A 144,179-nucleotide genomic window follows, 5' to 3' on the forward strand; every position below is an offset into this window, starting at 1 on the left:
GTGACCGACTTAACCAGACCGGATCTGCTCTCTTTGGTAGAGTTGGGGGGGAGGGTAGTTCCGAAAAATGAGGTATTTGTAACTGACGAAAGGGTGACCAGATCGTAATGAAATTTGATATTTAGAAGGATCTTGTGCTTTAAAGCTCTAATTTTAAATTCCGACCAGATCCTGTGACATTGGGGGGAGTTGGAGGGGGAAACCGGAATTTTTGGAAAACGTGAAAATTGGGGTATTTTTATCTTACGAATAGGTGATCGGATCATAATGAAATTTGATATTTAGAAGGAATCCATGTCTCAGAGCTCTTACTTCAAATCCCGACCAGAGCTTTTGACATTGGGGGGAGTTGGAGGGGGAAATCTTGGAAAACACTTGGAGTGGAGGAATCGGGATGAAACTTGGTGGATAGAATAAGCAAATGTCCTTGATACGTGATTGTCGTAACCGTACTGGATTCACTCTCTTTGGGGGAGTTGGGGGAGGGGTTCAGTGATTTGGCGAGTTTGGTGCTTCTGGACGTGCTAGGACGATGAAAATTGGTAGGCGTGCCAGGGAGCTGCACAAATTGACTTGATAAAGTCGTTTTCCCAGAATCGACCATCTCGGGGGCTAAAGGGAGAGGAAAAACTAGAAAAAATGAGGTATTTTGTTCTATCCGTCATTCATCTGCGAGTTTAGCCACCTATCAACTATGCCCTCGGAATAAATTTCACATAAAGAGGTCAATCCTTCTCCTTTTAGAGCTGTGTTTGGGAAAAAGGAACAAGTGTTTGACATCATAAAGGCAAATATGATAGGTTTTGAAAAGGACGTAAAGTAAGTGTCGGAAGCAGGAAGGAGTCTATACTGGATTCAGGGTCAAAATAAAAGGCATCTCTACAGCGTTGCTCTAGTGTTTCATTTATTTTCTAGTGGTTTTATGTTTTTCCCCTGACCTACTACACATGGAAGGGGTGGTTCTACAAACTTTAGCGGGGGTATAATAAATTAAAAGTTCTAGGGCTTTTCTTAAGTTTCAAAAGTGATCAGAGGACAACAAGTCCCCCTCTCATGCTTGTTCATCCCCAAAGACATTCGATAAAGATTTTTATATAGCTATAATGTTCAAAATAGTCCGAAGATCAAATAACTATATTTCTGGGGTTGACGTTGCCCCCCCCCCCAATACTCACTGGCAAGGACTGCAAGTTTGCAAGTTCCCCTTTGTTTATATAGAAAGTTTTATGTTGGCAAAATGAGCCAAGTTTGACCCTGGGTCTTCAAAATGGGTTAGGATATTAAGGTGAAACTTTAAGGAAATGTAGAAAATGGTGTCAAACATAATTAAAACACACGATGTGCATGCTGGTTGTCAAAAGGACGTATTATTAATATTTGAGGAACGACTGAGGGTATTAAGTTGAATTTTTCTAGTTATGTTAATGGATATGTTGAAAAGTGAGCAAAGATCAATCAGCCCTTTTAGGTATTTTTTTATGTGTTTCCTCTTCTTAACACTCATCGAAAATGGAATTAAACAACTGCTAACATCTAGGATCGGCCTTTGCTAAAAGGGGGATTGTTTAATTCTGGGTGTGCCTGAAATAACCAAGGATATTAAGGTGAAACTTCGGGGAACGTTGAGGGTATGTTGAAATAAATTAAAAGACACCATTTGAATCCAGTTATCAAAAAGCTCCATCTGCAATATCTTAAGAACGGCTTGGGTATTAAGTTAAAACTTTTCAGGGCATGTTGACGGAAATGTTTAATAGTGGTCAGAGGGCAACAATCCCCTCCCATGCCCAATGGTTTAGCCGCTCTGTTCCCCAAAAATCCAATCAAAATTTTGAAACAGCCATCTTGTTTAAAAGAGTCTAAAGGTCGAATAAATATGCCTTCGGGGATGACATACCTCTCCCATAGTCCCTGCAACATTGGCCATAAGCTCTGAAAGAGTTTGACCCTGGGTCCCCAAAAAGGGCTAGGGTAATAAGGTGAAACTTTCAGGAAAAGTTAAGAAACATGTCTAAGAAGATCCAAAAACACTATTTGCAGGATTGGTTTCAAAAGTACGTATCAGTAATGTCTATGGAATGGCTGCGGTTCCATCTTGTTCAAAATATTCGAAAGGTGCAACAATTATTCCTCCAGGGTTGCAATGCCCCGGCAGCCCCTGAAGCAGTGAATGCAAATTATGAACTTTGAGGATTTCTTACAAGCAGGATTTATCATTGGGAAAGATGGTAAATATTTGATCTGAGATGAGTCCGAGAATTCTAAGGGCATTGTGGTAAAATTTCGGTGAATGATGAAGATGTGTTGTGCCAACTCAAATGACATAAAGTGCATCGAGGTTATCAAAAACACACATCTGTAATATCTTAGGAACATTTGGGGGTACTGATTTGAAACTTATAGGGTCACTACTACTGCTACTTCTTCCGTTACTGGAACTGCTACTGCGACTACTTATGACTGCTAATAAGATTATTTACAAAGACGACTGCTTGCGACTTCAAAGATTTACGATTGCAAGTACTCACGACTTTGGAAACAGGAAACCACTTGCGGAAACTACTTGCGAAAACAGGGAGGAGTCCATTTCGTATCCAAGATCCAGATCACAGACATTGCTACAGGGCTGCTGTAGTGTTATATTTATTGCTTTTCTTTTTATCTTAGGGTTTTTTCCCAGTCCCGCTTCCAATAGAAGCGGTGGTCATGTAGACTTCGGAGAGGGATCATTTGATTGTTAATTGAAAACACTAGTGCCTTTTTGGATAATCCAAAGTAATCGAAGGGCAACTAACCTTTGGGCAAGGCTTTTTTTCTCGATGACATCCGATCAACACTTTTAGATAGCGATTTTGTTCAACATTACCAACAGCCCCCCCCCCCAAATCCTTGATACAAGGGCTGTAAGTTACTCATGTTACCCGTTCTTAACATATGAGATTTAATTTGGAAAAGGGGACTTGTTTGATCCTGAGTGTTGATAAATGGCTAAAATATGAAGGCGACACTGTAAGGAAATTTTGAAAGGGATGTCGAACAGTATCAAAACAATCGCACATGCTGGTTGTCAAAAGTGCGTGTCAACAATATCTAAGGTACTCCTTAGGGTTTTAAGTGTAAATTTTCAGTTTACACTAAGAGGGATGTGAAAAGTGTGCAGAGGGCACCTAGCAGCCTGCCCTTTTTAAATGCCTCCTGCCCTCAACACTCATCAAAATTTTGAAGAATTTTTTTTAAGCAGTCAAAAGTTCTAACTATTATGCCTGAAGCTTAAAGACTAACATTTTTCTAAAGGCAATGGAAGAAGTATGTCAATTAAAGTAAAAGTATATAAAAATGAAAAAGTAAGTAATTACAAGAAATACGAAAAACAATAGTAAACTTACAAAAACTAAGATATAAACTCCCAGCATCCAGTTCTGTTGAGCAATGCCGAAAGTTGGACAGATATTTTTAACAATATCGACAGTTTAGAATTTGGTTATCGAACAGTAAAATATTTAATGCCTTTAGACTCAGTGCTTATAAAAATTAACACATTATCAAAGTTGTTGGTTTAAAGTAAAACATTGACACTAAAATTAAGAAAATCAGAAAAAAGTTTTACGTCAATAATTTAAATTTAATTTTGAATATCAAAAATTAATATGTTTGACATTTTTATGCTTCGTAACTGTAAAAAATCAAATATTTTTCAAAATGACAACAAGACTATTACAATCAATCCTGGAAAAAAATTATAATAAAACACAAAAAATCGTTCAGGGCGAGAATACACAAGTCCAAGCATTCCGTTAAGGTGAAACACTTTTTATTATAGTGGCTTCATATATCAGCTCATAGGTATTCCTGCAATGCAAGCAAAGGTTGACATCATATTTTTACCGAAATTGCCCCTTATTAAGTTGTTTTCCTTGCGTTTTTTATGCTTATACAGACTTTTTTGTGTACTAATAACTATACTAATTACTAATAAGCAAATACATATTCAGTATCACCATAAAAAGTTGATTCTTTGATTGAATGTTATCAATAGTTAGGTTCTTATACTTTCGCTATTGACAAGGATCGTTATTAGATCGTAAATTTCAAGAATTTGAAATTTTTTGTTGCTCCTACCAAATCACATAAAAAACGTTTGTGAAATACTTGAAAGGAGTCACTCAATCATAAATTAGAACTTTTGTTTTCCTTATTAATTGTCAGAATCTATTGACAGGCAGCCAACAATGGGGCAACACACATTTTTTCCGTGGTTTTTCCATATTCTGCTCTCTTTTCTTTGGTTTTCTTATAATTACTTTATAGTCCCAAATTTTCTGCGGGGTCATGGCCCTCATGACATTGGTTATACATTCTCTCTTATTTGGTAACTCAAGACACAATTTGGAAAGCCTTTTTATCTTAAAAGCGGCCTTACAATTAGTTTCTAAAATGAATCTAAAACTTGACAGCTAGGTAGCTATATATACATAAATACCCCTGAATTATTCGTAGTGTGTTATACTTTAGACTCAAAATATAAATGTTATTTTAGATCAACTTATTTGCATGGGGAAAATAATTTAAATGTTTATTTATTAAATCATTACAGCATATTATCATATAATGTAGAATTAATTTTGAATTTGCCGCATCCATAGTCATCTTCCTTGCTGTACCTGAGAAAATAATTGACTATGAAGCTAGTAAGGTATAAAACTTTCTCCTAATCTAAGTAAGCTGGATGCCTTTTCAGCTAAGTTTATAGAGAGCTATGTTGGGTTAGGTCTCAATGGGGAACTATTGGAGCTACATTCTTACAGGAGGACCCTAGTTTTTAGGTTAAATGTCAATAGAATTTTGGTTAGTCTATAAGATAGGCTAATTAATATCTTTTAGGAAATTATTTTAAATATTAAATAAACTGTAGGCTTACAGTAGAGTTTATTTGCTTTTCTGTAAACACTGAAGACCTGACATAATTCTTAGCTGTATTAGGTAGGCTAATACTTGCTAGTATGCTACTAAGACTTCGCCAAGTCTTGTTTTGGTCTCAATTTGGATTATTACAGCTAGTTCTTTCTAGGAAACAATTTTTTCTGGTTCTAAGGTTAACTGATTGCCTACAAATTTTTTTTACTAGGCTACTCTGTATGGGAGCCTAATCAGTCCCTTTTAGGTTGGAGATTAAAGTTCTAGGTTAAAGGTAAGCTAAAAGTAGATTTTATCAACTTTTCTAAAGTGAACACTAGAAACCTAACAAAATTCTTAGCTAAGCCTAAGATTAATAACCCCTGGTAGACAGCATAATTTTGTCAAAATTGTGGGAGGGGGGTAAAGTTAGAGCCATTTTTTCAGAATCAACTGGCAACAACATTAAAACTAAAATATAAGCCGTTTGGTACCCTAAAGATACTGTTTTGTAGGCCTACTAGGCTAGCCCATAAAAGTATTTTTATAAAGGTAAACATGTTCTAAAAAAACTGATTTGTTTCTGTTGATGCTTGAATTATACAGGCTCATTTTGGTTTTTGACAAGATTTTGGAAGAAACTAAATTTCAGCTGGGGAGTAGGGAGTAGTTACCCCCTGCCCTATAGCAAATATCAAAATGTAAATATCTTTTAAAATGTAAACATCTTTAGAAATGTAATATGTAAATATCTTTAAAAGTGTACTATTAAAATGCAAATATCTCTAAAAATATAAATTTAAAATGTAAATATCTTTAAAGATATAATTTCAAAATGTAAATATCTTTAAAAATGTAATATTAAAAATGTAAATATCAATTATCTTTCATTTAATTATAATTTCACAACTCCTTTAATCTGTGAATCTTTTTCTATTTGTTGGTTTTTTCTTTTTGTTGGCTTGGAATTAATGTATATAATTCACTAAAATCCTTCCAGATTCTTGTTATTGCTGATTACTAAAAGAAAATCCAATTACGTTATTCTAAAATTGTTGCAAATCAAGGCAGATACATTATTTTCTTGTTTTGTATTATTTTGTTGATTTTTCTTCTTTATTTTATGCTTCACTGTTTTTTTTAAATAGGTAATTAGATCAATATAATATGAAACCTTGAGAAACAGATCTACTTTTTAAATCAAGCTCAATAGAAGTCTTAAGTGTCAAACTGTTGCTTAATTTTGACTTATAAGGTCTTAGAGACATAAATCTGTTTCTTAAATTTAGGAATTTTTTCCTAATCCTTGATGTCAGCCCAATGTCAATATCTTCAAACACCTTTTCCATCTACTTTTGGTACCCATCCTGAGCTGATGTCAGCCCAATAGGATATATCTTAAATATGTATCTTCCATATATGGCATTGGAAGTGGTTAAATGGGCAAACTCCTTATCCAAAACCATTGACCAATAGCCATTTCTAGCATCAATCTTGGAATATTGCTTTGTTCCTGCACATTTTATTGAAATATCATCAAAAATTAGGATAGGGTGATTTAAAGAGTTTATGCATTTATTCAAATCAACTGGATTAATGGAAGTCCAGATTGCAGTGCCTGGTTTCTGAACCAGAACAATAGACCCAGTTCTTGGTTTCTTCACCTTCTCTTAAGCAGCTGGACTGTTGGTACTGATCATTCCCTCAAGTAAGTGTGGCATTTTCCAGGCAATTTGCCAATACAATGGAATCCATTATACTCTTCAAGGATCTGTTGGACTTAAGGTCTGATTGAACCTCATAGGGCACCTTGTCACATGATAGGCTGCACACAAATTTTATAAAGTTCATCTATTCACCTGTTTGTCTACCAAGTATTGGACCTTTGTTGGTTTCCACAACATGAAATGCATAAACTTATAGTTCTTGGTCCTTATACTGAATCACCATTTGTGCAGTTCCAAGTACCTTTAGGCTGCATCTGCTATAGCTTGTTAGGATATCCTTGCTAGAAAGGAAAGTAGACCTTGTTTTTTTATGATCTAAATTCATTTTAGGGGACTTACACAACCATCATTGCAAAGAAATTTTGGATGTGTCAATTTTGTTAAAATCTGGTGGAGAAATTTCCTAGTCAGGTGGTTTGGTAAATCTATTTCTGGCTTCAAGCTGGCTGATTGATTGCAGTATATGGCTGTTCAGATTTCTCTTCAAAATCTTTTTGAAGTATTTTGGTGGCATGTAAATTTGTTTCTTGATCTAAATTTGTTTTAGGAGACTTACACAACCATCATCACAAAGAAATGTGGGATATCTTAATGTAGGATAGCCTGTTAGGATATCCTTACTAGGAATGAAAGTAGACCTTGGTTTCTATGATCTAAATTTATTTACTGGGATTGTTTGCATCAACTCCTGTATCAATCTTGTATGTTATGTCTTGGTGGTATTCAGGCTGGTTAATTATAATCATTGGCTTTTGTACTGAATCAATTCTAGAGTCAACAGATTCAATGAAGTACTGGTTATTTTCTTCATTCTCAGTGGAAAAACCTTTGCTTTCATTGAATAACCTGCTTTTGCAAACACTTCCAAAATGGTTTGGCTTTTCACATTTGGCACAGATTTTTGCTTTTGCAGGGCATTTTTGCTCACAGAAATATGCATTACCTCAGAAATAACAGCTTGATGTCATTGTCTTTTGTAACACCTTTTGTTTGCACATGGCTTCCACTTCATGTTGAAGCCTTCTTGTTGCAATGGTACTTAGTTCATATTTCATTTTTGTTTCGGTCTCCACAGCTGTTTCAATTGCTTGACTTGTTTCAATAGCTTTTATTAGTGTTTGTATTCCACCTTCACTTAAAAGTCTTATCCTGTTACTCTGCACACCAAATACCAATCTATCTCTCACTCTTTCACCTGAACTGTTAACCAAAATCACAAATCCAGTGCCAGTAGCTTTAGTGATGTTGCATATGATCCAAATGTCTCTCTGTCTTTTTGATTTTGTTTGTGAAAATTGAATCAAGAGAAGACGTGGTTTGAGATGGGTTAAATATGCCCTCTGAATTTTTTCACATATACATCCACTTTATTCTTTTCCATTTCTGCCATTTGAAATGTGTTAAATATATATCACCCCTTTTCTCCAACCCATATGAACAAGTATGTGCACTTAACACTTTCATTTTTTCCAGGGTTTGGGTTTGATCTCATTTATTGGGTTTGATCTCAGCTTTTGAACAGTGATGCATTGGGTTTGATCCTCTCAGGTTGTTATAAGTTGCCCAGGGTTCGAAATCAGCTGCTCCAACACACTGCAGGGCCCAAAGTTTGATTCTAGCTATGATATTATGCAAGAGCATCTTCTCAGTACTTACTCAATGTGAGGTTTTGAGATTGTTTGATGACCAGTTGATTGTGGGGCAGGGTATACTGCCCACTCTGACACCATGCAAGGTATTCCCTTGTCATACTTGAGGTTTAATCATTTAATGGAGACCCTCCACCTCTTAACAAAGCAAAAAGTAAACAAATAAAAAGTAAACATACACAAAAGTAAAACAAGCAAATAAACAAAATCAATAAAAAGCAAGCAAGCAAAAACAATATATTTCAAGATACAGCCCTAAATAGTTTAGGATATTTTTCCATTGTTTCTATTACTTAAATCATTGCATATCTTTTTATTAGCAGTATTTAGTTCTGAACTTGGTCTAAAGCATCATGTCATTATGAAATGATATGTGCAGTTGGATAGATATATTATCAAAAATAATGTATAAATACAAATAGAAGTGGAAACAAATATGAAAATCAGATTAATTACCTTAATTTGCAATTCAGAGCAATGTTAAGATCCATGCTGGATATATTTTGCTCCATGTCAATATTAATGGAATGTTTCTGCACAACACAAAATAAAAATGCCTTGATTGTACCATATGTTTTTTTTTGTTGCTTTGAGTCTAGTCTGGAGCTAAATCTGGCCTCGTAAGTGGGGGAGGGATTTTATCATGATAGTAACCATAATACTTGGAAAGAATATTGACTAGGGATTCAAATGACACTATTTTTTTGTTGTTATAACATTTCCTTCAGATGAACCCACAGACTGCAGTGTTTACCTTCTTTTTTGTTGGCATTATTTGACATTATGAACCGACTGTTGATAAAGATTAAGTACATTAGAAGCTCAATTATCTGGACCTTGGACATCCAGATTTGACATGTAAAATTCTCAAGTCAAAACTACACATTTATGGACATGTCTCAACCAGTATCACTTGCTCATAGCTTGCTGCTATTGACTCTACACTTTCTATTTTTATGTTTTGTTCTGTTACCAATCATTATTGAAATCTGCTGGGATATGTTACTGTGCAATTTCAACTCCCATGTTTTACATCAATGTTTATAATTGTGCATTATAAGTTTGCTGTGTTCTATCATGTTTGTGCTTAAAATGTTGAAACATAAGAAATTGGTGTTATAGCTTCCTGATAAAATAAAATAAAAAAAGGTAAAGAATAAAGCATCAGACTTTACAGTCCATACCAGCAGTGCTGATCTCTGTTTCTTGGCCCTTCAGCCAGGAAGTGCAATGGGGGGCTGGGGGCCAACCATCCTGTGCTTTCACACACCCTTCCTGTTTACCTTCCCCCGATTTCCCCAGGAACTCATTTAGAGCTGGGTTGACTCTGACTAAGCTTTCAGAGTAACACCATTGACCCTCATCCTATACTAAATATAATATGATAGCAACCTGGTATAATCCTGGTATATTTAATATGGTTAGTTTTCAGGATTCAGAGTTGGAGTTGATGGTAAAGTGGGCCAACTCTACACCTCTGCTTGGTTGCACAAGTTATAGCCAAGCATCCAGTTTAGAATCTAGAACGCAGTGTTCAAGATTTATAACTCTGCCAAACAGGAAGTTTCTTCTGTTACTGTATTCTTTATCTATGTTTAATCCTATTTCTGCTTCCAGTCAACATTGGCCCAATATATGTTGACTTCAGGCTTTAAATGAGTCTAGACTGGTAGTCTGGATTGTCTTGTCTGTCAACACATTCTACAGCATCACAATTATAACAGCTAAAATGATTCACTGATCTTTGCAGCTTTTAGTTGTTTTTTTTTTTTTTAAAGCTAGTATAGCTTAAAAGAGAAGGGATTTATCTGACTAGCCTTCCATGCCTAAGCAAGTGCTAGGGGACACTTCCATTTTTTCTGCATGAAATAATATTCCAGGTGGACATGCATTAGTCATAATTATTTCACAGTTTGTGTATCTCAGATTTATCAATGCATACTTCCAGAATGTGCCATGCTCCTTTTTGTACTCTGTGAATGTGACTACAACTATATTTTTTTATTTATTTTTTTTTAGCTTTTTGATGAAGTTAAGTCATGAGACTGTAACAGTGGAGTTAAAAAATGGGGCTCAAGTAAGAGGGACTATCACAGGTAAGCTATTGCTACAACTTAAAAAAAAAAACAAACAGTGTTTAAAACATAACCATTTGAATATTTGTGCATTTTTGGGACAATAATAGTTACATTTTAATAGTTAATAGTTATCTGAATCAGATAATTATGTAAAAGTCAAAGTAATTCAAAGTAAATCAAAGTAACTAATTAAGGACTTTCTCAGTCTTATATCACCAGTAATATTCTACATGTTTAGTCTTCCTCCCTAAGTTACTAGGGCTAGTATCGATTAGGCTGAGAGGCATTTTGCATTTGACTTTGGATAACTGACTGAGCAGCACCAGCCATTTAGAAATCTGATGGAAATCTTAAAAGTTGCATTTTTTTTACTTAGAAATAGGCAATTGTGTATCTTTTTTTTGTTTTATTGATAGCAACACATGTGATGAATTAAGTTAAAAATAATGGAAGTCAAGATTGAGGGGCTACTACACATAGCCTTATATTCTAACTTAAAAACCAATAAAACTATGTGTAAACTAAAAGCTTTCAAATAGTTAACTAACCTAACTAGCCTAGCTTAAATATACATAATTGCATATGTTTTTTTTAATTAGCATAAGACACAAGCAGAGCTGAACAGAAATGAGGTCAAATTTGAGAAACTATTGCAGTTAGCCTATTATATAACTTACAGAACCTGAGTGTGTAAAAACCTTGGACAGTTCTAAAGCTTATGTAGCCTAATTTAAAGTAGGCCCTAAGTAATCATGCATTTTTTTAAAAAGTGATTTAAGTTACAAATAAAGAACTAGTAAAAGGACCTCAAGTTTTATGGACTATTGTAGGTAGCCTAATATTCCAAAAAAGTAAGAAAAAAAAAACTTTATGAAACACAAATCCTTTGAATAGTTATAGACCTTTGCAATGTTTAAAGCTGGTAATGATGCATTTTGTTCTTTTTTATAAACACAAGCCAAAAAAACATTTTTGAATGATAATTCCTAGATAGCTGAGAAAACATAACTCACTATCACAGTATAAACTTGAAAAAAAAAACAGTCACTCCAAAAAAAAAAAATGTTTATTAACTGTATTATGTTGTCATGTTTTATTTCCTAGTGCTAATTTAGTTGATATAGGCAACATTGAATATGTACATATAATCAATCTGCTTGATGTATAATATCACTTCAGCTTTTGCTACTGGCAGATTAGCCATCTTGAAGTCCTCTGATTATATTTAATATGATTTGGAGGACAACAGTTGCACTTGGAGAACTACATTTGGGCTGCACTTACTTAGCCATCTTTCACTACCCCATCTTGGTAGATTCACTTAGAGCCCTGGAACTTACCTAACCTTGTACCATTTTATCTTTGAAATTCTGGAAGATGGCCGTTTATGGCTCTGAACTGTAGGTTTGTTGATGCTTGATGTGTAAGACACCTTGGTTTATACATTTTGTGTAAACATTGACAGCAACACAAATGATAATATATTCTATGGTTTATACAATGTGAATTTTAGGGGGAAGGGTATCAGAAGTGTTTTTTGATGAGAGGTGTAAAATTTACGTTTTTTGGTGTAAATTAACATACAATTCATAGGAATCTTTTGAACTAATGTGGAAGGGGGAGGAAAATATGTGCATGTGTGTTGCTTGAGGAAGGGATTATTAAGGGTACACTCATCAAATGAAGTCAAGGCTAGCTTACAAACTCCCAATGCCATAAAATATTATATTCGTGCTACTCAAGGCTATTGCCAGGATTTTTCATTGGGGGAAGGGGTTTGCAAAAAAAACTTAGAAAGTGCATCACAATTTGTTTATATGCATTTTCGTTACGTTTTTACGAGTCACATAAAAATTTCAGAAGGGGGAGGCAAACCTTTCCCCCTCCTATATACAGCCTTGATGCTACTGAAAATATTTTATCCATCATTGTTTAGGCCTTTTCAAGTGACATATAGCCATCGCAAATTCTGTTGGTCTGTTGGTCCTGGTTTTGCTACTTTAGGCACTTCCAGGTAAGCTAGGATGATGAAATTTGGCAGGCGTATCAGGGACCAGACCATATTAAATTAGAAAGAGTCATTTTCTCGATTTGACCATCTGGGGGGGGGGGAGTGGGGGGCCGGTTAATTCGGAAAAAATAGAAAAAATGAAGTATTTTTAACCTATGAATGGTTGATCAGATCTTAATGAAATTCGATGTTTGGAAGAATATCGTGTCTCAGAGCTATTATTTTAAATCCCCCCGACCGGATCTGGTGACATCGGGGGGAGTTGGGAGGGAGAAACCTAAAATCTTGGAAAACACTTGGAGTGAAGGGATCAGGATTGAACTTGGTGGGAAAAATAAGCACAAATCCTAGATACATGATTGACCTAACCGGAACGGATCCGCTCTCTTTGGGGTAGTTGGGGGGGGGGGTTAATTCTGAAAAATTAGAAAAAAATGAGGTATTTTTAACTTACAAACGGATGATCGGATTTCAATGAAATTTGATATTTAGAAGGATATTATGTCTCAAAGCTCTTATTTTAAATTCCGACCGGATAAGGTGACATTGGGGGGAGTTTGGGGTGGGAACCTAAAATCATGGAAAACGCTTAGATTGGAGTGATTGGGATGAAACTTGGTGGGAAAAATAAGCAGAAGTCTTAGATACGTGATTGACATAATTGGAACGGATCTGCTCTATTGGGGGGGGGGGGTTAATTTTGAAAAATTAGAAAAAATTACATATTTTTAACTTACGAGGGAGTGATCGGATCTTCATGAAACTTCATATTTAGAAGGACCTCGTAACTCAGATCTCTTATTTTAAATCTCAACTGGATCCAGTGTCATTGGGAGGGGGCAGTCAGGGGGGGGCGGAAATCTTAGAAAATACTTAAAGAGGAGAGATCCGGGTGAAACTGGATGGGAAGAATTAAAACCTGTCTAAGATACGTGACTGACATAACCGGATCGGAACTGCTCTCTTTGGCGGATTTGCGAGGGGGGTAATTCGGAAAAATGAGGTACTCAGTGTTCGGACTCGCCTATAAATTCCAATAAATTTCTATATTTTAATGCACTCCTATAAAATGCCTATATTTTGGCTATCCTAGTTATTCAAATAATGCACTCCTATAAAATGCCTATATTTTGGCTATCCAGTTATTCAAATGGGCTATCCTAAGATAGTTGCTAATCGAGGGAAGTATAATAGACGTGCACTGGGTAGGCTAAATGCTAAATTCTGTGATCAATCTGTTCTTTATCTATCTGGCCTTTATTCCCTTCTAAAGAAAAGGATGTTAATCAGATTCGGACTTTTTATTTCAGATATTGTAAATTTTTACTGTATCTCCCCCCTTGGTATAGCAATGGTAAGATAATTATTAAGTTTGATGTTCCTGATATAAGTGCAAAATTGGCTCTCCTGCATTGAAGATTGTCGGAACCAGCCTTTCATCGTTTATCGCCTCATCATCCTTTGGTCCGTCTGTTCGATTAATCTCATTGTAGCATAGTGTTTTTATGGCACCATTAATTCAGAAAAAATAGAAAAATGAAGTATTTTTAAATTATGAACGGTTGATCAGATCTTAATGAAATTTGATGTTTGGAAGGATATCGTGTCTCAGAGCTGTTATTTTAAATCCCGATTGGATCTGGTGACATTGGGGGAGTTTGGAGGGGGAAACCTAAAATCTTGGAAAACACTTAGAGTGGAGGGATTGGTCTGAAACTTGGTGGGAAAAATAAGCACAAGTCCTAGATACATGATTGACATAACCAGAACGGATCCGATCTCTTTGGGGCAGTTTGGGGGGGGGCTGATTCTGAAAAATTAGAAAAAATGAGGTATTTTTAACTTACGAAGGGGTGATCGGATCTCAATGAAATTTGATATATAGAAGGATATCGTGTTTCAATGCTCTTATTTTAAATCCCGACCGGATCTGGTGACATTTGGGGAAGTTTGGGATGACCTAAAATCATGGAAAACACTTAGATTGGAGGGATTGGGCTGAAACTTGGTGGGCAAAATAAGCACATGTCCTAGATACATGATTGACATAACCAGAACGGATCCGCTCTCTTTGGGGTAGTTTGAGGGGGGTAGTTGATTCTGAAAAAAAAGAAAAAAATAAGGTATTTTTAACTTACGAACGGGTGATCGAATCTCAATGAAATTTGATATTTAGAAGGATATCGTGTCTCAAAGCTCTTATTTTAAATCCCGACCGGATCTGGTGACATTGGGGGGAATTTGGGGGGGGACCTAAAATCATGGAAAACGCTTAGATTGGAGGGATCGGGATGAAACTTGGTAATTTATGTGACCAGACATCCCACGTCTTCTACCACAGATCTGATCCCGAGGACTTCCGAATCCTATATTTGGGCCGGGGAAATCCTATAAAGATAAGACAGAGCCTATAATTTGAAACGAACCCACCTGTTCGAACCCTGGGCACTTGTAACTTACGAACGGGTCACCCGATCTTAATGAAATGTTATATTTAGAAGGATCTTGTGCTTTAAAGCTGTAATTTTAAATTCCGACCAGATCCTGTGACATTGGGTGAAGTAGGAGGGGGAAACCCGAATTCTTGGAAAACGTGAAAATTAGGATATTTTTATCTTATGAATAGGTGATCGGATCTTAATGAAACTTTATATATATATATATATATATATATATATATATATATATATATATATATATATATATATATATATATACATATATATAGAAGGATCTTATGTCTCAGATGCTCCATTTTCGACTAGAATTGGATCCAAGGACATAGGGGTTTGGAGGAGGGAAACAGAAATCTTAGAAAACGCTTAGAGTGGAGAGATCGGGATGAAACTTGATGGGAAGAACAAGCACAGGTTCTATATACGTGACTGACATAATTAGAATGGCTCCGTTCTCTTTGGAGGAGCTGGTGAGGGGGGTGTTAATTTGGAAAAATTAGAAAAATTGAGGCATTTTTAACTTAAGAATGGGTGACCGGATCTTAATGAAATTTGATATTTAGAAAGAATTCATATCTCAGAGCTCTTATTTCAAACCCCGGCCAGATCTGACATTGGGAGGAGTTGGGAGGGGGAAATCTTGGAAAACGCTTGGAGTGGAGGAATCGGGATGAAGCTTGGTGGATAGAATAAGCAAATGTCCTTAATACTTGATTGAAATAATCGTACTGGATTCGCTCTCTTTGGGGGAGCTGGGAGGAGGGTTTCAGTCATTTGGTGAGCTTGGTGCTTCTGGACGTGCTAGGACGATGAAAATTGGTAAGCGTGTCAGGGAGCTGCACAAATTGACTTGATAAAGTCGGTTTCCCAAATTCAACCACCTGGGGGGCTAAAGGGAGAGGAAAAATTATAAAAAATGAGGTATTTATAACTTACGAGTGGGTTATCGGATCTTGGTGAATTTTGATATTTAGAAGGACATCATGACTGGCACCTGACCGGCATTAAGCCTCTCATTTTCCTTTTAAATCAATCTATTGATTCTTAGAATTTTTTAGAGCTCATACCATATGAGCTCTTGGCTCTTAGCTCTTCTTGCCTCGTCACAAGTGCCATATGAGCTCTTAGCTGTTCTTTAGAAATAGAGTTAAGTTTGTACACATTTGGATTACTTTTTTTGTTTGGTATAAATTAGTAAATTTTACTTTTGATATTCATTTAGGTTTTATAGCTTACTTGCAAAAGAGACAGCTATGCTTGTTTTTCTTTTTAATTTCCTCCAGGGTTCCTAGGGTTCATGGTGACTGGGGGAAAACTAATTACAGCACCCCTTCCTGGCTCAAATATAAGCAAAAAAGCCAAGTCAAAGTAAAAAAATTGATCAAAGTGGCAATCCCTTAGCTGCGGCGCCTGGGGCTGCTGAGCCGGTTGCCCCCTCCCCCCAATGGTTCTGTCTTTCTCCACTTTTTTGGGCCTTTAATTCTCACCAAAGATGCTCTTGGGCCTTCAGCCTGCATGGATAATATACCTCTATGCTTGTTATCATGACATTACATTTTTTTCCTTTAACTATATATATATTTTAACTTCTATAGCCTGTATCCAACCACATGAATTTTGCCGAAATTTTAATGTTTTTATGCTGCCATTTCTTCGTTTTTTTCTTTTTCTACTCTTACTGTGTATGAATTCAATAAAGATTATTTGTGTAGGAGCTGATTCTGTGCTGTCCACATAAAATTTACTCATATGATACTGGAGGTACAGGAGTAACAAGTAGACCCAAGCTTAATCCACTGAGTGTTACCATTGTGATTGAACTCATCCAACAGAGTTGAGGCTGAGGGGACAAAGTCCCCTTTCTTCCACTGAAAAAATATAAATAGTGTTGGGGGAGTTATACTTAGTTTTCCATTATGTATTTTGCTAGCTTTTGGACATTCGTTACTATTCCTAGCTATGTCCTCAACTTAACATCTATTATGTCCAACTGGAATATAAACCCAGCTGGACAATCCCTCTATTAGATGCCATCTTGTTTCCATAACTATCTGGACATTCGTTACTATTCCTAGCTATGTCCTCAACTTAACATCTATTATGTCCAACTGGAATATAAACCCAGCTCATTCAAACTAGGTGTATTCCGATATATCATTATTACAGTTTCGAATTTTCATTATTGATTATAGCTAGTTAAAACCACCTTATAGGGTTTAGCAATGGGGCAATATCCCTGGACATTTGCGGCTCCCCTGCATCTAAGCAGTAATGAAATGCAAGTATCCATACGGCTTTTGATCTTTCAATTTTGTATCTGCTATCTCCGAGTTCGTTGGTCAGCAATCTTGAGCCTGATAGCATTTTTATTGACTTTCCCCCCAGGATATATTTGAATAGTCTGATTGGGTACACATAGCTTTACGGACATCATGGTAGTAACAAAATAAATGTACACAGATATATATATATATATATATACATATATATATATTTAGTTAGTTAGTTTATTTTAGCCCACCATAAGAACAACAACATGGCGGAGTATAAAGAAAAAAATAAAAAGGAAAAAGAAAACGGCGAAAAACAATACTTCAAGATTAAACGATTAGATTACATTCACTATATACATTCATAGCTCATATATGACGTGGAACGGCAGGAAATCATAAAGGTGCTTAAGGGCACCTTTTCTAGCATTAGTTTCCTGTTCTGCCACAGCCCCCTAGGGGATCTTGAATTTGATACTTATTCAAAAGAAATGAGTTTCTCTCGAATAGCGGTATGCGTATCAAAAACTTCAAATATCTACAAAACGCGGACCTAACTTTTAGTCTCTCTGTTTCTGTGAACCATTCCCAAAGTGGGGAAAGGTAAAGGACATGTGGCAATGCCACTGCTCTGCACATCCTCGCCAAAATTTGCCGATTGTAAGAATACTTCAGCGGGGCTAGTTTAGCATAGATTACTCGCAGGTTAGACACAAGGGTATCAATGCAAAGAGTTCTTGTAGTTTTCTTATCTCGGCCGTACCGAAGACCTAAATATATGAGCGATGAAGACGGTGCAATAATAGCACCATCTACGGATACAGTTGGTGCTGGTGCCTCTTGTTTTGCAGAGCTGAAAACCAGAAATTTAGTTTTCTCGCCATTAACTTGTAGACCAATAGCGCTATAACCAGATACAAGCTCATCTAAATTATCCTGTAGTACACTCAATGAGAAACTCAACATAAGTAAATCATCAGCATAGCTTATTAAACTCAAATCACAAGTATCAAACCTTAGCCCGTCAGAAATTTGTTTTGTAACCTTAGAAGTCAACGTGCTAAATAATATCGGACTTAAGACAGAGCCTTGTCGAAGTCCTCTCTTTAGTTTAACTGGCTCGCTGAGTTTTTCAAGCCCAAGTTTCATTCTTATATAGCTATTAGAGTACCAAAATGATAACATAGCTACTATATGGGCGTTCACACCGGCATCTAGCAAGGTGTGGAACACAGCAGACTGGATTAATGAATCAAATGCAGCGGAAATGTCAACACTACATATATGTATGGATAACTCAAGTGAATCAGCCTTGGCAAGAATACGCTTTAAGAAGTCTATGGGCGAAAGCGCAGCTAAGATGCTTTCGATATATATGTATATTATATAAGTGTTTATACGTTTATTTCTATTTATTCTAGTTAGGGAGTAACTCTCAGTTTATGCCCACCATACTTTGGCACTGGATTTGAGAAGCTGTTGCTTTCCACGCTTTCTCTACATAATGAGCTTTCCAGATTAAATCTGATGATGTAAAATGCTCCACATGTATTTCAGTTGCTTTTTTCTTGTGATACTGGGTGAAAATAGCATTTTCAGAATAAGAGGAACTTCCTATTTCTTGTTATTTGCAGATACTATTATTTTTTTCCAGGAGCATATTGCAGTTTGTATTGTTGTGATTATACCTGCATTTTAATTACCCTCTACTGTCCCAATAAAACAGGGCCCTAAAACATTTACCTTACCTCTTAGATGAGATTTCAGATCATCAGCAGAAGTCCGAATGTACTTGGAAAAAGACTCCCATAAAAAGAATGAATCAGAAAAAAGCAATCTAGTAATTTGAGATAAACCAAATTCTGGATCATGCAGGTACATGCACATTAGGAAATCACATGAAAATTTTTATAGGATGAACCTAACAGTTTTTTTAAACATTTTTATCCTGATTGTGACTCTTATTTGATCATCAAAGCAGTTGCTGCTGGACTTGGAATTCCATTGATGAGGATGTAAGCTTATCCGCTATTTCCTTCTCTCAATTATTTCTATATAGTGTATGATACGCTGAAACATGATTTCTGTGGCTTATAGTTGTATCTCAAGTATTAGGTGTCTTGGTGTTGCTATGTGAGTATTGGCAGTCTTCTTGTGAATATATTTTGTAATCCACAGAATTACCCTGGTTTAACTGAATACAGTTCCATTTGTGTTGGATGGCTTTTAATCTCACTGCACTGGCCTGCTCACTCTGAAAGTGATAATGTGATGTATGATATGCTGAAACTTGACTTCTGTGGCTTTCAGTTGTATATCTAGTATCAGATGTCATAGTTTTGCTGTGTGAGTATTGGCAGTCTTCTTGTTAATATATATATGTATGTAATCCACAGATTACCCTGGTATAACTGAAGACAGTTCTATTCGTGTTGAGTGGCCTTTAATCTTACTGCACTGGCCTGCTGACCCTGAAAGTGATAATATGATGTATGATATGCTGAAACTTGACTTCTGTGGCTTTCAGTTGTATATCTAGTATCAGATGTCATAGTTTTGCTGTGTGAGTATTGGCAGTCTTCTTGTTAATATATATATGTATGTAATCCACAGATTACCCTGGTATAACTGAAGACAGTTCTATTCGTGTTGAGTGGCCTTAATTTCACTGCACTGGCCTGCTCACTCTGAAAGTGATAATGTGATGAAACTTAACTTCTGTGGCTTTCAGTTGTATATCTAGTATCAGATGTCATAGTTTTGCTGTGTGAGTATTGGCAGTCTTCTTGTTAATATATATATATGTATGTAATCCACAGATTACCCTGGTATAACTGAAGACAGTTCTATTCGTGTTGAGTGGCCTTTAATTTCACTGCACTGGCCTGCTCGCTCTGAAAGTGATAATGTGATGTATGATATGCTGAAACTTGACTTCTGTGGCTTTCAGTTGTATATCTAGTATCAGATGTCATAGTTTTGCTGTGTGAGTATTGGCAGTCTTCTTGTTAATATATATATGTATGTAATCCACAGATTACCCTGGTATAACTGAGGACAGTTCTATTCGTGTTGAGTGGCCTTTAATTTCACTGCACTGGCCTGCTCGCTCTGAAAGGGATAATGTGATGTATGATATGCTGAAACTTGACTTCTGTGGCTTTCAGTTGTATATCTAGTATCAGATGTCATACTTTTGCTGTGTGAGTATTGGCAGTCTTCTTGTTAATATGTATATATATGTAATCCACAGATTACCCTGTTATAACTGAAGACAGTTCTATTCGTGTTGAGTGGCCTTTAATCTTACTGCACTGGCCTGCTGACCCTGAAAGTGATAATGTGATGTATGATATGCTGAAACTTGACTTCTGTGGCTTTCAGTTGTATATCTAGTATCAGATGTCATACTTTTGCTGTGTGAGTATTGGCAGTCTTCTTGTTAATATTCTTAATTCCTAGCTATGTCCTCAACTTAACATCTATTATGTCCAACTGGAATATAAACCCAGCTCATTCAAGCTAGGTGTATTCCGATATATCATTATTACAGTTTCGAATTTTCATTATTGATTATAGCTAGTTAAAACCACCTTATAGGGTTTAGAAATGGGGCAATATCCCAGGACATTTGCGGCTCCCCTGCATCTAAGCAGTAATGAAATGCAAGTATCCATACGGCTTTTGATCTTTCAATTTTGTATCTGCTATCTCCGAGCTCGTTGGTCAGCAATCTTGAGCCTGATAGCATTTTTATTGACTTTCACCCCAGGATGTATTTGAATAGTCTGATTGGGTACACGTAGCTTTACGGACATCATGGTAGTAACAAAATAAATGTACACAGATATATATATATATATATATATATATATATATATATATACATATATATATATTTAGTTAGTTAGTTTATTTTAGCCCACCATAAGAACAACAACATGGCGGAGTATAAAGAAAAAAATAAAAAGGAAAAAGAAAACGGCGAAAAACAATACTTCAAGATTAAACGATTAGATTACATTCACTATATACATTCATAGCTCATATATGACGTGGAACGGCAGGAAATCATGAAGGTGCTTAAGGGCACCTTTTCTAGCATTAGTTTCCTGTTCTGCCACAGCCCCCTAGGGGATCTTGAATTTGATACTTATTCAAAAGAAATGAGTTTCTCTCGAATAGCGGTATGCGTATCAAAAACTTCAAATATCTACAAAACGCGGACCTAACTTTTAGTCTCTCTGTTTCTGTGAACCATTCCCAAAGTGGGGAAAGGTAAAGGACATGTGGCAATGCCACTGCTCTGCACATCCTCGCCAAAATTTGCCGATTGTAAGAATACTTCAGCGGGGCTAGTTTAGCATAGATCACTCGCAGGTTAGACACAAGGGTATCAATGCAAAGAGTTCTTGTAGTTTTCTTATCTCGGCCGTACCGAAGACCTAAATATATGAGCGATGAAGACGGTGCAATAATAGCACCATCTACGGATACAGTTGGTGCTGGTGCCTCTTGTTTTGCAGAGCTGAAAACCAGAAATTTAGTTTTCTCGCCATTAACTTGTAGACCAATAGCGCTATAACCAGATACAAGCTCATCTAAATTATCCTGCAGTACACTCAATGAGAAACTCAACATAAGTAAATCATCAGCATAGCTTATTAAACTCAAATCACAAGTATCAAATCTTAGCCCGTCAGAAATTTGTTTTGTAACCTTAGAAGTCAACGTGCTAAATAATATCGGACTTAAGACAGAGCCTTGTCGAAGTCCTCTCTTTAGTTTAACTGGCTCGCTGAGTTTTTCAAGCCCAAGTTTCATTCTTATATAGCTATTAGAGTACCAAAATGATAACATAGCTACTATATGGGCGTTCACACCGGCATCTAGCAAGGTGTGGAACACAGCAGACTGGGTTATTGAATCAAATGCAGCGGAAATGTCAACACTACATATATGTATGGATAACTCAAGTGAATCAGCCTTGGCAAGAATACGCTTTAGAAGTCTATGGGCGAAAGCGCAGCTAAGATGCTTTCGATATATATATATGTATATTATATAAGTGTTTATACGTTTATTTCTATTTATTCTAGTTAGGGAGTAACTCTCAGTTTATGCCCACCATACTTTGGCACTGGATTTGAGAAGCTGTTGCTTTCCACGCTTTCTCTACATAATGAGCTTTCCAGATTAAATCTGATGATGTAAAATGCTCCACATGTATTTCAGTTGCTTTTTTCTTGTGATACTGGGTGAAAATAGCATTTTCAGAATAAGAGGAACTTCCTATTTCTTGTTATTTGCAGATACTATTATTTTTTTCCAGGAGCATATTGCAGTTTGTATTGTTGTGATTATACCTGCATTTTAATTACCCTCTACTGTCCCAATAAAACAGGGCCCTAAAACATTTACCTTACCTCTTAGATGAGATTTTAGATCATCAGCAGAAGTCCGAATGTACTTGGAAAAAGACTCCCACAAAAAGAACGAATAAGAAAAAAGCAATCTAGTAATTTGAGATAAACCAAATTCTGGATCATGCAGGTACATGCACATTAGGAAATCACATGAAAATTTTTATAGGATGAACCTAACAGTTTTTTAAACATTTTTATCCTGATTGTGACTCTTATTTGATCTTCAAAGCAGTTGCTGCTGGACTTGGAATTCCATTGATGAGGATGTAAGCTTATCCGCTATTTCCTTCTCTCAATTATTTCTATATAGTGTATGATACGCTGAAACATGATTTCTGTGGCTTATAGTTGTATCTCAAGTATTAGGTGTCTTGGTTTTGCTATGTGAGTATTGGCAGTCTTCTTGTGAATATATTTTGTAATCCACAGAATTACCCTGGTATAACTGAAGACAGTTCTATTCGTGTTGGATGGCCTTTAATCTCACTGCACTGGCCTGCTCACTCTGAAAGTGATAATGTGATGTATGATATGCTGAAACTTGACTTCTGTGGCTTTCAGTTGTATATCTAGTATCAGATGTCATAGTTTTGCTGTGTGAGTATTGGCTGTCTTCTTGTTAATATATATATGTATGTAATCCACAGATTACCCTGGTATAACTGAAGACAGTTCTATTCGTGTTGAGTGGCCTTTAATCTTACTGCACTGGCCTGCTGACCCTGAAAGTGATAATATGATGTATGATATGCTGAAACTTGACTTCTGTGGCTTTCAGTTGTATATCTAGTATCATATGTCATAGTTTTGCTGTGTGAGTATTGGCAGTCTTCTTGTTAATATATATATGTATGTAATCCACAGATTACCCTGGTATAACTGAAGACAGTTCTATTCGTGTTGAGTGGCCTTAATTTCACTGCACTGGCCTGCTCACTCTGAAAGTGATAATGTGATGAAACTTAACTTCTGTGGCTTTCAGTTGTATATCTAGTATCAGATGTCATAGTTTTGCTGTGTGAGTATTGGCAGTCTTCTTGTTAATATATATATATGTATGTAATCCACAGATTACCCTGGTATAACTGAAGACAGTTCTATTCGTGTTGAGTGGCCTTTAATTTCACTGCACTGGCCTGCTCGCTCTGAAAGTGATAATGTGATGTATGATATGCTGAAACTTGACTTCTGTGGCTTTCAGTTGTATATCTAGTATCAGATGTCATACTTGTGCTGTGTGAGTATTGGCAGTCTTCTTGTTAATATATTAAATATGTATGTAATCCACAGATTACCCTGGTATAACTGAAGACAGTTCTATTCGTGTTGAGTGGCCTTAATTTCACTGCACTGGCCTGCTCACTCTGAAAGTGATAATGTGATGTATGATATGCTGAAACTTGACTTCTGTGGCTTTTAGTTGTATATCTAGTATCAGATGTCATAGTTTTGCTGTGTGAGTATTGGCAGTCTTCTTGTTAATATATATATGTATGTAATCCACAGATTACCCTGGTATAACTGAGGACAGTTCTATTCGTGTTGAGTGGCCTTTAATTTCACTGCACTGGCCTGCTCGCTCTGAAAGGGATAATGTGATGTATGATATGCTGAAACTTGACTTCTGTGGCTTTCAGTTGTATATCTAGTATCAGATGTCATACTTTTGCTGTGTGAGTATTGGCAGTCTTCTTGTTAATATGTATATATATGTAATCCACAGATTACCCTGTTATAACTGAAGACAGTTCTATTCGTGTTGAGTGGCCTTTAATCTTACTGCACTGGCCTGCTGACCCTGAAAGTGATAATGTGATGTATGATATGCTGAAACTTGACTTCTGTGGCTTTCAGTTGTATATCTAGTATCAGATGTCATACTTTTGCTGTGTGAGTATTGGCAGTCTTCTTGTTAATATATATATATATGTAATCCACAGATTACCCTGTTGTGATGACCTGCTGACCCTGAAAGTGATAATGTGATGTATGATATGCTGAAACTTGACTTTCGTGGCTTTCAGTTGTATATCTAGTATCAGATGTCATAGTTTTGCTGTGTGAGTATTGGCAGTCTTCTTGTTAATATATATATATATGTATGTAATCCACAGATTACCCTGGTATAACTGAAGACAGTTCTATTCGTGTTGAGTGGCCTTTAATCTTACTGCACTGGCCTGCTGACCCTGAAAGTGATAATATGATGTATGATATGCTGAAACTTGATTTCTGTGGCTTTCAGTTGTATATCTAGTATCAGATATCATAGTGTTGCTATGTGAGTATTGGCAGTCTTCTTGTGAATATATATATGTAATCCACAGATTACCCTGGTATAACTGAAGACAGTTCTATTCGTGTTGAGTGGCCTTTAATCTTACTGCACTGGCCTGCTGACCCTGAAAGTGATAATGTGATGTATGATATGCTGAAACTTGACTTCTGTGGCTTTCAGTTGTATATCTAGTATCAGATGTCATAGTTTTGCTGTGTGAGTATTGGCAGTCTTCTTGTTAATATATATATATGTATGTAATCCACAGATTACCCTGGTATAACTGAAGACAGTTCTATTCGTGTTGAGTGGCCTTTAATCTTACTGCACTGGCCTGCTGACCCTGAAAGTGATAATATGATGTATGATATGCTGAAACTTGATTTCTGTGGCTTTCAGTTGTATATCTAGTATCAGGTGTCATAGTTTTGCTATGTGAGTATTGGCAGTCTTCTTGTGAATATGTTTCGTTGTCCAAAGAGTTATCCTAGTATAACTGAAGACAGTTCTATTCATGTTGAATGGCCTTTAATCTTACTGCGCTGGTCTGCTGACCCTCAAAGTGACAATATAATGTCAGGAAACGTTTTAAAATGAATGCAATTTGTGTTAGTTGTTTAACTATATCTTTCCTTCCATGGTATTCATTCGAAGTAGCACTTTTGACTGATACCAAGCTAGACAAGAGCATCCTAGCCGAGTAGTTAGCAGTCTAGAATTCGAATCCTTTGTCTGAAGGGTGGGGTTCGATTTCTGATATCGCCAGTGGTATCACGATGGTCAGTAGCATGTCTCTGAAAGCTCAGGCAGACTCGACCCAGCTCTGTGGGTGCCTGGAAAACTTTAGAGAATGTAAGCTGGAAGAGTGTGCTATAGCACATGATGGCTTGGTCCCCCCCCCCATTGCACCTCCTGGCTGAAAGGCCATGAAACGGAGATCAGCACCGCCGGTAAAGACTGTAATAGTTCAATGCTTTATTACAGAGAAGAACCTGAAGGAGCATGGATGATTCGTCGATTGCAGCTTTTTTACCAGCTTGACGAAGATCCTTGTCAAAATATCTGCTTTGTGTTTTTGCTTTCGCTTTTTTTCTTCAACTGGTTGAAAACCAACCTCGTTTCATGACTTCTTAATTATTTTTATGTTTTTGTTGTTGTTATCAAAAATCTTGTATTCTTCAATTTTGGACATGATTGAGATGTAGCCGTTCTCTCTTTTGAGATTCTGGATAAATCATCACTGCTGTGTCTTGGTGTTCAAGCTATTAGGCTGTCTTTAAAAATGAGTCCAACCCTTACAGTTTCAGAGTTGCTCTGGAGTAACTGAAGACAGTTCTGTTACTGTTTGCTGGCCTTCCAAGACCAATAAAACTGTTCTTTTTGGGCTAGGAGAGTGGAAGACCGGTTATATGTTACTTCTGTATTTGTATAATTGCTTCTGATCCTTTTTTCTTGTCTGCATATGATCTATCCGTGTACATTTAAAATAGTTTTCTTACGTATTACTTCTTCTCTCTCTAAACATTTCGACTGTTTGGCATGATGGATAGTCCCTTTTCTATCTATCATACGTACATTCTATTTAATAAAGTTAAAAAATAACTTTGTTGATCCGTCCCTTTCATGCTAATTAAACAGCTAAAAATGAGCATTACATTTCCTCACTTTGCAGCTTAAAAAAATCTTAGCTCATGGGAAATTTTTCACATAATTTTTTATAGTTTATTTATTCTACCTCCTATCTAAGGAAATAATCAGTGTTTTTGATATTTGTCTCGTTGTTCATGAAATCAAACTAAAAATGTCAAAAGTTATCTAAACTATCCTTACTGCCCATCAGGATTTAATTGAATTGGTCTTACAGAGAAAAGCATGACTGCTGTTAAGTGGCTTTATTAGTCTGAACTACTGACTTCTTCTTCCTTAGTCTTCTTCTATTTGATTGTTACACATTTTTTTTCATCATTTTTGTCAAAAGTCTCAAAAAGAGTATAGAAATTGACAAAAAATAGACCAGTTTATCGTTATGACGTAAAAAAATATCTTTTTTGCTCTCTTTTTATGGCACTTGGTATTAACCAAGTGACATATAGCAATTGCAAATTCTGTCGGTCTGTTTGTCTGTCGGTTCTGGTTTTGCTACTTTAGGCACTTCCAGGTAAGCTAGGACGATGAAATTTGGCAGTCGTATCAGTGACCGGACCAGATTAAATTAGAAATAGTCATTTTCCCGATTTCACCATATGGGGGGGGGGAGTGGGGGCCGGTTAATTCGGAAAAATAGAAAAAATGAAGTATTTTTAACTTACGAACGGTTGATCAGATCTTAATGAAATGTTTGGAAGGATATAGTGTCTCAGAGCTCTTATTTTAAATCCCGACCAGATCTGGTGACATTGGGGGGACCAAAATCATGGAAAACGCTTAGAGTGGAATGGAAACGTGATGGAAAACATAAGCAGAAGTCTTAGATGCGTGATTGAAATAATTGGAACGGATCCGCTCTATTTGGGGGAATTGGGGGGGGGGGGGGGTACTTCTGAAAAATTAGAAAAAATGAGGTATTTTTAACTTACGAAGGAGTGATCGGATCTTCATGAAACTTCATATTTAGAAAGACCTCGTAACTCAGATCCCTAATTTTAAATCTCAATCGGATCCAGTGTCATTGGGGGGGGCGGAAATGTTAGAAAATACCTTAAGCGGAGAGATCAGGATGAAACTGGATGGGAAGAATAAAAACAAGTCTTCAATACGTGACTGACATAAGCGGACCGGATCCGCTCTCTTTGGTGGGGTTGGGGGGGGTATCTCGGAAAAATGAGGTATTTGTAACTTACGAATGGGCGATCAGATCTTAATGAAATTTGATATTTAGAAAGATCTTGTGCTTTAAAGCTTTTATTTTAAATTCCGACCAGATCCTGTGACATTGGGGAGAGTTGGAGGGGGAAACCGGAATTCTCGGAAAACGTGAAAATTGGGGTATTTTTATCTTACGAAAAGGCGATCTTATGTCTCAGATGCTCCATTTTCGACTCAAATTGGATCTGGGGACATAGGGGATTGGAGGAGGGAAACAAAAATCTTGGAAAACGCTTAGAGTGGAGAGATCGGGATGAAACTTGATGAGAAGAATAAGCACAAGTTCTAGATACGTGATTGACATAATTGGAAGGGACCCGTTCTCTTTGGATGAGCTGGGGGGGGGGTGTTAATTTGGAAAAATTAGAAAAATTGAGGTATTTTTAACTTAAGAACGGATGACCGGATTTTAATAGAATTTGATATTTAGAAGGAATTTATGTCTCAGAGCTTTTATTTCAAATCCCGACCAGATCTGTTGACATTGGGGGGAGTTGGAGGGGGAAATCAGAAATCTTGGAAAACGCTTAGAGTGGAGGAATCGGGATGAAGCTTGGTGGATAGAATAAGCAAATGTCCTTGATGCGTGATTAACGTAACCGTACTGAATCCGATCTCTCTGGGGGAGCTGGGGGGAGGGTTCAGTGCTTTGGCGAGTTTGGTGCTTCTGGACATGCTAGGACGATGAAAATTGGTAGGCGTGTCAGGGAGCTGCACAAATTGACTTGATAAAGTCGTTTTCTCATATTCGACCATCTGGGGGGCTAAAAAGAGAGGAAAAATTAGGAAAAATGAGGTATTTATAACTAACGAGTGGCTGATCGGATCTTAATGAATTTTGATATTTAGAAGGACATCGTGATTCGGAGCTCTTATTTTAAATCTCGACTGTCATTAAGCCTCTGATTTTCCTTTTAAATCAATCTATTGATTTTTAGAATTTTGTTAGAGATCATACCATATGAGCTCTTGGCTCTTGGCTCTTAGCTCTTCTTGCCTCGTCACAAGTGCCATATGCGGTCTTAGCTCTTGTTACTTTTGGTTTACATTGGGTCGAAGACAGAAAAGAGCTTTAGACAAATGGGCGCAGTAACTGTATTTGCGTGCATTGCATGGTTAGTCTAATTTCTACATGTTGCCGGTTTTATAATTAAATAAAAACACTTTAAAAATTAGCGAATCAGCTTTCAGAAAATTCTACTCCCAGACTCAATTCAAATTCTGTTTTCATTTTGAATTTCGCTTTCAGAAAATTATAGATTGACTCCAAATACGCTTAAGATATTTGATCGACTTCTCAATTACAATAAATGCAGATTACCTTTATTCCAATTTTTCTAGTTGTGTTAGACGATGCTGCATTGCCAATATGGGGTCTGAAATTCGTAGACAATGGCGGACATGCGTAGCGTCTTTTAATTTTTCTGAGCATGCGTGTTGTTTCTAGAGAATACCTGTAGTAAAATTTTGATATCTTGGGCTAGAGAACGATCCCCCGAAGCTCCTAGCTAGGAAGACGACCAAGACCAAACATCAGTGTTTTTTCTGCTATTAAATAAACAGTAGCAAGTACTATCTCATGAAGCTGAAGGGCATATTAAACCCTAAACCAAGCAGAATGTATTCCGTATAGGAGGGGTCGCCCCCTCCTATCTCATGGTCGTACAAACTTTGGAAAATGCCCATGGGGTCTGAAATTAAGAGTTTTAGTATCTTTTTAAAAGTCAAAAGCAACTAGCCCCGTCTCAAAACATTATTTGATAACTAATTCATTTGTAACTTTTAGGATATATGTAAAAAAAAAACCGGAAAAACGGAAAAAAACATTGCTTCCCCTCAAAATGCAGCCCAAAAAAGTGTAAAAAAAATTCCCATTGATATCAAATGGAAAGGGCTATCCTAGAAACTTGGGAGGGGGCTCATTCGACCGAAAATCAAAAGTTTTAGTCTTATTGTTCAAGGCCTAAAGCTGCTATAGGGCAATCAGCCTCCCTCTCGGTTGTTTTTCTGCTATCTAGCACTCTTCTAACCCCTATGATATAAAATCAAAGTTTCAAGATATCATTTTTGTTCAAAAACCTCTTAATGTCTAATAAGTTTGCCTTAGGGGTAGATATCACCCCACAGCCCCTATGTTAAACTTTACTTTGCGCTTCTACGAAAAAATAACTAAATATAAAAACAAATACTATAGGTCCTACACCACATAGCTTGTTCAGCCTTACATTGGGGGGGGGGGGGTAGAATTTTCAACGAAGGGAATACGCCTTGCACCTAGCAATAAAGTTAGTAGTTTTCAATTCCTATTCAACTCTATTGAACCTCCAAAGACTTCTTTTATTTTTCATACTCTTTTGCCTGTGTTCAGTTTAAGTATTATTGATTTTTGTGAGACATGGGGAGCGGTCAGAATTGTATTTTCCACCAACCGTTTTCGATTTTTCTAAGAGGGGTCTTTTGGACCAATATGTGGGTAGCAGGAACTTCCCTCTGCTTTCGTGCATGTGTGTCTATAAGCAGGTTTTTTTCATTTTAATGCCCTTTTTTTCTTAAAAAGGGGAAAGGTCTTCTCTTTAATCTTTTTTGGGGTCCTTACTAAGCCCATTGTAAGAGGGCGATGTAAGGCATTGTAGTCACATTGAGTCCATTGTTAGGTGGATTGTAAAAATCCATCGAATTTTCTGCTAGAGTAATCCTGAAAATTGATTATTATATTTTACAGGTGTCGATGTTGCTATGAACACTCACTTGAAGGCTGTCAAAATTACAGCCAAGGGGAAGGAGCCTGTGTCTTATGACACACTGTCTATTCGTGGTAACAACATTAGGTTTTATATACTCCCCGATGCGCTGCCATTAGAGCATTTATTGATTGATGAGGGACCAAAGAGCAGACGTCCTAGAGCTGATAGAGGTAGAGGTGGTGCTTTTGGTGCGAGAGGAGGCCGTGGACGAGGACGTGGCCGTGGACGAGCTAGGGGCGGCCCACGTGGTAGGGGAAGGAGATAATGCTCGATTCTGTGTGTATGTGACTGTCAGTGATTTTTTACTCTTTGATGAATAAATTTTCTGTATTTGGATTAATTTAAACAATTCCAATTGTTATTGCAAATACTACAGCGCCACTTCTTGTTATCAGGGACGGGCAAATCATGCAATACAAGTCTACAAGAGAAAACGTGGACTTAACTTCTTAAACCACATTGGCCTGCCGTAACATAAAGAAAGAAAACGATCAAAAATGGGATATCTTCTGAAGAAGAGAGGCGGTTGTTCTCTCGAAATACTTTCTGTGCTTTCTTCAATATTTTGATTTGGTCTTTAAAAACCCCATTTTTTATCGTTTTCTTTCTTTTATGACGTGGACTTTGTTTTGATAAAACGCGACGTGCAGAATAAAGATAAATCATCCTCCAGAACTTTGCACTTTTTAGGAAGCAGTGATTTGCCCAAACTTTGATTGAAAAGCCTATTTTCTTATGGAATAGTGTTTGCTTTAAAGATAAGAAAGGACGAATTCTAGGCACATTTTGTCCGATAGCACTGGGTAGAGCTGAAAATATTTGAAGATGCACTAAGCAAATCTGTTCATATTTCTACTTAATATACAAATCTCCGTTTTTTGAATTTTGTTTCCATTGAGTGGGAGTTCCGTTCCTCAAAAGGGGTAACAATGGTAACATTTTCATTGGTTTTGCAACGAAATACGAACAAAAAAGGAAAGTGAAACTAGCAAATCCTAGGCTTTTAAGCAAAGCCTAGGCTTTGCTAAAAATGGACATTTTGATAAAAACGAAACTCACAAAAAGGCCAAAAATATTATTTTTTACTTATTTAACGAAAGTTTAAACAAAAACAAAGAAAATAAGTAAAAACTAGAGATAAGTTGTATAATACAGAAAGTGTCAGAAACTCAAAACATTATAACTATTATTGCAAATAAGATATGGCCGTCTGCATAACGTCAAGGACAGAAAAATAATAGAATCTAAGTGATTATAAAAATTGGACCTATTTGTGAAATAAAAGTAAGATATAATGAAATAAATAACTCTACAAGCGTTCACTGTTTTGGAAGGAGATAATCTACCTTAGGTAGGAATCTAGTGTAGTGTACTTATTTTAGTACAATAGTACACTTTAGTACATTTTAGTGCAATAATTTACTCATGTTTGTTATAAAAATAGCGACGAAGACCACACTGCTTTTCCACAGCAAACAAATACAAAGTAGAAACAACAGGGAAAATCTTCTCAAGACAGTGGAAATCAATTCCGTGAATATTCACGGAATTGAATTCCACTGTCTTGAAAAATTTTTCCCTATTGTTTATACTTTGTATTTGTTTGTCATGTTTGTTATATTGTATAATGTGAAAACACAATATTTAAATTCTCTAAGCAATTTGCGTGTTAACAGCTACTAGTTGAGATAAATAGGCATATCAGCTAGTATAGCCAGCAAAGTACGGGATCATTTAGTAGCCCCTCTTCTACCGGTCTAAAACTTGAGATTTTGGTGTTCATTTTTATAGTAATAATAATTTATATATAATTTTATAAGCTGTTCATTTAGTAACCTAAGTAGAAGCTTCCTCTTTAAGCTCGGTATGCTTGATCAGCTGGTCCAAGCCGCTTTCATGTACCCGTATATCATTTATGCTTAAACGTTTAGAATTTTTTTCTTTCAGAAATGTATAATATCTTGTGTTGTCACTACCAGACATAGTTTTTAAATACCTATAAATAGTAATTTTTTTTTGTCATGGGGGAATTGAATGGTGATGACGGATTGGTATTTGGTGGTTTATGTTGTATTGTAGGTAATTGGGTGACTTTGGACTGAACCATACTGTAGATAAGGGTATGTTTCGTCAGTCGGGTATCAAAATGACGTATATCCATAAGTGTAAATTTTCAGAAGAGCAAAAAAAAAAACAGCTCACAACTTTTTTATTTTCCCTCCGATAACCGTGAAACAAAAAGGGATCGATACGTAAAACCAATGTATATCAATCCGTTTTTTTTTTACGGTTATCAGAGGGGAAACAAAAAAGTTGTGAGGTTTTTATTTTGCTCTTCCGAAAGTTACAATTATGAAGATACGTCCTTTTGATACCCTACTGATTTTTTTCCAATGTTTCTTAACCTGCCTGTTTGGACAGCGTTTTGTCAGGCTCTTGGGCAGCTCAAAAGATTCATGTTGCCTGTTTTTATTAAATAAAAATGCTTTAAAAATGAACGAATCAGCTTTCAGAAAATTCTGCTTTCAGACTGTCAATTCAAATTCTATTTTCACTTTGAATTTCGGCTTCAGAAAATTATAGATTGACTCCAAATTGACTAAATCAAAAGATTATGTATCATTATGTTGTTAGAAATGCTGTGAACATTTTCTTCAGTAAATAAAAATATGCTTAAAACACTTGAGTTTTTTTTTTCTTTCAAAAAATCCATAATATCTCTTCTTGCCACTTCCAGACCATGTTTTAAATAGAACCTTGTTAATTATTATTTCTTTTCTATGCCTTGCATCTTAAAAAAACATCCTTGTACAAATAACTGGTGTTTAAAGCAAAAATCACAGCGAAATTGAAATCGGATTGTTTTAGTTTATGAAATGGATGCTTACTCAACCATATATATCTTTGTAAATTTGGAAAAAATGAGAATTCAGTGTATATAATTTTATGCTTAAGATGCTTGAAAGCTTTTTTTTTCTTTCATAAATGCATAATATCTCTTCTTACCATTTCCAGACAATGTTTTAAACAGAAGCTTGTTAATTATATTTATTTGCTCTATATTTTAAAAAAATCGTCCTTGGATAAACGACTTGCACATGCAGCGACAACGAAATCAGATTTTTTGAATTGGTGAAGTGGATACTTACTCAACCATGTATAATCTCTCAACATTTTGAAAAATCTGGAATTCAATGCGATGAAAAATCGTCCTGCAATTGCGTAGTTTTTGGCATTAGCTGGTGCTAAATTGAAAAAAAAATTGGGTTAAAAATCTACAAAAATAAGCCAAAAATATATGGCATCAAACAGCTTAAGGTGTAGTCGTCTTTGGGAATCAATAGATGGGTAATGTCTGAATCTTTTTACGGACGAACAGAATCTGTAAAAGTCTTTGAGCGGATCAGTGTATTATGTTTCTTGATAATTTTTTGCTGTTATTGACAAATATAGTTCATCTTGTCCCTAATTACTGAGGAATTTTTAATCAATCATAAGAAATATTGCTGTTTTCAAGGCGAAAAGACTCAAGATGGGTCCAGGGGCGAAAAACATTTTTATTCTGTGGTATTGGGTACTTTGCCGAGAGCCAAAACTCAAAATGCGTTTTTCGGTATTTCTGCTCTCATTTACCATTTTTGTCATTTAGCATAAAGTTGTATTTCTTTAATCAAAATCTGAGGAGTATTACAACCCTTCTCCGCCAGATTTATATAAAATCTTGAATTTTTATTAATTTAAATGGGGCATTGCCTCTTCAGGGTAAATCTTCCGAGTCAGAATCAGGAAAAAGAAAAGAAAGAAGGAACAAAATCAGGATTCGAAGGTGACAAAATAAATGAAACCAAGAATCCACAACCATTTATGGCGAATTGAATACTGGAGTGGCCTGCAAAAGTAAATAAAGAAGGCCATAAATTTGGGGAGGAGCAGAGGTTCTGGGAGTTCTTTTTTTGCCCTCGATTAAAATGAAACCCTAAATTGAATCGTGAATTGTAAGATTATATTTTTTTCTGAAACATGGCTATCACAAGTGGGCCGAATTCACACTTTTGAGTTGAAAAGCAACCCTTTCCCCTAAAACAACTGTATGTCAATTTTCTAATTTCAAAAGGATTGTAATAAAAGGTTTCAGGAAAAATTACAACTCATAGAATTAAAAGGGAATAAATTAAAAAAAACAACAACATAAAGACTATTTGGTCTTGTTACTAAAATCTAACAAAACACAATTTAGTAAAAAACAAAAAAAAAACAAAAATAATAAATAAAGCTTAACGAGGGGGCTATAGACCCAAGACTTTTCAGGTAATGGTCGATTAAAAGTACCATGGGCGGGTCCAATTGAGTCTGTGCGCTACATGATGTTTAAGGTTTGCGTTCAATTGAAACGTAATTTTGCGACATGCCTAGTGCTGTAAGTTGCATGATAATGTCAATATATTTATATAATTTCACTTATTAATTTCGTACTAATCCATTCACCAAGATATAATTAGAATATAACTCACAATTGCTTAAATTTGAAGTTTTTTAAAAGATAGTAAAAGTTTCCCATGTCTCATGTGATTTCAGTCTAAAAATGACAAATGCAAATTTAAGAAATATAATTCAATAGATGAATCTCACCAATGGAATGATAGCGGAATTACCTCATAAGGAATCAAGGGCGCACCCAGGGTTTTTTCCGGGGGGGGTGGCAAAAAACTTAAGAACACATCAAAATATGCTTATATGTAATTTTTTTTAGGAGTCAGGAAATAATTAGGGGGATTGGCTTAACCCCCCCTGTACCCCAACCCCAGATTCATTTTACACCATGAACTTGCGCATGGATAAACCTTAATTATCAACTGATCTTACTCGGCATATATGATTTTTAAGAAAAATAAATCCATTATAAAAATAAATTTATTTTAATGATAAAGACCTCAAAAACTAACATGAAAATGAGCAATCCATATGAAAAATCCTTTGAGATCACATTTTGAGCTGAACTCGGAATGTGTAACCTGGGGAAGTTGCAATGTTCACTCGCTATTATTTTCGGATGTTACTTTCAAACCACATGTATCAATCTTCAAGTCGTATAATGAGCACTGACGAATTTCAGGATCCTAAAAATAAGGAATATAAAAACAAAATATGTACACAAGTAGAATCCCAGAAGGGCTTTTTTAAATGCATTTTAAAGCTAGCCAACATATAGTAATTTAGAACTAAGAAAAACTGGAAAAAAATTAGATATGAAGAGAGATTTATCTAGTATACCAAATAAAGTGACAAGCACTTGTTTAATGATCATTTTGGAAAGCAACAAAAAAAAAAAATTAAGCGTTTGAAAAAAACGAAAACGGCAATCCATGTTTCATCTCGTAATCGGTACCACAAACTCTGAGTCGAAATGATTATTTTATTTATTTATTTGAAAACCCGTCAATCATACGAAATGAAAAAGACGGAGCACGAACATATAAATATAAGAAAATATATAAGAACATATCAGAGGAGACATAACTAGAAAGAGACTCAACTAATAAAAGGGCAAACAAAATAGCACTAAAATGAATAAAACGAAAAAAGATCTATTGTAAGATCAATTATGCTATTATTGTCTTATAGTCGCCTTCACAGGACCCATCCCGTTTAATAACCTTAAACGAAGAAATGCTACCGTCATTTTTTTTGTAATTTAATCAATATGGTTCCAACCTGACCCCCTATGAAGCACAGGAAACGCTGACCCGACTTGGACTAATCTAAACAGAGGACCAAAAATCGTAACCATGGGCTAAAGACCTAATGCTCTGAGATCTTCCGCTTTTACAATTACACCGAGTTGCACGGATATATTTTGATTTCAAAAAGCTTACCTTGAAGATTTTCTATCGGTCTTTGATATTCTTTTTCTTGCATTTTGTGCGTCTCAAACCATTTTTTTTAAACCCAAAACGATAATATATATAGTAAAAGTGAGAATTTTTTGAAATATCAATTTTTACGGAGCTTTTACTTAGGGTAGAAGAAATTATTCTTGAAAATGATCAGATGCAAACATTTCCCGTCCACTGAAGCTGTTCATTCTTCTTCTCGTCATATGAGCGACCATGGGGGTCCTTTCACCTCTTGCTTCTGTAAAACAGCTATTGTGGTTAGTGTAAGCCAAGAGTGTCAGAGATGATTTAAAAGGTTGCGATGAGACTTAAAATGTAACAATTAGAAAATTAAGAGATTTGAAAAGAAAAGTAAAGAGATTTTGCGATGTTAAGATAATCCTAAAAAGGTTGCGATCTTTTATAATTTGGGCGAGACGACGTCATTTTTAGTTGATTTTTGAATTTCTTAAATTTTGCAAAACTTCGGCTGAAACTGAAAGCCACCTACCGGTTTTTTTTTAATAAATCCATAACGTTTGCTAGGTACCCTAAATTGTATTTGTATCAAATTTGGTCATTTAACACATAATGGAAGATTTGAACATCAATATTCTTAGGCTTGTGCTTTTTCCCCTGAATTTAGCCTTACTACCTCTCTAAAACTCGCTAATGTATGCATTAACGCCATCTATTTTGCCTTGAGCACTAATGCTTGTCGAACTCAGCTACTTAAACCTAGACACACATATTTTTGTTTGTAACGAAATGTGACTTGAGCGTTTATAGCTCAAAATCTCACTGAAGGCATATTGGGTGTATAAATAGGGGTAAATTTTAAGCAATGAGAGTTGCTTTTTGTCACATAATTGGGGCTTACACTCAAGAATTTCTTAGTAATTCCCTCTAGATCGTGTTTTTTTAGGGTCGCTAGCGGCTCATTACTAATTAAATCCCTCTTGTGGTGTCCTGAACTATGCAGTAACATGTGTGGTAAGTCAAGACTTCAATCTTAGTCACCACTATCCAGGGCTTCACTCTTCAAAATTTTTTAAGGCGGGATCCACTCAGTTCCTCTCTCTCGATGGTTAAGGTATGAACACCACGTTCATTGCTATCTCAAAGAAGAAGCGTCTATAAGGACCGATATGAGCTAATTACTAGGAACAACTAATGTCAAGTTCAAGCTACTTGGATAAAATTCTTTAAAATATCAGGGGTAAAAAAAGGCGGTGGACCCATCTTAGGTGTACTCATAGATGAAAATAGGATTCCTTCTGGTTGTTACAAAATCATGAAGTGTTTAAGGAAATACCTAATTTTTGTTAGTGTTTCAACGTTGAACTATGGGAATAAACAAGCAGAAAACAAACAGCCTACTTCTGTGTTGCCTGAGGCCAACACAGATATACAAGCACATCTTCAACCCCATTCTATCCAAAGCTTCACTACTTTCCCCCTCCATAGAAGTTCCAATCTCCGTTACATTTTTCATGGATTGGATTGGTTACAGAGGCAGACGAGGTGGCATGCTGCCACTGGGTTGGGCAAAGAAACTTGTAACAAAGCCAGAATCATAACAGGTCTGCTTTATCTTTTGATCTGAGTTTTGTATCATGTGCACTTATTAGATCTATTATATCGTGTCTATAGGGTTTGGCTAAAGAGAAATGTTACTAGAAACTCTCTGGGTTCAATTTCAAGTCGGCTGCAATTGCCTCTTTATGCTTCCTCATGTCTTCTGAATCAATTTTTCAGGTCATTTCTGAATTTTTAAGCCTGTCATGGTGGTAATCATATTGAATTTAATACATTTATTCTATGCCCTTTTTTCCTTTTCATGGCTTTATTTACTTGTTTTGAACTAAATTTTCGCATTTAACCTTAAAAAGTTTCATCTTAATACACTTATCTGTTCCTGATATTCTGCAAATATCCCCTTTTAACAACATGGATGCACCTAGTGTCATATGCCCATCTCTCTTTAACACTTTAGTGATCAATAACTGAGGTTTTGTTCCTTTCTTTAACTGGAACAAATCCAGACTGACCACTGCCTCTTAGTTTTTACTGCCTTTCGTTTCTTAAAATGCCAATAAACATTTTACTATTATGCCGTTTGGCTGCATCTTCCATATTACCGGCAATTTTATCTTTGGCCTCCATTTAAAAACTTCTTAATTCATACTTAAATGCCTGCTCTATTCCCTTACATTGTCAGATGATCTATCACTCACACATTTCGTATACAAACCGCTCCTTGAGATGATATTTTCTACCAACCTTGATGCCTCTTCGCTAATATTTCTAGTTGTGTTTCGAACTTTCCCCCCAAAACACTTTCTACTGTTTTAACAACTATTATCCTAAAATTATTTCATCTATCTTCTGCCTCCACTGTTCCTGGAATATTTCACTCTCCACTTTTTTCATAGAAAATGGAAAGGAATGGAAAATGGAAGTTAGACCTGAATCCAGTCTTCTTTCCCACTGATCCTTTTCCACTCTTAGAAATTCACAATATCCAAAACTGGTGGCCAACGTGATGTTAGATTTTTCAAAGCAAGGCACTCTATTAGTTGACATTACAAGACAGCGGGAAGTCTCAAAGAAATATTGGTACTTGTATGATATAGCCCCGACGTAATATTTCTTCATCGAAGTAGAGTCTGTTTCTCTGACGCTCACTCCTAATAAAATAGACCCAAGTATGACAAAAATGCAGTAGTTTAGAAGCAAATTTGGGGTATATATTTGCACATTAGGGGGGGGGGGGGTAAGTATAGTAGGTCTCCATCCCTAATGTATTAGGTACAATTATTCTGCACATTCTGAAATAAGAATTGTTTTCTAACTTCACACTGTCCAAATACTTCCCCCCCCCCACTCCAGCCCAAATTATATATTTCCCATCAATTCTGTCGATTCTCTTTGTCTTGTCTCACACCGGATGAAAGAAACTATCTAAATAAATGATTCTATAATGCACCAATGGATGAGCAACTTCAATGGTTGGGGCTATATTATACAAGTACCAAAATATTTTATCAATATTAGTATATCTTTTCTACTTATAATATTCTTTAGTCTATCTTTTTTGATCCGACCAACATGTCAATTTTAGTTAGCTGAATTTTCTATTTTTGTCCCGCAGGAATTTCAAACTTTTCTTCAATACAACATTTACGATAATAGAAGCTCTTTATAAAGCAAAATGAGATAACCTTTGTCATCTTTCTTACAAGGGAAGGACATATTTGTCCCTATATTAAATCTAGATATTGAGTAAGTCCGATCTTCAATGAGCATGGTTAATAAACTTAACAAGAATTCTTCTGCTTCCTTTGACAAAAGGACAGATTGTACAAGCTGGATTCCTTGTATTTTCTTCCCCAATTACTTTTTTCAACTCGGCTAGCTTTGCTGAGACTAAAAAATGATAAATCAAAGAGAAAATACGCAATTGACGAAATGAAAATGATTTAAATAATTTAATAATTAAATTAAAGAAATAATGATTTTATTTAAATTTAATTCATTTAAATAATATATAATAATTTGGTAAGGAAATTAAATAATTTTAATAATGACTGCTCTTAGCTATTTATGTAAGTGTTTTATTTTTTAATTTAAAAATAAAATTGAACCACAATGACCCTTTATACAATTGGCAACACAAGGATGCAATGTCATTTGATACTAATAACTTTTAGGAGAGGGAACATCGATTATGCAGATTAAATATTTTAGCATGCTTCTAAATATTTCAAATTCTCATCCTCGAGGCTACCAACGTCATAGGTTTCCGAAAGGTAGTTATTCATCCTAAATTACAGCTTTAGATCTAGACACTACTAGATGGGGATATTTTTTTTTAACATCATTAACAACACTCCTATATACCCAAATATGTTGTATTGATCCTGCCAATCTTCGATTTAAATAGTATAATTAATAAGGATGGCTGTGTTCCTATGACGTACGTGCCATATTAACTTTACTTCTTTCTTTATCCTACACCAAATTTAGGTAGGCCAGGATACCTACCATCTCAATTTCAACCAACCTTGCCATTAAATTCCCTTAATAAAAATGTTGTATTTTTACCTGGAACCCTGTCTATTTGTTCCAATAGCTGCAACGTTGCTGGAGGTTCAGCATCAATCTATGTGACCTCAGCCTGCTTTTGTATGCTGAGGACCTGCTGATGTTAAGCAGCAACCTAACTTCTCTACAAGAAAATATTGGCCACCTGATAACTGGTTACAAAAGTATCGGTCTAAGGGTCAACGCACTAAAGACGGAGTTTGTGGAATTTTGTCCCTCAGCAAGCAAGCAGCAAAGCAGTGGCCCTACATATGCGACGCTTGAACAAATGAAATTTTTCCCGGGAAATACCATCAAGTTCATGGGATAGATAACTTCGAAGACCACACTGCCTTTCCATGACGAAAGTATAACAGTTCGAAATAGGGATGAAACCTTTTAATCGACAGTGAACAGATATAAAATTTTCTAACTGGATATTCCGAACACATATACAGTGTTCATCATCGGCAGTATGATGCTGATTATGAACACTGTATATGTGTTCGAAATATCCAGTTAAAATTTTTTATATCTGTTCACTGTCGATTAAAAGGTTTCATCCCTGTTTTGAACTGTTATACTTTCGTCAAGTTCTTGGGAATAACGCACGGTCAATGTCGGAAGTTCTTTGTTTACTAATAATCGAGAAAATTACCAGGAGTATTCGTTCAAGTTACGGGAAGCTTCACTCTCTGAAATTTAGCTTAAACAGGAAGATTCTTGCAAAGCTTTACCCAGCAGCTGCTCTCCCTCACCTGCTTTTTGTATCTCCCTCTGGGACTATTTCACGCGAACTGACAGAATAAAACTCGATCTGCTTACTGCAAATACCTCAAGTTGTTGCTTCGATACCCGCTCTACGGGAGAAACACTTTTTTTCTAAGATCTCAAAATATGGGGGACCCAATTGTCGTTGTGCCGTCTACTGAAACAAGTGCAGAAAAAAAGGCGTTGGAAACATTGTTCGAGTTTTTCCTCTACACCTGATCTACGAGTGCGAAGGAAGAAGTTATTACTTAAATTTGTTCTTTGATGCTGGGTGTTCTTGTTTTTTTTTTTTTTTTTTTTGCTTTTCTTCTTTTGCATTTCTCCGCTTTTCTATCTTTTTTGTATGAGCGGGCAAAAATAAAATTATTATTATTATTGTATGCTACTATGAGGGACGACCCTAATAATGATTTATAGGCGCAAAATTAAAATAGTTACAACAAGGCTTTTCAAACAAGCTAAAAATGTTACGTTTTTTAATATTTTTTAAAACAAAAACTTCATGAGATGAGTAATACTTTTGAAGACCTCGCTGGGTCATAGCTGAGATAAATGATAAATGATACTGTTTAAAGTCTTTCACGATATTAAGGCATACGGCAGGGCCGTATCGAAGGGGGGGGGGGGGGGGGTAGAAAATAATTTTTTCAGAAGAGGGGGGAAGTATATTTTTTGTTACGCATCAAAAATTATGTTTATATTCATTTTTGTTCCTTTTTTTACGAATCGGACAAACATTTCGGGGGAGGGGTCAAACCCTCTAACCTTGCACTGATACCTTGTGTGATACTTTGCAATTTTGGTCTTAAAAAGAGCAGCTTGAGTTCTATTGATATAGTATATTCAACAGTATATTCTCCGAACAAGGAGGCTTCCAAAAAATGGGCAAAATTTTGAATATATTCTTTTTCACCAGACTATGCAAAATCTGGTCGCTAAAGAAAAATTCAACTGCACTCATAACCTACCTTAATGCTTATATGCTCTAAGCCCCGTAAACTTCCTGTACCTAAATGATCAGAGTGCCAGCAGTTCTTCTATTTTTATGAAGGGAACTTGATTTATCTTTTCCACTTATCAATTTAGGCAAGCTATAGTGATTACAGTGGTCAAATATGGTTCTAAAGCAAGGATGGTCCAAAAAGTGAAGGAAGATTTGCTAGATGTTTTCCACATCAATTTTCTACGAACTGTTCTGGGTACCCAGCTGACTGACCCTATTTCAAGCAGGTGGCTGTACGAAAATTGTGGTTCCATCCCGCTTTCTATGGCTATGATAAAGCGGCTTGGGCAAATTCTGCAGATGGAGGATGACAGATTGCCAAAGATTGTCCTTTTTCAACCAATCGTCTCGGAATAAAGGGAAAGCATATCACCCACGGTTCGAGCGGGAGGATGTTGTAAAGAAACATTTAAGGGAAGTGGGAACTTCCTGGGAAATATAAAGAGTGAGCCTTTGAATAAATTGGGATGGAGGCGCAGGGTGCATAGCTATGCTGGCCTCAGGCGGCTTGATGCTCCGGTGAGTTTTTAGTAGTAATTGTACAATAAAAAGAGTAGAGAATAAACAAAATCAATTATATACCTGTGAATTGTTTATTATTGAACGAATCTTTTCGAAGTCCTTTGCCCTTTTCACCAAGATGATTAAAAAACCACCTCCGCCTGCTCCAGCTAAACAGGCACCATAAGTATGAGGCTGAATGAGGTTCAATAACCTTGAAACGTGAGGAGGCTCAGCATCTTTGGCCAAAATCTTCTTTAAGTACCAATAACGTGACAAACATTGACCCAGTAACGTCATATCTTCTGTTGAAACAGCATTTTAGAAAAAAAGAATGAATTAGCAAACTCCTTCGGGCAGTCTTAGGCAAGCGCAGTCAAAATATGAGGCGGGGGAGGGTCAAAATTCTTTGGATGTGCAGCTCACAATGGAATTCTGAAATTTGCCGGTATGTCAGTTTTGCTGGTTTGGGACTCACTGTCTCCTGATATGACCTTTCCTTTGTTCGTCACATAAACTGTTTCTTTTTTTTTAAATATGTGTCTTTGGCAATTTTAGCAATGCCCCTACCCAATATTTTTTTTCCCGAAGTGTCAACATGGAAGATTAGTTAATTAATGCTTAATATGTGTATATGGACAATTTGTACCTTTCCTGGCTCTTTATTCAGGGACTATTTAGATAATAGTCCTGAAAGACTAAACGTTAATCATTAAAAAAAATCAAGTCAGTATGACCCTCCTAGATTAAATATTTCATAAATCCTGTTTTGTTTTTTGTGTTATTTAAGTTTGTTGATTACTTATATGAGGCTAATATTTTAATAAAACCTTCAAAAATATTAATATATCTAATTGAATACTAAAAAAAGGTCAACATTTTAATTATTGTCTAAAATAATCCGAAGACCGTCCCACATAAAACCAATGTCCGATACATTAGCATACATAGTGTCTGATTTTCAACGAAGTTACCAAATAAGGGTCTAGAGTCACCCATTTCAATAATGGTACAAGAACTGAAATTCTGCCCCTTATCCAGTGAATCTGCCAACAGGGACAAGGGCCCCAAATTGTACAAAAAGCCCATCTTAGAACAAACGGACTTGTAGATAAATTGTAGCATAAACATAAGCATACCATACCATGTTAAAGTCAAAACAATGCACAAAACCCTAGCCCCATGATCCCCTTCTCAACTTTTTAAATATGGAATTTTACTTTCTAAATATGGACAACTCTCTAAATATGGACTTAGGCTAGCCTTAGCCTAAGTGCTAGCCCCATGATCGCATTTTCTAACTTTCTAAATATGGACGCGTTGCACTTTTCATAGATCATTTAGGGAAGGGTTTTGAGTGATTAAATGACTGTACCAAGTTAAAACATGGTAAGTATGAGCATTACATATGATGTCTGATTTCCAACAAATTTGTTGTTTCTGCGTTTGGGGTTTTTAATTAAAAGATTAGGGATAAAATTGCAATTTTAGCCCTTTAGGGCTAAAAATAAAAACATACACAAAAATGTACGCATGTCTTAGGATTTTCAAAAAAATTGCTGTATCTGCGTTTGAGGTATTTAATTACAAGAATAGAGCTAAAATTGTAATTTAGCCGTATATATTTAAAATTATAATTTAGCCGTATAGAAGCCGTATGAGCCAACACCACTTTTACGTTCTCCCTTGGTCATAACAATAAAAGTCAAATGAATTTTGAATTCGAATTTGAATTCAAATGAATTTTCCCATGGTCATAACAATAAAGGTCGAATGAATTTTCAACTTTAATCAACACTGTGTTCAGTGTTATAAAATGACATCAATTTTTTTTTATTAAACTTAGATTTTCCCCCTTTCCACATGGATGGGTTACAAGATGGGATTTATTGCAAAAAGCCTGCGGGCCATAGCAACACAGAATACAATCTACAGACAAAGCTCAGGAACAAAATACAGCTTTAGATAGTATAAATTAAAAAAAGAAAGAAAAAAACAACAAAAAAAAGAAAAAAGAAGAAACACACCAAGGTTCAACATTTTAAACCGACAAAAACCAATCATAATAAAATTCAATTCCTAAAAACCATAACAAGCCATCCCCTCAAACACAATTCCCTATGTTTAATCCCTAAATAAAGAAACTTACACAACTGTTTAATAGCACCTGTGTTCCTCTCAGTCATCTGCTGAATTAACTAACATTCACTCTCAAACACTCGTCCAAAACATTCATTCCAAAACTTAGACAGCTCTTCATACTCGGATACAAAATGAAATAAATTCTCATTCACACATCGACACATAGGGCATAAATAGGGGTCAGCCGCCAGCCTAAACTTTCCCAAAAATTTCATCTTCTCACCTAAATCCAAACTATCCCCTCTTACTAAAAGCAAATTCTTCAAGTCCTCTTTATTCAACCCAAATTTAAAGCAAACCTCCTCCAACCAACACTCTTTAGCCAGAGAGTGAAACCTCAGACATAAATTGGTCCTTATGGGCTTGCCACTCTTGGATTTCTTGGTCATTTAGGGTTCGTAGGTCTTCCTTCAATACTGGCACGCTTTCACTCACTTGGCCTATTCCTTCATTACATATTTCCGAAAGGCCACAAAGATCCAGTATTTTCTTGACCTGATTTGGCCACGAATCACGTCTACCGTCCTTTAAGCTCTCCAAATAAGCTGAGTTAAGGAGCCGAACTCTATGTAGCCTAATTATTTTCTCCCAAAATTTCACCATTCTAACCAATCTAACACTCCTTAAAGTGAAAAGTCCCAATTCTACTTTCAGTTCCACTGAGCTAAATGAATCCTCTAAGCCTAAATTTCTCTTAAAATTTCTTAGCTGAACTACTTCTAACTTTAACAAAACCAAAAACCTCAGAACCTCAATGTAGACTAGAAGCTAGTTTTCTTAGGAAGACTCTTTTCTGGATCCTCATGTACGCTAGCTGACTTAAATTATTTCTCAAAAGCATATTTATTAGCCCATTACCCCTTAAATTACAATCTCCTACATGCAGAGACATCCCCCTTAGTGAACTAAACTTAACACCCAAATAAAAAAAAATTCTTCTTTAACCTCTAACATCATTCCTCCAAAATTAAAATCAACCTCGGAATCAACATCCCCTTTGCTCCTAAATACTAATACTACTGACTTCTTAGCGTTCAACTCTAAATACTTCTTTTCTTTTATTACATCTAATTGCTTCTGAAGATTATCTCAACTATCTGCCACTAGAGCTATGTCATCAGCGAATAACATGTATGATAGCCTAAAGTAATCCAAAGATACATAAGGGGCTACAATACTTTTCATAGAACAATCTAAACAATTTATAAACAAGCTTAGAAGATAAAGTACATCCTTGTTTCACACCCACATGAGACGTAACCAGCCTAGAAAATTTTCCCATAACCTTCACAGCAAACTTCACCCTCCGACCAATATCTGCTATTATCGGTACAAAACAAGACGGCAAGGCTACCCTAACAGACCTTCAACTAACAACCTCCTATTTACCAAGTCAAAAACATTTTTCAGGTCTTAAAATGCTAAGAATAACCGACCATTTTTCCCTCTAGCATATTTCCTTCTCAGTATATCCAAAGTAAAAATATGGTAAACAGTGCTGAATGTCGATCTGAATCCCGCTTTCACCGGGCTAAGTATTTCCTCCTTATCTAACCAATCTCTTACCCTAAATTCCAGAACCTTACAAAACAATTTATTTACTACATTTCTCATAAAGATGGACCTAAAGTTTTTATGTAATTTCCTTTTACCTTTCTTAAAAAGAAGCACTTCTACCGAAGTGTCCCATGAACGAGGCCAACAAGCTTTCTTAGCTGCAAACGAGAAAATTACGGCCAACATGGGTATTAAAGTTGTCCTTCTTAACCTCAGGGCCTTTGTAGATATACTATCTGTTCCTGGACACGAATTATCATTCGTTTTTTTTCAACTGATTCCAAATTTCTTGTTGAGATGCAGGGCTAATTAAATCGTAATCATTCTGTATTAAGGATATGTTACCGTCCCTAGACCTAACTCTCTATTCTCTGAACCATTCGACTAATTCGCCCTGACATATTCTGACTCCCTATCTTCAAAATAATCTCGTCACGTTTCAACTGGCAGGACATTTTTTCTTATTCCCGGGCCCTGGATTGAACATTTAACTACCGACCAAGATTCTCATGTTGTTCACGCCATAAGCTCTCTTAACGAAATATATGTTACGTTAAAGAAAAACAGTTTCAAATGCTGTCATATAAAAATATTTCACTAAAACAACAAATTTCATATAATAATAATTAATTTCTGACACAGGGACTCTCTCTCTCCCTCTCAAATTTCCCCAGATGTCTCGGCTCTTCTTTGTAGAAAAAATTCATACACAGGTGTCTGATGTGAAGCCCTATATAACAAAATCAGCGAATCATACTGTTTGTAGCAACGAGCTGTAGTAAGGAGTGATCCGGCTCAATAGCAAACGAAACTCCAAAAAACAAAATTTTGATACCAATATATACATCAAAAGAATCGAATTTTTATGTTAATTTTAAATATATAAGTTTTATCAAGTTTAATCTTACCCATCAAAAGTTACGAGCCTGATAAAATTTGCAATATTTTCGAAAAAGGGGAAAACACCCGCTAAAAGTCATAGAATGTAAATAAAAATAACATCATCAGATTTACCGTATCAGAGGACCCCCTACTGTCGAGGTTTCAAGCTTCTATCTTAAAAAATGTGGAATTTTGTATTTTTTTTTGCCTGAAGAAAGATCACGGATGCGTGTTTATTTGTTTTTTTCCCAGGGGTAATCCTATCGATCTAGTGGTCCAAGACTGTTGTGAGAGGGCTCATTCTAACGTAGATTAAAAGTTCCAGTGCAATTTTAAGTGACAAAAATAGAGGGCAACGAGGCCCCCTCCCACGCTCATTGTTTTACCGGATCAAAATTTTGAGATAACCATTTTGTTCAGCATAGTCAAAAAATCTAATAATTATGTCCTTCAGGACGACTTAATCCCTTACAGTCCCTGGGGGAAGGGCTGCAAGTTATGAACTTTGCCTATTGTTTACATATAGTATTGGTTATTGGGCGTTTTCATGGAGGACTTTTTCTGGTGGTGGGGGGGGGGGAGCCGAAGGGGGGAGGTTACGTGAAAGGATCTTTTCATGGAGGTAGAGAATTTCCATGAATTTTCCAGCATTATTTAAAAAAATGCAAAATTAAATAAAAAACAAGTTTTTTTCAACTGAAAGTAAGGAGCAACATTTAGACTTAAAACGAATAGAAACTATCACGTATATGAGGGGGTTCGACCCCTCCTCAATACCTCGCTCTTTACTCTAAAGTAGTTTTAGTAATTCCATAAAAGCTATTTATTCTAATTAAACGACCTTTGTGATTCAGGGGTCATTCTTAAAGAGCTGGAACAAAATTTGAACTTTAGAGGAAAGAGCAAGGTATTGACGAGGGGGCGAACTCCCTCATATAGGTAATAAAAAATGCGAATTTAGGTGTTCATTACGTAAGTTAATTTGTAAGTTACGAGTATATATATATATATATATATATATATATATATATATATATATATATATATATATATATATATATATATATATATATATATATATATATATCTACTAATAAAAAGTTTCGTAAATAAAAATAAAAGTTCTAGTGACCTTTTTAAGTTAAGTAACCAAAAAAATTGGAAGGCAACTAGGTCCCCTCCACCGCCCTCTTTTCTTAAAATCGTCCGATCAAAACTTTCAGATAGCCATTTAGCCACAAAAAGCAAAAGTAATATACCGATTTCGTTTTAATTATTCATGTACAGTGAACCAAAATCAAACGCTGCAGTAATTCGAAAACGTTGCGAAATTAAAAAAAAAACAAGTGAAAAAAACAAAAAACCAAGTGAAAGTAAGAAGCAACATTAAAACTTTAAACAAACAGAAATTATTCCGTATATGAAAGGGGCTATCCCCTCCTCAACGCCCCGCTCTTTACGCTGACTCTTTCTCACAACACTACTTTTTAAAACAATAACAACTTTAGCGTAAAGAGCGGGGCGTTGAGAAGGGACCGCCCCTTTCATATACGGAATAATTTCTGTTCGTTTAAGTTTTAATGTCACTCCTTACTTTCAGTTAAAAAATACTTGGTTTTTTTAATGTAATTAACACAAAAGACGAAACAGAAAAAAGTACATAAAAGGAAACCTTCTCAGTGACAAAAAAAAGTTTTTTGCATGCTGACAAGTGGTCTGCGCAGATCAGGTACCGATCTACTGATTCTCTGCCTTCGGCCGGGAGTGCAATAAGCGGTTGGGGGCAAATCCTCAGACACTTCAAGTGTTTTCTCCCTTAGATTTCTCCAGGCACCCATTTAGACCTGATTCAACTCTGGCTGAGCTTACAGATTCACAACTTTGATCCCCAATGAGAAACCAAATAACCAGCAACACTACAACTTGAACCCCAGATCGCAAGATTTCAAGTCTAGCACGCTAACCACTCGACTAAGACTGCTCAGCAAAACTAAAGATAATAAAACCAAATAAACATTAAAACAAACGCGCAAGTGTATGAAAAGAACCTAATCAAGGAAGTTTTGTTCTGAATGGGACAACCTACCAGTTTGCAGGGCTCGTACGCACTCGACAGAACCTAAACGAAGCTCTTCCAAAGCGCTGGTAACTTCCGGTTCTCCATTCTGCCAATTTTGTAGAACTGTTTCAAGAAGGTTTTTTGCCAGTCGCGTTTTCCCTGTGTAAATAAGCTTCAAATTTTCATTCAAAAGGCTGATATTTGAATCAATTTTTTCGTAAGTGATTCTAAAAGATGAGCCTAGAAGTGAAAATTGCTTAATCAGATAACCTCAATAGCTCGAAATTCATTAAGTTTCATTAAAAGGGTGTTCTTTCTGGTGGTGCCTATGTGCATTAGCACCCCCCCCCCAGCCACACCAAAAATTCTGTCTATAGAAATATACAGAGTTGCGTAACTTACAGTCTTTCCTTAGTGACTAAGGAGAGTAATATCATCTCCAGAGGCCTAGTTACTTGACCCTTTAACTATGTTGAATCACACGGCCGTCTTTCTATTTTGATTGGATGCATTTGGGGAAAAAGTTGGAGGGCTAGTTGCCCTCCAAACGTTATGGTCACTTATAGAAAAGGTAGAGAAAGGGTTTAGAAAGGTATAGAAAGGGTAGTAGATTTTTTTCCGTTCAACTCTTCCAATCTTTTAGGATCATGGTTCAATACAATCACCCCGGAAAAAAAAAATAAAATAAACTTCTGAAACTAATAAACTTTCTTCTGCCAAAACTTACAAAATTCCGTATTTTTCAAGATAGGAGCTTGAAACCTCAAGGTAGAGTTTTTTGATACGCTTAATCTGACGGCATGATTATGACTCTTTGGGATCGCTTGACTCTTGGGGGTGTTTCAACCCTATTTCGAAAATTGGTCAAATCTTTTCAAGAGTCAGAGCTTTTGATAGTTAATGTTAAACTTACTGAATTTCACATATTTGAAATCACCATAAAAACTCAACACTTTTGATGTATCTATTGTTATTAAAATCCTGGTTTTCAGAGTTTTTATTACAATTGGGCCAAGTCACCGATTACTGACAGTTCACTACAACAGACATTAAGATACAGACAAGGTTAATCTCAAGAAATTATATCAGTTTCTGAGAAGCTGAGATAATTATTTATCTGAAAATACCAGCGCGGAAAAATACTTTTCCATACATAGGTGTTAATCGGCCTTATTCCTAAATAGAAAAGTCCCAAATAGAAGGGGCACGAGCCAATGCAATTGCTAGTCACTACAGCCCAAAGCCACCTGAGGCCAATACAGCTACGTGCAACCCTCTTCCATTCCAACCTATTAAAAGCCTCCCTCTCTACGCCTTCCCATGAATCTATCAAAAGGTCAAATTGTACTATTAGGGTAAAAGCTGTACCTCAGGAACTTCCATTTAGCACGATGCATTTTTATTGTGTTCTATTAGATTTCCATCTCAATTTGAGCTCTTTTGAATTATTGTTTTAAAGGAGAACTATGAAGAAAATGTGGGCGTACAACTTTCTTCGATTAACTGAAGGAGGAAACATCTATGATAGAACATTTGAATAACTGCTTCATTCAACGCTGCTCTTTCCGGAGCGTACCTCGATGGGAATCTTCCGTCAAATCCAGCAGTTTATTCCTGGATTGCCAGATACAAGAGCCTAAACCTAGGTCAACATATATAAATTTAGACAATACAATCATTCACTATCTCAACCATCAGATAAAGCCGGACAGAGACGCAAGTGCTCCGGAGGATATTTAAACAAGTAGAAACATAAGCGACATTAGATTTTTTTATGGGTATACAAATCAGATGTCTCTTGAACACGATATTAAATAATCTACTTTTAAATTAATTTTTTCAATACATATATAAAAATCGGTAATCAATAGTTTAATGTTATTAATAGATGTTTTTAGAAATTATAAAGTTGGTTTCAAAGATATTTTAAGAAATTTTCTGCCAAAATACATGTTTCAGGGTCATATAAACTGGACAGCTGATTAAATGGGAGGAGTTGTTTGTACATGCCATTTGTACGCGCATCCTCTTTGTACGCGCCGATAATGTAGTAGCTAAAAATTACTGAGTTTGACTTTACTGTATAAATTCACATATAGTGAACTGGGTAAAGGACTAGCAGGAAAATCGGGCAATTCTAATTCACCTGACACTCCAAGCTATGATACAAAAAATATACTTTAAATGAGAAATTTTTCTTAGAATAATTATGCGGAAAGCACACAATTTGAATATGCATTCATAAGGGGGTGTTAGTATAGATCAATAGATTCACTTAAAAGCTTATTATTTAAGTTTAAAAAATTAATTTTTTTGGTGTTCAGCATAACATCACAAGTGTACAAGAATTCAAACACCTTTTTATTTCTCGAACTGATGGATTCATTTCTGCTTATTGTCTTTTTAAGTACTGCTTAAGAGTTTAATTATTTTCCCGAATCTCTTATTTACTGAATTGTTTTATCAAAATGCATTCAGTACTAAATAAATGTTATTTAGGTACTAAATAATAGGTACAATAAGATGGATTTGTTAAAAGAATCACTCATTAAAAAAGCTGGATTCGACATTAGATTCGAGAATCGTTCTTATATTTATATTTATTTTCTTTTTTTTAATGGATTGTCTATGTAATCATATGGATGTAAATTATTTTCAAATCATCCTGTTCAAAGAAAAATTGTACACCCAGGAAAATAATAGGTGGTGTTATTAAGTATTGATTATCTCCATAAAGCCACTTGATACTTGTAAAAATTGTGTCTTAACATCAGTATTTCTGACATGATTTAATAAAGAATCGGCAACATGTTGACTCTAGTTCGGCTTTGTGAAGTGACATGCATGAGAGGAAAATTTTCAAGTATAGTTGAAAATTTTCAAGTCAACTACTGTCAACCAGCGTGTGTCAACCCCGGGGATACCCTCCAACAAGGTTGACTCTAGTTCGGCATTGTGTAGTGACATCCATCATGAGAGGTGTAGCCTAAGTGGGAGACAGTAACAACGGCAATCAAAGGGGTAAAATTAACCTTGACTTGATGCCCACTTAATTGCACTATCTGTTTTGGCTTTTTTCTACAATTAGCCATGACTTGACTTTCCCCACAACTATTCCATGTTCCATTCAAAAGGGGTAAAATCAACCCCTTGAAAAAATAATTGAAAATTGATTATTCATAGCAATTAATTATTTTCGAATAGCTAATATTCTAGGAAAATTACGTTAATGTTTCCATATTTAAGAAATAGAAGTATTCTAAATTTCACCCTAAGATAAACCAGTATGCGTGAACCCTCCTTATCCGCCAGCTGCACTAATGCTGAAATGACATTCTGTCGGATTGGGTTATAGTTACTCAGAATAATCTAAGTTTACATGTTTATGATTCAACTAACCATTACTACACCTTCCAATTTTGACACCACCAACAACTCCTCCTACTTGGTCTTGCCAGCCACCTCCAGTTGTAAGCAACTCTTCTGTTTTAAGCACAGTATGGAACAGTTTTTCATTTTCAATTGTAATCTTGCTATTTTTTAACTTCCACAAAACAGCGATTATGCATGATGCCAAAATACTGCTTGTCCCTAGCCCAGAGCCATGGGGTAACTCTGAACATGTCCGGATCTCGATTCCAGTGCTCTATAACAATAGAGGTTGGAAATACTTTATGCTTTAATCAGGTATTCTGTATAAATTTTACAAGTTTTTAGCTGGCTGAATTTAACTTATTTTTCAATGCAAATAGTACCTACACAAAAAACATACATTTCTCAAAAAATACATAACACATTTTCTGGATAATATGGCTTCATGGAAATGTTTGGCTTTTTTCTTAAAAAGAATTTTGCCATTAAAAATGTTGTAAAATGGGGATATTAGTGTTGTTTTTTTTTATGATTTTTTTTCACTTTTCCGGCATGTTCTTGTACAAACTTAATCTCCATAGAGGAAAAAGCCTTTGGCGGTTTCTTGGATGGATATAATGAAGAATTACGTTAAGAAGCGATCCATCAAATTGCGTACAAAGATGCAGTTTTTTCTATCGAAAAATTGATTTTATTTTGAATATTATCTTTAATAAATTAGAAAAGCAAGTAGATGTAGCAATTCACTTAAATGAGACGTTAAAAAGTTCTCAATAAAATTCCAGTGCCCAACTAGCAGTACAAAAAAAACGAAAAATAAAAAAAAACAGAACAAATCAGTGCTACCCATGCAAAAGAAGAGATGTTTCTTGCTGTTCAAGCCAGGGACTGTAAATTTCATGTAATTTTCGACGGTGTATTTTTCGTTTCAATCCGATTTTTCTCCAACATAATTAATTTTGGGTTACTACGGGCCAAAGTTCGCCCTCTACTAGGCTGGAGCTACTACTACAACCACGATATATATATATACATATATATATATATATATATATATATATATATATATATATATATATATATATATATATATATATATATATATATATATATCATGAAAAGAGAAATCCCCAATGCAACAGCACAAACACATAAAAAAAAAGAAAAAAAAAGAAGAAGAGACAGAAGGAGAAAAGGAAGACAGTTTTCCTAAATTAGTGATTAATATAGACCAGCACTTGAATGAGGCCTTAACCCTACTCATCCATACAATCACATAGGTCAAACAGCATAGCCAAACACAATCAACCATAAAGAATAATCCATGGACAGGCAGTCATGTCGTCAATAAGTTTAAGTCGTCATTTACCAAACAATAGAAAAATAATAAAGACAAATAATTCAGAGGCAACAACCCAACACAAGGGCTCATCAGGAGAATACACTGGCCTATAGGGTTTCGCCACTTTAAATTCTCTACCCAGCCAAGTGTTGTGGCTACCACAGAATATCCATGGCATCCCCGTGTCAGGTATCACCCCCAAAATACATGCCTATGAAAAAAAAGCAAATGTAAAACAACCAAGTAACACCAAAACAAGCTTATCCTGTTAATATATCCCTCTTTTTAGCAACAATAGGTAAACTAAATATGATAAAATTTACCAAATCACAAATATTAACTCATTGCAAAAAAAAAAAAAAAATAATGAACTAAACAATTATAGAATTCATCTTTACCATGTGGCTATTTTTTTTTTAAATCCGCTCTATTAGAAACACAATTCAAAATAAATGGCGCTGCATCATCATTTGTCGAACCTCCGAAATTAGTTGAAAATTTCTTTAAGTATTTCCAGATAATTCTTTTGATATTTATTTAAAAGTTCGTTATAATGGAAACTAAATTTTTTAAATTGCCAAGTTAATTTATTTGCAGAAAAACCTCTTGATATTAATTTTTGGCTTAAGATTTTACATCTATTTTTAAAATCAATATAATTAATACAAATCCTTGCATAACGAAGTAACTGTGAGAAAAACGCAGAATATGTGATATTTGAGTGTATATTACTTTCAGGGAATGGGAAACTAATCACTTCAAAATCAAAATCATCCGTTTTATTATATATTTTAAAACTTAATTTATTATTATCACAAATATTAACATTTAAATCTAAGAAATGATCTTCATGACCAGCGCCATGACTAGGTTCAAGAGTAAGCTCTGATGGATATATATTTTTAGAAATATCAATGAAATCCTTACAATTTAAGACCAAAATATCATCCAAATATCTTTTATTATTTGACAAAACATGTTTTAAATTATTTGGATTATTCTTATCCATCATATATTTATATTCTAGTTGACTTAAAAACAAGTCAGCTATAAATGGGCTGGCATTCCCCCCCCCATGGGAATTCCCACGATTTGCTTGTACAAATCACCACCAAATCTTATATAAGTATTGTATAAAACAAATTCTAATAACTCAAAAATCATATCCAAGCTGTAACATCTCAAGTTAACTGTGGTATTAAAGCAATTTGTCCATATAGCTTTTTTATTATAAGTGTCTATTTTTAAGAACCTTTTACTAAATAAGAGGAAAGATTTCTTGATAACAGTTTTTAAATTATCTAACACTACATTAAGTGATAAATTAGTATACATTGTCACAAAATCGAAAGACTCAATTCTTTTAGCTGAAACCATTGTTAAAGACTCTATCACCTGCAGTGAATTATTAACACTCCAATATGGATTAAAATTCGAAAACTTTTTAATACCAGAACAATAGGTTTTAAGTTTATTTACAATTTGGCTTTAAAATTAAAGAGAGGTCAGTAGCAGCAATGCGGGTTGGACATTTAGCTGCTCCAGCAATAAACCGTGGTTTAGGGGGATTCTTATGAAATTTTACAGTCCAATATAGGAAAGGGAACTTTTTATCATTGTTATTTATTTTAATATTAAAATTTTTAAAAAGTATTTCTTCTAATTTTTCAATGCAACTGTCAGATCTAATGAATTGGGTTGATCGCCTGAGACTCTAGGCGAGCGGTCCCCATTATGCTTTCGACGCTTGTATGCTTGCGAGCTCTGGCGACTTGTTGGTCAACTAATTTTTAATTACTTTTGTAATTACTTTTTAATTACTTTTTAATATTATAATTTTTATAATATTACAATTTTTATAATTTTTAATTACTTTTGTCCCTCGCATGAAACACTAGAGTAAAATGACATTATTTTTATGCAATTCTGAAAAAAGCTTATGATAGCTTTGCCTCAATTCAGACTATCTGTCTTGGCTTTTTCTCAAATTAGCCATGGCTCTTAACTCGTTCATCACAGTCCCCTAAGTTGATTTTAATACAAAAATCAATGGACTCGGTCTCGGCCTTGCATGATTTTTGAAAAAGGGGAAGTACCCAATGATTTTAGGAAAACCTTAATTAAACCACTGTATAAGAAAGGTGACAAGAGTGAATGTCGGAATTATCGAGGCATTAGTCTGGTCTCTGTAGGTAGCAAATTACTGAGTAATATGATACCTTTTAGACTGAGACATGCTGTAGACAAAGTTTTAAGGGAAGAACAATGCGGTTTTAGAAAAGGTAGAGGATGTGTCGACCATGTTTTCACTCTTAGGTTAAAAATTGAGAAGTCCCTTCGTTGTCAAACACCTTTGGTCCTTAGTTTTATCGATTATGAGCAAGCTTTCGATTCTGTTGATAGAACAGCGTTAACAAAGGTCTTATCGTTATATGGTATACCAGAAAAATACATTAAAGTGATTTGCACTATGTACGAGAATAATACTGCTGCGGTTAAGGTAGGAAATGAGGTTAGCAACTGGTTTTGTATTAAATCAGGAGTTAAGCAGGGTTGTGTTCTATCCCCCTTTATATGGATCATTTTGATGGACTTCGTCTTAAGGAGCACAGGAAAGGCAATTGGAGACCATGGAATCAAATGGGGAGGAAGAACGCTCCTGGACTTAGATTATGCTGATGATTTAAGCATATTAGATGAAAGTGTGAGCAAAATGAATGAATTTTTAGAGGTTTTACGAGTTCAGGGTGCTAAAATAGGCTTGAAAATTAATGTTAAGAAGACTAAGTCACTAAGGTTAGGAATAAGTGAAGATGAACAGGTGACCTTAGGTAACGAAAAGATTGATCAGGTTGGGAGCTTCAGTTACCTTGGTAGTATTATTAGTAAAGATGGTGGGAGCAGTGAAGATGTTAAAAGTAGAATAGCTAAAGCTCAGGGTGTTTTTTCACAGTTAAAAAAAGTTTGGAAGAATAGAAAGATAAGCCTACAAACCAAGATTAGAATATTGGAAGCTACAGTGATGACAGTGGTCAAATATGGCTCTGAAGCATGGACACTCCGAAAAGCAGATGAAAATTTACTAGATGTTTTCCAGAGAAATTGCCTACGGATTGTTCTGGGTACCCGGCTGACTGACCGTATTTCAAACAGTAGGTTGTACGAAAAGTGTGGTTCAATCCCGCTTTCTGGGGCTATAATGAAAGAAAGGTTGAGATGGCTAGGCCACGTTCTACGGATGAAGGATGACAGATTACCGAAGATTGTCCTTTTTGGCCAACCGTCTGGGGCTACACGGAAAGCAGGTCGTCCTTGTCTGGGTTGGGAGGATGTCATAAATAAGGATTTAAAGGAAATGGGAACTTCCTGGGAGGGTGTAAAGAGGGAGGCTTTAAATAGATTAGGCTGGAGGAGGAGCGTGCGTAGCTGTGTTGGCCTCAGGCGGCTTGGTGCTGCAGTGAGTTATTAGTAGTAGTAGTAGTAGTAGTAGTAGTAGTATATATATATATATATATATATATATATATATATATATATATATATATATATATATATATATATATATATATATATATATATATATGTAATACATTCGCTAGCGTTTTAGGCCAGGACTTTCGCATATTTTTATCGTCACATCAAGTTTCATTCTTTTTTGCTAAAAATATTAATAGTAATTTACATTTTTCATAGTTCCAAAATTATTCGGCAAAAACTTTACGTTTAAATAGTTTATCTGCAAATCAAACAGTTCGTGGTAACGAACTGTAGTAAGGAGCGATCCGGCTCAATAGGAACCAAAACTCTAAAAAATTGAATTTTGATATCAAGGGCTACATCAAAAGAATCGCATTTTAATGCTGATTTTAAATATATAAGTTTCATTGAGTTTAGTCTTAGCCATCAAAAGTTACGAGCCTGAGAAAATTTGCCTTATCTAGGAAAATAGGAGGAAACACCCCCTAAAAGTCGTAGGATCTTAACGAAAATGACACCATCAGATTCAGCGTATCAGAGAACCCTACTGTAGAAGTTTCAAGCTCCTATCTACAAAAATGTGGAATTTTGCATTTTTTGCCAGAAGACAAATCACGGGTGCGTGTTTATTTGTTTGTTTGTTTTTTTTTTTTTTTTTTTTTTCCCAGGGGTCATCGTATCGACCAAGTGGTCCTAGAATATCGCAAGAGGGCTCATTCTAACGGAAATGAAAAGTTCTAGTGCCCTTTTTAAGTGACCAAAAAAATTGGAGGGCATCTAGGCCCCCTCCCACGCTCATTTTTTTCCCAAAGTCAACGGATCAAAATTTTGAGATAGCCATTTTCTTTAGCATAGTCGAAAATCATAATAACTATGTTTTTGGGGATGACTTACTCCCCCACAGTCCCTGGGGGAGGGGTTGCAAGTTACAAACTTCAACCAGTGTTTACATATAATAATGGTTATTGGGAAGTGTACAGACGTTTTCAGGGGGATTTTTTTTGGTTTTGGGGGTAGGGTTGAGGGAGGGGGCTATGTGGGAGGATCTTTCCTTGGAGAAATATGCCATGGGGGAAAAAATTCAATGAAAAGGGCGCAGGACGAATGTGGTCACGTTAGAAAAAAACGTCAAATCAAGAGCTTAACATACAATGCTGGGTGTTCGGAGCCTCTCTATTATGGAGTATAATTTGAAAATAACACAACTATACGAGCGATAAAACATATATACCACAACCATAACTCAACTAACGAAAGAACTGCTAAGAGATAACACAACTATAAAGCGAAAACAGGTGAAAACTAACGGGAAAATAAACGAACTAAGAGGTGGAAGGGGCCCAGAGAAAAAATATAATCCTTTTTCAATTTTGAGCCTAACTTCCGCAAAGGAGTAATAATGTCAGAAGCCCCAAAATACCGAATTATTTTCTTTTCAAACAGTTCGTGGTAAGGAACTGTAGAAAGGGGTGACCCGGCTCAATAGTAAACGAAATTATAAAAAACGGAATTTTGTTGCTAAAAGATACATCAAAAGAATCGAATTTTTACGCTGATTCTAAATATATAAGTTTCAATTAATTTAGTCTTTGTCATCAAAAGTTACGAGCCTGAGAAAATTTGTCCTATTTTGGAAAAAAGGGGGAAACATCCCCTAAAAGTCATAGAATCTTAACGAAAATCACACTATCGCATTCGGTATATCAGAGAACTCTATAGCAAAAATTTCAAGCTCCTATCTAAAAAATGTGGAATTTTGTATTTCTTGCCAGAAGACAAATCACGGGTGCGTGTTTATTTGTTTTTTTTTTTTTCCCAGGGGTCATCTTATCGACCAAGTGGTCCTAGAATGTCACGAGAGGGCTCATTCTAACGGAAATGAAAAGTTCTAGTGTCCTTTTTAAGTGACCAAAAAAATTGGAGGGCAAATAGGCCCCCTCCCATGCTCATTTTTTTCCAAAAGTCAACAGATTAAAATTTTAAGATAGCCATTTTGTTCAGCATAGTCGAAAACCATAATAACTATGTCTTTGGGAATGACTTACTCCCCCACAATCCCTGAGGGAGGGGCTGCAAGTTACAAACTTTGACCAATGTTTACATATAGTAATGGTTATTGGGAAGTGTACAGACGTTTTCATGGGGATTTTGTGGTTTGGGGGGTGGGGTTGATGGGAGAGGGCTTTGTGGGAGGATCTTTTCTTTGAGGAATATGTCATGGGGGAAGAAAAATTCAATGAAAAGGGCGCAGGATTTTCTAGCATTACTATAAAAAAACAATGAAAAAATAAACATGAAAAAGTTTTTTCAAATGAAAGTAAGGAATAGCATTGAAATTTAAAACGAACAGAGATTATTACGCATATGAGGGGTTCTAAAAATACTTTAGCATAAAGAGCGAGGTATTTAGGAGGAGATAAATACCTCGCTCTTTATGCTAAAATATTTTTAGTGATTTCAACTATTTATTCTACGGCCTTTTTGAATCAGGGGTCATTCTTAAAAAAATTGGGACAAAACTTACGATTTAGTGTAAAGAGCGAGGTATTAACGAGGGTACAAACCCCCTCGTACACATAATAAAAATACAAGAATATAAAAGTTTGTTACGTAAGTTAATTCTTAAGTTACGTATATTTTTTACTAATAAAAACGTTCGTTGAATATTAAAAGTTCTAGTAGCCTTTTTAAGTAACCGAAAAATTGGAGGGCAGCTAGGCCTCCTTCCCCACCCCTTATTTCTCAAAATCGTCTGATCAAAACTAAGAGAAAGCCATTTAGCCAAAAAAAAATTAAAATACTAATTTCATTTCAATAATTTATTTGCGGAGAGCCAAAATCAAACATGCATTAACTCAAAAACGTCCAGAAATTAAATTAAAAAAAAATAGTTTTTTTAACTGAAAGTAAGGAGCGACATTAAAACTTAAAACGAACAGAAATTACTCCGTATATGAAATGGGTTGTCCCCTCCGCAGTCCCACGCTCTTTACGCTAAAGTTTTTAATTGTTTCAAAAAGTAGAATTGTGGCAAAGAGTCAAACTTTAGCGTAAAGAGCGTGGGACTGCGGAGGGGACAACCCATTTCATATACGGAGTAATTTCTGTTCGTTTTAAGTTTTAATGTCGCTCCTTACTTTCAGTTAAAAAAACTATTTTTTTTTTATTTAATTCAACAAGAAGACGTTCAGGCATTCAAATTTATACATCGAAAAAATTAACAAAATGAGAAAATTGTAACAAAGAGAACGACAAGGATAATTCTAGCCAGAGAAAAAAGGAAGAATAATGAACGAATGTTTCGGTTTAGGGCTCTACTCAACCGTCCCCGGTAAAAAGGGGAGGTAACAAGCGTAGGAAATGGAATTAGCAACAAACACTAAATGTATGATATTTGTGTGGGACTAAGATTTACCATGTGGATTTTACTTTTTTTTTTTAAACAACAAACCACAACCACATCTCTTCTGTTATGTAAATGACCTTAGCACGAGCTTACTGAAACAAATGGTTTATTATTATTTTTTTTTACCTTCTGTTCGTTTTGGTATCTGTCTATACATCCATAGAAGTATATTTCATCTTTTTTTGTTATGCGATTAATCAATTTAATTTTCATTTGTTTTGGGTTTCAATGTTTATTCATCCATGTTTATTAAATATTTATCAAATGTTTTTCCATGCATATCCAATGTTGATCCATTGATAATTTGAAGAATAACATCACATTTTTTTTTTTAACACATAACACCGATGAGGTTTCTTTTTTCCCCCAAAGGTGACCGTATTAACCCTAGTCATAGAATATCGTAAGAGAGCTCACTGAAATGGAAACAAAACATTTAGAGGACCGTTCAGGTAGGAAATGAATCAAGTGATTGCAAAACGCCGTTTCTGCCATTTAGTACAACAAAACATCAATTTTAGTTCAAACGAAGCGAAAATATCGAGAATGTAGTAACCATGATATCAATCGATTTGTCATGGTATAAAAGCCTTGACTAAAAGTTTGTAGGTCCCAATGTTGAAAACTAAGGAAAAGGAAAAATCAAGAAAGAGAAGAGAAAACGGAAAAATGAAGAAAAGAGGACAAAAATAGAAAGGAGAGGGAAGAGAACACACTTTAATTGCCTATTAAACTCATCTTAAATGGTAGGGTTTCCTCCCTTACTCGGTTTCTTAAATTTTCTGTATTATATTCAGAATCAAATATACCCTTGAAATTGGATAAAACAAAAGTGATTAGTTCAATTTCAAAATATTCTTCCCTCGTTGGAAGATTTGCCCCCAACCATGCACTGGATTCCCGGCTAAAGACAGTGAATCAGGATATCAGTATCTGCGCAAGGTCCGACCATGGGTTAGCATGCGAATTATTTTTTTTTTTCTTTCAATAAATCTCATTATAAGTAAACTTCCGCTTTAACATAATGTTTGATGATTTTATAATATATACTCGCACAAAATGATGTGGCACAAAACTCTCAAGTTCAAACCAGCGGTTCCGATTTCCGTTTTACGGCCCTTCAGCAGGAAGTGCAATGGGGGTTAGGGGTCAGTCATCCTTTACTTTTACACACCCTTCCTGTTTGGCTTCCCCACCTTTCTCCAGGTGCTCCTGCAGAGCTGGTTCGATTCTGGCTAAGCTCCGATTTCCGTTTCAAGGCCCTTCCACAAGGAAGTGCGATGGGGGTTAGAATTTTTTTCAAAAAAAAAAAAAAAAAAAAAATTTCTAGACCGAAAAAGCAGTCTAGAAAATCACTTTTCCAAATATGACTGGAAAACCAGTGTAAATTTGGATGTCAAATCCAAATACTACTAGGTTCTGTTTGTTCGCATTTTGTCTGATATTGCGTTGGTCACATATTGTCTTTAAAAGAAAGAAGTAAAAATATATTCTTTTTGTATACTATTTTTAGCATTTTTCAGCATCTGAAGATTTTGTTTTGACAAAAGACGTGTTCAAGCAAGTGAATAGTGCTTTCGAATCATCGTATTGAAAAGTGAAAAAGCAGCCTTCTACTGAAGGAACATCTTCCGGAAGACAAGAAGAGGCGGCTACACATAATAATTTCTTAAGCCTCCCCCTTTGGCCGTTGCACCCAAAACGTTCCCGTAGAAAAAAAAAACTAAAACCATATGGCAAGAATTAGAAAAAAAAACACTGAGTTGCAGCTGCACCCAAAACGTTCTCGTAGAAAAAAAAATTGTATGACAGGAGTAAGAAAAAAGACAAATAAACCATGAGTTGCAATTACACCCAAAACGTTCCCGTAAAAAAAAAACTGTATGGTAGGAATCAGAAAAAAGAGAAATAAACCTGGAGTTGAAGTTGCACCCATCACGTTCCCGTAAAAAAAAGAAGAAAAAAGCTCAAATTGTATGGCAAGAATCAGAAAAGGGACAAATAAACCTGGAGATGCAGTTGCACCCAAAATGTCCCCGTAGAAAAAAAAAATTGTATTATATATTTATATGCCCATCAAATTATATATTTGATTTTAAGAAATGTTGTTGAGTTACAAAGTTAGATCTACTAAATACTTCAAAGGCATATTTGGTTTTCAGTAAAGCAAAAATAACGCATTAGCTTTCTACCGGTTTCTGTATTTTCAGAAACCGGTATATTTCTACCGGTTTCTACCGGCTTCTCTCAGGCGAAAATATTGACATACTGCTGATTTTGAGTAGCCGAAACTATCCAGCAGCTTATTTTTCTTTATCTTAAGCCCGAGTAATTCCAAATCAGGGCTTTTGTAATATTCATTCAAGTAATAGAACTTTTTGTATTTTATTCAAAATTTGGAAAAAATTGCGCAAAATACTCTTGAATTAAATGTTCAAGAGCCCTTACAGCAGGATTCTCTGACACGTTGAATCTGATTGTGAGATTTTCAATGAGACTCCTTATTTCCAAAGGGTGGTTCCCCCATTTTTCTAAAATCAGATAAATTTTTTGAGGCTCGTAACCTTTGATGGGCAACATAAAAATAGTTGATGGCTATACAGAAAGCCGTCAATAACGGCTTTGATACTCTTGATTGCAATAACTTTCCATTTCTTTTGTAAGCAGCTTTGTGTCTCATTCAAAAGTCGAAACGGCATGTTTGAGTTCAGTCACTTAACCAAGATTTTCCTTTGGAATGGGGGGGGGGCATAAATGTACTAAACGGGTGAAATATACCATCAAGGTATATATACGCCTCCTTTGGCTAACTAAAGCAAAGCATGCATTATAATGAAGATGATTATTCATAAATTTTATTGGAGAGGTGGGAGGGAGGGGGGTAAAAATTGAAAGAACATGCGATTGTATGAGCAATGCAAAAATAACAGAAACGTTTAATAACATCTCCTAGGGTTAAAACATTGAAGATCATAGGAACGGAACAAAGGCACCAACGTACGAAAATGTAAGAAGAGACAAGGATTTATTTTAGACTGGTATAAAGAAGATGCGAAAAAGGACTTTTTTTAATGTTTTCTACTGAAGGAACATCTTCCGGAAGACAAGAAGAGGCGGCTACACATAATAATTTCTTAAGCCTCCCCCTTTGGCCGTTGCACCCAAAACGTTCCCGTAGAAAAAAAAACTAAAACCATATGGCAAGAATTAGAAAAAAAACACTGAGTTGCAGCTGCACCCAAAACGTTCTCGTAGAAAAAAAATTGTATGACAGGAGTAAGAAAAAAGACAAATAAACCATGAGTTGCAATTACACCCAAAACGTTCCCGTAAAAAAAAAAACTGTATGGTAGGAATCAGAAAAAAGATAAATAAACCTGGAGTTGAAGTTGCACCCATCACGTTCCCGTAAAAAAAAAAGAAGAAAAAAGCTCAAATTGTATGGCAAGAATCAGAAAAGGGACAAATAAACCTGGAGATGCAGTTGCACCCAAAATGTCCCCATAGAAAAAAAAATTGTATGGCAGGAATCAGAAAAAAGATTAATAAACCTGGAGATGCAGTTGCACCCGAAATTTTCCCGTAGAAAAAAAAATTGTATGGCAGGAATCAGAAAAAAGACAAATAAACCTGGAGCTGCAGCTGCACCCAAAACGTTACCGTAGAAAAAACATGGATGGCAGGAGTAAGAAAAAAAATCAAATAAACCTGGAATTGTAGCTGCACCCAAAACGTCCCAGTAGAAAAAAAATTGTACGGCAGGAATCAGAAAAGGGACAAATAAACCTGGAGCTGCAGCTGCACCCAAAACGTGCCCGTAGAAAAAAAAATAATATTGTACGGCAGGAATCAGAAAAAAAGACAAATAAACCTGAAGCTGCAGCTGCACCCAAAACGTTCCCGTAGAAAAAAAAATTGTATGGCAGGAGTAAGAAAAAAAGACAAATAAACCTGGAGCTGCAGCTGCACCCAAAACGTTCCCGTAGAAAAAAACATTGCATGGCAGGAGTAAGAAAAAAGACAAATAAACCTGGAGTTGCAATTGCATCCAAAACGTTCCCGTAGGAAAAAAAAACTGTATGGCAGGAATCAGAAAAAAGAAAATAAACTTGGAGTTGCAGTTGCATCCAAAACGTTTCCCTAGAAAAAAAAACTAAAATTGTTTGGCAGGAATCACAAAAAAGGCTAATAAACCTGGAGTTGAAGTTCAAGCAGAGGACCAGATGGATTAACAAAACCGCTTCCAATCAGACACGCTTTAAAAAGGGCACCAGGTAAAGAAGGATCTCTGTAATTCTCCAAATCTTTCAAAGAACGAATGAACTGAGCTGGATTTTGGCTATCTTCTTCAATAAGTTTGATAACTTTTTGGGGGATTCTTCGACCCTTAGCAGTGATGGGATGCTATAAAAAAAAAGTATGTTAATCAAACTTATCAGCAGTGTGGAATAGATCTTGTGGCACAGCGAAAACTTCACAAAAATGATAGACCTTTTGAATTACCCTTACTATATTAATATAATTCGGTCCAAGGATGATTGACTATCTTCGACAAACACATTGTCGAAAATATAACTATTAGTTATATTTTCTTTTCAGTAAAGCACAAATGACGCAATATACCTCAAAGGGTTTATACTTAGGGGGAGGGGGCAGTAGCCAATTCCTGTTTGTAGTAATTTTGTTCGTTTTAAGTTTGACTTTAATATTCAATTTAATTTTTACTTGTTTTAAGATCTTTTTATTCATCTATATCAGTATCTGTTACCTTTTTGCTTGATATGGTTATTTATTTAAATCTCTCTTCGTTTTGGGGTTTAATTTATTTTTTGATAGTAATTTCTGGTCGTTTAGAGTTTGAATAATTACAGGACTTTATTTCTATAAATTTTAATGTAAACCTAACCCTTACCACATTTTGCATTGCACTACTACAAGGATCTTTGATGATTCTCGATCCAAGAATCTTGCGAACAATCGATTATGGAATGATAAAAAAAAAAGAAAGAAAAAGGCCTGAACATCTGATCCTTTCAGGAGCTAATCCAACAAAATTTATTTCTAAGGTTATTTTTTCTTCACGTTTTAGCATCAACTTACTCGATTAACTACTAACTTCACAAAGTCACAAGAATTTTCTCCTATGATACCAATCGGTGCCAGAATATAACAATTTTTTTTGCCATCCAACATAATATTATTTTTTCATAAGCTAACTTTTATTCAAATTCTATTCTTAAATACTCCTAAGACCACACTCGAACTCAATGATATTTCTTCAAAAGATGATTGGGGTATTAAAACTCAAAGTAACCATGAATCTCTTTTTTTTCAATTGTTAGATGTTTTTAGAACTTGTACGAAGGTTTGGAGCCAAAAGACTTACTAAAATGACTCGGCAAAACCCCTGCCTTAAGACACCATCCTTCAGATATTACAAACACACCCTTTTGACAACCTGGATATACCTAATGTCTTTTGATTTTGTACAGCATCCCCCTTAACATTCTCTTGCAGAGTCGCAATCACAAACACAAGTAGACACAAACGCAAACACAATCGAAAGTAGTCATAGAGGCCAGTAAATGAAGTCATGAGTAGTCGCAGTTGCAAGCAGTCGTATTCGCAGTCGCGCAAGTAGTTGCTGTTGCAATGGCAAGCAGACACGGTCGAAAGTGGTAACAATCGCAACTGGTCGTACATGCAGTCGCAGTCACAAGAAGTCATAGTCGTAGGTATTAACTATCGCAGTTGCAAGTAGTCCTTCTCAAATTTGGAGTCACAAGTGTACGCAGTGACAAGTAGTTACAGTAGCACTAATAGTCCTAAGAGTTTCAAGTCCTTTAGACAACAAGCGGCCAAGCCTATTTGGCTTAGGTTACTTCTTCGCCTGGGAGTCCAACCAAATTCAGTCCCCCATTTTGCATACAAGTCCAGTGAGCTTTCTCCATCAGGCTTCAACCCAAAATCAGTACGATCTTTTATCCCTTAGTTCTAGGACCATCTACCTTAGTTCTGCCCTAAGAATGATGCATGGACGGATGGATGATAGACTTATCTATCAACAAGTGAAATGAAATCATTTTTATACAATCCTAAAAAGGGCTTTTGCCAAATTTGCCTCTCACCCTGACTCGGTATTAAGATGATGCAGCTACATTCTTTTGACAATCTAGATGCAGATAGTGTCTTATGATTTAGATCAAAGCCCCCTTCAACATTCCCCAAATTTTCTGCTCAACATCCTTGAACTTTTTGGACACGCCCAGGATCAAATATTTCCCCCAGTCCTTGTAATAAGTCTTAGACGTAAACAAGGAGCAAATGACACAATTTACAACCCTTAACCAGAGGACTGTGAAGGGGGGGGGGAGTTGTACCATCCCCGTAGGCTCTATTATTGGACCTTTTTCCTACTTTGAACTAATTTGCAATCTCAAAGTGTTAATCAATAGTAAGCAGGTTGCTCTCCAATCACTTTTCAACACTTTCCCGATAATATCTTGAAATTTCTTGAGATAATGGTGGTATACCCTTTTGATCAACAGTATGTACACGGAGGGTTTTGATTTTGTTCAACAACCCCCGCAGATTTTTCTGAAAGTTTCGTCTGAACACCCTCAGTCTTTTTAGACACACAAGATCAAACATTTCATCTTTTCTTAACATAAAATCCTATATGTAATCAACAGCCAAACTGTATAGTTTACAACCCTTGTCCTAAGGGCTGTAGGGGGTCATGTCGTTACCGAAGACATATTTACAGGAAATTTTCAGTGTGACGATAAACAAGAGGGCATCTAAAAAGGAAGAAAGGAGGGCGTCTAAAAAGGAAGAAAGGGGGCTGACATTTGGAGGGGCAGAAGGGGGGGAATTGGAAAACTGAAAAGACGTGGTTAAAATTAACTGGATAAATTTCAGGTTTTCTGGCATAACAAACAACCCTTTCAGCAGCCTGGAGTGCTGGTTCTGCCTGCATACCAGTCGGTAAGGTGCCTCAAAAACCATATGGTTGTTAAAAGTGGCACAGTAATTTTTACGGCGGGTCATCACTCCCTGGTGGACTTTCTTTCTGTATTGAAATAGTATTTTGATAAAATCCTTATTCCACAAACACAGGTAATTAAAATTTTGGGCGTGTTTTTGGATTTTAACCTTTCTTACAAGCCTCATCTTTCCTATCTCCAGGGTATTCCTTCTCGCCAGGTTGGTGTCCTCCACAGAATTTAATCCTTTCTTCCAAAAGAGGTAAAAGAAGCGTTTTTGAATCCACGACTTTCTTATTGTTGTTCTGTTTGGGGTGTGGCATGCTCTTCTCTAGTAACTCCTATAAGACGCCTCCAGAATAAAGCTATGAAAGATGTGTTTGGACTTCCCCCAAGGTAACCCTCTGTTCATTTGTATAATGATGCTGGTATTAAAAACAATTGACACCCTGGTAAAAGGAATGTCTCCTCCTTGCTCATAAATTTTTACATTGTTCTCTTCCTAAAAGCTTGTGTAGTTTTTTTTTTTTTTAAAGATGCATCTTCGAATATTTCCGTTTCCCTTTGTAAGCCCTATCTATCTATTCAACTTCCAATGTTTCGAATTTCTTTTTACCGGCATTCCCCAGTTTATCTAGCTACTAAGCTATGGAATTCCCTTCCCTCCGATATTTCGGGTGAGAGGTCTTTTGTGATATTGTTTAATTCTGCTCGTAGTTTTCTTAGACTATAGTGAGATTTCTGTATTTTGTTTTTTTCTCTTTTTCCGTAAGCTGTTGCCACTTTCTGTTACGTATTGATGTATAGCTTTATTTTATATTAATTTTTTTTCGCATTTGAAATTGTTGCAGTATTTACTGGACCCCCTTCGAGCTCAGCTTTTGTGGCTCAAATATCTAATGTATTTGTTTTCTTTTTCTTTTACTCTTTTTGTCCTTTATTATTGTGTTTGACTTTTATATTGCTAGTAAAATGAAATGAATGGATAAAATTGCCCTGAAAATTTCAACTGAATAGGCAACAGTCAAGGGTATTACTTGACACTTTGAGGACAACTGCGATTGTGACTACTTGAAACCATAACTACTTGTGACTGTAACTGAAACTACTTAGGACAGCTACTATGGTACTTGCGATTGTGACTACTTTTCACTACGATTGTAACTACTTTTTCCTCAACTTAATATCAGTAAACTATTCCTGGGATAATACAGACGTGCTATTTTGACCACCTGGATGCATATGGTATCTTTTGATTTAGCTTAACATCTTAATCAACATTTCCTTAAAGGTTCAACTTAATAATCTTAGTTGTCCCTGGGATATTACATAACACTTCTCTCACTTCTTCGAATGTTTCAACTTGAACTCTTTCATAACTTTTCTTGGTATATTGAAGATGTTAGTTTCTTCACAACCTGGATGCATACATAATCTTTTGATTGAATTTCACATTCCCCTTGACATTCCAACTTAATTCCCGTGGTAGTTTCTGATATCAATACAAATACGGCTAGATACGTTTCCATCCTTGGTGGCCCTAGTGTCTTCTAATTTAGTGCAATACCCCCCACCCCCAATATTCCCTGTAAATTTAAACTTAATACCCTTAACTGCTTCTGAGATATTGCAGACAAGTCCTTTTGACAACATGGATGCAGTATGGTATCGTTTGATTTAGCTTGAAATCTTAATCAACATTTCCTTAAAGGTTCGACTTAATAATCTTAGTTGTCCCTGGGATATTGCATAACAACCCCTCTAACTTCTCCGGATGTTTCAACTTGAACCCTTCCGTAACTTTTCTTGGTATATTGAAGATGTTGATTTTTTCACAACATGGATGCATACATTCTCTTTTGATTAAGTTTGAAATTCCTCTTGACATTCCAAATTAATGCCCGTGGTAGTTCTGAAATCAATACAGATACGACTAGCGCTTTTTTTGCCATCCTTGGTGGCTCTAGTGTCTTTTAATTTAGTGCAACAAACCCCTCCCCCCCACAATATTCCCTGTAAATTTAAACTTAATACACCTAACTGCTCCTGAGATATTGCAGATAAGCCATTTCGACAACATGGATGACAAACCTTTTACTTCAGTTCAATAGCAGCTGCAGGAGTAGAGCTACGCTATGGTAGCATTTGCAATCCAAAAGTAGTAGCAGTAGTCATAATCGTAGTTGAACGTATTAGCAGCTGCAGTCACAATCCCCAGTAGTTGTAAACGCACACGCAAACAGTCACAGTCGTAAGCAGACACAGCTAGTTGCAGTCACAGTCGCAATAGCAGCGTTAAGTTACCGCAGTCACGGATGGTTGCAGTCTCTAATAGTCAGAGTCGCATAAAGTCGCAATTAGTCATAGCCGTGGCCACAAGCTATCACATTTGTAATGAGTGATGTTACAAGTAAACACAGTCGCACATTAGAAGAATTCGTAGTTGCAAGTAGTTGCAGTCAAAAGTAGCCGTAGTAGCAAGCACTTCCTGTTGAGGGAGATGTTGAGATTAACCAATAGACGCAATGTACATCTCAGTTGTCAAAAGAGCGTATCTGCAGTATCCTAGTTATTATTACTTAGTTGAAGCTTTCAGGGAACGTTGAGGGGGATGACGAACTGAATAAAAAGTTGTTATATGCATCCAGGTTGTTAAAATGGGAAATGCCAATATCTCAGGAAATGTTAGAGCATTAAGCAAAATTTTAATGCCGAGGAGGATGATGAAATAAATCAAAAGACACTATTTACATTAAGGTTGTCAAAAGAACCGATGTGGAGAACGACTAAGATATTAAGTTGGAACTTTCAGGGAATATTGAAAGAGATGTTAGACTCAATTAATGACACTATGTGCATTCAGGTTGTCAGAATGGTGCTTTTTCGATACCACATCTAGCAAATGCTTGCCTCAAAGTCACAAATAAAAGAGTTTAAAGACACATTCTCTCATTTAATTTTCATTCGCATGAAATATTTTTAATCAAAACAATAGTATAAGAACAGTTCTAGATCTTAAATTCAAATTCAATAAAATTGATGAAATAATTATTGAATACAATCAAAGACAACGATCATAAGACCTTAAACTGATCCAGAATTTAGAGTCAAGTATGTTAGTTCTTAAGCCAATAACCTGAAAAAGTGGGGAAATATTAATTATAGCAATTAATATTAAAATGTTGGCGATAAAAAAAATCACAAAAATTAATTTGAAAAAGAACTTTTCGAAAAAGAAGTTTTTTAAAGAAAAGAAAGGACCCATTTTAAAATTTAAGGTGAGCAGAAATAAATCCTATAATAATTGAAACTTAAAACGACCGAATATTGCTACAAAAAATAATTGAAACCCAAAACGAACGTATATTACAATGAATAATTATATAAAAAATAAAGATAACAGATACTTATATAGATTGAATAACCAAATCCTAAAATGAGTTAAATTAAAAGCAGTACTATCTCAAAATTAAAATGAACAAAATTTACCACAAATAAGGAGCCTAGCTACCTCCCCCTCCCGATAAAGGTAAATAAAATAATCATAAAAAGAGTAAAAGTTAAAAGTAACACTACATAAAACTTAAAAGGAACACAAATTACTACAGACAAAGAGTTTGGCTAAGCAAACTGAAAAAGAGGAATTTACACACCATAAGTATCACACGTAAATCCTCCCACCTACCAAATTGTAAACATTAAAAAATTATATTAAGTGATTTGCGCTTTGTTGAAAACACAGTACATTTTAAATATTGTTTTTTTTATGTTTATACCATTGAAAAAAAAAATATATTGTTAAACAAAATATTGAATTTTGAACTGTTGAGATTAATTAGTTACAGTAGTATTTTCTTCAGTTCTTTCCTGTCATCTTCAGTTTATTATTCAGTTATTAGTTATTAGTCAGTTATTATTAGTTTATTATTCAGTTTATCTTCAAGTTTATTGTGAATTTTTTTTTCGTTGACGTTTTAAAAAATTAAAGTATACGTTCAAAATACAAATGGGGACAAAATACAGAAGGGGAAGTCTACCTTGCGTGGGAATTGTTTTGTTCAGTTTAGTTTGTACTTTTCTTAAAATTAAAAAAAAAATGCATTATCTTTAGTAGAACAGGTAGGTTACTTAATGATAATAATAGCATTTTTTTTTTGGACATTTACCCATTAAACAAGTTTTTGAAATTAGGTATTTGGGGTTTTATTTAGATTGTGATTTGGTAAAATTTATAATATTTAGTTTACCTATTGTTGCTAAAAAGAGGGATATATTAACAGGATAAGCTTGTTTTGGTTTTACTTGGTTGTTTTACATTTGCTGTTTTTTTTTTTTTTTCTTTCATAGGCATGTATTTTGGGGGTGATACCTGACACGGGGATGCCATGGATATTCTGTGGTAGCCACAACACTGTGCTGGGTAGAGAATTTAGAGTGGCGAAACCCTATATAGGCCAGTGTATTCTCCTGATGAGCCCTTGTGTTGGGTGTTGCCTCTGAATTATTTGTCTATATTATTTTTTCTATTGTTTGGTACATGACGACTTATACTTATTGACGATATGACTGCCTGTCCATGGATTATTCTTTATGGTTGATTGTGTATGGCTATGCTGTTTGACCTATCTGATTGTATGGATGAGTAGGGTTAAGGCCTCATTCAAGTGCTGGTCTATATTAATCACTAATTTAGGAAAACAGTCTTCCTTTTCTCCTTCTGTCTCTTTTTTTTTTTTTTTTTTTTTTTTTTTTTTTTTTTTTTTTTTTTTTTTTTTTTTTTTTTTTTTTTTGTGCTGTTGCATTGGTGATTTCTCTTTTCATGATAATAATATTAGTTGGAAAAAGCATTGTAGTGTTATTGGTGCAAAAATGGCAAGGGGTCTAGGAATTCTGGGACGTGTAAAAAAAACATTTTCATTCAAGATTTTAAAAATCATTTATTTTTCCCTTGTTCATCCTTATATAGATTACGGTTGTGTTCATTGGGCCAGCGATCTTTCTAATTATAAAAGGATCCAGATTTTGCAAAATAAAAGCATTCGATCGACTGCGGACATAAACATTGATAGCTTTTCCCGGTGTAATGTTTTAAATGTTGGTCAGATTCATAACTACCAGGCATCAGGAGCACCATAATTATGATACAAGAAATTCACTACTTTTAAGCCATGAAAAAAGAAAAACAGTCAGATCATCATATGTGGTTCATAATCTGGGGCCTTCTGTTTGGAATAGTCTGCCGGCTAGCATCAGGGAGTCTGTCATTTTATGCGGGTTAAAAAATAAATTGAAAACATTTTATTTAACAAATAGATTTTGAAGGGTGGGAGGTTTTTGATTTCTTTTTTCGCAGTTTCTTGGGGTGGGGTGGGGGCTGAAACCAGTAAATAATATTCAATAGGATTATTCTATTGCATTGTGTTCATGTATATGTGTTGTTGTTTTTTATGTATAAGATAGGCTAGGTGGATAATCATGAGATGTTATGTTTAGATATTTATTTATAAGATATAAAACATAATATGAATATGCAGCACAAGTCCTTAGGACTTTCTTTTTGCTGCAATACTTTATTAGTGTTGTCATTTTTATTTATGTTTATATTGTGGATAAAAATAAAACTTACCTACCTACTTACCTAAAAATGACTTTGTTGTAGATCAAATTCCAACCTACATGCTATCCCTCTAATCCGAGATTTTTCATTGGCTCACAACCCTAAAGCAAATTATTGAAAGACGTTGTAAAGTTACATTCTGACAGAAAATGGTCTGTACCAACCCCCTCCCCCCTTCCTATGTAAAATAATCAGTTAGACACAGTTGAATGGGGGCTAAGGTTTTCTTGAGAGAGAAAAATTACAATAATATATGGAATTATTCTGGTCCCAAAAGTTTTCACTGGTTCATACTGAAACTTGAGAACTCTGTAGAAAATACCATCAATTCTAAATCTTTGGTAGAAATAAAATGGAAACAAAGAATTGAAACTTTCAATGACCAGAAGGAAAAGTATGAAGGAAGACTTGAAAGACTAGGAAGGAAGAGTCCGTCTTAAAAGACGAAGAAGGGATACTTGAAAAAACTGGCTTCAAAGAAGGAAGACTTGAAAGACTAAAAGGAAGATTTCGTCTTGAAAGACGGAAGGAAGGCTAGAAAGAAGGCAAGAAGGAAGGCTAGAAAGAAACCAGCTACAAAGAAGGAAGTCTTGACAGACTGGAAGGAAGACGAAGAAGAAGAAAAAAGGTAAAGGATTCAGCACTAGACCCTTGACGTCCGAACTGGTGGTGGTGATCTCCATCTTGAAGTCCTTCAGCCAGGAAGTGCAATGGGGGGGCCAGCCATCCTGTCGTTTCGCACACCCTTCCTACTTAACTTCCTCAGATTTCTCCAGGTGCCCATTTCGAGCTGGGTCGACTCTGGCAAAACTTAGAGAGTCACGCCACTGACCCCAGTTTCAAACCAAATAATTTGATATACTAGGATTCGAATCCTCGCACTTCGAAAAAAGGATTCTAAATCCAGCGCACCAACCAAAGAAGAAAGACTAGCAAGGAAGACTTCGTTTTCAAAGACAAAAAGGAAGACTAAAAAGAAAATGGTTACACAAAAAAAAGACTTGAAAAAGAATGAAGAACAAGTTGGAAGACTTGAAAAAACTAGACAGAAGACAAAGAAGGAACAGCAAGAAAGAAGACTTCGCCTAGAGACAAAGAAGGAAGACTAGAAAGAAATTTGTTACAAAGAAGTAATGCTTTAAAGGCTAGAAGGAAGACTAAGAAGAAAGACTTTGTCTTTAAAGTCAAAGAGGGAAGATTTGAAAGACGGGAAGGAAGACATGTTCTTTAAAGACGATGAAGGAATGCTTGAAAAAAAGCTGGCTACAAAGAAGGAAGACTTGAAAGACCATAAGGAAGACTAGAAAGAAAGATTCCGTCTTGGAAGACGAAGAAACAAGATTTGAATTACATTGAACTGTTCTAAGAAGATAGTACAATTGAAAACATATTTTAAAGAGAGCCAAATATTAACAAAAACAACTCACTTTTTCATTAATGGTTATAGCGGCATTGACAACAGCTCCTTCAATACTATAACAAATTGGTGGAGTGTCTGTCCAGCCCCCAAATAAGTCTATTCTTGCAGGGCATGATGCTACCGTCCAATTTAAATTCATCCAAACTAAAAAAAAAGAATCAATCAAGCTTGACATAGGCTATTTATTTTAACAAAGATAAAAGGAGATCTCAGTCCCTTGACAGACCAGACTGACTTGCCCTAAGGTTCGGTCAATACCCATGGAGAAACTTTTTCCAAAGTGAGAAAAACATCAACTAAATAAAAAATATATATATTAAAAGGATAATTACATTTATTTCAAATATTTGAATGAATGGCTAGGCGATATCTTACAGATGAAGAGATTACTGAAGATTTCGCTTTTTAGACACCACCTAGGGCAAAATAAAAAGGAGATCATCACTATACAGGATGAGAAAGTCCACAAGAGGAATTTTACAAGAAATTGAAAATTCATATGAGGAGGTTAAGAGTGAATCTTTGAACACATGATGGCACAGAAGGTTTGTCGGCCTCTTGCAATTTGGTATTGAAACGAGTTCTTAGTAATTAACAGTGATTAAGTAATTAGTAATTAGTAATAGTATTTAACATCTTGTTGTACATACCAGTTGCAATGATTGACTTACATTTCCAAAGTATCTATCAGAGGCAACACTATAGCGTCGCCTATACTAAAGACCATAAAGCTCCAATGTTTTATTATTTATTCTTTCTAAACTTCAGGTTAAACTTCAAAGGCCATAAACTTCAGAGATAGTTCATTTGATTGGAAATTGAAAGTTCTAGTTAGCTTTTTAAGAGTCAAAAGTGATTGCAGGGAATCTACCCCCCACCCCCCTTAAACACATCCTTTTTTCACAAAATGTATTCAATCTAAATTTTGAGATAGATAATTGTTTGAAATAATTTAAAAATCAGATAAAAAAAACTCCGGTATCAACATACCCCACCCCCTGAGCCCAGGGGAAGAGATGTAACTTATGCCCCAGGGGCATATGAGGTTTCTATGGAAGAGATAAACTTTGGAAGGGACTCAAATGAATAGAAATCGAAAGTTTTAGTTCCCTTTTTAACAGCCCCCCCCTACCAACCCACTTTTCCCCAAATGTGTGTGATCAAATTTTTGATATACTCATTTTATCTAAAAAGACTAAGGATCATATAATAAAGATCCAGGGTTTAGAAAACCCTTCAGAACAGGGGCAAGAGTTGCAAATTATTCTCTGGGGACATATATTTTGTTTTTATGGAAGGAATGGTCTTATAAACTTCAGATGCGGCTCATTCTATTAAAAATTGCTCTAGTTCCCTCTTTAAGAATCAAAAGACACCAAAGGACAACTAGCCCCTGCCCTCTTTATCTCAGATCCATCCAATTTTGAGATAGGCATTTCTTTAAAATAAGTCAAAAGATCAGATAAAAAAAACTTAAGGGTTAACAGAGTCCTTCAAAGTCCGGGGGCAAGTGTTGCATGTTACGCCCTGGGGGCATATAAGGTTTTTATGCGATTTTTTAAAATACTTCAAAAATCAGATAAGCCGACCCCGTCCCCACTCAAAAGACTAATTGATGATATTTTATCCCAAAACCTAAAGAAGCTGACTCTTAGCCCTCCTTGCATGGCCCACCCCTTATCAAAATATCTTATTAAAGACATTTTATTCAAAAAATTATGGGAACTCACCCCTGTCCCTCCATAGTCTAACCCTAAAAATAAATCAAACTATTAATGATATTTTATTCAAAATCTTGTCCATGGTCCTCTCCCCCTCAGACAAATAACTTATTAATGATACTTTATTCCAAAAAGTATGGGAATTCAGTTTAATTTTATCAAACTGATTAAACTTGATTTTATTAGCTCTGGCCAAAACTGTTCAAGACACTTAAATGTTTCACTAAAAACCAGGGTTTGGCTGCTGCCCGTTTCCCCAACAGTAAACGCATAAAGCCTACTGTGTATTTGGTGCTTTACTAAAACAAATTACATTACCAATATTTTCTTTTGCGCTTATTACAACATTGAAAATTAAATGAAAGTTGTAGTGAAACCAGGCCAGGATTTACCAATAGGCCCACTCGGTCCTGCGAGTTTCACTAAGTTTTGGGATTTCTCCAAAAATCTTGCATAACAAAGCGGCAAGAAAAGTGGTGAGTTTTCAGCAATTATATACCAAATATTCTATTTTAATTTATTAGTTCTTGCCTAGACTGTTAATTTATATTGGTATAAAAAAATTATTTTAAAATAGGGAAATTTGAAAAACTTGAAACTTTGGCAATTAAAAACAAACCAAAATGAATTAAAAAAGACTTTCCAAAAAAGAAGTCTTGGCCTCTAAGATTATAGTGTTTTAATCAGCCATAACTTTAAAAAAAAAAAATTAAAGCTTGGCTTACAACCTAGCTCTGCTCCTAGTAACTGCTTTGCCTGGGACTCCAGCGAAAAAACAAAATCTGTATCATGAATAGGCATAATAATCTGTATTATTAATAAGTATAATATTCTGTATTATAATAGGTAACCATACATATGGCAGAATTGCATATATATACATACATACATACATACATATATATATATATATATATATATATATATATATATATATATATATATATATATATATATATATATATATATATATATATATATATATATATATATATATATATATATATGGCATTTCTGCTGAAATGAAGCAAGTGAAACAGTAGAATCCATTGAACTCAACCCTACTTTGTCATGCAAGTTGAGTTCTTGCTTTACAGGGAGAGATAGTTGGCTTTGTGGGGAGACAGGGTGTGGGTTCAGGAAAAGGAGTAGGTCTGCTTAGGATACTAAGAATTCATTTTCTCTCAATATCAGAGTTGCGTTCGAATCACATTCCAAGTTGACTGAAACCAGCATTCTGACGTTTTATTTGTGATTCCGAGTTAACTTTTAGCGTTCGATTTGTAAAAGTTGACTGAAAGTTAATGAAAAGTTGACTTTTAACAACTTTTACATTTTGTACGTTCGTCTCAAGTTAACTCGGAAAGAGGGCAAAAGTTTCAATTATAGGTAATCATGGAGTATGTGTTCAGATGGATCCAGGATGAAGGCACCACTTTTGTGTACCAGTGTGGTGAGTTATTGAGCCAGATTTTTTGTTGTTGGGTAGGTTGCACTAAAATAGACTTAGAAACTATGTTATTATCCTTGTTAAAACTGGCTTTTTTCTTGTGTGGGTGGGTGGGTTTTATCTTTTACTGGGTGGGGGGATAGGTAGATAATAAAATGGTTGAGAAAAAACTTATAAAGTTATTGCAATATTAGTTAGTTACTGCAAAGCTACTTGAGCAATTATTTCAGAGCTGGGTATCCTAATACAATTTGTGTGGCCAGAAGTTTAATTGTTAGATTGCAAATTGTGATTTTCATTTGTCTTCTTTTAGTCATTCCATCCAAGATGCCTTGGATATTTTTTTTTTTTTATTGTGATGGATTGTCTTAATGCTCTGGAAAGGTAAAATATTTCAATTGCATAGGATAGGTAAATTCCAGTAGGCTAATCAATTTAAAGTCCTAAATTAGCAAGGGAAGTGTTTAGTTCACTAAAAAATCACTTATATACAGTGATTTTTTTTAAAATCACTGTGTAATTAGAGTTCTTTGGACTCCAATTATACAGCCCTGTTTTTGGCCCCCTTTAGCCTGTATCCAGTTCCTGATTGCCATTTAGTCCAAATTGAATTTTTTCTGTTACTCATTTCTTGTCAATATTGCTAAGGGGTCATATTTAAGCACTAGAGAAGTATGCAGCTCTGCTTTACTTTAGCACCAACCCTCCTAATATGGAAATCTAAGGCTGAAATTGCATATTTCCTATTGATTCTGCCAATGTATACCTCAACCATAGTACCTGATAATTGAAGCAACTGTGGCAAAACAAGAACTGGAAAAATAAGTAGGCTAAAAGGTGGCAAAATACATTTAAAATATATAATTTGGGCTATATATCAGCAAATTAGGCAGGTTGGGAGTAATTTTTTTGTTTTTTTCATATTTTGACTTAAAAATAAAGTGAATATACTACTTGATGCCTTTTAGTATGTTCTTTACAGATATAATTGATATAATTGCTTATGTATATATATATAATATAATAATATAAGATATATAATTGATATAATATACAGATATAATTGCTTATGGGTGTGTTCCAGCTGATGGTTTTTCAGTAACTGAAAATGAAAAGCAAACTGAAAAGCAAATAATTGCTTATGTGTATATATATAATATAATAATATAATATAAGATATATAATTGATATAATATACAGATATAATTGCTTATGGGTGTGTTCCAGCTGATGGTTTTTCAGTAACTGCAGTTACTGCGTGGTAACTGCCCATTTTTAACTGCAGTAGAGCCAGTGGGAACAGCACAGTAACCTGACTAGCAGTAGCATCATTTTCAAATTAAATACACATGTTCAAATTTAAGGGACAGTTTAATACTGATTAGTATAATTTTTTTTTTAATTCCTGCTGTTTCAGAGCATTTAGAGAGGTTCTAAGCCAACCATGGGCATTTGGCTGTCACAAATGAGTTGGTGAAAAATAAATAGAAAATATAAATTTTCTCTTTTTTTATTATTTCAAGACTAGAATATCACAAAGCTGAGCATTCACATAGCTTGATTGTATTTTAAGCAAATACAATACCTGATGGAGTTTTGTTGATACCTGTCTTAAATTGATTTGTCTAAATAAAATGGGCCTATAGCATTTATAGGACAGTAGTGGGACAACTATAGCAATTTTTTTTTCAAATAATTATTGTTCTCTGGTCAAATTTGTGTTCCTTGCTAAGTGGTAGGCGCTTTGGGTCGGAATGCTTTGTCCAAGGTGTATAGGTTTAATTCCTGGCATTGCCAGTTTATTTGGTTTTGGATAGGGGTTGGTGATATGACTAACTTCAGCTAGAATTGGCCCAACTTTAAATGAGTACAGATGGAAATCTAGGGACAGTAAGGAGGAAGGGCATGCAAGAGAATAGGCTGGCTGGTCCTTAGCTTCCTATTGCACTACCTGGCTAAAGGACCACCAGGTCCTTTACTGGCCTACTGACTTAGCCATAGAAACTTTCTTTCAAACCCATTAAATATAAGTAGAAATGAAGAATACCAGTGTGATGGTCCTTCCATTTCCCTGAAATGTGGATGTATGGACAAATTTGTGGGTCATGAGAGATAGCTTGTGAATGTAATGGGGGTGAATGTTCTGTAAGATTTAAAAATTTATGACAGTTGCTCAGGTTGGCAACTGAACACAGAAGTATAATTTTGTTATTTGTTTTTCTTTGTGGCTATTATGCTTATTTAATGTCAAGTATTTTAAAGTTAATCTCCTTTATTTTGTTTTTAATTGCCATGGCCCTAGGGCTTAAATACAATAAAACCTACTTATATCCATTGATTTTCTTTAAATAGATAGGAGTTCTGTGTGTCCTAGCTTCAGTAAATTTAAATGTAATTGTGAGACCAGGGATTACAAAGTAGGTGAAAACTTGCAAATGGACCTCTGGTATCAATAAAAATTTGTAAGAAATGGATATCAATTTAAAGATTAAAAAAAAAACTGTTAGAAAACAAAGAAGACTAATGAATAAACAAAAGTATCCCTTTACAACCATTTAATGAATTGTCACAAATATTGGTCACCCTTAAAATTGAAATGAACAAAGCTTCAATTATGAATCCATTTTCCTTTAAACAGACTGAAGGGGCAAACCTCCAAGCTTTGACAAATTCAATCTCACTTTTGGGCAATCTCACCTTTCCTTTTCAAAGGAAACTTTCTTTGGATGTTTCCAATCCAACTAAAAACAACAGGGACAGCATCAGGTACAAGTGATCTTCTACTTAGCCTACATACCAAAGGGAAAAACATGCATCTTTATACTATAATTTACCTCCAACCTGCCTAAGGTGTAAATATATAGCCAAAATTATGTAGTTCCAATGTATTCTGTCACCTGTTACCTTTTCCGCCATTCTTGCTTTGTTGCAATTGCTTCAATTAACAGGGAGTTAAAGGTTGAGGGATAGATTAGCAGAATCAACAGGTAACATGTAACTTCAGCTATATATTTCTATATTAGGAGGGTTGGGGGTAAAGTAGAGCAGGACTGCATGTAAAATTATGTAAGCTATAATTATTGTGCAATTATAAAAATCGGTTTTCTTAACATATTTTTCTCTAGGCCTACAGGTCCTTTTTTTGGTTTATGCCACATCAAACATTGTATTCCCAGAGAAAAATAAGTAGCAACAAGCTATATATATACAAGCACATATTATTTATCAATGAGGACTCTAGTGCTTATCTGTGACCCCTCAGTAATATTGACAAGAAATGAGCAACAGACAAAATGAAATTTAAATGGCTATCAGAAACTGGATACAGGCTTAAGGGGGGTAAAAAAAAACAGGGCTGTATAATTGAAGTTCAAAAATAGGTGGTGAGTTTTTAGTGGAATAAATATTTCCCTAGCAAATTTCAACTATAGGTCATGAAAGGAGATTAATGTCAAGCTTGATCATTTTTAAACAATAATATGCACATAAAGAAAGAGAGTATAGCCTAGAGGGTTGTATACTCAACCATGCAGCTTGCCAAGACAATTTTAAGCTCCCATTATAAACTATGCACTCATAGCAGCAAATAGCAGCTACATCAGGCTAAAGGACCAATTACTACAACTTATCTTGAGGTTTTTGTGCAAGTCAACATGGGATTTGTGTTTTATTTTGGTGAGAATAGAAAAAGCATAAAAGGCGTTTCTGACTTAAATTCCATACTTTACTCATTGTCAGACCTTTTGCCACTGTTGAAGAAGCAGCAAGCAAATTCAAGTGTTTTGACTCCCTAGGTAGGCTAGTTTGCTTTATACAGGCATTTTAGCTAATATCTTACCTCATAATGGCAATTTTAAAAAGCAATTTTTTTGCCCCTGTATAATTAGAGCATATCTAAAATTTGAAGGATGTTTTTTACCAGACAGATAAAAGGTAAAATTCTAGTTGAGTTACTTCTTGCTATCTCAGAAAGAAGTTAGGTTAGGAAAATGGAACTTTCAGGGATGGGTCTATAGGCTAAAGTATATCCTGGGAAGGTATTTTAAAGTACCCACCTCCACTTCTTCTCCCTCTAGAGAGCCCTAAAATTTGACTCCATGACAGGTCTATACCTATTGAAATTTTGACAAAACAACATTTTACCTTAATTTTCAGGTACCATTTGCTTTTTCTCTGCCTTTAGTTCTGAAAATTCAATTCCTTTTATTTGAGTAGAATTCTGAGCCATATCAACATTTTTTTTTTTTTTTCAAAATTTAGGAAATGTTTTTTCATATCTTTAAAACCTTATAAATTGGGATTGAGCAAAGTTGTTAAGCTGAGAACAACTTTGTTGTACTTCATTTCAGCAGAAGATCTATTTTGTAAGGTTTCACTTTTATAACACAGATAGCCTATTTTTGAAGGTCATCAAGGGTCAGGGCCCTCTAGAGCAAGAATGAGTAGAGATATGTACTTTGAAATACCTTCCCAGGACATACTTTAGCCTGTAGACCCATCCCTTAAAGTTTCATTTTCCTAACCTATCCCCTTTCAGTGATATTTCAGAGAAAATTTCAGTGATATTTATATCACTCATATATTTCTCATATTTTATATCACTTTATATTTCAGTGATATTTTTCAAAGAAAAATCATTCAAATTTTTTCTCAAAAGAAGCTTGATTTTTAAAAATAAATGTACGTTTAACAGAAAGCAACTGACATCATATGAAATCCAATAAAAAAAAAATTCATGGAGAATAAATAATATCTGCCAAATATTTAACCTATAGTGAGGTGGCATAAAAGATTATTTCTAAATTTAGAAAACCCAGTGTTATGGCAACAACAGTATGGCAAATCAACAGGAATTGTCTTTTCAGAACTAAAGCCAGAGAAAAAGAAACTGATAACCCAAAATTTCAGGACCATTTAGAGGGAAAAGAAATGGAGGTAGGTACTTCAAAATACTTTCCTGGGACATACTTCAGCCTGCAGACACATCCCTGAAAGTTTCATTTTCCTAACCTAACCTCTTTCAAAGATAGTCAAAAGTAGCCAAAGTAAAATTTTGCCCCTACTTTATGTTAAAAATCTAGTTTAAACAGCAATCTCAATGAATACAGACTATATAACTAGGGAAAAGGGTAAAATTGGTGCAAACAGTATTACTGGCTTTCATATAAAGTGAATATACCACTTGATGCCTGTTTTAATGCTGTTTACATATATAATAATCGCTTTTACTGCAAATTCAGATTTAAACATTTTTTGGCCTCTTAAAAATGACCTAAATATGGGGTATAAAAAATCTGTAATAGATTAGAAACAAATTTGGGCTATATATTTGCACATCAGGGGGGGGTGGGGGTAAAGCATAGCATATATTAAATAAGTAAACTAATCTTTGCCATATTTTTTTTTATGTGTTTGTGCACATTGAATTTTAATGAGAAGAGAAATCACCAGTGCAACAGCACAAACATAAAAAAAAATACACCAATGGTTAGTTTACGTATTTAATATATGCTATGCTTTACCCCCCACCCCCTGATGTACAAATATATAGCCCAAATTTGTTTCTAAGCTATTACAGATTTGTAATGACCCCACATATAGGTCATTTTTAAGAGGTCAAAAAGTGCTTAAATCTGAATTTGTGGTAGAAGCAATTATTATATTTATAAAGAGGATAAAAAAGGGCATGGAGTGGTATATCCACTTTATTTGAAAGCCATTAATACTGTTTGCACCAATTTTACTGGGAAAAGAAGCCAATAATTTTTAGTTTTTAACTAACCTATAATATAAAGTTACAAACCAACCTATAATTTTTAATTTTTTCAACTAAAAATTATAGGTTGGTTTAGAAACTAAGCTTGTTAGATTTGGTAATATTAGAATAACTCACCAATGTGATAGCTGCCTTCCTGAGAATCAACGTTTTTAACAACATAAAATTTTTCTTTGCATTTCTTATTAAGCTTGGCCTATGCAAGATAGGCCTAGAACACCAAAAACCCTTTAAATCCTAAGGAATATGCATAAGATTACTTACAGGTCACTGAAAAGCTAAGATTATTTCCACTAGGCCTATTAACAATTTCCTTGTCTTTAGACAAAAACAATTTCATATTTCTAAATTTTTTGCCATTGAAGCGTTCGATTCGCAATTCTGTGTTGACTTTCTAGGTCAACTTTTTACTAAATAAAACGGCAGCAGAGAAAAAAGTCAACTTTTAAGTTGACTTTTTCGAGTCGATTCGAACGCAACTCAGCACATGCTGTCCAAGGAGAACCAGATAAGGGGACAGATAGACATGAAGAAGAAGCGAAATATACCTTGGATATAATATAACAGTCTAGGCTCATCAAAGAGTTACTTCAATAGACTATCCCTATCCTATGACACTATTTGGTCCCTATGTGGAATTAAGAACAGCAATTAGTACATTTAACTGCATTAGATGTTACTTATAATCTACACTCTAGACAATGGAAAATCAATTTGGTCTTGCAAATGTAAATTTTAAGTCTCTGGTAAATTGCACTAGACTTAGATAGTTGTTGAGAGGACATACAATGAGAGACAACCAAGGACAAGGTCATTCTAAGAAGCTTCATAGGCCGAGAGCTAACTGTAGAATTAGACAAGAATTCTTTAGCCATGGGTTTTCTCAATGTTTGGAACTGTTTAAGCAAGAAGACTGTGTCTTCAACACCAGCTTTATAAAGAAGTTTAGACTTGACAAAGAATGGGAAGCCTAACTTTCAAGATACAACAGGAGTTGCCCATCATCTGTACCTCATAAATAATTATTAATATGTATGTATGTATGGAGGAGTTGGGCTCGGATGCTGATGCTGCTTGTCATACCTAACCAACTTGTATACTTTATTAGAAACTGGCATTGTGAAGCAGTGTCTACTCTAAAATACAGAAGAATGTTCCCCATGATCATACTTATCTGTGGTCACTATTACAAAATGGGTTTAAATTGCATCCATCCCAGCACTCTCCCAGTCGGAAGGGATGTCACTGGCCTGTAAACACAGTCATAACCTTATTTTTTATATTTTGTGGAAAGTGTTTTAACTGCCATTTCAACAACAGAGCAAAAAAAATTGAACACTGGACCTTATTTTGCTCAACTGTGCAAATTAAGGTAATTGAGGTATACCTTTCAGATGGAACAACCAGCACATCTTACTAAACCACTGAATGTAGCATTGATCAATCTGTATAAATGGACACTCTTACTGCAGCCCTATTAAGCAAAGATTATTAGTTGAGTCTCTTTCTAGTTGTGTCTCCTCTGATATGTTCTTATATATTTTCTTATATTTATATGTTCGTGCTCCGTCTTTTTCATTTCGTATGATTGACGGGTTTTCAAATAAATAAATAAACAAATAAATAAATAAATATATATATATATATATATATATATATATCCAAATGAGGAAAATAATCCTTCATTCTCTCATCATCAAAAAGACAAATAGTCCAAAAGACCAATGAATATTAATTAAGGAAATATAGGATTATTCATTATTTTTTTTGTCACAAGACTAAATTGCCCTTGTTTTTTTTTTTTTTTCTTTTTAGTTTAGTCCCTTTTAATTTTGTCAGTTTTAATTGTTTTGATATTTTGTACAACTTTTTTCAGACTCATATTTACTCGTTTTTGTCTATGTGCTTTTTGATTCTGAAGTGCAAATTTGGCCCACTTGGGTTTCTGATAGCCATAGTAACAGAATCTTATCAATCATCAACTGTAGAGCTTCATAGAGAAAAATCCTTAGATTATCTGAAGTTGCAATTTTAGGTACAAACAGACATACATAATTGTTTTGCATTTCTTTCATTTAATTGAATAGATTATTGGTTTGTTAAGAGTTTTCTTGTTACTGTTCTATTATTTTTTCTCCTTCAAAAATAAATAATATCATTTAAGAAAGTACTGTGTTCATTTCCCACAATAGCCTAACACAAAATTAAGTCATCTACCTTGGGCAAATTTCACAATAGGGATAACTTGGAACAATGTTCATTATCATTCTTAAAAATTTGGTGTCCAATCTTGCCTTTCTTATGAACAATTTTAGAAAACACTATCCTTAAACAAAACAAATTGTAACATCCTTAACCATAACAATAGTAAACATAGTTAAATACCCTCTTCCTTTGCTCCAAAGTAACATAGTCTGAAAGCTTTCAATATAGTTTACTTTTCCCTTAATGTTCAAATACAGCCTGAATTATATACCTTGTGTGAATCACTCTTGTTTCAAGCTGGCACCTATAAAATGAATCAATGCTAACAAAATCAAGAAACAAAAAACACAGGAAATATAGGATGTGCTAATGTACAAATATAGGCCTATGATGTTGGATAAATATTTGCACAAAAGGGGGAGGGGGCACTAAAGTACAGGGGAATCACATTCAAAATACTGTTAACTGCAATTTTTCTATTTATTATGAAGTAAGATTTGTTTCCTCAAGAAGTTTCTTTCTTTGTAGCCCTAGTTCTAATCTTCTTCTAGCCTACTGAATCTAATGGTAGGTAAAAATTTTTATTTTGATAAGACATTTTCTTGAAAAGAGCCAGGAAACTGCACTTCTGCCTAATGTTTACCATATCGACCTTCAAAAGACTAATTTTAGCCTAATACACATATTATTTCATTGGCAGCAATGTATTAAGTTTGTTTTCAGTGCCTGGTAGACAGTGATCACATCAAAAAAGGCCTATTACATTGTGGACAATGTGAGAGCCCATTTTGAGAAGGTTGAATTACAATTATGACAGTAGTGATTAGCCTGGGCCAGTGGTGGGCAAAATGCAGCTCCAGAGCTCCATGTGGCCCTGTTGTCCTTCAAGTACAACTCTGGCACATATATCCACACAAGGCACAATAATATCTTCATTAAAAAACTTGGTAAGAAAAAAATAACATCTTATTATGATAAATTAAAATGCTTCTATAATTGAGAATATGTGTAATTTTTGGTTAAGCTAAAAAAAATCAAAGAACAAAGCAGATATTCTGAAAAGAATTAAAGAGTTACCATTGTCTTTCAAAGCCATTAAAGATAGAACAATTAAGATTTGTTTAAATATAAATAAATATCCCTATCCCTTAAATTAAATATCCCTTGTCCATCCCCACCTTGAGTTTGGCTTGACTTTGGCCTTTCCCCAAAATAAAATGAACACAAGAGCCCTTGAAAGTGTCCAAAGGAGAGCAACCAAACTGGTCCGTGGCTTAAATAATGTCCCTTACCAGGATCGCCCAGGATCTCTGAGACTTCCAACCCTCACCTATCGAAGATATAGAGGAGATGTGATCATGGCACGCAAAATTTTCAAATCTGGTCACCTGAACCAGATCTTCACCCCCTCTTTGGCTAACAATTCAAGAGGTCACAGTCTTAAGCTTCACCTGCCTGGATGTCGGAGAAGGGAACGACGTGGTTTCTTTTCCATTCGGGTGGTCCCCCTCTGGAATAGCCTATCCAAGTCTACCATCCAAGCTGAGACACCCCACTCCTTCAAGGCTGGAGTCAACAGGGACTGGGAGAGGGCCGAGTGGAGGCTGGACTGGGAAGCTAAGCCAACATAATTACATCACTCACCACCAGCAAGAACTACAGGAGGATCTACCACCTTATCTTGCTGGCAAATGCGATTTAAGGTAATTTAAGGTAATACACAGCATACAGCAGATCTGATATTGGCTTTATCAAAAGTGGTTAACAAGTCTTGTGATATATAGGATTCATATTTTGTTTATACCTCATTCAGGCCCCAAAAAAGAACTTTCAGGATTATTAACACTTGAAAGGTCAGACAAGTGAGAAGGTTTACATGTTATATACACCTCAATAAAATTGTGTTGATTTCAAAAGATAGGGCCAAAAGTATGACTGGCTTAAGAAACAAGGGTATTTTTGCTATTTGAAAGAAAAAAAAATAATCATGAGATATTTGTTTACCATTCATTAAGAAGCACTTTGCATGTAAACATTCTAAGAAGAAATTTTTAAACTTATAGAATCAGTGATTAAAATTATCAACTCCATTTTAGCTGAGGTTCATAATCACTGCTAATTGAAAGATTTTGTATTTGAAACTGAGAGTGAGTATACTGATCTTCTGCTTCATAACAAGGTATGTTCATTAACAAGATTGGCTATTTCAGAATGTTTTGGATCTCTTTTTAAAGAAATTATTGCATTTCTCCTAGAGAAGGGTGTCTTCAATATCCAGAACTAATGAACAATTAGTGGATCCAAAACTTTTTTTCATGGACATAAAATCGTGGTAGACATTACATCTCATCTAAATCAGCTTAATCATAAACTATAAGAGAAAGGAAACTTTTTTATGCTTGAAGAAGCAATAACATTAAAGAAAAAATATCCAGTTTAGGTCATTATAGGCTATTGAAAGAGAACCATTATTTTGCTTTCCAAGCCTACTGCAGTATCACTAAGAAAATGTTTCCTGCATTGTTAAGCACCATTTTAAAACAATAATTTCAAAGATGAGAAAAGCATTTGTCAGCAGGTTTTAGGAATTTAAAAGCAGCAGAACAACTTTAGCATTTGTCAAAAATTATTTTAATAATATAATAACTGAGTTGATATTTTCTCCTTTGAAATTGACAATGGTAGCTTTGGAATACAGCTGCTTATTTAAAAAAAAACAGTAAAATTCTAGTTAATTGACTTCTTGCTATTTCAGAAAGGGTTTAAGTTGGGAAAATGAAACCTTCAGAGATTGACCTACAGGATAAAGTATGCCCCAGGAAGGTATTTTAAAGTACCCATCTCCATTCCTTCTACCTCTAGAGGGCCTGAAATTTGCCTACATAACATGTCTATACCTATTGAAATTTTGACAAAACAACATTTTACCTTCATTTTCACTTACTAGTTGTTTTTTCTCTGCCTTTAGTTCTGAAAATGCAAGTCCTGTTATTTGAGTAGGATTTTGAGCCATATCAATGTTTTTTTCAAAATTTAAGAAATATATTTACTTTTAAAACCTTATAAAACGGAATTGAACAAAGTTATGAAGCTGAAAACAGTTTTGTTATATTTCAATTAAGCAGAAGATCTATTTTGCAAGGTTTCACTTTTATAACACACATATTTTTAAAGGTCATCAAAGGTCAGGGCCCTCTAGAGGGAGAAGGAGGAGAGGTAGTTGCTTCAAAATACCTTCCTGGGACATATGTTAGTCTGGAGATTCATCCCTGAAAGTTTTGTTTTCCTAACCTAAACCCTTTCTGAGATAGCAAGAAGTCAATTAACTAGAATTTTACCAAGATAGTTGCTTCCAAATATCAACCTGGGATATACTTTAGTCTGTAGATTTATCCTTGAAAGTATCATTTTCCTAACCTAAACTCTTTCTGAAATAGCAAGAAGTCAATTAACTAGAATTTTACCTAAAAAACAAGGATATATGGCACTCTATATTTGAATATCTTTATGTTGAATTGGAAAAAGCGGAAAAGAGCAAAAAATATGATCTTAGTTTATAACAAAAGTGGTCTGCTTTAAAAGACCAGGAGAAGGAAGACATGAGAAGCTTTAACACTTGAAATAATAATCCTGATCAGCTGTAAGCCTAATAGCTTGTATTTATTTAATGCAGAAAGAAGATACTAAACAAGCATTTTTGGCTCTTAACTTTCCAAAAAAATTTGCTGCATTATTCATAATTGGCTAATAAGTTTGTCAAACACTGACCTGGGTTATCATATGGTATTTTTATTCAAAATTCCGCTTGAAATTAAATTTACATGGTTGCCGTCACAGCCGAAAAACGACAAAGTCTCTACCAAATAGTAATAAATCTTATTCTCTTGATTCCTTTGATGAGACTCCTGATATCGTTTGTCATCTAAATGCTACTATCTGTAATAAAATAATTTATCTTTTAAATAAAGGTATCTTTAAAATAAACAGACTGATACTAGCTTCGATCCTTCTTCTCCAGAGGGAAGCCCAATAGTCATAACTTACCGAGGCATATTTTTTCAAAGATAATTACAAACAAGAAAAAGCATTTGGCTTTTTCTTAGGTGGAACAGTAAGAGATAAATCTAAGAAAATTAGGCAGATAATTAAGTCAAATATAACACAATATCCAAAAAAGTTACTTTTTAAATGATGCTTGCATTATCTGAACTTATAGCCGTGGTTTTCTTTACTTAGTTCTAGCTGTCGAGACAACCATAATACCGGTGAAATTTACTCACTTTCAATTTTCTATACTAGATTTTCCATTTTTTTAAGGAAGAGAGAATGACAATTAATATGGCAGATCAATAGGATCAAAAAATTCTATATTCATTGCTGTTTGAAAAATGCATAGCCAATGACCTGTCTGTATAGTCGACGGACTATTATTTACAATAATAATCGTATTGCTAGCACTATGAATATGTTCAATAAAAGCCGAGTGTATGCTATAGGATTTGTATCTGGACATATAGGATTCCAAGTTAAATAAATCGATTATTTGATTGTATCCATGCTGCAAAGTCTCTACCATCGGGGGTAATTTCTCAAAAGGTTCCAACTTGATTTAACAAGATTAATACTACAGTCACCGTCAATGGTTTGGCAAAGGTGCACTCTATACTATTTCCATTCAGACAAAGCTTGTATCTTGAGTACCACACAAGTTCAATACAATGATACCGTAACTTTTTTCGAGCATTTTATCGTCTATACTGTTTTCAAATAGCTGTTAATCTCGATTAAGAGATTGCATTGTCAATTCATATACGGTCCTATAGGATTTATCAAAGGAAAAATTATTAAGAGGTATCCCATTTACCTTAGGCACAAGAGGAGAAAGCCCAAACGTTTCAAATCCATGTGGAGAACTTTTCCCTGATACTATAGCACTGGCATTTTTTATAATTGCCAAAGGAAATTTTTAAGAAATTTCACAGTAGGTATTTGAGCCTGTTACAATATGTTGTTGATTGGTGATTCTGTGAGGAACGAGCAGTTTGATATTATTTCAAATGGCTCTTAATTTTCAATCGTCAAAGCAACATAACTCATTACCTATTGTTTCCGTACATGAAGTATTGCAGAGGCAAGAATGACATTTGTATCAGGTGCTGTATCAAGTGTTTTTCTCAAAGTGAAATTAGACGGAGCGAGTTGTAACTCTATATCTATCTTAGCATTGGGAATTAACCATTGAGATATATTAAATATTTGATGGCCCTGATTCAATTCAAGCCATCTTGCTCATAATATTTTATCACCTTGCTTAAACTAAGTTCCTCCTCCCACCCAATGGGTTAGGTTGACCCCCATCCTTTTTTAATCCTTTTTCTCCTCACCTGTGACTTTCTTACAAACACACGGCTCACGACCAACACTGAACACATTCAAGTAAACTTGGGGAACTTTCAGACTGGCAAGACAAAATATTTCAATGTCACCTTGCTCGTCGCCTGACCTCTCAATTTTTTATAGGACTTAGGAGTCGTCAGCATAAATTGTATTTAGCTTGCAGAGTTGGCAAGTATATATATATATATATATATATATATATATATATATATATATATATATATATATATATATATATATATATATATATCTATACATATGTCTCTTTTTGCAATTAAGCCGTCGTAATTTTTGAACTATTATTTTATCACGATTGGATTTTGGATTGTTTTTGGTATAGTAAGTGCGATGTGATTTTCTTGTGTTTATTTATTATTAATCATATTATGCCAAGCCTCTCTACAACGCTATTTAAGCTTTCTCATCTATACCAGTAGGACGAGTTTATAATTAGTCTGGCAGAACCTAAGGAAACGCTACCCTAGTTTTAATCCTTCTTAGGACCTTACCGCAAACCCCTTCCTAGGGTCAAAATAACAACCACTATTATCAATCCACATTAAGTTACTTAGATACAACTGATAATACTGAAATAAACATCTGAGGAAACATTTAGGGGAAATTTGAACTGAATATAAAAACACTATGTTCATACAAATTGCTGATTTGAACGTATCAGCAACTTCTTTTAAAGGTCTTACTATATCAAGAAGAAACTCCCGGGGTATCATGAGTGGAACGTTCGACTTGCCGAACGGCGGCATGCACTTGCTACTACCACAAGGCTTACCTCAAGAATGTATTTGGGTATTAACCTGAAACTTAAAGGGGTATTAACCTGAAACTTGATTGATTAATAAATATTGATTGATTGATTAACCTGAAACTCAAAGGCGAAGAGGAGTTGACGAAAAAGACAATGTGTGATTTCCACTACAAAACTACTGTTACTACTATTTCTCTCAAAAGGGACATTTTTCTCCGGTTCCCTCTTTATAACGTCAGGTGGGTCTTTTATGTATTTGCTTCTCTAGAACCGTGACAAAGGAAGCAGAAAACATGCAAAATTCTCTTTAAAAGAGGATTGGAGCTTATGATAAACTGAAATTGGCTCATTCCTTTAAATAAAAATGTCACATTAGACATAATTACCCCGGCATCCAGATGCAGCATTCTGTGTGAAATTTAAATAAAAAAAAACTAAGTTTTTTAGCTGAAAGTAAGGAGCGACATTAAAACTTAAAACGAACAGAAATTACTCCGTATATGAAATGAGTTGTCCCTTCCGCAATCCCTCGCTCTTTACGCTAAAGCTTTTAATTATTTTAAAAAGTAGAATTGTGGCAAAGAGTCAAACTATAGCGTAAAGAGCGAGGGATTGTGGAGGGGACAACTCATTTCATATACGGAGTAATTTCTGTTCGTTTTAAGTTTTAATGTCGCTCCTTACTTTCACCTAAAAAACTTAGTTTTTTTTATTTAAATTTCTGAACGTTTTTGAATTAATACATGTTTGGTTTTGGCTCTCCGCACAAAAATTATTAAAATAAAATTTGTATATTAATTCTTTTTTTGGCTAAATGGCTTTCTCTTAGTTTCGATCAGACGATATTGAGAAATAAAGGGTGGAGAAGGAGGCCTAGTTGCCCTCCAATTTATTGATCACTTAAAAAGGCAACTAGAACTTTTAATTTTTAATGAACGATTTTATTAGAAAAAAATATACGTAACTTAAGAATCAACTTACGTAACAAACTTTCATAACCTATATTTTTATTATGTATACGAGGGGGTTTGTACCCTCGTTAATACCTCGCTCTTTACACTAAATCGTAAGTTTTGTCCCAATTCCTTAAGAATGACCCCTGAATCAGAAAGGCCGTAGAATAAATAGTTTAAATTACTAAAAATACTTTAGCATAAAGAGCAAGGTATTTATCTCCTCCTAAATACCTCGCTCTTTACGCTAAAGTATTTTTAGAACCCCTCATATGCGTAATAATCTCTGTTCGTTTTAAGTTTCAATGCTACTTCTTCCTTTCATTTGAAAAAACGTTTTCATGTTTATTTTTCATTGTTTTCTTATTGTAATGCTAGAGAATCTTGCGCCCTTATCATTGAATTTTTCTTCCCCCATGACAGATTCCTTCAAGGAAAGATCCTCCAACATAGCCCCCCCTTCATCCCAACCCCCAAACAAAATAAAATCCCCCTGAAAACGTCTGTACACTTCTCAATAACCATTACTATATGTAAACACTGGTCAAAGTTTGTAACTTGCAGCCCCTCCCCCGGGGATTGTGGGGGAGTAAGTCATCCCCAAAGATATAGTTATTATGGTTTTCAACTATGCTAAACAAAATGGCTATCTCAAAATTTTGATCCGTTGACTTTAGGGAAAAAATGAGTGTGGGAGGGGGCCTAGATGCCCTCCAATTTTTATGGTCACTTAAAAAGGGCACTAGAACTTTTCATTTCCGTTAGAATGAGCCCTCTTGCGACATTCTAGGACCACTTGGTCGATACGATGACCCCTGGGGAAAAGAAAAAAAAATAAACAAATAAACACGCACCCGTGATTTGTCTTCTGGCAAAAAATACAAAATTCCACATTTTTGTAGACAGGAGCTTGAAACTTCTACAGTAGGGTTCTCTGATACCCTGGATTTGATGGTGTCATTTTCGTTAAGATCCTATGACTTTTAGGGGGTTTCCCCCCTATTTTCCTTAATAAGGCAAATTTTCTCAGGCTCGTAACTTTTGATGGGTAAGTCTAAACTTGATGAAACTTATATATTTAAAATCAACATTAAAATGCAATTCTTTTGATGTAGCTATTGATATCAAAGTTCAATTTTTTAGAGTTTTGGTTACTATTGAGCCGGGTCGCTCCTTACTACAGTTCGTTACCAAGAACTGTTTGATAAGATTTCGGACACGGTCTTGACTAATTTGTAAGAAGAAGACTATAAACTTCGCGAGAATAACTGCCAATAACTGTCGCTTTCGCAACAGCAACGCTTAAAGAAATTCATAATAAAAGTTCTTGTGATATTTACCCAGATTTATCAGCAGTCAGTTGAACCAATCTTATACCAAACCATCTTCTAGACAACACTATAGTGTTTTTTTGTGTTTGGTGAAGTCCTCCCTTTGAAGAGTGGCAGACAGTCTGGTTTTATATCATCAATTTTTCCCTTCTTCTTTTTGATTGTATTAAAGCTTATTCCAATAGGCAATGTATAGAACACCACCAAAAAAAAATCCCCCCTGACCCTACCCCAAGTACCACTGAAAACATTCAACCCCTTGGCTGGTCAAGTCAACTTTCTCAAAGCTCACATGCGGGGTCATTGAATAATACAATGGTGGAAGTCGGGGCGTATGTCACAATACAGGATGAGACTGAAAATGAATTTCAAGAGGTCCTATCAAGAAACTCAAAAAAAAGGAAAAAGATTTCACCAATCAAAAATAATACCCCTTCCCATAATCCAACATTCCCCTCACAAAACCTTGGAATTTACTTAAAAATCACTCCAGATACGCCCTTTGAGATAAAAAAGGTAGCTCTTTTGAGGGTTGCAATCTTTAAAATGTTAAAATCAATGTTTTCATTAAACATTAACCGTGATGGATCTCTGCTAATAGCCCTTCAAGATTCTAAATCAGCAGACATATTACAGAATTCAAAATCTCTTCTTAACATACCAATAAAATCTGTTCTCTGGTCCCCAAACCAAAACCCAACTAAAATAGTAGTGTATAACATCCCTCCAGAAATTCCTATTCAGGATCTAAAAGAAGGACTCTCTGACAGAACTGGTAACCCAATCCCAGTAGCTGATGTAACCCAATTGGGTAAACCAGATGCCAATGGCCAAAAGTTAAGCAAGTCTTTCTTATTCACACTAAGAGAAGAAAATAATAACCTGGATCAGATATTCCTATTTGGACAAAGGAAACCCCACAAGCCCTACAAGCCAAAACCTATCCAATGCCAAAAATGTCTAAGACTAGGACACACAAAAAACACATGCAGTGAAACATTACATGAATGCAATTCTTGTAAAAACTCCCACCCCACTGGAATGATAAATTGTAAAAACAATCAGCCAAAATGTATCAACTGCAATGGTCCCCATGATTCTACTAATAAAACTTTATGCCCTGTATATAAAAAACGAGCACTAACACTCCAAATAGCAACAGAAAAAAAACATACCTTACCCTTTTGCAGCAATGGAAGCAAATGCAGCTCAATCACACCTGACCAAAAACTTTATGAAACCACCCAACCCTCTCACCCACAGACCAACCATTCTACCAAAAGCATCAAGCACCCCCAATAAGACTCCTTCCTCAAAGCAACCAAGCTCACATTCCTATAAGAGAGGTTCACCCTGGTCAAACCTTCCAGCCTCTACAAGTAATGATAGAATATCAGAATGGCCACCTCTCCCGAGTAGAAATGAATCAGAAGTATTAACGGGTATTAATCAAATTATCAACAAAAAGCCAGATGAATATCCAAATGAATTAACACCTAACATGTGCCTATTTATACTAAATTCTAATGCAGTACAGTCAATGAAACTAAAACAACCACAAAAAGCAAAAATAATAAGCGAATTGGCAAAATTGTACCTACCCAATCACATGCATATCCAAGCAAAAAAAGATCTTGCTCTGCTCCTAGCAAAGCTAAAGATTGATACACAGCAAAATGAAAATTAAAACAACAAAGCAGCATATTTCAATACTTTAGTGGAATATAAGATCACTTTCAGAAAATAAGTTAAATGAACTTTTATCTTTTATGAATAAAAATTCCATTGATATTGCTTGCCTTCAAGAAACCCATTTGACTAATAACCAACAAACAAAGTTTCCAGGATATACTATCCTGAGAAAGGATAGGTCTTCTCAGAGAAAAGGAGGTGGCGTAGCTATAATTTTAAATAATAATATTAAATTTTGCGGTATTAATTTCCCATATTTTTCAAATGATGTTGATGTTATTGGCATCAATGTTTGGATAAATAATACAAAAACATACATATTAAGTCTTTATAACCCCAATGGCCAGACTACAGATGCCATGGATTTTTTCACTTATATTATTAATTCTAATATGCTAAAAAACATAATCATCTGCGGGGATTTTAATGCCCACAGTCTTCTGTGGGGGGATAAGCCAGCAAATAAAGCTGGTAAGCTCATTGAAAGATTGATTTCAAATAATGCCGATTTAGCAATTGCTACCCCTCCTAATCTAAATACATATTTTAACCCCAAAAGTGGTAAATTTTCAACTATTGACCTACAAATTGTTTCATCAAATATACTAAATAAAATTTATATTAAGAAAATTGAAAATCTATGCACTGACCATTTTGCAATAGTATCCTCTTTAAATGAACCAGCCAACATTCTCCCACATATCCCTAAATATGTCAACACCAAAGCAAATTGGACCATGTTTAGAAATAAGCTTAATGAAGATGTCCTAAGTTTAACCCAGAAATCTCATACCTCAGTTGTAACTGCTGACACGTGTGCTGAAGCTATGACATCAATATTAACAAATGCAGCTAATCAAGCTATCCCCAGAACTTCACCTAGGAAAACCATCCCTAAACACACCCCTAAAGCATGGTGGACAAAAGATTGCCAAATTATGTGGAGAATAAAAAATGCAACTAGGAGAGCATACCTAAGAAAACCATCCCCTGACACATATTTAAGTAAATTACAAGCAGAGGCTAACCTCAAGAGAACAATAACTAATGCCAAATATAATTATTGGAATAATTTTGCAAATAATCTTCCCAGAGAAACATCTGAGCCAAGAATACATAGACTTATAAGCAAAATCTGTGGGAAAAAAACATCCTCCAACCCTCTTATGTATGAACTAATACATGAGAATTCCCACTATGATAACGACACTGATAAGGCAAAATTATTTGCCTCCCTTTTCTCAAAAAAGCTAACATCAAAAAACCAAAATATCACCACACAAATCATGACAAATCCTATTTACCAGCCCCGACCAGGTTCAGAATATATAAACCATCCCTTCTCGATACATGAATTGAATAATGCAATTCAGCATATCAAGGCCAATGCTACTAGTTGCTATGATAATATACACCCTATATGGATAAAGAATCTTTCCCCTTTGTACAAACAGGAGCTCCTAAATTGCTATAACCATGCATGGGCTACATCCACATTCCCTAATATCTGGAAATGTTCATCTCTCATACCAATTTTAAAGAAAAATAAACCTAAACATGACCCTCAGTCATATAGACCCATAATGATTACCCCAGTGCTGGGAAAATTAATGGAGAAAATGATTTACCATCGGCTGCTTTGGTTTGTTGAGAAGAATAATCTGATACCTCATACTCAAACTGGCTTCAGGAAACACCACTCATCAACAGATGCTTTCATAGTGTTAACAAATGCAATAAATGAATCCCTATCAAAAAATAATGTCTTAACTGCTGCATTCCTAGATTTTGAAGGAGCTTATGATAATGTTGACCACCAGATTCTATTAGTTAAACTTACAAACCTTGGACTACCCCCCAAACTTGTATCCTTCATAAAATCCTTTATAGAAAACCGAAGTTTCATTGTTTGTGTAGGTTCAGCCTCTTCACCCAAAACTTCAATAACCAAAGGCCTTCCACAGGGTGCAGTCCTGAGCTGCCTCCTATTTTCACTTTTTCTGTGGGACATGAACCTCCCACATACCAATCTACAGTACGCTGACGATCTGGTATTATGGGCAACAGGCAATACCTTCGAGATTACGCATTCAAAGTTGCAAAATGCACTTTTCCAATTTGAAAAGTTCTCCCAAAAGTCCATTTTACCTACTACACCCACAAAGTCAAAAATTATCCAATTCCACCATAAGCGAAATCATTATGATGCTAGGCTAACATTAAATGGAATACTTATTCCAGAGGACAATCAAACTAATTACCTAGGGCTCATACTTGACCAAAAACTAAATTTCCACCTCCACATCACAAATACAATAAAAAAGTGCTATAGGAAAACAAGAATAATTAAAAGGCTACTAGCCACACCTTGGGGCTGTAATGAGAAAACACTAATCCAATTTTATAAATCATATATATTTCCCATATTGATTATGGCCTCATAGTGTATGGTGCTTGTGCTAAGAACCACATGCAAAAAATCGAAACGACACAAAATGATATAATTCGTCTTATATTTGGTCTTAGGAAACCAACAAAAACTAAGTTTCTGCTTACTGAGAGTGGACTATCACCAATAAATGAAAGAAGAAGATCTCTACTAATTAAGTACCTTACAAAAATTGAAGCCAATGATTCTCATACCCTGCATAACTGGTTAAGAAATCCATCTATGTTTAGAGGCGTTGCAAATGAATATGCAAATATCCAGAAGAAGTTCCCAGTGCCAGTAAAATCTATTGCACCCACATTCCCCCAAACCCCCCCTTGGAGTTGGTCAACCCCCATAATAAAAACTGACTTCTCAAAGTGGACCAAAGAACTTACCCCCATTTCTTTTATTCAGAAAAAATTTGCTGAACTAAATAATGTTGCTTATAAAAACTATTTCCAAGTTTTTGTAGATGGGTCCAAAATGAATGAGAAAGTGGCAAGCGGAGCTTTCTTCCCAACCCATAATATCGCTTTAGGAGAGAGATTACAAGATAATTCATCTGTAATGTCTGCCGAGCTAAACGCCATAATCATGGCACTAGATTTCCTCATGGTTAATGATTATATGAAAGTTAATATTAAAAATATTATAATATATTCTGATTCTTTGTCGAGCCTAGAGCTTCTTTCGTCAGCTTCTCAAAATAAGATGGATATTGACACATTTCTTTGTCTTACGATTATTGATATTTTTGCTTCAAAAGGTATTTTAACTCATATACAGTATATTCCAAGCCACTCAGGTATAATAGGTAACCATAAGGCAGATGAAATAGCCAAAAATGCTTTAAATATTGACCAGCCAAGTGGGAGACCAATCCCCATTAGAGATATTTACCGCTGGAGATTTACAGAGGTACTGATAATTAATAAGAATCCTACCCCATCACCTTTCCCAAGTAAGCACCTTTCCAAGATTTATCATAGGATTCGGTCAGGTTCAAATGGGCTAAATTTTCAGGCATTTTCATATCAGATTCCTAATTCAAGTGGCGAAGTTCCCTCGTCCCCCCTTTGCAGGTCATGTAATCTTAAGAATGAAACAATAGATCACTGCCTATTTGAATGTAATATGCTGACTTCTGCACAGTATACCCTGCGACGTAAAATGGTAGAATGCTTCAAACACCACAAAATTCCACTAACAGCCAAGAGTCTTGCTGACCATACTCTCCCGCAGAGCACAGAGATCAATATATACTCTCTTATAATTCAACTGCTGGTATCAAAAGATATACTTCAAGAAATCTGAGCAGATACAAATCATACAAGACAAACCAGCTCCATAGCTCTGTCGATCTCACAGAGTGAGCCAAAAGGAAAAGGGCTAAATAGTATCAACTGAAAAGCCCGTCGAGAAGAAGCCAAGAAAGAAAAGACGAATTGAAACTGAAATAAACCAAATGTATTCAAAATTGCTATTTCCCATGAAGGGATAGTTCCGTGCCACGGTTTGTTGATTAAATACCAAGTGGCTCTGCCCTTGGGGTCCCTGACATCAGTACACTCGTTTTGTTGTGCTTTTTTGGCCTTTGGTTTGCTTTGACTGGTATTCTGCTTGATGCAAATTTTCCCAGACTCCTGCATATTGCATCTACCAAATTGCTTGAGAGTGCTTACGAACCTCATTTTTATCCTGCATTGAATTTTAGTACTGTGCCTGCTTTTGATTGACTTTGCTTGCTGAACTTAATATTGTCTGAGCCCCTTCTACTTGTAGCTTATTAAGTTTATATAGGCTATTTGACATTTCACTGTGTTTTTTTATTTGGTTTTGTTGTTTTACCTGTTTAATTTTATCCCATTGAGTTTTTTTTTATTTGTAATGACTAACAGGACAGTTAGTAGTCCTGTCATCCCTGACCCAAATAACTCTAGTGTTAGGATTTTGGCTTTAGGTGTTGAAGGCCCAAATGAGACCAGTAGGTTGTCAAAATTAGGTAGCAGAACATTTAGTGGAAGAAAACTGTTTGAACATCTCCAAAATCATAAGTACAGGGGCCAATATGGTTTGATGCTAGAAAGACTTAGACCAGATGGCTCCATTATCATAATAGCCTAGCTGCAAACCAATCAGTAGCTACTGCTATACTTTCTATTTCAGATGTAGCAGTAAATGAATATAAAGTAACGTTTGTGCTTATTCCTAGCTCCAACTGTGCTTCAATCAGAAATAGAAAAGATAGCCTATTGTTTTTATCCCATCTGAGGAGGTCAACCATCTGGATGATTTTGTCAGGGAGGTCCAGGTTGACAATAGAATATAACAAGTGACATTAGCCTTTAAAAACCCAAGCCCATCAGTTATCCCTTTGGTTTGCACCTTCAATCTGGATGTTCAGCTCCCTCTGAAAATCTCTGTTTAGGCATACAGTTAAGCAGTTTATCCCTCAAGCAATACAGGGCTGCAATTGCCAAGGTTTTGGCCACATGGCTTCAAATTGCCACAGAGGCAGAAGATGCCTTCTATATAGTGGAATGCAAATGTACTGGTTTACTTTGAGTACATTAACTTCAAGCACATTAATCAATATGAATAAATGCAAATGAGACAAGATTTCTATAAAAGGGGTATTTTAGATATGAATCAGAGAAAAAGGTCCTTCTGGGTTGTTTATCCCAACAATATAGAAGTGCAAATTGAAATTTTCTTACTATAGAAAAATTTTTAATGATGTATGTGACTTAACATCTTATTTTTGTGCATTTACACTGTCAATTGAGGAGAAGTCAGAGCCCATCAATAGCTACACAGAATTTCACAAACAATAATAAAGTTAATAAGCAAAATTTGTTATTATATCTTCAAGAAATAGTTCCCAGTGCATAAACAACAATAAATCACAATTTACTTCCAGCTCTTTTTACAGCTACAAGGATTGTAGTTGTAAACAACTATACTGTTTACAACTACAAACATATACTACCTCAAAGAATAAAAAAAAATACTAAGAGGATATGACACTCTAAGGGAGACAACTCCTTGTGTGTGCAAATATGAGGATATATAGGGAGAAGTTCGACCTTGCAATAAGAAAATAAGTAGAAATTGACTTTGGAGCAGTCCAAAAGAACACAGACCATGAGAAATCATAGAAAAAATCATGAAAACCTTGCAATTTTAAAAGAAGGATGGGCAGTAATATACTATGCTCCCACACTCTGTGCATGATTGCTTATAACTATCAGTAGTGAAGTTTCTTTAAGAAAGCAGAAGCAAAATAGATTTATCATCCTTCAAAACAGTGCAAAAATTTATATAATAATTATAAAACTATAAAATATATAACTATATAAAATAATAAAACTATATAACTCATATAGATAAATTAATAGTTAAAATTAGCCATCAAACAAGTTACAAAATATGTAAGAAATGGAATATCTTAGTCTCTTGTAAGCATAGTGTTTAAATAATAGATTGCAGAATTGTAAGTTCCATAACATCCTATAGAACAATAAAGGTTAAAATACAACTGACACACAACAAACATTATGCAAATCAAAAGAACAGGCAAGTTAAAACAATAACAAATTTGTTTATGCTCTCTTCCTACATAAAAAAAAGATTATTTTCTACATCAGAAACATCAGGGAATAAACTCATTCTGTTGACTAGTAGGAAGGTCATTCTCATGCAAATGAATGTTAAATGTGGATTCAGGATGCAATTCTGACTATAGAGGTAATTTTGAACTTTATATCTGCCCCCCTAAAGGTGCAAATATATACCCTGAATTGGTATATAGCAGTGGGGTGAAGTGAATTTACACCAAAAGCAATTATTATTTTTGGAAAGAATATAAGAAAAGGCATTGAGTGGTACGTTTACTTTATTAATTAGTCAGTAATATGAAATGCTCAATATTTACCCATTTGTCATTGTCATTTTCAATTGGCTTCAACATTTTTGGCCCTGGATTCATTTTTGAAAATGTCATTCACCTAACTGCTGTTTTCCTAGATGGCAAGACGTGTATAAACTTCAGCTTTAAACTACTCCAGATTTTCCAAATGTATTATTTTGTGTCATTTTGATAGTATGGGTCCCATCCAAAGCAAATTCTTGGACCTGTGGCTGGTAAGATAAGATTTTTTTCAGGAAAATTGCCTATCTTAAGCAGAGATGGGTCTATTGCATATTCACTTTTCCATTTCCAAGAAGATTGGTTGTGCCTAAAAACTTTTAACTGAATATGCCTTTTTTAACTGAATATGCCATGTTTTCACTAGCTGTTTATACTTTGATCTTCTTCTTTTTAAGTGGTTGAAAATACCAGAATGGTGCCTGGGGGACAGCTAAAGCAGAGACAGTAGAGATAATTCCAGCTAGCTGTTCTATCTTTCACAATAAAATAATTTAATTTTAATTTTTTATTTTGCTTGAAACTTTTTCTATCAGCATTTCGTAAAAGAGTGCAAAAAGAAAATAATGGGCAAAAAGAGTGTTTGTAAATCTGGTCTGTGGAATGAAGAGTTCAATGAAAAAAAGAGTGCATTTCACACATAAACTTTGCAAATTGGCAACCCTGGGTAGTGGGTGCATTATGTGCATGCCACCCTATTCCACTCTAGTGTAGTGGTGGATTTGAGCATGATATCATATTATTTTACTGGATATTAAATATCATATTTTTGTTGAAGGTGAACAGCTTTTTTTAAATTGCAGGTGGTTTTTGGGGACATATACAATATAATTTTTGTTTGTTTAGAGTTTTAATTTAGTTCCAAATATTCAGTTAAGAAAACTTGTTTTCTTATTTAATTCTATATAAACCAAAAAGCCATAGTTGGGCAAATTCAAAGCAGCTTAGTTCCCAATGTGTGAAGTACATATGGTCACAAGGGAAGGAGGGCCAGCTTCCTTCCTTACTGGTACCTATGATCAAATGCCAGTTGGAAGCCTTTTGGTCCAGGGTGCTTAAGTTTGGCTTACTTGTAAGAAGGCATCATTTTACCAAAATGTTATAAACAAAACACATGGGTCCGATAGGACCAGCTAAATAAATGAAGCTTTATTATAAGAGAGAAGTTTTGTAAATAGTAAGCACTACTTACTAGTATGAGAACTGTTGAATAAAATATTCTTCATTAATTTTTATTTGAAAGCTACAAAATTTTTGTGCTACCTTGAAATTTACAACAGATTGTTCTTGGGTAGAAAAAAAAACATCCCATTTACAATGCCTTACCTTTGACCTCAGTTCCTTCAGCGCCTTGAGGGGCAAACAGAATGTCAGTGAGTAACCTTCAATCTTCTCAGAAGTGGGCTGCTGAGTAGATATCCCCCCAATCTGAAATGAGACCATTTACAATAAGAAAATTTTTATTGTTGTTAGCCACTATGAGAATTGGATTGTCAATAAATTGGTCTTGAATGTTGGGATTTCTATGCTTTTTATGTTTTTATTTTCTAATTAATTTTTAGGTTTTGTGCTTCTTTATTTTCTTTTGAAGATTTGACACCGTTTATTTATTTACCATATAATTTTGGTGAATAGATACCATATAATTATGGAATATAGTATCATATAGTAATTAATTATTTCTTTTTAGATTTTAGAGATTTCTATATGCTGGGAACAGTCAAGAGATACTAACTTTTTTTTTACTCTATTGGTGAAGCATGGAAACACCCACAATGTTGGGCATCACTGCTATTAAGCAAGGTAATTGGTAGGCCTATTATGTGTGTTTGAGATAATGTGATGCTTATTTTTGCTACTTTTGTTGCAAAATTAGGAGGCTTGTAACTACTCCCCACTTTTTTTTTGCTGCTTTAAATTAAAAAAAATCAACAAACTGTAAAATACAATCATTGTTAATAGAAAAAACCTTTTTGTAATGAAATTTTCCAAACTGAAATCTTTCTAATCAAGCCCTTCATGCAAATTGGTAAACGATTACCCTCAAACTAAGTATTTAACCAATTTTCTTTAAATTAAAATTTCAACAATTTTTTCCTACTTTAACATGATTTTAAGCTATCATTATAAAATCATAATTGCCATTCCCTTTAACCTGTATAATGTCAAGATTTTGGAATTAGTGTGCATTAAAAAGGAGTTTTCACTTGACAGTTTTGTAGGGAATGCACTATAAAATTTGGGTACTCTTTGCTAAGGCTTGCTCTTTACTTGGTTGCATCTGTAGGTCCAACCATGAAATGTAATAGACGACATATCATCTTAGACAATTATCAGATAAATTATGCAAGGAGTTCATTAAAGAACTCCTTGCATAATTTAAAGAAGATGAAGTACTAGATGAAGAAGATGAAGTAAATTAAAGAAGAAGAACATTAAAGAAGTACAGCTCCTTAAAAGAATCCAGTTCCAAATTAGATAGAATAAATTTCCCGTGAGTAAAAACTTTTAATTTGGCACAAAGCAAACAATCAACAACAAGATAAAAATTATTTTGTTGTTGTTAAAGGGGTGCAAGAGGAACTGAAAGTGTCTAGCAGAGGGTTTTTAACAATGATGATTTCCATTGTGTGATTTGTTTATTTCCATTTGATGTCTATTCTTTGGCAGCTCTTCAAAAAATTCTCTAACATTTGCTTCAATCTTTAAGAAGTGCTGAATTTTTAACAAGATATTGGATTTTCCTCTTGTCAAGAAATACCCAATGATAAAAAGTAACGGTTTTAATTGAAACAATTTTGCAATGTAGGGCTGGATTTCAAGTTTTTATTTGTCATTTCAACACCCCCTGTAAAATTTTAAGTGCCTCTTTTGTTCTGGAAAAGAAATAGAAGATACATCAGGGTCTCAGGCTCTCTTGTGAATTCCTAAGAAATTTTAATATAAAATACAGTAAAATTAAGATGAATATCAGTAGTGTTATTGAATTAACTTCGAGTGTAAATAATTTTTTGTGCTGCACGTTTTTTTGAAATTTCATTATTGTCTACTGAAGCTACTGAGAGGGGGATGAATCAAAACGGAATGCAAATGCTCAGTGTTTTTATAGCTCTCTTACAGTTCAATATTATAATAATAGATGACAGTATTCTATAATTTTATAGCTAAGACTAGCTGTTGGGGTGGCGCTTCGCGCCACCTTAAGAGTCGTTACGCGCCATATTAGTTACATGCCATTTTAGTTTTGTCCCTGTGTACCACCTATGAATATAGATAGATTTATATATGTGTTTTGAACTACGTAAAACTTGCGAATATACAACATTCTTGGCTTTCCCATTGTCTGTGCATATACAAAGCCTTATGTGTTTATAATGACGTCATATGCAAACGCTCTTTTTATAAACAAACAAACATGCATACACACAACTCGTTTTTATATAGATAGATAGATAGATAGATACAATACAAATTAACTGCATAAAACTTGCGAATATACAACATTCTTCGTTGTCCAATTGTTGCTGCATATAAATAGATTGTCAGGTTTACCGACCCTCGAACATGTAACATACAATTTTCCATGGGAAAAACAATCGGTATTAAGATCTATACCACGTTTTTCTAATGATTGACCTTGAGCTTTGTTGATGGTGATTGCAAATGCTAATCGAATTGGGAATTGCAATCTTTTAAATTGAAAAGGCAGATCCGTTGGAATCATGGGAATGCAAGGAATAAGAACAGCTTCACCCTCAAAAGGCCCTGTCAAGATTGTGGCCTCTATTACGTTTTCCATTGTTTTTTTTTTATGGCAAGTCGCGTACCATTGCAAAGCTTTGGTGGGTTTATGTTATGCAACAATATTATTGGTACGCCTATTTTTAGTTGTAGCACGTGTGGTGGAAACCCTGAAGGATCCACGGAATTTAAAAATTCAGATAGATAATTAACCGCCTCATTTGGTTCCAAAACTGTGTCGACTGACTTGTAAAGGACTGCCTGGTCTCGAATCTTGGTCAAAACAATATTGTTGATTTCGTGGACGTCTATATTTTTGGGTGCAAGAATCGCTCTTTCACTTAGCCATTTATTATTTTTATAATTGTTTAGAAAATTCGGAAATACTTTTTCAATCAATTCATTTTTGGACGTCACTAAATTACAGAATTCAGCAGGTAGTTGTATACGTCCTGAAATTAAGTCTATTGGGAGCTTTCCGTTTCCAGTTGCCAGCAATTGATCTGAAAATGTTTGACCAGAGTCATCGTTTTGCAATCGGACACGCATATTTGTAGTTGATTTTAATGTCTTTACGTGTGCCCATAAATTAGAATTTTTCAGGCAAGCATTCATTTCGTCTGCAGGGGTTGATCTAGGTATTATAGGTAATGTTTGCCTGAAATCTCCCGCAAGCAATATTAATGTGCTGCCAAAGGGTTTCGAATTCCCTCGCAAATCTTTCAAACATTGATCCAGATCCTCGAGCGATTTTTTGTGTGCCATTGTGCACTCGTCCCAAATAATAAGTTTGCATTGCTGCAATACTTTACCCATCCCAGATGATTTGGAAATATTGCACGTGGGAGTTTCTGTAGAATGCAAATTCAGAGGCAATTTCAAAGCGGAATGAGCAGTTCTTCCACCAGGCAGCAACGTTGCGGCTATTCCGGACGACGCAATTGCCAACGCTATATCATTTTTTGATCGAATTGATGCCAGAATCAGTCAGTTTTATCACAAACGTTTTACCAGTACCTCCTGGCGCATCCAAAAAGAAAATTTCTCCAACGTTGTTATCGACACAATGCATTATCGTATCATAAATGTCTTTTTGTTCCGACGTTAACTTGGAAATGTTATTTTGTACACGACAATAGGATCACTCGTACTGTAACTTTGTTCACGATCCAATTCTACACATGTCGAAACAGCAGCGGTACGATTAGGTGAAGGCATTCCCAAATCCTGAAGAGGTTTGTTTGCCATACATACGCACAAATCTTCTATATTAACTAAAGTGTAGTTATGAATTTCTGATGTAAAATCAAAAGTCATATCTGACGTCTCTAACCGTTTTCGATGGAGTATATCTTCGGACATTTTCGATTTATATTTTTCCCATAACTCTGTATGAGCTGAAGGAGAGCAAGTTGTTAGTGTGATTCCAAACAATGCACGAATTTGACTTGGAGTTGACGTTTCGCACGCGTCATTGATGCAGTTATCCCAGTGTTGGTCATTCTCCAATAAATTCAGAGCTTGGCATGCACTACGGTAAGTGTCATGTATAGTACCGTTTACAGTTCTCAAATACTCAAAGGACGTCGGACCGGGTACATTCACCAAAAGCAGGCGTAGAAAGAAGCATTCATGTTAATTGGGGTGAACGGTGTAGAGCCTTCCTATCGTGGTATCTTTGAAGATGGTAGGTTGGCCGTCGACTGACTTACCCTGTTTTCAACGTTCAAATACTTTATTTTTAGTATTCCACGTGTAATACGAAGGCACTTCAGTATACAGCAGTTTTTTTGCAAAAGAATCATTTTTGCATAGCGAAAAGAAAGCAGTTAACTTTGTATCCGGTGGATTCAGGGCTCTTTGTTGCACGTTGGATTCCGAAAAATAAACACGTTGACCATTCTGTAAATTTACCGCTAAGTGAACAACAGCTGGACTACGTTCATGTATCGGAAATGAAAGAATTCGCCAAACAGCTTCATTACTGCTTATGTATCTTCCAGCCTGATATTGTACGATTTCGTCGATATCTTTGATTTCGGGATGCAAGCCATAAACTGCCATGTCACTGCCTTTGTTGACGTATTTACATATGTATTTGATTGCCTTTACGGAGTTACAGTATTCAACGTTTATGTGTGCATCAAATGTTTTTGATAATAATGGGGAATATGGAACAACCCACTGGTTATCTACTTCGATGGTGGTACCGTTACGCTTCTTTATTATTGCTGTTTTACAGCCATCTTCAGTAGATCTTCTTCTATATTGTGGGTAACCATCATTGCCAGTAATTGTGTTGGGTATTAAAAGTCGAGGATATTGCTTTGTGCACCTTCCTTTGGCCATGCATGGTGAATTTTCGTTCAGTGCACTGCAAGGTCCATGTATCATATTTTTTACAACAATATCATATAACCCCTTATCGACATTTTCATCAGGTACTTCAGCGGAAATCACATCATCAATTTCATTAGAAGTAATTTTATAATGTAGCCAGATTAGTATATGTGCGTGTGGCAAACCTCGTTTTTGCCATTCCACTGAGTACATCCAGCATCGCAGTGACCCAAACACTTCAAGTTTTACTATGTAGTTTATCAGTTATTTCAACTTTTGCTGGAAGATACGGGCCGTAATGTCATGTCTATGAACCGCCGATTGTCCTTGAAGTAAAAGCTGCTGTATCTCGTCCCAAGATTGATTACATATAAATGTAATAAATAAATCTGGACGACCATAGAGACGAACATACGCAATAGCATCTTGAGCATATTCATGCATATGACGGAGACTGCCAGCATATGACGAAGGTAAAATCGTTAATCTTCCAACGTTTGTGGTATTACCGTCATTTACAACTGCATCTCGCAAATGAATGTATTGTTCAGAGCGGAGCTTGGTCTGATTCAGACGGATAAATAGCAAACGTTCTGATTTAATTTTTGCATACATATCAACGATGTATTGGTGAAACAATTGACGGCATTTTAAAATATAATTGTCTTCATCCTGCCGAATCATTAGTCTATAGGAATAATAATGCATTGCACTGCATTTCTTATTCATTTCTTTGTTAGTGGCTGGATTCATCAATTTAATATTAAAGTGATAGCCGTCGGTTCCATCCCAAAAAATGATAGGATATTGTAGGGCATCGTAGCATCGATGAGTTTCAGTAATTCTTAACAACTGAGCGTTTCGCTTATGAAGAATAATATCTCGAGGTAAAAACTGATCACCGACCATAACGATTGCCACTTCGTCGATAGTTGGAGCATTGTATCTACGCACATGTTGGCCAGGAGGCGTTTTGTCAGCGGAAATAACAATTTTATGCGTATCAGTAGGCATCAAATCGATGGCTGCTTTGAACAGAAGCACAAAACTATTATTTTCGTGGAAAAGATGTTGCAATTGAGAAACGATTGTCCTTTCAACGTCGGGAGAAATTTCGCAACGTGCATTCAATTCAGAATTTCTATCACTGATGAAGTACAATCGTAAAAATTTATGATTCTCGCCTGAGAATGGTAGAAGGGACCCTGCTCTATGATAAATTTACCCTTTTACTTTGAAAGTAGGCATAAATTGATCTGGATTTTCGATTTTGGCACCGATTGACGTCATTTGGAAACATGAGTTATATTTTCTGATTTTTGATAAAAAACGCTTAGATTCTGACGTAGTTCCAGTAAGCAAAGTCTTCAATTGCTCTGGGGGTGCAGCCAGTTGATGAAGTTTAACTTTTCCTGAGGCGCAACAGATTCCCATTGTTTCACCATTAAATTTCAAGGCCTTTCAGTAGGGACAAATTTTAGACATAGTCCCGATTTGAACATATCTACTATAATCATCGACTGGGCTGTACCTGAATGCCATGCGATAATTTTCACATTGCTCTTGTGATTCCTCGGCATGCTTTCTTTTGGCATTATCTCTTGAAGCCGCAAGCCCGTTTTCACGTTGCTCTTTTGATTCCTCGGCACGCCTTCTTTTTTTAATTTCTCTTTTAGCAGCAAGTCTGGTTTCGCGTTGCTCTGGTAGTTCCTCGACACGCCTCCGTTGACGGAAATTGTACATTCCTAATCTGGCATTATCTCTTGAAGCTGCAAGCCTGTTTTCACGTTGCTCTTGTGATTCCTCGGCACGCTTTCTGTTCTTACTTTCTCTATCAGCCGCAAGCCTGTTTTCTTGCTGTTCTTGTAATTCATCGGCACGCTTTCTTTTCTTACTTTCTCTATCAGCAGCAAGTTTTTTGGCATAGACTCTTTGAGCAGCTTCCTCGGCTGTTGCCATTGTAGGTTCTTCAGTCATTTTACAATTAAACATTTTTCCGTCCACGATCTTCTTACAATTAAAAATTTGTCTTTGAACAAATTTCTTAAATACCTTTAATGACGTCATCGTCATAACAAACATGACGACAACTAACTTCATGACGACATGATGACATGACGTCACTTGACAGACATAACACACATACAACTTATTTATATATATATATATATATATATATATATATATATATATATATATATATATATATATATATATATATATATATATATATAGATAGATTTAACTCCATCAGTCTTCGAAGCACAATTTTCAAATATGGTATGCATGTTGTCTAGATAGAAAATTGGCTGAAAGTCTTAAAGCAAAGTCAATTTCCCAATTTGTAAAGAAAGTCTGAAACAGTTATATTCAACCCCTTTTAAAGTGGGTTAAATTGCCACTTAAAATGATTCAAGAAAAATGGACGTAAAAATGATTAGCGGACCGTAAATAAATCTGAAAAACTTGAAGGAAGGTCAATTTTACTTTTTTAAAGAAAGACTATAACAGGGATGTTCAACCCTTCTTCTTACTGTTGGCTGCATTGTCACTTGAAATATTTCAAGAAAATAGGAAGTGAAAATGACTAGTGGACCACGCATAAATCTCGGGCAGGCTGCAGTACAGCCTGCAGGCCATAGGTTGAACATCCCCAGTCTAAAATCTGCCCGAGGAAAAGGGGCTAAGTGATATCATAATTCTGTGTCAGTGAATGGATAGATCTGAAACTAACAAGCGTAATGACATAAATATCTTTTTGTTTTTGGCGTAAGTTACAGCTGTAGGCTTGTCACAAAATTGCTTTTTTCAGTGGGAACAGTTTTTTTTTTACATTTGGCTGTTTTTCTCAAAATGTGTATTTTAATTTTGACTTTCTAAAAGAATCTGATATTCATGACTGGAGATTGTAAACCTCCGGCTAAGGGTTTTTCAAACTAGTAGATTCAAGCTCCTTTTTAAATTTCTTATATTCATATTTTCTTTCTAAATTTTTAATACTGTCTTAACTCGAAATAATAGTCAACATTCTTGCCACTCTGCATTGTCAGGTGAGTTACCAGTCACTAATCAGCTTGAAATGCTATACTTTTCTAACTAGACAGATTTTTTCTCAATAATTCTTAAGCTTTCTGTTACTATAAATGGTCGGTTACTATAAGTGATTGGATCTTTATTAGGAAGCAGCTATTGCTTCACCTTTTATGAAGAAACTTTTTGACTGAACCAATGATTATTTGACATTAAATTGCTTCTCTTCTTCTTTTATATATACTTACCTTTTAAAGAAACTGGAGATACATCCTCAAATGATGATAAGGATATATTTGGAAGTACAAATCACTTGCTATTAATGAAACAAGAAGCCAAACTTTTTGCTATTTCTCCTGGTATCTATGGTGATTTTCAACATAACGTTGACCATCTTAAATTGGAGTCGAATATTGACGGGGACAGTGGTAATTTCTTTCAAAACAATTCTGAAGAATTTTGTTACTATAGGTGGTTGGATCTTTATTAAGAAGTAACTATTGCTTCAACCTTTATGAAGAAACTTTTTGACTGAACCTATGATTATTTGGCACTATCCTCATAATATTATTTCTTTTCTTGATCTATTAATTGTCATCTTTTGTATATATTTGCAAAGTGTCAAGATGCTGGGAGGATCAATTTACTTTTCCTCATTCATGAACCGCCATATAAAAATGCTTGGAAATTAAAGGTTTTATAACTAACCGAGTTTTTTTGTTGTGATCGTTTATTTGATTGTTGCTCTACTTTTTGTAGAGACTATAAAATATATCCTCAAATGATGGTAAGGATATATTTGAAACTGCATATTCCATGCTATTAATGGAACAAGAAGCCAATCTTTTAGCTGTTTCTCCTGGCATATCTGGAGATTTTAAACACAATGCTGACTACCTTAAACTGGAGTCAAACATTGACAAGGAAGAAGGGATGCTTTAGATATCCTGATTTTCTGTATATTTGCAAATCCAAAATGAAAAGCTGTGTCTTAAACTTCTGTTGAAATTGGGGTGGGCGGGAAAGATAGGTGTCTATTGCATCTGATTGGATTGGATGCATTTGGAAAAAAAAATTAGTAAAATAAATACCCCGGATTAAGATTTGAGTAAGCCTTTCCCATTAGGGTGATCAATAAGATTCAAGTCTAGTAAAGTTAAATCAAGTAAAAACTAGACTTTTTCATTAATATTGCCTTTTAAAGAATTGACATGGAGTACGTTTGACAAAATCGCACCAATGAGATATTCTTATTTAATAATTTTTCAATGATTCTTCTAGAAAACCTCTTGGCCACTCCCAGCCTTTGGTTTCATAAGACAGAGATAAAAATTACTTTTATTTAGGATTTCCACAATTGTTGTATATTGTACAATACATATTTTATAGTTGATGTGTAATACGGTGTGGTTATATGCAGCTCTTAAGAGACTTGATTCAAAAAACTAGCTGTAAACTAATCAATGTACAGAAAATATCACTTCACAGAAATATTCAGAAGTCCAAAGATTAAATCCGCTTCAGACATGTAGACAACTATTCCATTTTGGTAAGGAGTCGAACAGTAAACAACAGAAGGTCCTAGCCACGTGCAAACACAGTGACTGGATTGTTATGTTCGTGGACAAACCAATACTAAAATATTTATCAATTAAATAATAATCTTTTGCTTGTTTCACTTACTCAAAATCTGGCATGGAAACAATGGGTAAATAACGAGGTTATTTGGCCTCTCACTGGCATACGAATAACATTATTGATTGTTTGTTGTTGGTGTAATTGAATGGAGCTTGCAGAATTTCTTCTCTATGCTCCAACATTATTGTTTCATGAAAATGCATAAAAAAATGAACAACAGTGAAACAGAATTTTAAGGAAAAGTTCTAACGACCTAATTGTTAATAGAGATAATATATAATTAAAGTACTTAGCTGACCAAGTACATACCCAAGATTTTTGTTTTGGAATTTTTCACAATAAAAAAGTTTAAAACCACATAAAAAATTTGTTTATATAGATTTCCGTTATGTTTTTACGAGTCAGACAAGAATTAAATAACGAGGTTAGAGTCACTAAAATTATTATTATAATAACCGTATAAGGATAACAATGGTAAAAATCTGAGTTGTGTGCTAAATTAAAAAAGAGTTGGAAAGAATTTTGAGTGAATTTTATATTATTATAGTTCTCTTTGTTGCAGCGTCTTCTGATACTAATATGAGCAATCAAGGATGTGGATTACCTAGCATGCCAGGTCTTGCAAAACTATGTCTGAAGAATGAAATGACTTTGGACTGTCAAAATGAGATGCCAAGTCACATAGATGTATGTACTGGAAAAGATGTGGCCAAACAGGAAATTTCTCATACTGGAAAAACACCTTTCGAATGTGATCAAACAGTTCGTGGTAACGAACTGTAGTAAGGAGCGACCCGGCTCAATAGTAACCAAAACTCTAAAAAATGGAATTTTGATACCAATAGCTACATCAAAAGAATCGCATTTTAATGCTGGTTTTAAATATATAAGTTTCATCAAGTTTAGTCTTACCCATCAAAAGTTACGAGCCTGAGAAAATTTGCGTTATTTTAGAAAATAGGGGGAAACGCCCCCTAAAAGTCATAGAATCTTAACGAAAATCACACCATCAGATTCAGCGTATCAGAGAACCCTACTGTAGAAGTTTTGAGCTCCTATCTACAAAAATGTGGAATTTTGCATTTTTTGCCAGAAGGCAGATCACGGATGCGTGTTTATTTGTTTTTTTGTTTTTTTGTTTTTTTGTTTTTTTTTCCCCAGGGGTGATCGTATCGACCCAGTTGTCATAGAATGTTGCAAGAGGGCTCATTCTAACGGAAATGAAAAGTTCTAGTGCCCTTTTTAAGTGACCAAAAAAATTGGAGGGCACCTAGGCCCCCTCCCACGCTAATTATTTTCCCAAAGTCAACGGATCAAAATTCTGAGATAGCCATTTTATTCAGCGTAGTCGAAAAACCTTATAACTATGTCTTTGGGGACGACTTACTCCCCCACAGTCCCCGTGGGAGGGGCAACAAGTTACAAACTTTGACCTGTGCTTACATATAGTAATGGTTATTGGGAAGTATACAGGCGTTTTCAGGAGGATTTTTTTGGTTTGGGGGAGGGGTTGAGAAGAGGGGGATATGCTGGGGGAACTTTCCTTCGAGAATTTGTAATGGGAGAAGAAAATTTCCATGAAGGGAGAGCAGGATTTACTAGCATTATTAAAAAAAAAACAATTAAAAAATAAAAGTGAAAAAGCTTTTTCAGCTGGAAGTAAGGAACAGCAATAAAACTTAAAACAAACAGAAATTATTACCCATATGAGGGGCTCACCTCCTTCTAATACCTCGCTCCTTACGCTAAAGTATTTTCGGTAATTTCAACTACTTATTCTACGGCTTTTGTGATTCAGGGGGTCATTCTTAATGAATTGGGATAAAATTTAAGCTTTAATGTAAAGAGCGAGGTACTGACGATGGGGCGAATCCCCTCATATATGTAATAAAAACATGAGAATACAAAAGTTCTTTACGTAAGCTAATTTATAAGTTACGTAAATCTTTTACCAATAAAAAGATTCGTAAAAAATTAAAAGTTCTAGTTGCCTTTTTAATTAACCAAAAAATCGGGGGGCAACTAGGCTTCGTCCCCCGCTCTTTTTTTCTCAAAATCATTCGATCAAAATTATGAGAAAGCCATTGAGCCAAAAAAAAAAATGCAAATTTCGTTTTGATCATTCCTCTGCGGAGAGCCAAAATCAAAACATGCATTGATTCAAAAACGTTCAGAAATTAAATAAAAAAAACAAGTTTTTTCAACTGAAAGTAAGGAGTGACATCAAAACTTAAAACGCACAGAAATTACTTCGTATATGAAAGAGGCTGCTTCCTCACCAACGCCCCGCTCTTTACGCTAAAGTTTTTTACTGTTTTAGAAAGAAGAATTGAGAGAAAGAGTCAAACTTTAGCGTAAAGAGCGGGGCGTTGATGAGGAAGCAGCCTCTTTCATATACGAAGTAATTTCTGTGCGTTTTAAGTTTTGATGTCACTCCTTACTTTCAGTTGAAAAAACTTGTTTTTTTTATTTAATATATATAAGAAACGATTAACCGAAAGTGGCAGGATATCTCGTCATCAAAGAACTCTTACTAGAGTAAAAGCTTTCGAATGTGATATATGTCAGAAAACATTTCACAAAAAAGCCAAGCTATTCACTCATCAAAAAACTCATACTAGCGAAAAACCGTTTGAATGCGATATATGTAAGAAATGTTATGCAGGAAAATCCGGTCTATTTTATCACAAAAGAACTCATACAGGAGAAAAACCTTTCGAATGTGATATATGTAAGAAATGTTATGTAGTAAAATTCGGTTTATTGTATCACAAAAGAACTCATACAGGAGAAAAACCCTTCAAATGTGATTTATGTAAGAAAGGTTTTACTTCGAGTTCCAGTTTATCCAATCACCAACGAACTCATACGGGGGAAAACCCTTTTGAATGTGATATTTGTAAGAAACATTTTACTACAAAGGGAAGTTTATCTGATCATCAAAGAACTCATACTGGAGATAAACCTTTTGAATGTAATATATGTGGCAAAGCATTCTGCCAAAAAGCCACCCTATTTGTTCATCAAAGAACTCATACTGGAGAAAAGCCTTTCGAATGTGGTATATGTAAGAAACGTTTTGCTTCAAGTACCAATTTATCCGCTCATCAGAGAACTCATACTGGAGAAAAACCTTTTGAATGTGATATATGTGTGAAAAAATTCCGCAACAAAGCCAACCTATTTATTCACAAAAGAACTCATACTGGAGAAAAACCTTTCGAATGTTATATTTGTAAAAAACGTGTTGCTACAAGTAGAAGTTTATCTGATCATCAGCTAACTCATACTGGAGAAAGACCTTTTGAATGTGATATATGTGTAAAAAAATTCCACAAAAAAGCCAACCTATTTATTCATAAAAGAACTCATACTGGAGAAAAATCTTTCGAATGTCATATTTGTAAAAAACGTATTGCTACAAGTAGAAGTTTATCTGATCATCAGAGAACTCATACTGGAGAAAAACCTTTTGAATGTAATATATGTGATAAAAAATTTCGCCAAAAAAGTAATTTATCCACTCATCAAAGGACTCATACAGGATAAAAACTTTTTGAATGCGATATTTGTAAAAAATGTTTTACAAGAAGATCCGGCTAAACCTATCACTAAAGAACTCATACTGAAGAAAAATCTTTTGAATGTAATATGCGTGGGAATACATTCTGCCAAAGATCCGTGGTATTTATTCATAAAGAAGACTCATACTGGGGAAAAGCTTTTCGAATGTTACATATGTAAGAAATGACGCATGAAACAAAGAAGAAAAAAATAGTAAATGAACGATAAAAATCAAACAGCAGAGAAAAACGAGGGAAGTGCAAAACAAACCAGAATGAAAAATTATTCACTGATTGTTTTTTTTTAAAAATTCTTTGCTTAGACATAGATTTAGCTTGTCTGCAGACTCGATTTTTTTTTTAAAGTGAAAGAAAATTTTTATTTGAATCTTTTAGTATTATATTAATAATATTAATTATTAAATCATAATAAATTGGGCCTATGGAAATATCTCCAGTATCTCTATTTATAACAAGGTCTCTATTTATATGTTTTTTATATCTCAATTGCCCAATTAAATAATTGTGGTAAGCCATTTCTGTTAGATATTAAAATTGTCTCCTCAAAAAGAACTAAATGACCTGGATTTTTAAAATGTGGAGGGTCATAGCTGAATCAAAATTGTCATTTGATTTTCACGTCTCAAGGATTTACCTGTTGAAACCTTGTGTACATGCAGTCGTTCCCCGAGCTGTCTACAGGTCCTGTCAATTTAAGACTTCTCACGTGAGCATGGGACTCTGTATACACCAATATCCAATATAGGGTCAGTTCTATCCTTTCCCGAATTAAAAACAAAAACAAAAAACGTTCAACCCTTAATTCATTTTTGTAAGAAACAGAGTTATGTTTCTTTGACATTTTCTCAAGTTTGTTGCTTAGTTTCTGGATATACGGTAGAATGGTGTAAGTTTTATTTTCAGTTCCTGGACTAACTGAAAAAAGGGTCGTGTGTTCATTATTTTCCTGTTTTATCTTTTTTTAATCTTCTATCTATGATATTTTCAACAAGTTTTATTGGGTAGTTATTACGAAATAAAGTTTCTTTAGCATAGTTTAATTCGGATTCTAGATGATTGTGTGAACAGATTTTTAGAACTCTATCGACTAAAGAGATTATTACCCCTCTTTTAACAGAAGGCGAGTGGTTTGACGAGAAATGCAGACACTGCCCTCGTTTTTCTTGGCTGTTCGATTTTATTTTTTGTAATTTTTTTTTCTTCTTTGTTTCATACGTCATGTATAGCCAGTGTGGTTGGTCTAAGAAAGTATTTATGTAAAAAAATGTATTACTTCAAGTTCTAGTTTATTGAATCATCGAAGATCCCATACTGGAAAAAAAATCTTTCGACTGTAGTATATATAAAAATTGCTGCATTTCAAAAACCGGGTTATCATATCATCTAAGAAACCACGCTGAAGAAAAACCATTTGTGTATGTCAGTTTATAAGGGTGCTATATGTTTGTTAAAATTGTCATGTATTATTTATCAAATAATTCATGCTACAGAAAACTTGTTGCATATAATTTTGTGTTTACAGGCAAATTTTTATACCTGAAAAATTCAAGCATATTAATAAATACATAAATAAAAGATTATGCAGTTTTTAAAACTTTTTTTTTAACACGTAGTTTGCACACAGCAGCAAATACTTTAAGGAAAGGTTGTCCAAGTTCAATATGAAATTTGATCAATTCGTTATGAAAAAGTGATATTGACATTCTTTTCCAGGGTGTCTACACAACAAAGTTCTTTAATGGTAATTCATTATGCTCAACTTACTCCAGTTTTTGTTCAGTGTCTTGCTCCCGACTATAGTGACAGCAGATTACTGTTAGTGTTTGAAGATCCAAAACATTGCTCCCATGTATTCAAATCTTCTATGAATTAATATAGTTTTGAGTTCAATTTCCTTAAGCCATAATTCAATTGGCTTTGGGAATTTCTCATTAAAACTGCAATGAAGATACAGCATTTAAAAGAAAGCCGGCGTTTTGAATAATTGGAATAAGGGGTTCTTTCTTAAATAAAATTTGGCATTAAAATAAAATAAAAAACTTCTGTACCACTGAACCAAAATACCAGCATGACGTTGATAAGAGCATTGTCAGGTTACAATTGATTCAGAGAAGCGTAAGGGATGATGTTAATCTGTCATATCATAACTTTGATTTTATTTTCGACCAAAGCCAAATCTGAATCCTTTTCGATAGTTAATATTTGCAACTATTGTAACATGTATACATAAACCTTCCTAGGATGTTGTCTTTGTCATTTCTACCAACCTTCTTCATATTCTGGGGTGGGGCACAGATAAACCAAAGAAAATCCATAATGATAATGGGACCATAACTATAAGTCTCTTTTCTAGAAGACAGTGTTTTATTTATCCAAAGGGCTATTTGTCATGAATGTATGCAAGATTACGACTGTTCAATTTTGTAAACAGTCTCAAGCCTTTTACCTCTGACTTGGTGTATATTCGTGCCTACAAGTATTTTGCCTCACCAGGGAGACAACCCAAACCGATACCTTACCTAGAAAAGGGTTTTTAGCCAAGAAAAACCGACCAAACAACGCCAAATAGAAGACTCATCTATTCGTCAAAATGCAGTAAGAACAAATCTATAAATGAATACAGTAACTGACACCCTATAAGGCAACAACAACACTGGAGGATATTTATCATTTTTCCAAAATCGAAAAACTTAAACTAGATCAGTGTTTTGCCCTTTTTTGAAATGATCTGTACGAAATAATTTTAAGTCCATAAAAAAAAAAGAGAATTTAAGAAACAGGAATAAGAACCCTGTACGACTTAGCATGTTCTCAGATCTCTTATTCAACGTTTGATACCCTTTGCTCTATAGCAAGATTTAATTTTTTTTTTTCTTGAAAGTATATATATGACACTGTCAAATCAAGATGAGTTTACACTTCGAGATATACTTCGAGGAAAACTCAAAAAATACGAATTCACAATCGTTGAAAATGATGCGTTACTGGAAGAACAACAACCTAGAAAAAACAAATGTCCAGGATGTGATATGATGCAATTCGAAGAGAAACAATATTGAATTTAATTTCAATATTAAGAATCTAATAGAAGAAATTTGTCAAACAACCTGAACCATCTAATGTTACAAGACCTGTCCCAACACCTTGAAGACATGCAGCGACGAGCATTACACAACAAACCGTAAACGAAAATGATACACAGTTATAATTATAATTTGAAAAAAAGAAACCAGCGAATCGTAAACGAAACAAATAAATAAACACGAATAAGCTTTTGACGAGTTAATTTAAACATGAAGAATTTTAAGGAATCATGGTTTTAGCGGTAGCTGCGACCAAGTAAAAAATAAGTGGAGGCTCAGAGTAATTTTCAGTCAAAAGTTGCCGAAATAAAAGCTAGTAGCTTCTATATGAGAAGCTCTAGGCAAATATATTCGAAAACAATTGAAAATGTTACTAAGAAGAAAGGAAGTAAAAAGAATATAATAATTCATTGCAAACTAAGTTTAAGAATGAAACGGAGGAAGGTAAGTTCAGTGAACACAACGAACTATTAAATATGGTAGAACACTACCAAATCAACCTGTGACTTCACAGGCTTAAGCGGTTATCTCACTCTTCAATGTACTTAGTTTGCATCTCTTCCAAGTCAGTAGTTTGAAACTGCTAGCCTGTCCTGTTGATCCATTTTTCGGAATTATTGCAAAGATGGGTACTATCCGAAATGCCAAAGGAAGTTAGTTGCTCAACCATTGTCAGAGATGGTCAGTGAAAATACTCAGTATCTTCACTCTAAAAGCGAAAAGACGCATCTCTTTCTTCATAATTTCTACGAGGTATGAAAAAATTATATTTAGGCTATAAAAACTGCTAAAAGTTCCTCCATCATGGTTTCCCCTGACTTTGGCCTGGCCAGGCATAGGGCACCATCTTTTTGGTCATTATGAAAGGAAATCCTTATTAGGGTATGTCTCATAAAACATGTTATTTCTCAGTAAACAGAATTAAAAACGTCTTCTTTAATTTGGTGTTGTTAACATTTTTGGTCTTTTGTATATTTTTTTTTCTTTTTCGTTTTTTTACCGGTATAACAGTGGAATTAATGCAAGTCAAGCGTAAAATTCCTGACTAGTCAAATTGGCTATTAATTAAGTAAATTATAATTGCACTTTGCTCCCAACCAGTCCTTAAACCGTCCAAACAATATGGCTCTAATCTGATACATGTATTTAACAGAATCATTTAAAGTTGTTTTTAGAGATTTAGCCTCAGCCATGGCTTGTCTCCCTTACCTTTTATTAATTAATTCATTGAACCTTTCACTTTTGCTCAGACGGTTTAATTTCACGTTGATCTTTAGAATTGTTGCTTACATTTCATATAAATAGTTTCTAGATTTGATTAATTACAGCCTGTAGTGGTTTCTTACTTAATTTTTTACATGAATATCCATGCTTGAGATTTTTAAATTGATTTTTGAGATTTTCTTGGAGTAACTTAGAATATATACTTGTACTTAGAATATATAAGTACATAAATCTTGGACTGAAAACAGAAGTCAATCAATAATATTATGTTCCTTGTAGATAACCAAGTTGTATAATCTAATTTTAATGCAGGGGAAAAAATTGTTGAACATTCGAGTGTTTCATAAGCTAATCTCATCAAATCTACCAAGAGACAGTTCATTTTCCAGAAGAATTCACCTACTCTGCCAAATAAATAACCCAACCAATAGGTTTTGGCCACAAAGAATGTCACCAAAACTTATTACAAAGGCTGCAAGAGGCCTTAGAAATATAACAGTGCATTACTTGATAAACTGCTAGACTAGACGAAGGATTAAAAACAAAAGTGCAAACCTACAATCACTGTCTTTATTTGGATTTGTTCATACAAATCAAGAGAGTCGAAAAAGACTAGAGTAGAAAAAATTGTTACAAATTTAACTAGAAATCACAGCAGAAAAATGCCCCTGGGAAGAGAAAGAAAAATTATCAATTCTAATAGATTATGGGAAATGAACCATGTTCTTTTATTTGCTTCCAGAATGTGCTCGACCCAACTGATTGCTCTGGATTGTTTTATAAGTGTTTATATCCTCCGCTGCATCGCCATAAAGAAAAAAAGCTGGTTGACAAGCTATCTATATATCGAGATAAGGGGCTATAAGTACTTGGTCATTGCTCAATCATTTCAAAGGAAATAATGATTTTGTAAACATCAACTTTTACAGATTTGCAAGCTTATGGTTTATTGAAGGATGGATTAAAAAGCCTTTTTTTCTAATAGTAGTAATCATAAAGGGACTTTGTAATCATAAAGGGTCTCTCCCTACAATTGCAACTGCAATATCATCAGCATACAGAAAAAGCTCTGCTCCAAGTAAATTTACATGCTTATATCATGGCAATAAATTGAGAAGAGAAGTGGACTTAGAACAGTCCCTTGAAGGAGTTCAATTTCGTAAGCTTTTCTCTTAAACTCTTAGTAGGAGCCCCCTCCAGGAGGCCTGAAATTCCTTACACATCAAGAATTGGTGGATCCAATTTACCAGTAAGTCTGTTAAACCCAGTGCAGATAGCTTTCTGATTAGTTGTCCCATATCAACTCTATCAAATGCTGAGTCCATATCTAAAAATATTACATGGACTGCTTTTCCTTCATTGTAGCTTTGTTTTATTTTTTGCTCTAGTCTAACTAGGGCATCTGTGGTGATCCTTCTCGGGAGAAAGCCAAGCTGTTCAATTCTTTTGAGTATGCCGGTCCCTTTAGTGTTTTATAAAAGTTCTGGTGATTTTCTTAATCGCTATTTAAAGAAGAAACGGATCATAAATTCACTACACTAAAAGTAAACTTCACAAACACAATAAAAAAATGCTATAGAAAAATAAGAATAAGAAACAGACTACTAGCTACGCCTTTGGAATTGAAGCCAATTACTGTAATACTCTGCATAACTGGTTAAGAAATCCATTTATGTTTAGAGGCATTGCAAATGAATATGCCGTTACCCAGAAATTCCCAGTGCCAGTTAAATCTATTGCACCCACTTTCACCCAAACCCCCCATGGAGTATGTCAATCTTCATTATAAACACTGATTTCTCAAAGTGGACTATAGAACTTACCACCATTGTTTTAATACAATTACATATAAAAACTATTTCCAAACTTTTGTTGATGGGTCCAAAATGAACAAGAAAGTGGCAAGCGGAGCATTTATTCCAACCCATTAATATTGCTTTGGGTGAGAGATTACATGATAACGCGTCTGTAATGTCTGCTGAGTTAAATGATATAATCATGGCATTAGAGTTCCTCATGGTTAATGAATTTATGATTGTTAATTTAAAACATAGGATAATTTACTCTGACTCTTTATCATGCCTAGAGCTGCTTTCTTCAGTTTCTAAGTATAAGTTGGATATTGACACATTTAATTGTCTTAGGATTGTTGATAATCTCGCTTCAAGAGGTATAAGAACTTATTTCCAGTATATTCCAAGCCACTTGGGTATAATTGGTAACCGTAAAGCATATGAAATTGCAAAAATGCTTTAAATATAGACCAGCCAAGTGGGAGACCAATCCCCATTAGAGACATTTACTGCTGGGGACTGCCAGAGATACTGTTAAATAAGAGTAATCCGACCCTATCTTTCCAAGATTTATCATTGTATTTGGTCTGGCTCAAACGGGCTAAATTTTCAGGCGTTTTCATATCAGTTCCCTAATTCAAGTGTCAAAGTTTCCTCTTCCCCCCTTCGCAGGTCTCGCTACCTTACACATGAAAAAATTGAACATTGCCTATTTGACTGTAATTTACTGACTTCTGCATAGTATACCCGGCAACATAAAATGTTAGAATGCTTCAAATACCACAAAATCTCACTATCAGCCAAGCGTCTCGTTGACCATACCTGCACACAGAGCAGAGAACTCAATATATATTTTCTTATAATTCCACTCCTAGTATCAAAAGATTTACTGCAAGAAATGTGAGCAGATTCAAGTTAGATAAGGAAAAACCAACTCAGTAGCTCTGTCCATCTCACAGAGTGAGTCAAAAGGAAAAGGACTGAATTGTCTTCACTAATAAGCCCGCGACTCCTAAAAAGAAGAAGAAGAAAAAAATTCTGCTAATACACCAGCAACAAAATAAACATTGAGTCTCATGAATTGATGCTTGGGTACGATTGCATTTATCTTTCAAGTTTGGAGCTGTGGGTTCTGGGTGTAAAGTGTTCATGAATATTGTTGCTGGGCTTGTTGGCACCCATAAGCTCAATTCTTGGGGGGGGGGATTACCTGGACTAATCAGTACTTCCAATGCTGTATAATAGAAATCTCAAAACAAATCAAAAATATAAGACAGCATCATTCAGTCATGGGGGGCTGGAGCCCCCTCTGCTCCTTCCTATGGGCACCCATGGTTGGGTTTTAAAGTATGGCTAGTCTGTATGTGCTGGTAATTTTTAGTTTTTGAACTCTTGTTAAATGTCATTAATTTCAGCATAAATATGAGTTTACAACATAACTTAGCTATTATGTAAGTGAATATATTAGGCTACTTGATGCCTTTTTTTGGTAAAATTCTAGTCCATTGACTTCTTGCTATCTTGGAAAGTTGTTGGGCTAGAGAATTGAAACTTTCAGGGATGTGTCTACAGGCTAAAGTATATCTCGGGAAGTTATTTTGAGATCCCTAACTATACCCCTTCCCCCTCCTCTATATAACGCAGTTTTTTGTGTATTACAGCTTATATTTTGGTCAAATTTGATCCTATATTACTATTAAAAGTGTAAATCCTTGTTTACCTTAGGAAAATTCAACTTTTCACTGTTTTTTAAGCTACTATATTCCATAATTAGTTCACCTGCATTGAAAAACTATTATTACCTTTTTATGATATAGTTTAAAATGGAATGCAGGGATTTAAATGCATCCCCTGTTTGAAACTCTTATCTTTAAAAGACTTTTGACAGGGGTAATACAGATAAGACTTTGAACTTTTAAGGGGCTTCTCACTAAAAATTATGATTTGTTGCTACAATTGTGTAAGGTTTATGTTATATTTGTCAATAAAATTTATTTTGTAAATCACAACAGCATAGAGAAAGTCAATTTCTTCAAGAAGGCCCAATAATGATTCTTAGAAACCTGAAGAGAGGCAAAACAGAAATTTAGTGGGAAAAATAGCACAAGTCCTAAATACATGATTGACATAACTGTAACAGATATGCTCTCTTTGGGAGAGTTTTTTTTTTGGGGGGGGTTAATTTGAAAAAAATAGAAAGATGTATTTGTAACTTATGAATGGGTGATCAGATCTTAATGAAGTTTAATATTTAGAAAGATCTTGTGCTTCAGAGCTCTTATTTTAAATCCCAACCAGATCCAGTGACATTGAGGGGAGTTGGATAAGGAAACCAGAAATCTTGGAAGACGTGAAAATTGAGGTAACTTTATCTTTGAAATGGGTGGTCGAATCTTAATGAAACTTGATATATAGAAAGATCATATGTCTGAGATGCTTATACAGAAATTACTCTGTATATGAAAGGGGTTTTTCCTCCTCATTGCCCCACTTTTTATGCTAAAGTTTGACACTTTCTGTTAACTTTACTTTTAAAAATGGTAAAAAAAACTTTAGCATAAAGAGCGGGGGTGTTAGGAGGAAAAGGCCCTATCATATACGGGGTAACTTCTGTTCATTTTAAGTTTTAATGTTGCTCCTTACTTTCAGTTAAAAACACTTGTTTTTTTTTAATTTAATTTATACCATAGTTTTATAAATATATATTTAAAATTATCAAAATAAGCCCTTAATAAACATTAATTACAACACAGCTATCCAGAAAAGAAGTTTTACAAAGGAAAGTAAAGGACCATATTAAACTTAAGTCAAGCTTCAACACATTCCTATAATATTTAAAGCTCAATGTTTTGTGAGAAACCAGGAAAGGAAAATATATAATTAATGAAAAAAATCAAATAGTTGAGAAAATGAGAATTTTGTCAGCCAGTAGCAAAATATGAAGACAAAAATCAAGCAAATATTTCGACAAGGACCTCTGAATAATGGAAGTGTTTTCAAACAAAATGAAGTGGTGGGTGTTATTGTGCACATGTTGGGCCAAGGCAGGATCAAAATTCTCAGGCCTTGGGTGCAAACTATGACTTCCTTGATTGAAAATTTGTGTTTCAACAATCCCTTCTCCCAATTGTTGGTGTTTTACCAATATAGAAGATTTAGAAATGTTACACACCCTTTAAATTTTGAAAACTGGTATTTTTCACATTTCTAAATCTCTTTCATAGGGTGGTATCCAGGAAGTTTTCAAGGAGGAAGGGGTATTAATCATTTTTTTGAGGAATCTTTATAAAACAAAACTATGAAATGCATGAAAGACTTGTTTATATTCGTTTTGCTACGTTTTTAGGAGTCAGAGAAAGGTTTCGGATGGGGGGTACATACCCTTTAGCCCTCCTGGATACGGCTTGTTTTTTCCTAGCCTATTTGAATTTAATGAGAAAAGATTGTATTAATTTTCTCACAACCGCTTACATATTTACATTCTCATTAAAACAAACAGTCTTCTCAATATTTGAACTCCACATTAATTACTCTTAAATACTGGATAACACATGGAAAGGTAATTACAAGTGACATAACAATTCCCCCGGAAGCCAGAACAGCTTTCCAGGATCTGAAAGGAGCTTTTGATGAAGTTATAAGGTAATTTAGCATTCTTATTTTTAATATATTTGTGGAAAATTTATAATGACAGAAATGTCATTAAAGACTGCTTACAAATCCGTAAGTTGTTCATAAGTCTTCTTTGTGTTTGTTGAGTTGAGAGATCCCATCTAAGACAGTGTCAAATAACACAATTTAGGAGGTGTAAAATGCGTTTTGAAAATATGGTGGGGGGAGGGGGGATTTGTCGTTCTTTTTCAAAGAAAACACAAATAAAGGCATTTTCAATGAAATTATAAAAAAAAATCTAGAGGGGGATTATGAGGCGGTTCTAAGAATATGCAGGGCAAGTTTAACCTGCTGGAAAGAATAAATCATTATTCAAAGTTTCATTTATTCAAAAGTTTCATTTATCCAAACAACACTAGCAATATAAATAGTTGATTTATCGAAATATAATCCTTGACGAGCTGCCCGTCTTGATTTTTCATTTCATCAAAATATCCTTCTCTTTTATTTCTGCTATCAACTTGAATCAACTTCTTTCAATGGTAAATCAATTAACTGTTTAAAACCTCAAACATGTCACTCCTCTGTTACTCACATAAACTTCCTCATATTTATCATCCAAATATGCGGGGCAAGTTTAAACTGCTGGGAAGAATAAATCATTATTCAAAGTTTCATTGATTCAAAAAAAATGTATTGTTTCCACTTTTTGTTGAAATTATACCCGTTTTCTCTCTCTAGTATTTATAAGCTTATGCTATATTTCGATGTCTGGACTCCAGTTATATTTTAGCCTGATGAAGGGTTATAAAGCTCCGATATGAAATTCATGAAATAATGCATTCTCAATCTGACGGAATATTTTTTTTGAAATAATACTCTGCAAGATATCCTTCCATATGTTCTTCTCTTCTACCATAAGTGGGGATGTTATTTCTCACTTCCCTCCATGTCTGTTCTATATTTTGGGTATGGGCTCCTGTTGTAGGGTCAACAAAATTTAGGTCATGATTGACATGCAAATGCTGAAAGCCATGGTGGGCAGAAATTAGAACCTGCTATCTTTATTGTTCTCTGACTCTTAAAGCTCATGGGACGTAGGGAAATACATTTTGCTACTTCCCTAATTTCCACGAATTGGTTTTTTTTTTCAATGAAAAGCGGTTTTATTTTACATTTATCAGATAAACATCAAATCTGGTATGTAAGAGCAATACATTTTTTCAGTCTATAAACAACTTTGTTTGAAAATGAGCTGTAATAATTGCGAAATCGATTTATTTAATGGAATACTTCAATTTGCCACAGATGATGCAATTTTAGAACTGTATTATAACCATGGCATGTTATTGAGGAGCAAAGATTGCTCAATTTGTGGCCGGACTTGCGTTAAATCTGGAATTTATTTCCATTGCCAGAAAACCAGGCGTATATCCATTCGTGATGGCCGTGAGTTTGAAAGAAGAAAGTGTAATTTTAGAAAATCTATCTATCATAAAACGTGGCTGGAACGCTCACGCCTCACTCTACAACAGAATTTTCGGTTTTTGATCCTGTGGCTTCAGACTAATGCTTCAAGGGAGGAATTGATATTCAATAACAGCCCACCATGATTGACACGCAAATGCTGAAAGCCATGGTGGGCTAGGCAGTCATAGGCCCTCCAACAGTCACTGATTATTGTTGTACCTGGCAGGATTCTGTCACGTATTATTCGCAACAGCGTAGCACTACTTCTATTTGGCACAGCAACCATGAATGAATTTCCTGTAGATCGCTCTATACCACCAAATACCCAAACACCATCGACAATTCGACCACGATTGTACTTACGCTTGCCAAATTTTGCTTCATCTATCTCAACAATTATTCCTTCTCCCCCCAAACAAACAGTACTGGAGTGACAAGCGTAAATGCAAACCTCTCTACAGAACATACTCCAATCCACAATCGTTTGTTTAGAGATACCAACATTATTGAATATCAATTCCTCCCTTTAACGCAAGTCCGGCCACAAATTGAGCAATCTTTGCTCCTCAATAACATGCCATGGTTATAATACAGTTCTAAAATTGCATCATCTGTGGCAAATTGAAGTATTCCATTAAATAAATCGATTTCGCAATTATTACAGCTCATTTTCAAACAAAGTTGTTTATAGACTGAAAAAATGTATTGCTCTTACATACCAGATTTGATGTTTATCCGATAAATGTAAAATAAAACCGCTTTTCATTGAAAAAAAAATACCCAATTCGTGGAAATTAGGGAAGTAGCAAAATGTATTTCCCTACGTCCCATGAGCTTTAAGAGTCAGAGAAACATAAAGATAGCAGGTTCTAATTTCTGCCCACCATGGCTTTCAGCATTTGCGTGTCAATCATGACCTAAATTTTGTTGACCCTACAACAGGAGCCCATACCCAAAATATAGAACGGACATGGAGGGAAGTGAGAAATAACATCCCCACTTATGGTAGAAGAGAAGAACATATGGAAGGATATCTTGCAGAGTTTATTTTAAAAAAAATATTCCTTCAGATTGAGAATGCATTATTTCATGAATTTCATATTGGAGCTTTATAACCCTTCATCAGGCTAAAATATAACTGGAGTCCAGACATTGAAATATAGCATAAGCTTATAAATACTTGAGACAGAAAACGGGTATAATTTCAACAAAAAGTGGAAACAATACATTTTTTTGAATAAATGAAACTTTGAATAATAATTTATTTTTCCCAGCAGTTTAAACTTGCCCCGCAATATTTGGATGATAAATTTGAGGAAGTTTATGTGAGTAACAGAGGAGTGACATGTTTGAGGTTTAAACAGTTAATTGATTTACCATTGAAAGAAGTTGATTCAAGTTGATAGCAGAAATAAAAGAGAAGAATATTTTGATGAAATGAAAAATCAAGACGGGAGGCTCGTCAAGGATTATATTTCGATAAATCAACTATTTATATTGCTAGTGTTGTTTGGATAAATGAAACTTTTGAATAAATGAAACTTTGAATAATGATTTATTCTTTCCAGCAGTTTAAACTTGCCCCGCATATTCTTGGAACCGCCTCATAATCCCCCTCTAGATTTTTTTTTTTATAATTTCATTGAAAATGCCTTTATTTGTGTTTTCTTTGAAAAAGAACGACAAATCCCCCCTCCCCCCACCATATTTTCAAAACGCATTTTACACCTCCTAAATTGTGTTATTTGACACTGTCTTAGATGGGATCTCTCAACTCAACAAACACAAAGAAGACTTATGAACAACTTACGGATTTGTAAGCAGTCTTTAACGACATTTCCGTCATTATAAATTTTCCACAAATATATTAAAAATAAGAATGCTAAATTACCTTATAACTTCATCAAAAGCTCCTTTCAGATCCCGGAAAGCTGTTCTGGCTTCCGGGGGAATTGTTATGTCACTTGTAATTACCTTTCCATGTGTCATCCAGTATTTAAAAGAGTAATTAATGTGGAGTTCAAATATTGAGAAGACTGTTTGTTTTAATGAGAATGTAAATATGTAAGCAGTTGTGAGAAAATTAATACAATCTTTTCTCTTTAAATTCAAATAGGCTAGGAAAAAACAAGCCGTATCCAGGAGGGCTAAAGGGTATGTACCCCCCGTCCGAAACCTTTCCCTGACTCGCAAAAACGTAGCGAAACGAATATAAACAAGTCTTTCATGCGTTTCATAGTTTTTGTTTTATAAAGATTCCTCAAAAAAATGATTAATACCCCTTCCCCCTTGAAAATTTCCTGGATACCACCCTATGAAAGAGATTTAGAAATGTGAAAAATACCAGTTTTCAAAATTTAAGGGGTGTGTAACATTTCTAAATCTTCTATATTGGTAAAACGCCAACAATTGGGAGAAGGGATTGTTGAAACACAAATTTTCAATCAACGAAGTCATAGTTTGCACCCAAGGCCCGAGAATTTTGATTCTGCCTTGGCCCAACACGTGCACAATAACACTCACCACTTCATTTTGTTTGAAAACACTTCCATTATTCAGAGGTCCTTGTCGAAATATTTGCTTGATTTTCGTCTTCATATTTTGCTACTGGCTGACAAAATTCTCATTTTCTCAGCTATTTGATTTTTTTCATTAATTATATATTTTCCTTTCCTGGTTTCTCACAAAACATTGAGCTTTAAATATTATAGGAATGTGTTGAAGCTTGTCTTAAGTTTAATATGGTCCTTTACTTTCCTTTGTAAAACTTCTTTTCTGGGTAGCTGTGTTGTAATTAATGTTTATTAAGGGCTTATTTTGATAATTTTTAACATATATTTATAAAACTATGGTATAAATTAAATTTAAAAAAACAAGTGTTTTTAACTGAAAGTAAGGAGCAACATTAAAACTTAAAATGAACAGAAGTTACTCCGTATATGAAAGGGCCTTTTCCTCCTAGCACCCCGCTCTTTACGCTACAGTTTTTTACCATTTTAAAAAGTAAAGTTAACAGAAAGTGTCAAACTTTAGCGTAAAAAGCGGGGCGATGAGGAGGAAAAACCCCTTTCATATACAGAGTAATTTCTGTATAAGCATCCATATTAAGCATCTCAGACATATGATCTTTCTATATATCAAGTTTTATTAAGATCCGACCACCCATTTCGAAGATAAAGATACCTCAATTTTCACGTCTTCCAAGATTTCTGGTTTCCTCATCCAACTCCCCTCAATGTCACTGGATCTGGTTGGGATTTAAAATAAGAGCTCTGAAGCACAAGATCCTTCTAAATATCAAACTTCATTAAGATCTGATCACCCATTCGTAACTTACAAATACATCTTTTTTTTTTCAAATTAACCCCCCCCCCCAAAAAAAAAAAAAAAAACTCACCCAAAGAGAGCGTATCCGTTACAGTTACGTCAATCATGTATTTAGGACTTGTGCTATTTTTCCCACTAAATATCTGTTTCGCCTCTCTTCAGGTTTCTAAGAATCATTATTGGGCCTTCTTGAAGAAATTGACTTTTTCTATGCTGTTATGATTTACAAAATAAATTTTATTGACACATATAACATAAACCTTACGCAATTGTAGCAACAAATTATAATTTTGAGTAAGAACCCCCTTAAAAGTTCAAAGTCTTATCTGTATTACCCCTGTCAAAAGCCTTTTAAAGATAAGAGTTTCAAACAGGGGATGCGTTTAAATGCCTGCATTCCATTTTAAACTATATCATAAAAGGTAATAATTGTTTTTCAATGCAGGTGAACTAATTATGGAATATAGTAGCTTAAAAAACAGTGAAAAGTTGAATTTTCCTAAGGTAAGCAAGGATTTACACTTTTAATAGTAATATAGGATCAAATTTGACCAAAATATAAGCTGTAATGCACAAAAAACTGCGTTATATAGAGGAGGGGGAAGGGGTATAGTTAGGGATCTCAAAATAACTTCCCGGGATATACTTTAGCCTGTAGACACATCCCTGAAAGTTTCAATTCTCTAGCCCAACAACTTTCCAAGATAGCAAAAAGTCAATGGATTAGAATTTTACCCTTTTTTTAGGTCTGCTATTTCATGATTCAATAATTGCTTCTAGGTCAAAATCCATTTTGAGACCTTAAAGGGCATATAACAGTCTATAGTCACCAAAAGTGATGAAGTATTCTAGGCTACAAAAAAAACCTGGTAAAATTCTAGTTAATGAACTTCTTGCTGCCTCAGAAAGGGTTTAGCTTAGGAAAATAAAACTTTCAGAGGTGGGTCTAAGGGCTAAAGTATATCTCAGGAAGATATTTTGAAGTACCCACCCCCACTCCTTCTCCCTCTAGAGGGCCCTAAAATTTGCCTACATGACAGCTATTTTGACAAAACAATATTTTACCTTAATTTTCAGTTACTAGTTGCTTTTTCTCTGCCTTTAGTTCTGAAGATGCAATTCCTGTTATTTGAGTAGAATTTTGAGCCATATCAATGTTTTTTTTTTTAATTTAGGAAATGTATTTGCATATCTTTAAAACCTTATAAAATGGAATTGAGCAAAGTTATGAATCTGAAAACAATTTGGTTGTACTTCAATTAAGCAGAAGATCTATTTTGCAAGGTTTCACTTTTATAACACACATATTTTTAAAGGCCATCAAAGGTTAGGGCCCAATAGAGAAAGAAGGATTAGAGGTAGTTGCTTCAAAATACCTTCCCAGGACATACTTTATCCTGTAGATTCATCCCTGAAAATTTCATTTTCCTAACCTAAACCCTTTCTGAGATAGCAAGAAGTCAATTAACTAGAGTTTACCAAAAATCTGGCCAAGCAGAGGATAATGTCACTAATGGTTTGATTATTTGAAAAGGATTAAGAAATGGTAGTTTAATCATTATTGAGATAATTATACTATACCTATTTTTGACTATCAAGGAAAGGGGTTAGGTCAGGAATATGAAACTTTCATGGATAGGTCTACAGGCTAAAGTTTGTATGTCATGAGAAGATATTTTGAAGTACCTACCTCTACTCCTTCTGAACCTGAAATTTGCCTACATGACAGTTGTCTATACCTATTGAGATTTTGACAAAACAAGATATTACCTTAATTTTTAGTTATCAGTTTGTTTTTCTCTGGCTTTAACTCTGAAAATACAACTCCTGTTATTTGAATAGAATTCTTTCAAAACTTAAGAAATGTATCTGCATAGCCTCTCTCTAAAACCTTATAAATTGGGATTGAGCAAAGTTGTGAAGCTCAAAACAATTTTGTTCTACTTCATTGAAGTAGAAGATTTGTTTTGCAAGGTTTCACTTTCATAACACATAGATTTTTGAAGGTCACCAAAGTTCAGGGCCCTATTGAGGAAGAAGGGGTAGATGTAGGTAGGCTGGTAAAATTACTGCAGTTCATACAACTGGCTTAGCAATAAAGTGAACATGTCACTTGATGCCTTTTTCTGTGCTCTTTACAAATATAATAATTGCTTCTACCTAACCTCAAATTTAAGCACTTTTTAACCTAAACTAACCTTATTATAGATAATTTTAGCACTGCTAAAATGTAGTATTATTTTGTTAAAAACAGCACAGAGAAAACATAGTATATTTTGTCAAAAATGATGGATAACTTGTACTTTAGTTGAAAATTCATCATTTTTAAGAGCTTAAAAAGTGCTTAACTTTGAATTTGTAGCAGAAGCAACTATTATATTCAAAAAGAACATAAAAACAAAATTCATCAAGTGGTATGTTTGCTTTATTGGTAAGTCAGTTATATGAAATGTCATAATTTTTTGAAAATTATTCCCTTTTTAAGAGCTAAAAAAGTACTTAAATCTCAATTAAAGGTAGAACCAATTATTATATTTGTAAAGAGCATAAAAAAAGATGTCAAGTGGTATATTCACTTTATAGGAAAGCCATTTATATGAACTGCTATAATTTTATTGGTAGGCTACTTGAAAATACCTTCCCAGGACATACTTTAGCCCCTAGACCCATCCCTGAAAGTATCATTTTTCCCAACATAACCCCTTTCCAAGATATTCAAAAGTAGGCTAAAGTAGAACTTTCCCTTATTTATTTTCTTATTCTTAATAGTGTAAAACCTGGCCATGCTTTGTGTAAGTTTGGTCAACCACTTACTTACAGAGCTTTTATATCATAGAATCAGTATAAAATAAGGTTGCTTATCTTAAAAAATTAAGAAAGAAAAACAAATAGAGAATGAAACTAAAATCATGTTAAGAAAAAAGGATTTTCAGAAAACTGAAGGAAAACTTTTATCCTTGCTAAGTTTTTTGTATAACTATAGAATAAAGTCTCCAATTGGGAAAAAGTTTTTTACAAAACAGTTTTTGTAAAATACATTTTTTCTACTCCAGAAGACTTAATTTAAAGACTTTGGCTTGAAATGGGTTTTAGTATATATGTAAAAGATGTACAAATATAACTTGTTTGATTAGTAGTTTGAAATTATATCAGAAAAGGGCACAAAACTTTGCTTTTCTTAAATCAGAATCAGAAGTCCAGAATTTGTAAAACATTTATGTCCTACTTAAGATTGTTAGAAGTTTGTGACACCAGGGAGTTCAACATGTTTAATTAGTATTTTGGGTGGGATAGTGTCTAAGGAAACAAAAGGGGATTTCAAGAATTTTAAGAAGTTCATTTTAATAATATTTGACTTGGTAGAATTTACTTTCAGATGTAAATTCTTAGTTTTATCCAGTCCCAAAAATTGTAGAGGTATATGGACTATCATCCTTTCACCTCTTTGACTCCTTAATCAGAAAAATTAACCACTGGAACCACTAGACTCCTCCAGTCAGCAAGCAATGAGTGGACAGTACTATATCTATATATGAAAAAATAAGTTGTTTGTGTACATGTTTGTCAACTGTTGACTGATGTCATGTTTGTTTGTCGACTGACGTCATGTTTGTTGACTGTATATGACGTCATTAAGAAGAAACAGCTAATGAAGCTGCTCAAAGAGCTAATGCCAAAAGGCTTTGCAGCTAATAGAGAAAGTAAGAAAAGAGAGCATGCTGAGGAATCACAAAAACAGCATGAAAACAGGCTTGCAGCTAATAGAGAAAGTATGAAAAGAAAGTGTGCCAAGGAATCACAACAACAGCATGAAAACAGGCTTGCATCTCAAAGAGAAATCACCAAAAGAAAGCATGCTGAGGAATCACAAGAGCAACCTGAAACAACCTGGACAGCAAGAGTCAAAACATATCAAAACTAAAAATGATAGTGCTGATGATTGGGTTTGGGATTTTGACTTGGGTAAGGTCATCAATGCCTACCAGATTTTAGTTAAAAAAAAACAAAGATTCAGTGATATGTATTTCATAGTGATGAAAGACAAGTCAAGGTAAAACAAACCAAACAACTTGAAAGTGATACAGATGATAAAAAAAAACGACGTTGAAAGGACTATCGTTTCCCAGTTGCAACATCTTTTCTACATAAATAATAATTTAGTGCTTCTGTTCAAAACAGCAATCAAATTGATGCTCACTGATACGCAACTATCAACAAAGTGGCAATTGTTATGGTCAGTGATTTGTATATGATGTCAAAGGCTTTGTATATGATGTCATTACAAGTATATAAGAAGGCATTTCAAAGAGAAGTTTTTATTAAACTCATCAATGCTTTGATGCCCTACAATATCCTATCATTTTTTGGGATGGAGCTGATGGCTATCATTTTAATATTATCAATTTAATCATTTTATCATGATTAAATTGATTACCCTTATTAGGCTATCACTTTAATTGATAAATGAATGAATGAATGAACTTTATTACCCGTAAAGTATAAAAAAACACAAAGTACGGAGTATTATAAATAAATATAAATAAATAAACAAAAACAAATACGATAAACAGTGAAGAAAAACAAAATTCAAACTAACAAAAGACAATATGGACTAATCAACCAGTATCAATATGGAAAAAAGGCTGCAGAGGGTCATAAACGTGAATAAAGTTGACAGTCTTTTTACATAAATCATCACTGGAAGACCGAATCCGAGAAGGCACATCTACTAAACCAAATCGAGCAATTATTTTTTTGTTTCGGTGCCATCTAGGAAGCCGGAGGAGGAATTTGCAATATCTGAAATAAGCCGTACGTAGAGTATGTCGATCTTTCTTATGGAACAGATGAGCCATGCCTGATCAAAACAAAAGCACAGGGGCGCAATAAGCGTTATAAATCATGGACAAACCGTTGCGGTTGTAACGACTTTTGTTTGGGGATATTTTTCCGTAAGCGACGCGTAGGTTTTTCACGGCTTCATTCACTAGGGATGAACAGGCAGTGGAAAGTGTCGGGCCAAAACATAGACCAGGCCAACTAACTAAAGAAGAACATGGTAGAACTGCAGTCCCAGTAACGAATGGAGCAACCGCATAAGGGCTATTAAAACAAATAAACTCGCATTTAGACGCATTAACTGACAGTCCAATCTTAGATAGTTTATTGGTTAATATAGTAAAATTAGAAAGCAATCCACAGCGAGTCCGGGCAACAAGAAGAACGTCGTCTGCATATGCAATAGAAGACAAACCAGTATTACCGTAAAAAACAGAACTTCTAAGGGGACGCAGGCACGATGCAAGCACGCATTTAAATATACTAGGAGACAATACGGCACCTTGCCGAACTCCCTTATTAATTTTTACCGGGTCAGATATTTGGCCATTCCAGGTAACTTGAATTTTAGACTTTGAATACCAAGAAGACAATAAACTTAGTACGGAAGGATTAACACCTGAAGACGCAAGGGAAAATAGAGCCTGAGAGTGCACAATATTGTCGAAAGCTCCAGAAATATCAACAGTAAGACAGTATAAAGACATTTTAGCTTTTACGGCATCTTTCATGAGTCGGCTTAAAACATGATGTGCATGGGAGCAACCGAAACTTTTCCGAAAACCAAATTGAAAAGGCGTAAAATCACAATTCGATTCAATTTCTGGTAGTAACAAATGTTCAAGCAACTTACTTAAGAAACACGATACTGTAATGGGACGATAATTCACACATGATGTGGGGTCCTTGCCTCGCTTTTGAATAGACGTTACACGGCCACAAAGGAAACTATCAGGAACAAGCGACTGTGCTAAGCAAGACTGGAAAAATATTTGTAGATGGTTAAGTAGAGCAGGACAATCATAAGCAAAAAATCGGTAAGAAAGGCCGTCACCATCAAGGCTATTTGAACGCTTAATTTTTCTTAAAGCCCGGCGAATTTCAGATATTGCTACAGGCTGGACATGAGCCTGCAGGAGACGGTATGGTAAAAGCGGTTTAAGCAACTTATAATAAAAAGACTGAAAGAAAACTATTAAATACACTGAACACACGCTTATAATGATCAACAAAATTAACTAGCTGGAGACAAGATAGGGTAGATGGGGAACATTTCTCACTATTAATAACCTTATTTGGCCTTATCGGTGGGGCCTGGCCATGCATTCAAGCGTGCCCTCTTCAAACTGGCCTTATATTCAAGTTTACACTTTTGTTTCACAGAGAAAACAGCTCCGGAAGATGGTCGGTCACATGATATCCACATACGTAGCCAAAATTTGGCTTTTTGCTTAGCACGTTTTACTTCAGGATCAACGTTCCAATTAGGCTTTCTTGTACCAATCCTAACTTTATCCACAGGCACTGCAGCTTTGGAAGCTGATTTAAGGCAATGGACGATTTGACAATAATAGAAATTTAGGTCAACTGTACTTGAAGGCGAGGAAACTGACGTTTGCAGCAGGTGATATGGCACTTTTATGGTTGAGAGTAAAGCAGTTAGCGTAGCAAGGTATAGTGGGACATTAGCACGATCCCAATTCAACTTCGTATGTCACTTCGGCTGAGCCGAAAGTATTTTGCCAGATAGCTCACAGGACAAATTACAGCTAAGAATAAGGTGATCGTCGTCAATCTTCTCTTCGTCCACCCTGACAATCGATGATATTAAGCTGGAACTGGAAGAGATCACGTGATCCAGGTTCGATTTTGAACAGCCTCTGTTATGAATATACGTGAATGGGAGGCTCTTCACTGCGACGTGATATATGCTAGGAAGGGATTCTAGCAAGAGGATTGATCTATCGGAGGTACCGAGAATGTCACAGTTAAGGTCACCAGCTAAAACCCAATTTAGGTCTTTCAAACGTAGACTTTCAAGTAGAGACTTTAAACTGGAGCAACATTTAGCGAAAGATGTGAACGATGCTAAAGAACGTCGATCGCAAGGTAAGTAAACGTTTATAAAGGCGGTACTGTCACATTGAATCGCTAAGATGTTATCATCACAATGAATCACAGAGGGCTTTGATGGGGAACGGAAAAAAATTGCTAGGCCACCGGAAGGGCGGCCTCTAGTTTTCTTGGCCTCTTGCGAAAAGAAATGGTGGACAGAAGATCGCTTCAGGCTAGAAACGTTTGATTTGGTCAAAAGATGTTCTTGCAAGAACACTATGTCATGGACTAATAATTCATTAATTAACAAGTCTTTGTCTTTTTGTGCCGTTAATATTAAGAGAAGCAAAACTTAAAATAGTGGCTTGGTTCATTTTGGAGCAGAGTTCAGAGCGCGTTTTATCACTGGGCAATTGATAATTAATTGATAAATAGAGTCACTAACAAAGAAATGGACATTTTACCCTGATTAGGCTATCACTTTAATTGATAAATAGAGTCACTAACAAAGAAATGGATAAGAAATGCAGCACAATGAAATATAATGCCTATAGATTAGTGATTCGTCATTTATTACATTTATATATAATCCATCTTGGGATTAGATACAACAGCTTTTACATCCTGGACAACTGCTGGTTCACAGACATGACATTATGGCCCATGGCTTCCAACAAAAGTTGCTCTCCCTCATCTCCTACAGAGTTATGGAAGAAATACAAATCGCAAATGGCCAAGAATATACTCCACCAAATACGGCTAGAAAGGTCAGATATGACCTTGGACTTTACAAGTGTAAATTATAACTGCACTTAGTTATGATTGAAGATTTGTGCTTATCTATTGCAAACAAACTTCTCAAGCATTTGGGAATGCCTTCACCTAATTGTACTGCTTCTATTTCTACATGTGTAGAATGGGATCATGAACAAAGTTACAACACAATTGATCTATTGTTGTATGTTACAGACCAGGACAACGGTACACAAGGAATATAAATGATGACCGGGGCACTCAAAGAGAAATTACAGACCAGGACACAGGGAATATAAATGACGATCGGGACACTGAAAGAGAAATTACAGACCGAGACACCAGGACACAGGGAATATAAATGATGACCGGGACACAGGGACACAACTACAACAGGGATGCAGGAAGGGCACATGGGGGATATATAAATGACGATGGGGACACAGGGAATATTTGATTAGCAATTACAATTAACAAAGCCCAAGGGCAATCATTAGAAAAATGTAGTATAGATCTGAATACAGATTGCTTTCCCATGGACAATTATATGTTGCATGTTCAAGAGTCGACCTGACAATCTATTTATATGCACAGACAATGGGATAGCAAAGAATCTATATATATATAAATAAGTTGTTTGTGTGTTATGTCTGTTACGCCAGATTATATCTTCTATATATATAAAAATAAGTTGTATGTATTTTTGTGTTGAGGGTTTGCATATGACGTCTGAAAAATAAAGAAGAACAAGAAAACAAACTAAAATGTAAAAACTGGGAATTGCATAAATATTTCAAAATATTTTGACAATAGATTAAAGTAATTCGAAAACCTTAGAATTTTGAAGTTTATTATAAATTGTTGAGCTTTAGCAAGCATTGACAAAGTAAAACATTGACAAATTAAAAAACATTGAAAAAAATAGAATGTTATCAAATCCTACAACAGAAGAAACAGCCAAGGAAGCTGCTCAAAGAGTTAATGCCAAAAGGGTTGCAGCTAAAGAACGCAAAACCTCGCAATTAGATGAAGATCAACCTGGACAGCAAGAGTCAAAACGTATCAAAACTGAAAATGATAGCAATGATGATTGGGTTTGGGATTTTGACTTGGATAAGGTCATCAATGCTTACCAGATTTTAGTTAAAAAAACAAAGGTTCGGCGATATGTATTTACGTCTGAAAAATAGAGAAGAAAAAGAAAACTGAAACTAAAAATGTAAAAACTGGGAATTGCATAAATATTTCAAAATATTTTGACAATAGATTAAAGTAATTCGAAAACCTTAAAACAGATACATAAAATTTTGAGGTTTATTATAAATTGTTGAGCTTTAGCATGCTTGGCATGTGAAGATTTTTCCAACTGTCAATGTTAGAATGAACATTGACCGACAGAATTTGCAATTGCTATATGTCACTTGGTTAATACCAAGTGCCATAAAAAGGTAAAAAACTAAAAAGAAAAAAAAGTTAAAAAAGCTACAAAACTAAAAAAAAATAAAAACTAAAAAAGAAACTATATCTATATATATAAAAATAAGTTGTATGTCTGTTGATTGACATCACTTTTGTGTGCCGACTGATGTCATGTTTGTCGACTGACGTCATTATGAGGATTAAGCATTATTCCGTCATGAAGTTGTTTGTCGACTGACGTCATGTTTGTCAACTGACTAAATTAAAGACCGGGACACCAGGACACAAATGACGACCGGGAAACAGGGAATATAAATGACGGACAGGACACTCAAAGAGAAATTACAGACCGGGACACAGGGAATATAATTGACGACTGGGACACAACTACAACGGGGACACCGGGGGGCACAGGGGGGATATATAAATGACGACCGGGACACAGGGAATGTTCGATTAGCAATCACCATCAACAAAGCTCAAGGACAATCATTAGAATAATGAGGTATAGATCTGAATAGGGATTGTTTTCCCCATGGACAATTATATGTTGCATGTTCAAGAGTCGGTAAACCTGACAATCTATTTATATGCGCAGATAATGGGACAGCGAAGAATGTTGTATATTTGCAAGTTTCACGTAGTTAAAAACATATATATATCTATCTATATTCACAGGTGGTACACAGGGACACAGCTACAATGACGCTTAACTAATATGGCGCGAAAAAAGCTAAAAAAAGAAAAAACCTAGAAAGAAAAAAATATAAAAAAAGGAAAAAAATAAAAAAGGTAAAAAAAGAAAAAAAAGCAAAAAAAATAAAAAAAGCCGCAAAACTAAAAAAAGAAAAACTAAAAAAGAAACTATATCTATATATATACATAAATTGTTTGTAGGCATGTTTGTTTGTTTGTGGGTTTGCATATGATGTCATTATAAGTATATAAGGCTTTGTATATGACGTCATTATAAGACGACACTACAGACCGGGACACAAATGACGACCGAGACACAGGGAATATACAACGGAGACGCCGGGGGCACAAGGGGATATCTAAATGACGGCGGGGCCACGTCTGTCTATATTCACAGGTGGGACACAGGGACACAACTACAATGGCGCGTAACGACTTACGCGCGCGGGAACTTGGGGGCGCAAAGCGCCCCCACCAACTAGGTGTTGGGGTGGCGCTTCAACAGCTAGTATTGTATATTCACAAGTTTTATGTAGTTAAAAACATATTCACAGGTGGGACACAACTACAATGATGCGTAACTAATATGGTGTGTAACGACTTTTGCGCGCTTGGGGGCTTGGGGGGGCGCGAAGCGCCCCCATTAACTAGGTGTTGAAGCGCCACACCAACAGCTAATAAAATAATACAATATTATTGTTTGCAAGAAGTGCAGGTACCTGAACTACCTATCCCCAACAGTTAAAGGCCATTAGACCAGCTGGTACCAATACAGCTCATCCTACTCACTCCTGCTCTCTTTTGCGCCCTCAAAATCTATTAGTCAATCATTTCCTTTACAATTGACTTCTTCATGCATTATTAATCACTAAATTGTCTTCTTTAACATTTCTCTTCTTTAAGATATTAATAGATACCTTAAATATCTTACAGTCAATATGCCAAGACAGGTTAGAATTCAGGATAGCTGCATAAGTATTTGGAATCTTAGCCAAGGAGCAGAAATGCTTTAGAGAAATAGTCTCCTCACTAAGAACCTTGCAATCAAATAATACATGCTGAATTGTAGATATCCTCCCACTCTGAGACGACACCATTTACAATAAGAAAATTTTTAATGCTGTTAGCCACTATGAGCATTGGATTGTCAATGAATTGGTCTTGCATGTTGGCATTTCTATGCTTTTTATGTTTTTATTCTCTAACTAATTCATAGGTTTTGTGCTTCTTCATTTTATTTTGAAGATTTGACACCATATATTTATTTATCATATAATTATGGTAAATATCATACCATATAATAATGGAATATATTATTATATAATAATTAATCATTTCTTTTTAGATTTGAGATATTCCTATACACTGGGAACAGTCAAGAGAGACTAACTGTTTTGTTTACTCTTTTGGTGAAGTATGGAAACAGCCCCCACACTGTTGGGCATCACTGCTATTAAGCAAGGTAATTGGTAGGCCTATTATGTGTGTTTGAGACAATTTGCTGCTTATTTTTGCTAATTTTGTTACAAAATTAGGAGGCTTGTTACTAGTCCCTATTAGTTTTAGCTGCTTTAAATTAAAAAAAAACGAACTATAAAACATAATCATTGTTAATAGAAAAAACCTTTTTGCAAAGAAATTTCCCAAACTGAAATCTTTCTAATCAAGCCCTTCATGCAAATTGGTAAACGATTACCCTCAAACTAAGTATTTAACCAATTTTCTTTTAAATTAAAATTTTTGCTTATTTCTGCTGATTTTGTTACAAAAATAGGAGGCTTGTTACTAGTCCCTATTAGTTTTAGCTGCTTTAAATTAAAAAAAAAAATATGAACTATAAAACATAATCATTGTTAATAGAAAAAACCTTTTTCCAAAGAAATTTCCCAAACTGAAATCTTTCTAATCAAGCCCTTCATGCAAATTGGTAAACGATTACCCTCAAACTAAGTATTTAACCAATTTTCTTTAAATTAAAATTTAAAGAATTTTGTTTGTGCTTTAACATGATTTTAAGTTATCATTTCAAAAATCTTCGTTGCCATTCCCTTTAACCTGTATAATAGTCAAGATTTTGGAATCAGTGTGCATTAAAAAGGACACTTGACAGTTTTGTAGGGAATGCACTATAAAATTGTGGGTACTTTTTGCTGAGGCTTGCTCTTTACTTGGTTGCACTGTAGGTCCAATCATGAAATGTAAGAGACGACATATCATCTTAGACGATTATCTGGTAAATTATGCAAGTAGTTCATTAAAGAAGTATAGCTCCTTAAAAGAATCCAGTTCCAAATTAGATAGAATAAATTTCCCGTGAGTAAAAACTTTTAATTTGGCACAAAGCAAACAATCAACAACAAGATAAAAATTATTTTGTTGTTGTTAAAGGGGCGCGAGAGGAACTGAAAGTGTCTAGCAGAGGGTTTTTAACAATGATGATTTCAATTGTGTTATTTGTTTATTTCCATTTGATGTCAATTCTTTGGCACCTCTTCAAAAAATTCTCAAACATTTGCTTCAATCTTTAAGAAGTGTTTTAACTCATAGTCCAAAAAATTGAACAATGATCCAGCTGAATTTTTAATAAGATATTGGATTTTCCTCTTGTCAAGAAATACCCAATGATAAAAAGTAACGGTTTTGATAGAAACAATTTTGAAATGCAGGGCTGAATTTCAAGTTTTTATTCTTCATTTCAACACTCCCTGTAAAATTTTAGTGCCTCTTTTGTTCTGGAAAAGAAATAGAAGATACTTCTGGGTCTGAAGAAATTTCAATATAAAATACAGAAAAATTAAAATGAATAGCAACTGTTGTTATTGAATTAACTTTGAGTTTAAATAATATTTTGTGTTGCTCTTTTTTTTTAATTTCCTTATTGCCTACTGAGGTTTCTTTACTATTGTTTCTTTAAATGTTATTATTTATGGAGAAGGATCAGAATTTAAAGAACCTTGTCTGTATTCCTCTATCTCCTCTTACGAGTGATATTCTCACTCTTTACTATTGTTTCTGTAAATATTATTATTTGCGA

General features: G+C 34.9%; 4 protein-coding genes across 11 annotated transcripts in view; 3 read left to right on the forward strand and 1 right to left on the reverse strand.

Annotated features, from left to right (window-relative positions):
- The first annotated feature begins 4,537 nt into the window (after window positions 1-4,537).
- Window positions 4,538-30,746, forward strand: LOC136034061 (small nuclear ribonucleoprotein Sm D1-like). The gene is made up of 3 exons (XM_065715177.1): window positions 4,538-4,693; window positions 10,289-10,365; window positions 30,376-30,746. The coding sequence occupies exons 1-3, from the start codon at window positions 4,680-4,682 to the stop codon at window positions 30,660-30,662; spliced, it is 378 nt and encodes a 125-aa protein (XP_065571249.1). The 5' UTR covers window positions 4,538-4,679; the 3' UTR covers window positions 30,663-30,746.
- Window positions 30,747-35,290: 4,544 nt separating this feature from the next.
- Window positions 35,291-79,145, reverse strand: LOC136034059 (L-fucose kinase-like). Its single transcript, XM_065715175.1, has 7 exons — window positions 79,118-79,145; window positions 74,899-75,035; window positions 65,063-65,272; window positions 52,671-52,917; window positions 49,299-49,511; window positions 42,713-42,936; window positions 35,291-35,514 (listed from the first exon to the last, which is right to left on the reverse strand). Exons 2-7 carry the CDS (start codon window positions 75,028-75,030, stop codon window positions 35,428-35,430), a joined length of 1,113 nt encoding a protein of 370 aa, XP_065571247.1. The 5' UTR covers window positions 75,031-75,035; window positions 79,118-79,145; the 3' UTR covers window positions 35,291-35,427.
- A 20,881-nt stretch (window positions 79,146-100,026) lies between these two features.
- On the forward strand, window positions 100,027-117,909 carry LOC136034051 (zinc finger protein OZF-like). Of its 4 annotated transcripts, none has more exons than XM_065715145.1 (5): window positions 100,027-100,080; window positions 104,232-104,344; window positions 111,910-112,080; window positions 113,853-114,044; window positions 115,764-117,909. In XM_065715145.1, the coding sequence occupies exons 2-5, from the start codon at window positions 104,302-104,304 to the stop codon at window positions 116,837-116,839; spliced, it is 1,482 nt and encodes a 493-aa protein (XP_065571217.1). In that variant the 5' UTR covers window positions 100,027-100,080; window positions 104,232-104,301; the 3' UTR covers window positions 116,840-117,909. The 4 variants fall into 4 exon arrangements, with proteins under 4 accessions (XP_065571217.1, XP_065571219.1, XP_065571216.1 ...); XM_065715144.1 differs by having other exon boundaries at window positions 100,030-100,126; XM_065715147.1 differs by lacking the exon at window positions 111,910-112,080.
- A 6,098-nt stretch (window positions 117,910-124,007) lies between these two features.
- The window catches only part of LOC136034052 (zinc finger protein OZF-like), a 30,343-nt gene continuing 10,171 nt past the window's right edge, over window positions 124,008-144,179 (forward strand). For 2 of the 5 annotated variants that reach the window (XM_065715148.1, XM_065715152.1), the window contains exons 1-2: window positions 124,008-124,066; window positions 142,491-142,607. In XM_065715148.1, the coding sequence (XP_065571220.1) occupies window positions 142,562-142,607 (46 nt within the window). In that variant the 5' untranslated portion in view covers window positions 124,008-124,066; window positions 142,491-142,561. Of the gene's footprint in view, window positions 124,426-142,490; window positions 142,608-144,179 lie in introns of all 5 variants that reach the window. The other 3 variants (XM_065715150.1, XM_065715149.1, XM_065715151.1) reach the window with 3 other exon arrangements.

Source organism: Artemia franciscana, chromosome 12 (assembly GCF_032884065.1).
Source record: "Artemia franciscana chromosome 12, ASM3288406v1, whole genome shotgun sequence".
In the NCBI taxonomy this organism is placed as follows: domain Eukaryota; kingdom Metazoa; phylum Arthropoda; class Branchiopoda; order Anostraca; family Artemiidae; genus Artemia; species Artemia franciscana.

Bases quoted from the DNA above. Each gene is read 5' to 3' on its own strand.
- LOC136034059 (XM_065715175.1), bottom strand. From the start codon at position 75,030: ATGAATTTAAATTGGACGGTAGCATCATGCCCTGCAAGAATAGACTTA. The intron at 65,273-74,898 runs GTGAGTTGTTTT...TTTTTTTTATAG, and splicing joins CTATAACCATTAATGAAAAA to CATCCCATCACTGCTAAGGG. The intron at 49,512-52,670 runs GTTAGTTGAATC...TTTCACTTCTAG, and splicing joins AATTGGAAGGTGTAGTAATG to GCTCATCTTTTAGAATCACT.
- LOC136034061 (XM_065715177.1), top strand. The intron at 10,366-30,375 runs GTAAGCTATTGC...TATATTTTACAG, and splicing joins AGTAAGAGGGACTATCACAG to GTGTCGATGTTGCTATGAAC.
- LOC136034051 (XM_065715145.1), top strand. From the start codon at position 104,302: ATGGAAACACCCACAATGTTGGGCATCACTGCTATTAAGCAAG. The intron at 104,345-111,909 runs GTAATTGGTAGG...TACCTTTTAAAG, and splicing joins CATCACTGCTATTAAGCAAG to AAACTGGAGATACATCCTCA. The intron at 112,081-113,852 runs GTAATTTCTTTC...TCTTTGTTGCAG, and splicing joins GAATATTGACGGGGACAGTG to CGTCTTCTGATACTAATATG.